At 33.0% G+C, this 144179-nt stretch overlaps 3 protein-coding genes and 1 non-coding gene across 6 annotated transcripts in view; 3 read left to right on the forward strand and 1 right to left on the reverse strand.

Annotated features, from left to right (window-relative positions):
• Positions 1-661, forward strand: part of fne (ELAV like RNA binding protein found in neurons) — a 2327-nt gene extending 1666 nt beyond the window's left edge. The window contains exon 1 of the mRNA XM_077439366.1: positions 1-661. This exon is cut by the window's left edge and continues 1666 nt beyond it. The gene's annotated coding sequence lies outside the window, so the exon portion shown is untranslated.
• A 3653-nt stretch (positions 662-4314) lies between these two features.
• Positions 4315-18891, reverse strand: LOC143918102 (uncharacterized). Its single transcript, XM_077439814.1, has 11 exons — positions 17633-18891; positions 12713-12849; positions 12404-12596; positions 12121-12296; positions 11035-11218; positions 10612-10782; positions 10334-10495; positions 6901-6990; positions 6683-6818; positions 6439-6598; positions 4315-6368 (listed from the first exon to the last, which is right to left on the reverse strand). The coding sequence occupies exons 1-11, from the start codon at positions 18675-18677 to the stop codon at positions 5139-5141; spliced, it is 3684 nt and encodes a 1227-aa protein (XP_077295940.1). The 5' UTR covers positions 18678-18891; the 3' UTR covers positions 4315-5138.
• Positions 18892-24490: 5599 nt separating this feature from the next.
• On the forward strand, positions 24491-24562 carry TRNAQ-UUG (transfer RNA glutamine (anticodon UUG)). The gene has a single exon. It is a non-coding gene; the product is annotated as a tRNA-Gln (tRNA).
• A 713-nt stretch (positions 24563-25275) lies between these two features.
• On the forward strand, positions 25276-119107 carry sdt (MAGUK p55 family member stardust). Of its 3 annotated transcripts, XM_077439831.1 has the most exons (20): positions 25276-25637; positions 27693-27802; positions 27884-27941; positions 47484-47617; positions 52875-53410; positions 83358-83503; positions 85651-86492; positions 89276-89503; positions 111503-111734; positions 113486-113715; positions 113791-113967; positions 114231-114372; positions 114630-114727; positions 114806-115013; positions 115105-115237; positions 115319-115482; positions 115561-115725; positions 115809-115940; positions 116013-116194; positions 116276-119107. In XM_077439831.1, exons 1-20 carry the CDS (start codon positions 25520-25522, stop codon positions 116456-116458), a joined length of 4218 nt encoding a protein of 1405 aa, XP_077295957.1. In that variant the 5' UTR covers positions 25276-25519; the 3' UTR covers positions 116459-119107. The 3 variants fall into 3 exon arrangements, with proteins under 3 accessions (XP_077295957.1, XP_077295958.1, XP_077295959.1); XM_077439832.1 differs by lacking the exons at positions 25276-25637; positions 27693-27802; positions 27884-27941 and adding an exon at positions 32730-33044; XM_077439833.1 differs by lacking the exons at positions 25276-25637; positions 27693-27802; positions 27884-27941 and adding an exon at positions 32730-33044 and having other exon boundaries at positions 85651-85742.
• Positions 119108-144179: the final 25072 nt, after the last annotated feature.

Here is a 144179-nt window from a genome sequence, read left to right on the forward strand (position 1 = left end):
TGGATTCGAGTGATGTTACTTTTTTGTATTGTCAACCTCTTTGAACTTTATATATGTATATTTATACACTTATCTAATATTTTCTCATAATTGTATCAGCGAAGTCACCTGCAACGTTAACCTTATATGATATATATATGACAAAATTCCCTACTAATATATTACTTATACTTTGTGATCGATCTCAATTCTGCATTTCATTAGGTTGCGGGTGACTTTGATAGTATTCGATGTAAAATGAATAAAATATTTTTATTAAATTTAAAATTATGAACGTCGTCGTCGAATGATAAATCCATAATGGATAATTTAATGCTTTTTCCCTTTTTACGTAATCTTATGTATTATACATATATATACTAACTTTTCTGTATACATATTTATCGACCTGTCCTATGAATATATACCTCGGCTAATGTTGAAACTTCAGAACTCAATACTCAATAGGAAATATCATCAGAGTATTAATAATTATTTCAAAACCAACGAATGAAATTATATAAATACGTGTGTTTATTTTTTCTAACTGAATTATAGGACAGTGTCATTGTTTATATATAGGGAATGTTTCATATTTCATAAATTAAAAAGTATTTTATTTTGAATGAATTTGTGCATTTTGGAAATGTTTGCTTTTTTATGAGTTTTTATAAAATATTCAATTTATTCCTTTTATTTTATTCATATACCCATACACCATTTCCTTATAACGTTTATTTATATATTAAGTTTCGTATTGGTTTTCATATATTTTTTATTAAATCATTGCATGACTTTCAATATATATATATATATATTACAGTTCAAGTGTTCATTTTGGTACGTTTATGAAAATACTTGATGGTTCACATATGGAACTACTGGTTTTAGTTTAGTTCCAACAGTCAAAAGCCATCTTCTAGACTTTTAGCTGTCAAAACGCCAAGTACTTTAAAAGAAAATCCTATGGAAACCACATTGCAACGTTTCTATATTTCCGATTTTCGCTAACATTAAAAACCTTGCAACCCCGACTACGCATCCATACAAAGTGGATTAAACAAACAAGATGTACACTTGGAATGTAACATACAAATTTATCTAACAAAAAATATATATATTTATGTACCACTGATTTCAAAAATAAGAATATAAAGTGTTAGAAATTCATAGATTCTAATGTATAACATTATTTTTAATATTGCATGAGGTGATAGTTTATTCTTTTTAAGATATTTTTCTGAAGATAGATCCTGTATTTAAGATATTTTGCAATAAAACATAATGTTTGATATACACCGTTTAATCAATTGAAAATACTGTTCAATCTCCACAATATAAACATCGTTGCTTTACTTTCATTTTAAGAACAAAGCTTTGATTAAAAAAAATAAGTAAACGACATTTGTAAGATGCCTACAACCAATATAAAAAGCAATATTTGGGGTAAGTATATCAATCTTCAGTATATTTATCGTTGATGAATTGTTGGAACCATGCAAATTCAATGTTCCCGACTAGCAAGGTCGTAATCACACTCAGATGTCCCTTAAAACGAGGAAAATTTATCTTTTATTCAGTTATTTTCAAACATACATTCTACCAAAATGAACACCATATTGATCACAGTTTGTCTGATGGCCGACATTAATCAAAAATGACAGGAATTTATCTGTCCTCAAATTTCCATTGTGGACAATTGGTTTATTATTTCAGATTCTTGCAAGGCAAAAAAAAAATGGTATTTTTACTATTGACAAATTGGTTACAAACTATTTGATCGAACCTAGTGGATTGGTAAGTCAACTATTTGCAAATTCACACATCAATAATATAATCAATTTTCCACATTGATAATTTTAACAAATGAAATAAGGCAAAGTTCATTCAATAAATTGAATTTTATCTGTATTTATTAAGATTGTTATTTCTGAGATACAAAAAAACAACTTCAACGGTGTTCTCGCAGACTAATGATCCAATATAAAATAATCTCAAATGCACATTTAAACAAGAGAAATTACATTGTTATAAATAAATTGAAAATATTATAAAACAAATAAAATATCTATGGCATTTATTAATATTTACAATAAATAAATGAAATACTGTATATAAAGAGAATTAATTAATAATAATCTCGAGGCACAATGGAATGTTATTTCAAATTCATTAAATCTATGGGTGAAATAAGTTATAACTCAAATGGAACATTTCATAAACATACTGTAATAAATAAGATCATTTCAAGATACAGTCGCAACGACGAGCTACATCATAGTCCATCATTTCATAGGTAATTCATTTAAAAGTATTGAGAATCGGGTCTCATTTAGTGACCTATGAGGTGTGATCAAAATGTTAAAAACCAATTAATTTCGACTTTGGTTATCTAAATATATAAATATTCATATAATATGACTCATTTGTAGTATGTACAATAGCACACCACTTAAATGGAGAAGTTGCTATCTATCAAATATGATTTGTTTCCTAAACTTAAAGCCTTTTCGGAAGGCCACATGTTAGTAATGATTGCATTTTTTTACATCAAAAGTAATTCATACTATGAAATACTGTCAAAATTTGAACATACTTTGTGGAATTCAATACATAAGTGGTAAAAAATTAAAAAAAGATCTAAAGAAAACTGGTTTAGCAACATTTTGATCACTCTTATATAATACATATGCATATAAAATAGTACATTATGAAAAATTCCAATATATTTTTAAATTAAATTTTAAGAGATTTCTGGCATGGAATATATTAATACTGTATTTTATATAGTAGATGCTGGTTATTATATCGGCTTTTTATTAACAAATAATAACTACCTAATACAGGTTATTAATTCTCACTAAATTTTATTCATATTTCAATCATGGGTGATTCCATTGTTTTGTTTTTTTTTTTTTTTTTTTACTTCAATTTGCAAAAGCATTTAAATGCAATAATAAAAACCAGACCTACTACATATGAGATTTCAAAGAAATTAATAAAAATGCATTAAAATAGTAAACCCTCCAATCAAACAATATGTGAATTCATTTTTAATAATATAAATATATATATATATATATATATATATATATATATATATATATATATAATAATTTCATTTGGAAGATAAAATCGTCAATTCATAAAAATTTGTTCATCATGCATATAAATTAAATAAATAGCGCTCTCCAAACATTATTGTACTTTTCTCTATTGTAAATTCTCTCTTTAAAATGAAATGGTACTCGTTGGTTTTGAGGGCGCAATGGAGCATCAAGTATATACATATACGTATACACTTGAAATAACACAAAGATGAATGGCCTCTAGGTGTCGCATACAGTTTTAGTAAAGTGACAGTACGCAATTAGTGATCGACGTTACATTGAACAATATATTGAATTCGGGGGGAGGGGTGAGAGGACTCTCTTCTATAAAAACAGTGATATATAAGTTGTTATTTAGGAAAACAACAGTTGGTTTTACAATTTTAAGCGTTGATTGCAATGCAAAAACTACATATAACGAAATGGTCAGTAGTCTTTTTGATAAATAGAAAAATTTTGAGTAAATATTTTTAATTATTTTAAATGTGTAGCTGTTGGGCAGAAAATAAAGCAATTTCACATATTGCAGAAAAATATTTAATTTGTTTGTGTTGGTTTAAGTGTGTATACTGAAAGCTCGGTTGCGCCCATATAACCTATAAGTACCAATACAATAATGTGGACATAAAAATTATGCCAAGAATTCAATCATTACAACCACTGCATGGTCCAAGTTTCTCCTACCAAGTTTGGAAAACGCTCATTGAATAAATAAATAAATAATTAAAATAAAAACAGCACCTCAAAATTGAAAAAATTCCTTTTAAAGGTCTATTCATACTATCCAGCACTGCAAGGAAACAGCCCGGCACAGAAAAGGTTACTTCTATTCATACTATACAGCAGCGTACATTCAGACAAGTTTTGGCATACATTATAGAGCGCGACGATACGGCGCAATATTCCTTGCGTTGTATCGTCGAGTCAATATAGTTACAATATACAATTTCCCGAAAATATCATCAGGTCTGTCACAGAAGCGCGCGAAAGGAACAGAGCGTCATTTTATTATTGAATGCAGTGTGACAGCATGCAATATATGAATATAACAAAGAATACTTTTAATACTGCTGTTAGAGTACAGTTGTCGGTCTGTGCTGTGTCAATATGAACAGACCTTAAAATGTACAGACTGTTCAAATCAGAGAGTCTACGGAATAGTGTATATCCAACGAGTAATTATCATACAAATCAATAAGTGATTATATTCCCTTTAAATAATTTTACAAATCACATTAATATAATAATTTAGAAGTACGCACGGAACCCCGCGAATATTTTTAAAAATTCGTGAGTACATTTTTTCTTATTAGCTCTTATAGACAATATGATGCAAATGGTTATTGAATACTATGTTAGTAATAATACAAATATCGATGATATAAATAACTTAATAATAATATACAAATGCATATATGCACATATAGACACGACGCGTACGCATTTTTTTCAAATATGAAAGCTGATGTAGCAAATAATATGACATGTAATAATTTGCAGTGTTCCCGAACACATAACAATCAAAATACAATGCAACCTTCATATTTGAAAAGAAGTGTACCATATGAAAAACTGCGTGTGCATACTGAAGGCAATTGCACTCATATTTTACGCATATTCAGCTGCCAAGCAGACAGATTTTTAATGGTAGCAAAAAATAAATTAATTGATGTCTATAATGTTTTTAAAATATATTATACACTATCAATATATGTATATATACAGTTTTTGTAGGTTTGTTATGCAACTATAATATGTATGCACGAATATGTGTTGTGCAACTATAATATTTATGTACGATCACCACAGCCTGACTTTTGAAAAAATGTTTGCCAGTCGTCCCTGTAAAGATTGTCTGTTTTGTGATGGAATTTTTTAAATAGCAAAATCCAATAAAACAAGCATACCCCAAAAGTTGAACGTCTACAATTGTTACGCGTAAAGGTATTTGGACGTCAAAAGTATGCACATACATGAAGTTTTTGTAGACCATTTGTAAAAATATGGTCGCAGTCAAACGAGATAGTGTTGGAAAAGGTTTAGTCATCGCTACGAATGCCGAGATGGTCGTCGTTCTTGTAATTGTTGTGGTGATCCACCATGTTCGGCTAACGTCTCAGGACTAAACCTCACTCTGGAGCCTGATCCACTCGAGTCTTTCGCTGATACATACGAACTATCTTCACTAGTTAAACTATCAGGAGGCGTGGGGTTTGTAGGCGTACCACCCCCTGAGCCGCTACCACTTTTCTTCTGAGAACTATATTTCTTAAGGCTCGAACGTAACTTAGTAGTTGTGCCCAATTCAAAACCTAAACTGCCTGGCCTTTCTTGAATGCCACTCTCTTGAGAATTCTGACGTGGAGTAAAGAACTCTCTTGGATGGGTGTATTCATTAGTTTTCCAAGAATAATCAGCATTAGGTTGTTTTATTTGAAACGCTTCAAACTCTTTATCTAGAGGTAAAGAAAATAGATTTTCTCCAGTCTTTTGTGTGGATACGTATTTTTCAGAACTATGACTTCGGCGATAGAAATGTTCCGAATATCCACCGGGACCAGTCTCATCGTTTTCCAGTCGATAGCCTTGATTTAAATTAGTATTAGAATTATTACTTGAACCAACAGATATGTTTGAATTGGTCCGTCTATGAGTATTATACGGCAATCGTACGGGCGTACGGTTATTATGTGAAATACTAGGATTATCGTAAGCATGAGGATGTTCCGGGTCTACAGGATATGGATGCTTCATTTGAATAGTTTGACCATTGAATACTATATAATTACTATCGGGGTTTCTGTGTTTAGAAACATATTCAGGATTCCTATCATAATTGTACGGCAATCGCTCATTTCTATATACATCGTCTCTACCAGTGAAATGCCCTGAATATTGGGATCCATTCGTTTCGGGAAATTCAGTTTGTGCTTGATTGTGATAATCTCCTGCTACGTAAATTGCAGAAACTCGAAAATTTTCCCTATAATTACAGTAAAGATCGCCTTCATTAGACGTGCTACTGGATTTTCTTCTTGGACTAGGCGTCGGCGGTTGTGTACCATGTGCAGAACTAACAGTTGTATCCATACCACTTCCTGTGCTAATATTAGAACTCAGCCCACTTGTATTGGTAAAATTTGACCCCAAGCCACTGGTGTTCGATAATGTTTGTCCAACGAAACCACTAGATGTTGATGCAATATTTGGAGGCAAAGTTGACAAGTTTGAGTAGTGCTGCGGCGAGTCGGTAAATCGTAAAGGTTTTTGTTCTTCTATCTGAAAATTAAAATCATATTACTGTAGAAGTCATGACCAATTTATAAACAAATATAATGCGAATATTTACTTGATTTGATGTAATTGCGTTGAGTAGAGGACGATAATGTTTAGCTGGACCGTGGTATGTATTATGTGCATATCCACTACTCGTATGAAATTCATATTCACCACCTATGTGTAAACCACCCTCAGAGCTTTCACCATATGGTGCGTATTGAGTGTCAGATCTATCAAATAAATACAAATTATTAGCATAAGTTTGAAGAAAAATATTGAATTTACAATACAAAATATTAAAACGGTGAATTTACCGGTATGGTTGAAGTCTGGGATGCAACGGACTAACATTTGACATGCGCAAATCATAGCCCGCAGCAACTCCTCCCAGTAAAGCTGCCATGTTATATAAAACTAATTCAATTATACTAGGTTTCTTATGTCGAACACCTGAAATTCACATTACAATAATGAGTATCAGCCAAGTTTCATTGTAATATAATAATTTGAAATCAAAAAGATCTTTTCTCACCATCAGTATTATACAATGTAGGCATTGGTATGCTCTGTCTCATTACAGCTCCAAACGGATAATCTGAGGGCCATTCTTCACCACTATAATCTAAAGAAATATATAAAAAATAAATAATCAGATAAAGTAATGCAATATAAATTGCAGTTATGTACATCAAAGGAATACAAAAAAAATACCACAATTAGTTGATCTAAAATTTAAATATCTCATTGTTTTTGTAATGCAGCACCACAACCAAAATAATTTTAAAAAAAAAAAGAAAAACCAAAGCAAACGTGTCAGCATAGATGTTCCAAAAACTGAACCATGGGACTACCAAGATATAAATAAAAAAATTCATATCGTACATTTAACGAAAATAGGGTATGCCGTTTTTGGAACACTTGTTATAGTAGGCACTAGTAAATATTTTAATACTACCATCTAAAATAATAAATTTAAATATCTTGTTGAAAAACCAAACTTTTTATATTTACATGTAACTGTATTTTTCTGCGTTTCAGCTAATTTACGGAGTAAAACCAACTTTTTTTTGATTAAAAATATTTAATCAAATGATGTGTTCATCATAATTATTTATCTACATTAATATAATTTTAAAGTTTAATTTATTCATTCAAATTTATCACACAAACCAGTGCATACTATACACGCATATATGTAAATTTAAAAAAAAACTACATGTGAGTCATTGCAGAATCTACAAATTATCTTTTAATATAGCATTATATGTGGCATCCATTAATAAATCATAATTAAATGTAAAAGCTTTGGGAATATTTGTTACTAAAGGAAAACAACCCATTGAATTTATAACATTAAAAGGTTACCAATAGTGCAAAAACATGCAGATAAAAATTAAAAACAATTTTGTCAGAAAAATTATAATTTATTAGAACTTAAATTTTAAACTATATGGCATAAATCAATTTGAAAAATAAAAAAAAAAACATTTGTAAAAGTTATCATAAATAAATTAAAATAATACAATTTATTACCAATAACAAAAATGCAATAAAACATCACACCTACATGAGAAGAGTGATTCAAATAAATATGATGAAAAATTTAAAAAGCAAAATTAAAATAAAAAGAATATGAAGCAAAAGTAAAACAGTTCAGACAATGTTAATGTGACAGAATACTCTTCTCGTAAAGGTGAAATATGTGTGTGTATTGGTATGTCTGTAACAGGATTTCTATTAATTATGACTATGCCCAACATTCTTAACAAAATGGAAATTCTATATATATATATAATGGCGAATATTATAGTAATTTAATTGATATACACTAAGCTGTATAATAATATAGCAAAATCTATTGCGACAGTGTGTCAAACCAGACAATTCTTTCAAAGATACGGGGAATGGTAAGTTAAAGTTTAGATTATATAATTTGTAATGTAAATAAAATTTCATAATTCCACCACCAATGTAAGTGTATAAATAATACATGTGTATAATGTTATAGGAGAGAAATAAAGTATTTTCAAAGTCAGTTCACCAAGACTCAATATCGCATACGTATGTGTATTACAAAACACAATTTCAGTAAAATTGTATTGTGGACAAATCATCTGAAAAATTTATTTGTATACTTGTCTAAGTGATAAATTCTATAAATGAAACTTTTGTTTTGGATATTTCATAAATTATTAATTTTAGACAAATTCATATAATAATATGTAACAAATGTGATAACTATTTAAATTTAAAAAAAATAATGACATATTTTTAATTTTTAATAATAGAGTCTTGTCAATTACATTTTGAAAATACTTGATACATATATACCCAAAAATATCTATATAGGAAGTTTAAGAATGACTAAAAAATAAAATAAATATGAAATTAAGTTCAAGTTTTGAAGCTCCACACCTCTATGAATATTTATACAATAAACAAATTTTAAAGTATTCAATGGATATGGTTGATCTAATTTAATATTTCTCGAAAGCTGACAATACTGAGAAAATTATTGAAACTTCCGTACCAATTCTCATCGTTGTATATCGCAATTATATTAACCATATACATTTATACAATTATAAATGCTGTACAAAATAAATCATTGTCATTACGAAAAGTATCAAATACCAAAAAATATAAAACATAAATTCCTATTTAAAATGCATTAAAAAAATACATTCTATAATGAAAGAATATGTCATCGATTATGGAACATTCAAAAAATAAAAAATAAAACAAAACTGCAATTTTCTAAAAACTAACTAAGCACTTAAATTCTCTTAAATTAATTATTATAGTACATTCATTCTACTGATGACAATACAAATAAGCGAATTGTTCATAGTTTCATAATGCTGAAGACTAGAGTCGAAACATTCTCGATGTTCTGACACTGAAAAATGTGGTGCAAATCCGTTGATTTAAATATTAGCAAGTTGTCATCCACTTCTCACATCTCCGATGCTCCATGTATACGTCCACATTCACGTTAAAACAAAACAGGTGAATTTTCACAACTGCAGTACAAAAACTGTAGGTACATACTCTCAAAAAATAAACATACAAGGTACGAACACACAAACCATGCAATAAAAATCTATAATGATGCGAACTAAGTAACATTTGAAAATAATTAAAAATAAGTGTAACATCATAAATTCTATACTAAAATCGTCAAGTCTACAAGTATCTAAATAAAGTAAAAAAAAAATTATATATACAAACTTAAATAGATCAAAAACAATATTTCTCATATAAAAAAAATTTTATATGAATATTTAAAAATTAGTGGAAAATATAAAATGTTGGATTTATTATCATATCACATCATATACTTACACATATATTGGAGATTTTCTTCAGACAATCCTAATATTTGTAAGCATATACAAAGAAATGAAAAAATTTAAGTTCAATTTAATATAATACATATTTACTATATTGAAATGCAATATCTGAAATCAGTAAAATTTAGATGATGACAATAACGAGATCGAATCAAAAACTCGAGTTTGTTTCAAAAATATAACGAGTGAAAAAGTTATTATATATATAAATATATATATATATACATTAATTTTCAATTGTTTTATAAAGTTGCATTGTTTTCGTTAAAATTTAATAAATATCTATCTAATTTGTTGGCCTTGTTATAATGAAATTTTCTGTTGAATAAACGGTTTCATAGTGACTACTATTTAAATTGGAAGTACTTGCACTGCGAACCGAGTCCTCAGGCAAATTACAAAGTCCTAAAATATTGTAAGTCAACGAATCTTGAGAATATAAACGTTTTTTTGAAGAATCAACTGAATTGTCAAAAAACTTGGGATTTGATAAATATGGATGGGGAGATTGTAAGCCAAAATCTCTTAGAGGAGAACCAAGATTTATTTGATTGGTTTCGGAATCTGGCAACTGGACTATTTGACGATGCGGCTGCATTGGTGCAGGATTACCTAGGTCACGGGGTTGAAGGGCAGGAGCAGGCGGCGGCAAATTTGGTGCACTTTTACTAAACGGTGGTTGACAAACCGGCCTTTGCAAAGGCAAATGACAACGCTCACGTTGGTGTGATGTGGATGGGCCCCATGTTTTTCCTTTCACTCCATCAGCAGGCACTAGATCAAAAAAATAATAGCATGTTTGACTTAAAAATTACGGTCTCGAGTAATTTGAAAGCACGAGAATGTGTTTCATAATAAATGTATGTATTATAAAAAATAAAAATACAAACATGTTATTGCTCGGATAATACAAGGTGATCCCGGAGGTGTGTTAAGTGCCACTGTTTGTAGAATTGGTCCTTGACGCTGCTGCACAGTTAAAGTGTGTCTAAAATCTGTCGGTTTCGATATGGCAGCCCCTGGTTCTTTTTTATGCCATAAAAAACCTTTCGTAAAAATACCTGTAAGTATTTTACGCATGTCACGAAAATTCACATAAATCGTCATGGTTCTTAAAAACTAGTAATACACACTCATAGTAATAATCCACACTATGTAATAATAAACCTTTTAAAAATTTAAATTCTGAATTACTTTAATATATTTAATATTGGACCCGAACCCGACCTGGACTCGTCGAGTCTTAAAAACCCGGGTTTTCAGAAACCCTCATCACATAGCAGAAAAAAATCTTGTGCATTATATGAAATTACCTTTTCTTTTATAAGGTTGGGGTGGTTGAAGTGGCTGAGGCGGTTGAAAATTTATAAGTAGTTCTCTTTTTAAAATTTCAAACTCTCTTTCTTCAAGTTGCTTTTCACGTATTTGTAAATTTTGTTCATGTAATCTTTGTTGAAGTTGGGCTTTGGTCAGTTCTTCTTCTCTGCATTTCAGTTCCTAGAGGAAAAAAATCATTTAGCATAAAAAAATACAAGTTACCTTGAATTAAAATGTTTAATTTAAGATTGTAGAACACCAATAAAATAATTAATATTTTTAAATAAAGGTTTAAGCATATATATTGCTAAAACTACTAAAAATTCAGCACATTTCAATGTTTGCAAAGGGTTATAGTAATCCTCTGCAAACATATTAATATATTTAAAAGCCATTGAAACTGTAATTTACATAAAAAAAAAATACCAAAAGAAAAAAACAAAATCAAAGAAAAAAAAGTTGAGATGAACAATTTGTATAATAAAAATTCACAGAATTGTTGGCCAAATAGTTATTTTAAAATATATTAAATGTCACACATATGCACTATATTGAAAATGATAAACATACCTCTTCAAATGATTTACAGGCCTGGTAGCATGAAAATTATTATTTCAGTTAAAAACAAATTCTTTATAGATGGATATAACAGAATAATATAATAAAAAACTAGGCTTTTTGAGTAATTGGCAAATAACGACAAAGCAAAATGTCGAAATTCTTCACAAATATCTTAATTGTAATCATTATATGTATACATATTATATATGGCACAACAATTAAAATTGTATATGAAGAATTATATTCTTTATAGAAAAATTTAAATGAAAAATGATGAAATTTTCACAAGTCCATACTCGATCTTTAAAAAAATCATTATTTTTTTTAAATTATGTTTTTTTACTTGTTAAGTTTATTATTTTCCATTTCTTTAATTAATTTATACAGCATGACAAAAAATAAAAATATTACAACAAACATAACTGTAATGTTTAATGATGTAACATTTAGTTAGAATTTCTACGAATATCAAATCAAATGAAAAAATCGTGTCTAAAACATAAAAAGTATAAATAAATTACATTTTCTTTCGCCGTCAGCTCTTTCAATACAGCTTGTATTTCAAGACGCCAATTATCTTGCATAGTATGGAACGATTCATGTGGACCTCTGGTAAACTCAGATTGCTTGATAATTTCTAGGGATTCGAGAATATTTTTAAATCCAGGTCGATCGTGAGGATTCGAATGCCAACATGCTGAAAAAATAAAATAAATAACGTAAACAACATATAATTCTATGGTTTCAAAATTGAAATTCAACTATGATTAAAACACATTTTAACTATGTACATATATTGGTTACCTTCCATGAGATTACGCCAATGAGTTGGACACGTCTTGGGTATCGGCAATGTCAATTTATTAACAGCAATTCCATAAGCTACAGCGAGAGCATCAATACCTCGGTAAGGAGTCTCCCCCGTTAATAATTCCCATAAAAGAACACCATACGACCAAACATCACTAGACCGAGAAAATGTGGAATTTTTTATAACCTGAAAAACAGTTTGATTGTACATATTAACAAAATAAATAGGTATATAACAGGACAGTAAAACATATTTAAAAAAAATTGAAAATATATGCATATATATTAGTATACAAAAATTACCTCTGGAGGCATCCATGCATAAGTACCAGCTGTTGACATCCTTGTAGTTTTATAAACTTCTCTTGCTAACCCGAAATCAGTTATTTTTAAAGTTTTGCCTTGTAAGTCACCATCCTCTATTTTTTCACTTAATAAAACTGAAATCAAAGAAATTAATTTTATGTTAAACCTGATGATATCGAAAACGTTGATTGATACAAACAATATTCACTTTTTCAAGAAGCCAATTTGGATATATAGAAACTGTAAATATTGAAAACAAACAATTGTTATTTTAATCATTCAGTTGTTTGTTTAAGCAAACATGGCTCTATGTAGATTTACATTAATTTTTAATTGGATTTAACATTCATAATCAGATGGAAAGTGAATTAGAAAATTTTTCAAATAAATGTAGAAAGAAGTGAGGTTTCGTGCATCGAATAATAATAGACAAAAATGGAATGATGTTAGAGACTTGAACTCATACCTTACTGGTTTTAAGACTTTAAAAATCCATGGTTTTGATACGAGTTAACAGTTGATTTAACCTTTTTCATGTCTCATACTCTTAATTTTGGCGTTTGTAAAATATTCATAAAATTTTTTACTTCACTAAATATAAAATAACAATAAACTCAAGGCAAATTTTAAGTATTATTATTAACAAAAGTTGGATTTTAATTCATATGTACATATAAATATTTATAATACTAAACAATGTGAGGATTACTAATTCGAGGAAAACAGGTAAAAAAAAAAGCTAGAATTTCATTTGCATTCGCTTTCAAGGAAAAATTTCAATGTGACCAAAATAATTACAGACTTTCTCAAATAATATAAACTCGTATAATTCCCAAAATAAATATGCAGATTCTTAAGAGGGCTGGACACCAGCGCTTTGTCCATACAAACGTATTACACTTCTCCCTTCCTCAATTATGGCACTAGAGAAATTATTTTTTAATATGGTATGGATATCGACCATTGGGATGCATCTATCGTTTTATTTTTTTGATTAGTTATTTTTTATATGAGCTAGGAGCCGCCAAACATCTATAAAATCGCCTCTTTTTTACACCCACAAAGAGTCCAGCATGCTTATTTAACGGTCGATTTAAAAAAAAATATGCGCATAGTTACACAGAAAATATCTTTCTCATACCGATGATGATTTTTTTTTAAATTGGTCCAGTTTTGGAGGAGAAAATAGGAGAATACGAAACATCGATTTTGTCGATTTAAAATACGTATTATCTGGTCGAAGCGAAACTCGCATTCACTCAATATATATATATTGATATATATTGTCGCATTCACTCAATATATATATATCGAAGAAAGGAACGGCAACAAAATTAAGGTTACGGGTGTACAGCCCTCTTAAGAATAGATTTTTATAGTTTTCACAATGCAGAGTATGTATAGGTATGATGCATAGTTTAATTGATACTTTTTATTGCAATAAAACAGATATTATTGTCCTTCAAACACATTATTAAACAGAATTTTTGTTTCATACTAATTATTTAACACGAATTGAGCTTTTCGGACATTCTGATTTAACTAACACCCCTCTTGCCCAACTAATTAGTTAAATGGAATTTCTCTGTATTTGTGACTAACTAGAGAGAGCGAGCGATGGTAAATTAAAATTTGTGCTTTTAGAAACGTGTTTCGATTGAAAATTTTAATTGTATTTTCAATAGCTTGTACTAATACAAACAAAAAATACATAAACAACACATGTATGTGAGTATAAAGCCATACAATGCAATAAACAGTATAAAGCCATACAATGCAATCAGGGTATTGTTTATTGATATATGATAAAGATTGTTTTTTTGCAACGATTATAATTCACTATATGTACGGCATTTTTGACAATTGGGAAAGGTTTCTGAAAGAATTATTTAATTAGTTACAAATACAAATAGTATAGCGTAACGGCTATGGAATGTTGAAATTAATTTTCATTTTCCTACCTCAATTTCTAATATTTGAGTTCAGAAAATATGCATTTGCAAAAAATATAAACCAACAAATCTCCGGAAAAGTCCTTCATTGACTATGTATAGATCATGTTGCGAAGAATTTCACTTGAGGAATTTGAGAATGTGGCGCGACGCATATACAGGGTCACGGCCCTCGAATATATTTGTCAATTTGGTTGGACTATTTTGGTAACCGTCTGCTAATAAATGTGCAAGTGGCATTTTACTTTTGAATGCAACGTATGTTGATTTTGCACAACATATTCAAAATCAAAATTTAAAATGAACAGTTTTCGCACAATGAAATACCTATCTTGGGCCTTAATATTTTTAGAATTGGATTCTACGATCATTGTATGGACAGCGATGCTTAGTTTTTGATGAAATTTGATGAAAGCAGTTGAAATTTAATACAAAAAACCAAATTAAGTTGTAAATGTGCGACATTGATTCGGAATATGCAAACAATTCGCCGATGCACAAGCTTTCCATTCAAAGCAAGAAGGAATGAAATGACTAAATTAATCAAATCTATGAACATAACGGACTTAATGGTTCTATGAGCAAGTTATTTCAATGCATAAACAATTGGAAAAATTTATGAAACGGTGACTATTTCCGATGGTAAATTACTGGAAATCTGATTCAACAGTAAAAAGTTATTGAGATGATGACTCAAATTTGCAACTTAAATGATACATTACTACATAATATGTACATATACTCGTATACACATGAATTTTTTCGAACTTTCACTACCTCGAGCAATGCCTAAAGTTTGATGAAAGTAAAAACACTATATTAAATTTTATGACGTATTGTAAAATTTACAATATTTTTTATTTATAAACAAATTTGAAATTATTATTAAAAGCTTAATAGAAATGAGTACTCATTTTGTGGTGCTTTTTAACCACTTTAACATAGAAAGTAAGTTAAAGTTTGTATTTAGAAAAGACGGTGGTTTATAATTTAGATAATGAAGTATATATGAGATCTGTGAAAAATGTATTCCAACATTTATGAATCCTATATTAGCCCTCACTGGTTACATATTTGCTTTTACTAACAATTATGTAGATTATAATCATTCTTAGAATTGGTAATCGATGGTATGTGATAAGCGAATTGTGTATTGTATGTTATATTATATCTATATATAAATACATAACAATAATACATTATTTGCAGATGCTTCTCTCAAAAACCTTTTTATATATTTCAATACGCTAACAAATGATGACTAAGAAGTGAATTATTGTTTTCAATTCGTATAAAATATATGAAAAATAAAAATTAATCTACGGAATTGAACTCGTCTATGAAATATTTTGAATTATAATGTTGACATAGATAAACCATAGATTATTATGGATTGTAAAATTTTAAATATCTGTATGATTCAATTCCGTAATTAGATATGATTTGATTAAACAAATGGCTATGTGATAAATCTTAGTTTTGCACAGAAAGTTCCAAGTTATACGATGAATATCTTCATAACTGTAGTTTAGTCCTATTTGTATAACATTCAAGCAAATTAAAGATTTTGAAGCTTGTTTGAGATTTATCCAAGATAATTTTTGAATGCTGTTTTTTGAAAAGTTGATTTATTACGTTACTTGTAATTTAGATTGATTGAATATGAATACAAAATTTTATAAGGTGTTGATTAAAGGGGTTTAATTTTGTTTGATTTAAGTTGATTAAATTCATAAAGATTCACAATTAACTATTTAATTTATTTTTGAATTATCTACGTATATTAGATTAAAAGGTGTCAAAATTTAAATGTATAATGATACATCTTTGAAATTGGCGAGACGGACAAATTGTCTGTTAATTGCATAGACATTTAAGAAAGAATGAAAATAATGGTGATATTTATTTTGACTGTCAATAATATTTTTAATTATGTCATTGGTTATTTTCAACAATAATATTTGTTGATATTTAAAAAGGGTCAAACAATTGAGATTACATTTGAATTTAATTTTGTTTTGTGAACCTAACTTATGTGAGTTTTTTTTGACGAGGGTAACATTGTTATTTTTTTTTTTGTAATAGTGAACAATATCCAATATATAATTTCGAAAGAGACTTTGTAAGGTTGTAAGGTTTGGTTGGGAGCTTTAAAAACAAATCAAAGTTTCTACGACGATGGTTGAATATTATTTTTTTTCGATTCAAAAAATTTAATAAAAAAACAAATGAATGTTTACTATTAGATTAACCATGTTTAAGCGGTTTATATTACAAATAAAACTACTGGTAATTCATATATGTAGGTTCGCTTTTATATTTTACTAGTGGTTTTATTTGGCTTTGTTCAGTATTTGAAATATAAACTGCTAAAACATGGTTAATTTAATAGCAGACATTTTATTTAAATATTCATTTGTTTTTTTATTAAATTTAACGTCACTGATTCTATAAAACAAAATATACAAACATCAAAGTTTCTTTCGAAATTATATATTAGACTAGTCTTTACTTCCGCTGAACTTTTGAGACTGACTCACCGAACCCCTGGGGTTCGATTGAACCCAGGTTAAGAACCATTGAACTAGTGGTTTCACCCGGCTTCGCTCGGTATAAGTAATAAAAATTGTTTAAACATGGCCAATGTAATAGTAAACATCTTATTAAATTTATTTTATTTAAATGTTCATTTGTTTTTTATTACATTGAACGTCAAAGAATATATGACACAAACAAACATAAATACAAATTCTATTTCGAATTTTATGTTAGAAGATATATATATAAATAAACGGAGTGAAAATTGAGGAATTGAAAGTCGTCGGATATCATCTATGTTTAACGGTTGAGGATTGAGCAAATGTGAAAATTTTGAATATATTAAAAAAAAATTCAAATCAAAACAAAAACAAATGAAGGGTGATTTTAGTTCGAGAGGGGCTAGTGAGTGACAGTTGGAGTTTACCGTTGGAGCTCTTGAGATCCCTGTGGATGAGGGCGATGGGGGCGGCGTGGTGCAGGTAGCACATCCCGTTGGCCACCTGCTGGGCCCACTCCACCAGCACGCTCGGGGGCACCTTGTGTTCGGAGAGCACCCGGTTCAGGGAGCCGCCCCTCGCGTACTCCATCACGAGGCACAGGTTGGGCTCGTGCGGGCAGACGCCCATCAGGCTGACGATGTTGTCGTGGCGCAGCAGCCAGAAGAGGCGCGCCTCCTGCAGCACGGAGTCGCGGGTGGCGGCCGCGTCCTCGCCCGCGTCCAGCCGCGCCGCCTTCACGGCCACCTCGCGGCCACACCAATACCCGTGGAACACCTTCCCGAACCCGCCCACGCCGATCACCTCCTTGATGTCCAGCTCCGTGAAGTCCAGCCGCGGCGGGTCGATGTCTCCCGCATACGCACACACCTCCGTCGACGACAGCGACAGCGGGTCGTCGGCCGACACGTAGTTGGCGGGGAAGATGCCGATGCGATCCCCCACGCGCCCCGTCCACCACCCGTCGTCCCCGGAGATGCGCGGATCCGTCGACAGCACCTCCACCACCGCCCCCCGCTGCAACTCCAGCTCGTCGTCGTCCTGCGGCTGGTAGTCGTACACCGCCGTCCGCAGGCACATCGGCTCCCGCTCCCTCTCCCTCTCCCGCTCCATGCCTGGATGAGCCAGCGGCGGCATGCGCACCCGCACCCGCGCTCGAGCCCGCGTCCGCGTCCGCGCCCTCTCCCTCTCCCTCTCACCGCCGCGACCGGCTGCCGCCGCCGCCGCCGCTGCCGCTTCTGCTTCCGCCGCTGACACCACTGGTGCGGGGGGGGGAGAGGGCCCCCGGGGACGAGAGGGCGGAGTCCGAGCGGGGGCAGAAGTAGCGGTCGCCGCTGCCACCGCCGCTACCGCAGTCGCAGTCGCAGTCGCAGCTGAGCGCTCCGGTTGCGAACATCGATCACGATCACGCACGCCGGCAACCGCGCCGACTGCACGACCGCGATCGCGACCACTCCGAGACCACTCACACATGCACGCGCGCGCACACTCGCACACTCGCACACTCCTCCCGCTCTCGCTCTCGCTCACATCCACGCACACATCTCTCTTTTTGGCCACACTTCACTCTACGGCCGGCCGATCCCCCCGATCCCCGAACCCCGAGCCCCGTTCCCCCGATCTCCGACGCCGTTCCCTCACCCCTCGCTCTGCACCCGTTCCGTACCACCCCATACACCGACGCACTGCTGCCACTCGCCGCAACGTTGAACATTTCCCCCCCACACTTTAAGGTCTGTTCATACCTAGTCACCGCACAGGGATGTGCGGTTGTTCTTGCGCCCGATATTCATGAACAACCGTCTCTCGTTCTCCGACGAAAGGGTCTATAGGACCAGGGGCAGTGGCGGCTCGTAATAATTTTTAGTGGCGGGGCTGCACTGAAAAGATGTCTAAAAAATGTCACCATAATTGTTCTATCATGTCACAACAGGACAAAATAAGCACAATTTTTGGCGTACGACCACTTACATGTGGAATTAACCCTTTGACTGCTACAACAACGATAAATCGTTGTTTTGAAATCGGCGAAGATTGCTACGACGATCGTTGTTGACGTCATTAATTGTCGTATTTCAATACTTTCTTTGAGCCACCAGCGCATCAGTGGCACGAAACATTTTTTTTATATACGTATTTATATTTATTTTTCAATCAAGCTTTATAAATGTTTATCAATTTTTTAAATAAAAGGTCTTCAATTTCGGGTTCATCATCAAAGTAAATTTCGGGTTCGTTGTCAATGTCATATAAGGAGTTATTAGTTGGGAATTGATTATTGTCGATAAATTCATTTTCAGAATCAGTAAAGCTGCTAATTTGTCGAGTTCCTCGGCGAGGAGCTATTATTTCGCTTTCATCACTTTCACTGTCCGATATCATTTTGCAGAGTTAAAATAAATGGCAAAAAACAATAGAAATCCGCTTTCAATTATATAGGTAACGAGACGTCACGAATTCATGCAATCAATCAAATGCAACTGAAATGCATACAAAATGTTTATGATACATGTTGAAAAATTATTTGATTATTAGAAACTTCGCATCCTTGTGTGTCTCGCTCACACGTACACAATTAAAACCAAGAAAGAAAGAGAGAAAGACCGCTACCTGTTTCGAATATATCGCATGTTGTAAGGATACATCGATATCTAAAAATAGATTATTGAAAAGAATAAAGCGTCGGAAAACAATCGTCAAAACTTATTTAGTGTATATATGTAGGTATCTCTTTCGCACGCACGCATGTAAAAGCAAGACAGAAAGAGAGAGCACGAGTCCACGACTGCTTCTTTAAAATGTATATAAAGTATTATAAAAATTACGACTGTTCGGCGAAGTAAGTATGTAAAAAAAAATATAATATTTATTTTTTTTCAAAATAATTACAAATGTTAGCATTTTTCGCTTGGACATTGAAAAACCTCGTAGCAACCAAAGGGTTAAGTATTATTGAAAAAAAAAACTAGCAGTTTTAAAAATAACTAAAAAACTAGATGAGGGCTCGTACACAACCAATTAAGAATAACGAAAACGAATAAAGCTGTGATCGTGCGATTCAACTAATCAAGCGCGCGAAATCTTACACAAACTGACAGATGAATGTTGTTCAACAGGCGAAGGCTGCCGACTATCCAGCCCAAAACGGCAGAGTGAGTGAAAGAGAAAGAGCTATCTGCGGTTGCAAATAGCTCTTTCTCTTTCTCGTTCCGAAACTCCGGGCTGCGTGGCGTTCAGAGCGGCGCTGTAAAACTTTACAGCCAGTACAGCAACATTATAATTCATCTGTCACCATACAAGTTAGTGGGGTCTTCGAAACGGTCAACATTACTTAAAATATCACCCTTTTGGATATGGGTGATATTGTAAGTAATATTAACTCTGTCGAAGGCCCCAATAGTTCGTCCATCCAACTAATAAAAAAATATCATTAATAAATAAAATATTAAATGTATTATTAAACATATATTTTAAAATTTTATAGGAGGGGCTGCAACCCGGAAGCCCATTAGGACGAGCCGCCACTAAACAGGGGTCACCAATTATAGAACAGGTGGTCGAGTGAAAGGTTTCGACCGTTTCCCCCCCGGCCTATGGAAATTCAGTTGGGTTTGAAAGAGGATCGTTTATTTGCGTTCAATTGATACAATGGTTATATTGTATGTACGAAGAGGTTTCTTCGGAAAAGTGATCTGTATGAACTCCAGAGGCTCACTCTGCCGGTGGAGGTTGCTGCGTTGCTTTATAAACGTTTTGGGTTGAAGTGTGTCGTGTGCACATCTTTTGTTCTCGGTACTCGCGCTGCCCTAGTTATGCTGCGAGCGTGGTTTTATGGGTTCATACGCCTGGACGTAGTTCGCGGTTTTTATGGGTTCAGTGTGTTCTTCCTTTGTTTCCCAGACACGTGTATAGAAACACGTGTCGACCTTTTGACGAGGCAAGCGTGTGCCATGCGTTAATGACTTTCCTGGATATGTGTCGCAGTGACCTGATGAGATCATTTCAGTTGTACTATATGCCTACAGGTCTCTTGGACTGTATTCGTTGGGGGGGTGGTGGCCTCATGTTGAGGACTTAGGACCTTTAAAGCGGGCTTAGAAACCTAGTCAGCACGTACCGACGACTTCAGCAGGTATCTGGCCGTACGAAAAGTATTCTTTGGTACATTTTGTATGGGCATATTCATACCGACCGTCACGTTTACGCCACGGCAGGCTTACAGCAGAACCCGACATTTCCTGTTCATACCTTGCGGCAACATCCGTCAACAACGTATCGTATCGTATCCGTTTTTTTGGCCACCGTGGAAATATACACGCGAATTACGTGCCATGAGTCTGCCGCTTTGCTGTTTTGGACCAATTATCGATAGTGACAGTTGACAGCTGTTCAATCTTTCGACATGATTTTGGCGCAAATATTAAAAAAAAATTTGTCCATCATCCACAAGCTCCTTATACAGTGTCCAAAACTCTCCTTCGGTTTTTCTATTTTTTAACATGGGATGCACATCAAAACGCCTCCGTGCGTTTTTATTGCCTTCTTGAGATTCTTCTTCCAACAACAACGCGATTATACATAATTTTTCGTTCGATAAACGCCGAAACATTTTTGCTGACTTGTATTCTGACGCGTAGCTACGAATGCACGTGTATGCATTTATATTGTAAGTACATACTCGACAATACGACGTAAGCAATATTGCGCCGTATGGTCATGGCCTGTAATGTATAAGTAAGCCGATTTTGCCTTGCACTCGGCCAAATTGCTGTAAACGTGACGTGACCACGACGTGTAGGTAGATAGATATGAATAGAAATGTAATAAAATGACATATTTGAAACGGAGTCGTGCAGTGCTGAAGCCGTGCAGTGCTGTTAAGTATAAACAGACCTTAACTCCCCACTCACTCCTGTGTCGGAATCGGGGCCGCCGGGAGAAATACCGGACCCTGATTTCGACCGTATGCTTCTTTAATCTTCACTACCACCGAGGAGTTTTTCAATTATAATAACACAAAATAAGACAAAAACAAAAATCAAAATAAAATTGTAGGAACCCTACGACATGGTCGAACCTGAGTAGAGTTGGTAAATCCCACTTTATTTCCTTCCCACCCGCCGTATATACAACACCGTATTTTAATCGGGTCTACCTCACGGGACCGAAAGTGAAACGCCCGAAAACGCAAAGTTCGAAAATCGATAGATCCTAAGTCGAAAGATAAAAAAGGGTCTCTCCCCCCGTCGTTACATACTTAATTTGCGCGAACAGGATACAACAGGAACAAGAGGAACAGGCTTTTCCTCCCGTATTCTGCGCGCGCACATTAAACAAAACTGTATGACAAAAAGAGAGATAATTTCACCGCATGCCACTCATATATATTATATATACATAGTACCGTTTACCATGCACCCTTTTTTTTTATCTTTCAACTTATGATCTTTGCCTTCTGATATTTGCGTTTGCGGGCGTTTCACTTTCGGTCCCGTAAAGGAGACCGGTTTTAATCCTATCTCCCCGCCCATTAAATAAAAATAATAAAACTAAAACTAAAGAAAATAAAATTACAAAAGTAAAACACAAGAATACAACCAAAAACCAATTTATTTTTAGTCTTTTTAAAGAGATTTAAACTACTAAAAATTTCTAATTCATTTGATAGTCAACCATTAAATTTAAAATTTTAGCCACTCAATATAAGGGGAGGAATTTTCTGATCTTATTATTTGAATTCCGAAAGTATAAACTTTTAGATCTTTGTTTTTGAAAGGTAATCATGGAACACTAATTGTAGCGGTTATTTATGATTTTATAGACTTCAATTAAATGAATACTGGAAATAAAAAAGGACCTAAGTGCAATTTCTTAGATTTTGAGATACATTGGTTTTTATCAATAAATTGTACAAGCAACACTAACTAGTAAAGTAAAAACCCACATACAGCTGATTTTATTCGTAATGGTGAATTTTCCTCTTAAAGTGAAGATAAAATGTTAATTTTGTAAAAAAATGTAAAGGTTGAAATGGGGTGATAAACTGGATACGATGCAATGCCGGCCTTACACCCGATGGCGCCCTCGGGCAATTTTTTCTAAACACCCTTAGAAAGAACTTTTGCCTTTGGTGCTCTAATCTAAAATTTTGAATGGCTTTTGGCGCTCCAATTTTAAATTTTAAAGCGCCTTTGGCGCAATCGTTCGGCGCCCTAACTTATTTAGCCCCCTCGGGAGCCTTCCGACCTAGCCCCCTCCTAAAATCGGAACTGATACGATGAAATATATGAATGTGTTTTTCTATTGGTAAATGCTGCTTTGTAAAATGTACTGCCGACGGTTGTCAGAAGTACTCGATGAAAATAATGAAGCTGCCAGTACTTAACAATTTGTCTTGAAAAGGCGATTTCTATCGGGCTCATCATATTTTTATTATATAATTAACTTGACTTATTTGTCAGGAAAATTACCAATGCGAGCGTGAAAAATATGCTTCCCCTTTTATTTATGAATAGGTATATACATGAAACTGATAAAATATAAATTTAGCGTAGCAAGTATTTTTGATTAAACCCAAGCATGAGAAAAATAACAATGTGGAATAAATGATTTTTGGAAAGGAAAAATAGAATAAACAGAACTTTTGGTTCGAGCAATAAGAAGAAAAGACACAAGATGCAACGAAAAGCAAGGACAACAAAAACAAAAATATACAACAATATATGTTTAATTTTTTATTTTTAAGTTTTTGTCCTTAGAATTTTTGTTGTAGTTATTTCGTTTGAATGACTCAGTTTTGTTTCACCAGGTGTGGGTGATTTTCCGTTCAAACAATAAGTAATGGGATTATGATAACACCTTTTTTCGAATTACGTATAAACGAATAAATATTTAAACATAAAATATAAAACGCGTATATAATTTTTTTTATGTGCTATTTGAAACACCCATACACAGACTAATTTCATCAGACAATTATTAATTTGGCAAAATCACAAAATATTATACGCTTAGTTAGCTAGAAATCTATTCAAGTGATAGCCATTTAATAATTACAGATTGTGCTATACCAAAATTCTACTAGAGGGCGACATCGACACGGCGTGCACTGCCATCTATGATCCGTTTAAATAAAACTCGCATGTTATTGAATTGTATTAATTTTAAAAATTTATACCAAGGGCTTTTCATAAATTTTGAAATATTTCAAACATTCTAATCGCACTCAATACGAAAAATGTACGAAAAAAGTTTATAAACCGTTATAATGACACGCCAGTCAAGCCGGTCCCATGGTGTAATGGTTAGCACTCTGGACTTTGAATCCAGCGATCCGAGTTCAAATCTCGGTGGGACCTTCGCTTCCGGCGTACTATTTTACTTTTTTTCCCGCCCTCGAATCGTTCAATTTGAACGATGCGGAATTTTTGAAAATTTTAACAAGCCATTTTACGATAGTATTCGGACAGCACACAGATAATGGGGGTGGTTGGGAGGGGGGGGGGGGAGACTTTTCGGCGAGGCGGGCTTTCTCGTACGAGCGGTACCTCGCTACGAGATGCTGCTGTAGCATTATTGATCGTAGCGGAGGGTTTGGTCGGATAGCCCCACACATACATACACACACACACACGCACACACAGATGTGTACGTACATACAGAGAGTGAGACACACACAGGCGCATAGACAGAAGCAGGCCGCGCGGGACGTAGAGGGCCAGAACCGTTCACGGTGCCATTCCGACACAAGTCCTGAAACCGATTTCGCCGCTCAGTGTCCGTTCGGAGAAAAATTTCCCCCCACAACCGCAAACCATCGTCCGAGTCGCGCCGCATTCGTAAAAAAACGTGTCCGGTTAATTTAGACGAGGGTAGGTCGTAAAAATTCAAGTGCATAGTACGTAGTATATCGCGATAGCGCGCGCCGTTGCAGCGGTTGCACCGCCCTCGTATCGAGACATTGGTTCTTTTTCATGCTCGAAAATGGTAGGTGTGGTCGTGGAGGCCTCGCCAGGAGCACCCGCTGAGGGATCCGTAGGGGCCGAGTTCTTCGCCGGCGAGAAGTTCTCGAGGGCCCGGAGAAAGATACTGGTGGCGAGGGGGGTGTGTTAGTCGGCGTGACGGCTGGCCAACATCCAGGGTCCTCTCCAGCATGACGCACTCCAGCGACGGCAAGTGGTGCTGGAGGCATCGCTGGACGTGGTCGTCGTCTCGCGACATTGGTGATCGGGACGTGATCGATCCTCGGCCGTTTGTGTGTCAGTGAGGTTAAAAAGCGGGGCCTATATGTATATCTGTCTCGCTGGGCCGTCGGGATGAACTCCACGCAGAAAATGAACACGGTCCAGTGCAAGACCACCGGGAAGGTGGTCGAGCTCAAGGGATACGTGATTATCCTCGTCGAGACCAAGGAGAAGAAAATCAAGCTCTATGGTGAGTTGGCGGGTCATGTGGGCGATGGATCTTAGATTATGTGTGAATGTATGTATGTGCATATGAGTAGTATCTAGTTTCTAGGGGCGGCTCCTCCATATCTAGCGGGTAGGTTTCGTCTGTTCTGGATCGCGTTTGTATCATTGATTCCAACTACTTTCAGTTTTTATGTACAGATAAGTATGTTTTCAAAACATTTTTTCAATTGAATAAATTTATAATTTGTGAATGTGGGGCAATACTAAATTATTATTAACGCATTTTTAATTCGATTGTGAATATTTACAAATTTGTTTTAACATTAATTCTAGAATTCGGATAACAAAAATATATTTATGAATAGGTTATCGCTAGGTATATTTTCTGAAACGGTTTCCTGCTCATATCTACAAATGTACAAATGTTTTCGTCGATAATTGTAGCATTTTTGATAGAATATATGCATGTAATATTTTTTAGTGATTTTAAATAATAATGTATTTGAATTACTTGAGTGTTAAAAAATTTATCTGTCAGATTTAAATTTCGTAAGTTAAATTTAAATTTTTAATTGTTAAATTTAAATTTTAAGTCACTTAATAAAAAATGTCTGTTTCGCTTGCATTATCTACCTACTAGGGAGTCCACTACTGGTTAACCGGTAAATGGCCCGAAAAATAGTTCGGTAAATTGTTAGTTTTACCGATAATTCAACAAAACGTATTCGGTGTGTTTTATCACATTCTTCTCTATTATTTTATCTTCTAGCAACACTGGTCCGATCCAATGCTTCATTCAGGAGAATAAAATATACGATAATCAAAAAAATATTAGAAGTTATAGAACGGATCTAAACATTATGTCATTTTATTAAAAGACGAATAAAAAATATTTTTTTTTAATCCTGTATAAAATATTAATTTATAAAGAATTCATTACCACTCATATCTTTTTCGGACAGTATGTCTTAGTTAAATATCCATATTTTGTACATAAAAGTAGTTTATTTTTGAGATTGAAAATATCTGATAATTTACCGGCATACCGGTAATTGGTAATAAAAATTATTGGATTATCGGTAAACGGAAATTACAGTAGATTAGACTCCCTAGTACCTACATACATACATATATGTAAATATTTACGTGTGTACGTCTGGAGTCACTGGAGTCTCATGCTATTACGTTACTTTTTAAATTATTCTACCGTGTTATGATTTCTATGAATTTTAACAGTAGAAACCGTATAAATATATGTCATGTACAATTTTACGCTAATTCTACGTTTTGATATGAAGCTGTCTACAAAACGTGAGTGTATTACGGTTGAGAAGCTTCAGATTGATGTCCACTATGATGTTATATTGTAATCGCAATTTCATTTCGTGTATAATAGCGTAGTAGCGTTAGTCAATTTGCAAACGACTGAATTAATGTGTTGCTCTACGCCGTAGAGCACCGGTAGTGGTCTACGTATGATGGACGTGCACGACAGCTGAAGTAAATGTTTTCCCTTCTAATCCCAGCATAAAGTAATTTGCATTTGAAATGCGTAAATCAGACAGAATATCAAACAACTTCCCAAACTTACTGCTACGTACACCTGAGTCGTGCGCATTTCTCGAATATTAAATATTTTTCGTTTAATCAAACGGCAACTGCATAAATATTATGTGATAAAACAGATCACCATATCTTTTTTTTATTTATTTTTTATATAAATTCATTTTAACTATGGTATCATTACGTGGTTGAACTATATATAAATTTATAATATTATATTATTAATTTTTTTTAATTAAATACAAATAATGGTGACAAATGAGGGAAGGAAGCCAATTTAGTAGGAACCGTTCAATGAAATCAGATAAATTGCCAAATTCTGATAGGAAACGATCGACCTGTAATCACATTTATCAAAAGTCTGGCCAGCAACACTGGATCAGGGTTCGAGCCCGTGTCCCCTCAGTTGTTAACATCATACGCTAACCACTATGTTGCTGGTTTATGATATTTTGATTTGTTTTTGATTTTTTAATTGGTAATTTTTTTATGAGAATGAATTTTCATTGATTAGGTTCGCCAGCTGAAAAAGATAACCTGGAAGTGGCCGATGAAATCTTGGACGTCAACGAAACCAAGTTGGAGGACATGTCCAGGGCCGATGTCATCAGACACATACACGAGGTGTGTATATTTCACACATTTTCCAATTTATACATCTAAATTTCGCATTTTATATACAATGATTGATTTTTATCTTCACAGTGTATTCAATCGTGTATGATTAAACTGAGAGTAAAAAGAAGAAGCGACATGAGATTAGGTAAGTTTTTTAATGTTGCTTGAATGATTATTATATGTATAAATTCGTTGCGAGGAAAATTTATTCCCTTTCGGAAAAGGCGTGTAGTAAATTTTGCATAAAATCAGGCGCATTTTATAATTTTATTTTGCATTGAAATTTTCAGTCCTTTAGAAGTTTTTTTTTTAATATGTGCATATTATATGATGTTAATGTTATTTTTAAAATTAATATTTTTTTTTTCTTCTGATGAAAAGTTCACAGTATTTGTTACACTTCCGGTTCGTAAGCAAGTATTATAAATTATTGTAAATGGCGTGTAAGTACTCTAACCGTAGTAGTGCTGAATAAAAAAAATAAAATAAAATCGGACGTGTTCATACAATGCGAAAATTTTCATTATTAAAACTTTTCATTGTTTTCATTCAACCTCCCAAAACGCCAGTTTTTCCCAGTTCCGTACTGGTGCACCGAGGAACTCTTTTCATTCAACTATAATATAATTATTATTCACCACAATGATAAACATTTTTTCATAAAATTTTGAATACTTTGTTTCAATTGCACAAATATATTTTACAAACTCAAATCTATATACATATATAAAAATGAATGTCTGTGTGTGTGTGTGTGTGTGTGTCTCGAATAGGCTGCTAAACCACTGAACCGATTACGATGAAACTTTCAGGATTTGTTGTGTGCATGTCCGGAAAGATTACTGTGAAAATAAAAACGGGAAAAAACGGGAACGGAAACGGGAAAAACGGGAATGAGTGTCATTGCAACGCAATAATTTCAAATGTGTTCGCTACCTGCGTTTTTCCGACAAACGGGAACGGGAACGAGAACGGGAACGGGAACGGGAATTGCATGCGTTATTATGGCATTGCAACGCATGCCGGGGTTCAGCTAGTTTATTATAAAAAAATTGTCTGATTTAAGATTTTCTATAATAAAACTTTTATTAGTTTTTAAATGCTCATAAAATATGCATGTCTATGTAAAGTATAACAACGAAACAATAAATACGCACGCATTGTCTATCACATTGCGCACGCACTGGTGCATAAATCGAGTAGTTTTACGAATCTATAATTTTTATTTTATTAGAAAATGATTTCGCTATCAGAAATTGGCACTTTCGAACTGACCAACGACAATTTAGATCGAAATCGAATCAAGTACAGCGCTTTATATCTCACGAGGGCGAATTTAAACACTATTGGGCAAGTTCCAAATGTACAGGAACTTATTATAATATATATATTGGGTACATTGAAAGCTTTTTTTATTGAGAATCGTGAGATAAAATACGCCGTCGTGAGACAACAACAGTGTATTTTGTTTGAGTACAATAAATAAATCACAATGGCGTGTTTGATTGAATGGTCGCATTGAGATGAATCAATGCTAGTGTATGATGTGTAAACTGGCTGTCAGTGCGGTTTAAGAGGAGGCGACGTGTCCGATGTTTGCCGTTCGTGGTTCGCCGTTCGCTGATCGCTGTCCGCCCCCCCCCGGTCGGCTATCTTCGGCAATAATCGGCCACGCTCGGACCCGCTACCTGTCGCCGTGGCCACCGACATCAGCACCCCACGCACGCTACAACTCGCACCTGATGTACTAATGACTCTCAAAACACCCGACTCAATATAATAATTTTTTTAGGACCATCCCCAGCCGCGATGCTTTCTTTATACGGGTGCAAGTGAATTTGACAATAAAGGGGATGAAAATGCTCGTAATTTATCAAAGATTACTTATAGCGTGTAAAATAAGCTGTTTTGTAAATGATCAGAAGAAAATTATGTGTTAAAATATCATGTCAGATTTGCTCATAAATGTTTATGAAAAAAATAACGTCAATTTTGAAATCAAAGTTACCCTTTTTTTAAATTAACCTTTGAAGGACGGAGCGTCGAGATCGTACGAGTGTCCCGAACCGGGGTCGAGTGAGACCCCAGTATTTTTTAATCAAAATACAGCTTTTCTCAATACAAATGGGTTCAATATATGTATATCTTATTAATCATTTTATACATCACCATAAAAAAAGTTTTAGTCCTATAGCATGTTTTTGACTATTTTTGTATTAAAAAATAACGACAAGCATCAACATGCAAACACACATAGGTAAGGCCAACAGGCGACTGCATGACTCAATAGCCACGCGCCAAAAGCGACGAAAACAATAGCTTGCGTAAAAATAGTTGTCTCTTTCTCTCGCATTGATTCATCGATCAACAAGAATATGCAAGCGAACAGTCAAAACATGATTTATCGCTACCGCCTTTAAATCATACTTTGGAACGTAGAAATGTATAAATATATTTTTTTACGATGTACCCCTTTTCTAAATCATACAAAATCTATTAAAATAAATTTCTTGTAATTCATTCTAGGAATACAATAAATATAGGGTGTATAGCTTTGAAAGCCTCATAGTTATTACGAAAAACGTAAAAATTGGGGTATTTGCATACCCCACTTCGGTGAGGGAGGGTTAAATATACGAGCTTACAAATTTAAATTTTAAATGTTCTTTCTCGCCTTTAAATTTGCGAATTCCACTATCACGTATTTTAAAGTCACTTCTTGATCTTCTTCATGTTCAATAGTTAATATCGCAAGTTCACAATTTGATTTATGAGAATTTTTTTATACATACTCAAAACTGTTTTCAGCTAGTGAGAATTGATTTCATTATTTTATTTTATTTTTATTTTATTTATTGAAAAATCAACAGACAACAAGATGTAGACATGCATAAAAACAAAGAGTAAATATATAATATATAACATCCGAGTTCAATTACAGATTTTTACAAAGATAATTAAATGAAAAATATAAATATAAGATAAACAAATGAAAAAGAAAAAGAATAAAAGCTATAACATGACAAAATAGTACATTGCATAACTAAACTAAAGTGTTAAAATAATTGGAAAAACGTTTATTATTTTTAAATATATGTTTTATTAATATCTGGAGATCCTCCTGGTACGGCTTCGGACTCAAGGGCCCTCATGCACCGCATACCCCAACCACACAGTTCATAGTAACTGTATCAATATTTGGCATACATATTTCATGCATTTTTGGAGTCATTTAAAATGCATATTTGGATGCATTATGAAATATATTATGCCTTCGTTAAATAAATATGTATATATTTAAGATTAAAATACAGTGCGTGGAACATTATTGGTTTATAGTTGTCAAAATTTATGACTTTTTGATTAAAAAATTGCCACATTTTTAAACAAAGACGAATTTGTATATATATAAATTATTTTTTCCGTGTTTAAATTGTTGATAAGTTCAATAAACCAACACAGGTAATACAATCCTTTTACGTCATCTAAGATTTGACCAGTTGGTGTACATATGTATGTGTTATCAAATAATATGTCATTATTTTGTCGGATCTTATGCATTAGCTCTTTGTTAAACATCATCGATATACTCAATCTATATTGAATATATAGAAGGCTTATTTGATCATACTGCTTGCAGTTTTTATTTTGTTTAGAACCGTCACTGAATTTTATTTTATTTGTTCTTTTGTTTTTGTAAATTTTCTTCAACACCGCCATATTGGACAGTTCGTTGGTCGCGTTCGCGTTTACGTCTCTTCTGAGATGAAATTAGAAGAGACAGCGGCAAAAATCTAGTTGTGAGTAATGATCTCATGGTTTTTAAAAATTAACTTTTTATCAAATGTCCACCAAGTCACTTGTGATATGTATGTCCTTTTTGAAAATAGAACATACATATTTTATTTTGATTAAGATTTATTTACAATTTATTTATTATTAAAACAAATATTTTTTTGTTTGCTTATTATTCATTTATTTGTATTTTAGTATATGATGGTGTTGAGCGTTGGTAGCCAATCGATTTCTTTTTTCAATTTGGTGTTTATGTTTACCCACTTTTCTTTGTTGTGTGTATTTGAATGCATTGTGCAACTTTTAACGATGCACTTCCCCATCTTGTGGTTAATATGAACAAACATTTTCTGTTTATCAGACATATGTACATACATCGAACAACAAACAGTAAACACGACTATGGCGGAAATTAATTAAGTATGTCGGTGGACATACTCCAACCTGACAACAATATGAGGCCTAAAGGCACTTCTATTATTATAACATTTCTCTGCCTCTAACATTGTCTAAATTTTCAATGTCTTATAATATGTAGTAGATATTCTGTTCTATAGCACTATCTGTAGAGTTTTCTCCGTATATTATATTTCATCAATCATTTGAATATAGTCCACATTTCGATCGATATAAGTATGTAGGTAATAGATAGATAGGTTTGGTACGTTTATTGGCCTACATTTTCTTTTCCATTCGAAAATTTATACGCGTTTATGATGGATCATCAGTGTTACAAGAAGGAGAATAAATATTTAACTTGTTGTCTACTAAGCGGCGACTATAAAAACGTTATCTGTGCGTTTATACGGGAGTAATTGCCATTTTTGGGATTCTGCCAAAAGAACGGAAACTTATTACGGAAAATCCGGACCACACACGCCGCAATCGCATACAAACAGTTTATTGATTTCGAATCGTGTTACATTCTCGTAAGCGCACATGTTTCCAGATTTTCATCGATCAACTTAAGGAAAATTCGAAGAGGAAAATTGCGTGAACGATTTAGGTGAAAAATGGTGGTTGTTTTAATAGGTGTGTTTTCACATTTTGAGAATTATTAAGAAATTAATTCTGAGAAGATTCTAATAGGAATTGTGACGCGTTTGTACCGCGATTTGTACGAAACGTGTATGGGTTTACATCGTGTTGGACCGTCAGTGTTTGGCCGTGGCGCGGGTGAGTGTGCTGTTCTCAGAGCCTCGCTCCGGCTCTGATGAACCCATCGTCGGACCCGTGAAACCTTCGAAATCCTGAATCCGACATAGGACCAATTTTCCGGGAAAATCCCATGACCGAAACAAGCGAAAGACCCCTCGGACGACGTGGTTCCCCGTCGCAAGTGACAGTGGTTTATTGTATAGTTTTTTTTTTGTTGTTATATGTATCTGTGCTCTCCACATTGTGAAGTGAAAACCTTCAAATCGTTTCGACAAGAAATCACCATCGGCCTACGGTAAATATCCACGTGGAACTTCTTATTAATCTATTTATTAATATTATTATTATTGTAAATAGGAAGCACGTGTGTTTTACGAACTGTGTACATATAAATACATATACACAAGTCGGGGCTACCGTTCACATTTTGAGTTTTACCGTTACTACTGTCCGTCCGTTCGGATAAAACCGGTGTGTGTGTGTGTGATCGCTTTTTTCTAAACGGTCAAAAAATCTGTAGCAAAAGTTCGCGAGAAGAAAATCCCTTGTTTGTTTTTGCCGTGCGTCAATTATTTAGCCGAGAGGGAAAATTTTCGCTTTTATGGATGTATGTATGTATGTAACTCGTGGTGAAAATCGTGAGCGAATTTTCACCAGTCGAAAGTGCACGCTGAGCCGTGGTGACATTACGCATTACTCGTTTATGATTTATGTATTTATTATAATTTGTATGATTGTATGTATGTATGTATTTACTCTCTCTCTCTCTCTTTCTTGTCGATGTGGAATTTCGCATTGTTGTTCGATGAAATGAACTTAACTGGTCGATATACATGTATATGTACATATACTATGTATGTGTTTTGTATGTACATGCATACTTTGTGTTCCGTATATAGATTATATTCTTCGGTATAATTAAGGTAATGGAGACGGAAACGTGACCACATTTTTTCGATTGTCGATTTTGTATGGACTTATGAATGGTGGTTTTTTGTTTTCTTATATATAATAAAAATTACCGTCTCACTTCTATGTGAAATAATCGATTTTTCTGTATGCATGATTCATATGCGTATTTTTATAATCTATTAATACACGGGCTTTAGATTTTATTCGTTTTTTGTAAACAAATGTTAAATGTACACATATCATGAATCTTTAATATTACTTCGGTTTGTTTTATGTTCAAAATATTTATTTCGTTTTCAGTCAGTAATAATATATTTTGACAGTTGAGCGCCGAAAGTTCTTTTTTTATATTGACAGTCAAAAAGTTAAGTTTTATTAACTTTTTATATCCACAATGTAAGTACATACATACATTAGGCCGGAACAAAAATGCGAATTTTAGATTACCATCGATGGACCTAGTGGAAAATTTGCTTCGCATCAAGGGACATTAAATAAAAAAAAAAATCAATATTTTTAAACAATGTCCTGTGCTGGAGGCACCAATCGATTTATCTCGACAAATATTCCGAAAAAGTTGGTTTTTCGCTTATACATATCTCTTTTCGTGAATTGGGTGTTTATTTTTTTTCTAAATACTTAAATAAATACTTCTAAATACCGAAATTAAAACTATTCTCGAAGAAGAGATTTTTGAAAATTTTGTCGAAATAATTCAATTGGTTAGACAGGACATTGTTTAAAATCAATGACATCTTTAAATTAACTTTCGACGCAACTTTTCCATTAGGTCCATTGATGAAAATTCAAAATTGGCGGTTTTCGCTTCGGCCTAATGTGCATATATAAATTTATTTATCTATATATGTATATGTGTTTCTAGTCTTTTAGACTTTTTGGTCGTATGGTATTAAACAATAGAACTAGAAACCCATTAAATAGAAGCTACTTAGTTTTAAAATCTATACATATGTCGACACTAAACAATTATGATTTATAAATAACTTAAAATAGTATATAATATGTATTATGGTCAAAGGTCAAAGAATTCAACCCTTAAAGCCCTCAAAATGAGGCCACCACCCTCCCAACGAATACAGTCTGAGAGACTCTTTCGTCGGAGAACGAGACGGCTATAAATTCCTCTAAAATATTTTGGTTTAGAATAAATAATACATGTGAGAAAATGTTTAACTTTAAATAAGTTGAATGTCCGGAAACCGTACTATAGTCATATCGAATACAAGTGGATATGTATGATATCATACATAAAATGTATTTATTTTAGTTGAAAGGCTTCGTTTTCACTTCGGCTCGTTTTCAATGCGTTTTGATATGAATTTTGGAATTGAACGTTCGCATTCGTTCCGCACTGGAAGCCGCACAGTTGTGCAAACGTGCGGTTTCGAAATTCAAATCCAATTATTGGTTGGTTTTGTTGGTGCCACTGGCCGAGCTGAGACGCAGAAATGGCGCAGACTGAGCTTCAGCCTTGAGCTGCCTCACCCTACAGGGCTGTCCTCAGACAAATGGAATATCACAATACATACGTATGTGCATAATTCAATGTCCCACGATATGTCATTTCCTATGAAAATACATATCGTTTTAATTTAATTATCTTTGACATATGGCATCGTCTATGTTTGTCGGCCACTGGAACAGTTAAACTCCGCCTTTTCACGTGCGCTGCGAAGTAAAATTGCATGCAGTGGTTATAAAATACCGCAACATTCTCTGCGTTCCATTATTTGGAAAGAATTTCAATGGCACACACGAAATTAATTAACTTATTTTGTGGATATACGAGCAGTGTGATGACCCTGACACAGAAGATCGACAACTTCTCATCTCACGTTTAAAATATTTCTTTTGCTCATAGCCTGAGGGTATATCCCGTCGTGGCAGGCAGCGCGCTTGGTCAACCGATTTTTATAACGTACACACAATTGAATAATATGTTTTTGACGATCTACTCATTGTATGGCAAGAGTTTTGCTTGCACTTTTTAATGAAAATTTCTCTTTAATGGCTGGTTAAATTACTTGTTTTTATATGCTGGTCGCGTTGCTTATTTGATCGATAATTTGTAACTTGAACTTGGCTTAGCGTGAGGAACACCCATTTGTCATTGTACACGAGTATATATTTATATATTTTTTCTTGTGAATTAGAGCTGCCATTTTGGCAGTTCGCTAGAATTCTTCACCTTTATTTAAACAATTGCATTACCGTACTTTATATGTACCCGCATATGTGATACGTTTTCCCAATATAATAATCTAACTTATGTTCTTCTTCTTTGTTAATATGTATATGTATAGTTAAACACACATTACAAAGTTTAGTATCAACTCGAGTCTCACAGTTTACTGTAAAATCGATGGCAATAAACCAGGCTCGGAGTATTACCATGTAAGTAGTTTTGATAGGGTAATATTAGACCAAATACATATCTGCAATTTTTATATATGTATGTATGTACATACATACTAAATATAATATGTTAATTTTTAAATAGATCTTAATACATTTGTTAATACAGATGTTGAGTATTGATCATTGAACTCCTCGCTACCGACTAGAGAAATAAATAACATCGGTGGTTAGTACCAGATCTTCCATCATACGTACACGGGTACTTCCAAACGATTCAGGTGAACGCCCAGGTCTCTCAGATGCCTTCCAATTCCTCTCAGTGTACGTGACGACTCTACTACGCCTACCTCTATCATCAGACATCGTTTGGTTGTTTTCTAGTTTTTTTTTTGTTTTATTTTTCGTAGTTCATCTCGAGGCCAAGTCTACTCACTATCTGCGTGTTGATCTTTTGTATTCGACGAAGTCTGAAAAACTAGAAAAATTCGCGACGATATGATCGATCAGTTTGAGCTATTCCTTTTATTTCGACTCGAAATGGTACGCGCAATGCGAGTAAGCTCGATGGTAAATCGGTTCTCGTTTTATGCGCAGCTTTCGGCACACCCTGTTTCGATTACGTTCGGTGTGCGGTCGTGACGGAATGTGGAGCAATATAAGGGATGCAATATAGGGAAAAGCCATATAAGTCGAGATCCCCCATCATTTCGAAAGGCTTAGTTATGTCTGCGAGGGAATTACTTTTTTCTTTAGCGAAGTATTAACTTTGATCAATCGTAATACGTTTCCGATATAAAATCAATTTATCGACTGTATGTATACACTTCGCAGATTTTTACGCAATCTGATATGCGACCGTTTCAATCATTTCTCATTTCCCGTATTTATTATTATTATTTATGATGAATTAGTACCCTTGCAATTTTATATATCTATGTATGCACATGCCTATATATGTATGTATTATATCTACATATACATACAATACATCGGCAAATATACAGCTTTCTTTCGTAAATCGTTCTCAATTATTTTCCGACTATTCTTATTGGCTTTTCATTAAATTGTTATCTAACAAAAAACCACGAATATGCTTTCATAGTGAGGATTCTATTTCCAAAATAAATTCAATTAGACTCAAGTATATTCAGCGTTCCAATTCTATTGTTGTATGTAGGTATATTATATATCAAATGCTAGTCGAACGCGTTTGGATTCAATTACGGCAATTTCGTAATGGACGCTAGTGTGAAATAATGGGATGGTAGTACCAGTTGCATTGACGGGTTCATACATACATTCGGCAAAAAGAGAAAAGCGCTAATCACCTTGCCCTACTAATGGTCTGTTTTTGGAACGCCTTTTCAAGGAGAAGAAAGCTCGAAAAACTCTCGAATAAAGCTTCCCACAAAAACCGTAACTTATGTATGTAGTGTTAGATAATCGCGCGTTTGGAGCAACTAATATACTATCTTCGACAATCTTATATATGTACATATAAATCAATCGAGAGAGTTTTATCGAAGGTTTTTCTCGTGATAGGAAAATCAAAAATAGATGCTTTTTCATACAAGTTGACGACATGGATATGTTAAATCCCCGAATGATTTTCAACATTCCCATAACGATGTTTGCGATCCACTCTTGCGATACAAAGTAAAGGAAGCTGAACAAACAACCCGTTTTCGGTTCGTTATTATTTCAAATGTCTCGAAATGTGACGATATTGATTTAACACACTAGAAACTATTGTTTTAACAATTTGTCAGATCTAAACGACGCGCTAGTCGAAATGTTGCCCAAAATGTTCATAATAATATATGTACGTATATTACACGTATGAACAAAAATTGATCTGAAACGGACTTCTTAAATGTAATCTTTAAAAGCAAAGTATGTAGATGTCTGATGTGTCAAAACCCTTGTCGCCAAACATTATATTTGTAATATGGCTTCCATTAGTCGACGCTTATTAGATAAAAGAATTTCATTTTCAATAATATACCTGTTATGTTTTCATTATCACACAAAACATATATACGTATCTATCGTTAGGAAGTTTTGTACTACATTACAGACCATTAGTAGGCAGATTCGATTCCATCTCGGGTTATCCATCTTCATCAAAAACCAAATTTTTGACATATCTTATCAAGCAACAACCAGACTATTGTGCGCCGTATATGTATATGTATACATGTATGTGTGCACATAAATAATATGTAATGGATGTTTTTACAAATATTTTTTTAGATTGATTTTAAGTCTCGTAGTGTATTTTTCTGTTCGTGAATAATGTCACGGTCTTAATATTATATGTATGCATATACACATGTATAAAAATGTACTTTTTTTATTTTACGTATGTGGTCCACTGACCGTAATATTGAAGATATTCTGACGATGGCCATTTTATCGACACGTCATCTACGACCGACGAAACTGGTTTATCGGCATTTTTTTCCTACTTTAAACTCGTATGCATATGTTGTAATGATTTAAACGTCATTCTTTTAAAACTACTATTCCTTGCTTGTGCGTAAATTATTTTAAAAAGCAGTTTTTTTTAATTTCGTAGAAGTTAATTGGACGAGTTGAAGTGTTCGTTCGAAAGGGAAAACATCGAGCGAAGAAAATTATCAACCAATTTGTGTGTGCGTATGTATATTTAATGGGTTTTCAAAAAGGCAATTTTCCGATGCGTTATCTCCGTATTAGGAAAATCAACAAACGCAACTGTCAAGTGCAAGGAAACACTTCCCATAAACATACGAATACGTGAACATTTTATACTGATGACGAATCATAACATATCAAAACACTTCCGATGTGTTTTAATTTTTGAGCGTATTATACATATTCATAATTGTTTTGCTTGCCTTATACGTTTTGTATTGTGCACACGATAACGAAGAAATATGTGCGATTAATTTAGGAAAAAAACTAGTGGATTCCGGCACTAATGCGTACGTGTAAAATTTACAATTTATCATTAACAAAGCATTAAGGCTGCACGTTACTGGTTTGAATATATGTATGTCTGTACATATAAGTGTCAGTTAGTAACAGATTCGTGCATGTCAAATATATTTTGGTTATAGGCGAAGATTAAAAATAAAAAAAATGTAGGAAAAAAGAGTGATGATGTTCGAAAACTTGAATTTCGATAATGACTGTTCGCCCTTGGCCGTTCGAATTTCATCAACGTTTATAATTTGCATGAGAATTCACGATAATTCTATTTTCATGATTAGTTCTGCTACAATAGTGGATTCGTTTTTCATTATACTTGAATGGATATCACTTCTATTGTGCATTTTTGATTTGAAAATTGAATACAGTACATTTATAGAGTTACACTCTGATCAAAAAGTTTATTTTGATTCCGCATGTACATATATAAATATGTGTAGATATAGTGCATACCCGTTTTGTTGTGTCATTATTTTGTACATATAGTGAAAAATAATAACCTAAATACCCGTGTAATATTTCTGAACCCTGTTTTACGAATTAAGAGGCCATGAATTTCTCGAAACAAAAATATACTATTGCCTATTTTTTGATAAATTTTATATTGCTTACATTATCAAAACGAACTTTGGCAAGTTGTAATGTAAACAATATACATATATTTCGCATAATGGTTAGATCCTTTTTATACCAGACTATTTACATACAATATCCATTTATTTATTATAACGATGACCACTTCTGCTATATAAAAAAAATTACCTGTTTTAAAAACTTCGTTTATCAACTTATTCAATTGTACAGAATGTTGTTTTGTTTACAATATAATATTTGTGATACAGTTTCTTAATATTTTGTTAAATATTATCATTCAGATCATCCATTGTACTTTCGAATCCTTTTAGTTGTGTGCTGTAAAACATGTTATTTGCCACAAACAATAACCCTATTATTAAAATTTGTATCACACTTTAAGCACCCAAAATAATCATTGGTTAAGCACATTGTCGGTCGTTTGCGTTAACTTTTATTTAATAACTCGAGACGTTTTCGTTCCCGGTGCGTGCTTTTCTTCTCGTTATCATTTTAGGAACACCGTGTGCCATTGTCGTCACTCGATACAGGTGTGTCGCAGGCGAAGCCGGGTCGTATTTGCGAATGAAAATCAGATCTGTTTATTCTGTTGAATTTCGTTCGTCTCGGTGGTTCCTTCTCCACTCTGGTCTTATATAGGCATGCGACAATGGGATTAAGAGCTTTCGCCAGATGGGGTAATTATTCCAATGGGAAACGCCAATTTTCTACGTAGATATTTTCCTTACGAGAATTTTTACGCACATTAATTTATGTATATTTATACAAATCACCATGGGGGCTCGTGTCTTCGAGAACGCGTTGTTACATTGCAATTTTTGTTTACACACTGTGAGGCTTTCATTCTTTTGTTTATTCCAGCTCTGGCAATAATTTCCAATTCTTTATTATACGTTTGAATGTTACAACAATGGAATGTTAAATAATTGAATTACAGACTCGCCTAACTGTACATGTACATATGTACATCTTCAACGCCCTTCGCAAATTTGATTTAAAAAAAATGGTTTAGATGTTGAGGCTGTATCGTCAACGATGTCTTTCCTGTATTATTTTATTTACATACGTGCATTACATTTTTAAGATTTTGATCGTAGTTGGTACAAAAGATGATGGATTGTACAATTGCATTTGTGCACATGATGCATTTAGATTACATCTTTCGCGATGTGATTCCCAATTAGACGCGGTCGCGTTTACTCCGTTTGACGCAAAAACCTCGACGATACCAGTTATGAAATTAGCTGTGCAGTATTATTTTCTATTATATATAGATATACGTGTATACTATTATCATCTATAAGGTCATACTGAATTGTTTTTCGCAATGATTTTTCATATCCAAAAGTAATCTTTGATTCGAATTGATTTCAGCGAAAGTTTTAATTGTTTTTCTCAGGTATATTTTTATGTAAAACTTTGTTCGTAATTATTCTCAATTGAAATTAAATTCTAATGAAATATTTATTAAATGGGTTTTACAAATAAAATACGATTATAAATTTGATATTGCAAATTGTATTCTGCTTCATCATAAGCATTTTTACAGTAACGAACACATTATGTAAAACATTATGAAAAAGATGCTCTATGTACAATACCTTCTGAATTCAAAGATAATATGGTATAATATAGTTTGGTTTGATCTCAGTTGGAAGGAATGAAACTGTTTTGGTAACATTCACAAAAGAGATTCGCTCACTTTACTTCACTTGGTTGTTTTGTGTAGTAGGAAATGTATCTCTACTTCTCAATCCCTACACATTTCCCGTAAATATTGTCGAAATAGATTCAAAAACTTTGAGAGCAATATGTCCAAAGTATCGCCGAAAAGATATCAAATAAAACAATGGGTTATTTGTTTTGATATTGCATAGCTCTTTGGAGCTTTTCTTCTCTGTTATTGCATGATTTTAAATTCACATTTGCACGCTGAACGATCGAAGTCAACTAAAATCGTTGGCTATGCTGAAGTCTTTTGTAATTTACTCAGTAGGTACATATACCTTTTGTATCCTGACTTGTGGTCTTATAACTGATAGCATTGATTATCGTCAATTGGTTTTAATACATATATTATTTTAGTCCAAGTGGCTAATGACTATCGCATGGATAAGGATCGTATTTTCAGCCTATTTGGGTCAAAAAGCCGGAGTAAACAATTCATTGAAAATCAAGTGATTGATGAAAATCGCTACTTTATAAATAATCCACTCAAATCATTACACAGGAAAGGATAGTGATTTTTTTCCAAAGTTGGCAGTGGTGTTGCAACGATGATTCACACATGCCGTATTTACCTTCCACACCCGTTTCGTCTTCATTGTCGTCTGCACCGACATGGTTTCAGCGTCGAGACAATGCATACATACATACATACATACATACGAGAAATATGTACATATGTGCTTTGGGGATCGATTAGCTCGCTAGTTGTCGGTTTTCGTGCGATCCCAGATTGGGGTGGCCATCCGTTTGGATATGTGTGACCCGCATTTTGTGGGGTCGCGGCGCGTGAGGTCAACGGTAATGACTGTTACCAAACTGGTTTCGCTATGAATGCCGACTCGGCTAACGCTTCGGATTCTCACAGCCGCCGGCTACAACATCCCAAAAATGCGCTTTCTCGTTATCTCGACGTGTACCGACGCCGACGCGGTCGAGACGTTTAGAATTCGATTCGTTTCAATCCATGTCGCCGTATAAATTTCGTTCTATTCGATCTGTTTCGGTGCGTATTTATGTATGTCCGATTCGGCGTCTAAATCTATTATTCGTCTAAATCGAGTACCTATGTAGTATGTATGTATGTATGTTACCTACCGGTCGCTATCCGATGCTTCGAAATGGAAATGATTGACAATTACTATGGTGATGGATTTATTAGCGCGGTGGAAAAAACGCGAGTCGTTCTGCCGAATTTGGCGCGTGTGTGTGTGTGTGTGTGTTTTGGTCGTTTGATTTGATTTTTGTAATCTGGTTTCAGTTTGGATCGTCGTTACTCGATTTTGCTACTATTACTCTTTTCTTAGATCGTTTCTAGAATGTATTTAAATATTTATTTACAAATTTAATTGAAAGCTAGTGGGTTTGTTTCATTAGGTTAAAATAAGTCAAATATCTGATTCATATGAAGCACTAAATAAATGTAAAACTGCCTTTGAAGTTGCTACAGACATGTGTCTACGATTCATTTCTGATATATTTACATACATATAGCCAGAAGTATAGCTCAGTAGTTGCGTTTATGTTTAGCACCGAGAGATTATTGGGTTCGATCCCGGGCTAATCTTTAATATACTGCTGGTTAAACTTGAATGTTCGTGAGTCCAAGTCGATCGTTTCTTATCACAGTTTGCCAATTTTATCTGTTGAAACATTGTTGAAACGGTTCCTTAAAATTGGCAAAAAATCATCCTACCTGCGTCACAAATCTTCTGTATGTGCAATTTGTAAAAAATTGTGTACAAGTCTGAAAATCCATAGATGTCTCAAACTCTCAATGGACTAATTCATTAATTAATTGTTAATTTCATGTTATTCAGCTTCTCGAAATACAGTGATTTATATAATAAAAAATGCTGCATTTTTTTTAATTAATTGTCCAGGAAGGCGCATTGGGGTCTTCCTGTCAAGCCTTTCTGGTATATATCTACATATATAAAAATAAACTGCCACTTCCGGTTGAGGGATGGTTACCAAATTTTATACATAACTTGTTATTACGCTTAAACTTCTAGATATAAAATTTCACTTCAATAAACCAAAAGGTTTCTGAGAAAAACATAAAAAACCTCGATTCTCTAGAGAAAAGTACTACTTCCGGTTCAGATAAAAATATTTAAAAAATATAAGGTTATAAAGATTATTATTTATATTAAAAAAATTTCAGTCCGATTTAGTCAGCGGCTTGGGAGATAATTGAATTCAAAAACTTAAAAAAGAGGACACCTATAAGGGGAGGTACCATTCGCGGTCAAAATTTGAAAAAATTGTACGTCGTGTCCATAAGAATTTCAGCAACCAATACTACATATGTTTCAGTTTGATAGGACAGTTGTTCTACTTTTCATCCCTTTACTTGGTGTATCTACCTACTGTAGAGGTAAAATTCATCAGAAACTTCGCAATGTGCCAAGTATACGAGGCTTATTAGTATATTTCTACACTTTTGTTAGTGTTGGGAGTATATTATCGTGATATTTACCTAGTTGAAAGGAACCTATTTGCCGCTTCTAAAGATTAGCTACATTTTCACACGCTTTAATTTCTACCAAACAACCGTTCGGTTCTAGCCGCTCGTAAAGCAGACTAGATGCATGTACATACATACACTACGATTTATTTTATTAACACCATTTACCAAAATGTGCAAATTCAGCACTCTTTGAGAAGTTTAACGGTTATTTATGTATGTTAATACGGTGATATGAATCTGGGGATAGTTCAAAACTATCGTAATATTCCGAAACATTCAGCGTAGGTATTTAACAAGTGTATTATAATATATTTCGGCGAAAATCGGACCACCGGAATTGATTGTTTCCTCTACAACTACGCCTTTTCAAATTTTAGTGAATATAGTACATATGTACATTATACATACATATTTTAAAAGCGGGGATTTCACTTTTAATTAATTATTGATTTCAGTAAGCACACATTTTAAACGAAAGTCTTGACGGATACAAATATGGAATAGGTATTTATGTATGTATCATATATGTAATATTAGCATAAGAGCGAAATTATGACGTAATTATAATACTTTGTTATAAGCGTTTCTTTAGTTATTTTCTGTTTATTAATACGTATATTTTATGTGCATATTAAATATACGTTCGCTAATCACGTCGTTTGGTGACGCAGGCGAATGTTGACGAATATGTACGTGAAAATACCCGTTTGCGAATTTCATGCAATGATTTAAATACGACGCTAAAGCTTTCAGGAGCACTCTATCCTAACTTAAACCCTACGTCTAATTTCCTTTTCTCTCCTGCCGCGTGTATTTATGAGTCGGCAGTTTCTACTGTTTCATTTCTATATTTACTCCGACGAATGTGTTAATTTTATGTGGATTATTTTCACTGGGGGGAGGGGGGGTTACTTTATGTTTTTTGTAGTGTCATTTTTCTTTTCCTGTTCGTACTTATTTTTATTTTTTCAGTTCGTCTTATATTGTACAATACGATCGTGAATCAATGTAATGGTATTTGCGATTGCAAATCTTATAAACCTGGTACTATTCCGAGTGGGTTGTACTAAGTATATGTACGTGTCACATCCCACACGGCATTGTTGTGAATTGCACAACATTTTCCAGCTAAAAAAGTGTGTATGAAAATAATCACGTGAATGGATTTCGTTTTCAGCGAATTTATATTTAGAATAGAGATACGTTATCGCATGAAAAAAATTTGATATACATACATATGTACATATTTGCATAAACGGATTTCCAACTTCATCGGTGTGGAAAATTTTGAATTTAATTGCAATTTGATTTTTATAGTTAATTGCATTTTTTAATTGAAGAATTTCAATGAGTTTCAATTTCAATGTTTTCAATGTGAAATGTGATTAAATCATTATTTTTTTCAATTCTACAATGCAAATGTATTGTTATGTGGTAGGATCTTACAACCTATGTATATACTTATGTATAATACCCTTTAACCTTAAGTTTGAACATCTGTTTCATTTTTAACTACTTATGATGTATCTCTTAAAGCTATCCCTCATTAATTATGAGACTTTCAATATCTCTATTGCTTCCACCCTGTACAATCAACTATTCTGTTCAACTCTATCTACTTAACTTCTTATCTATTATAATTTATGCGAGTTTCTAACACGATTGCTATATAAGACGACACAGTTAATGACCTGTTGAAATACAAAGTATTACTTTTAATAATCTTTATTGCTATAGCTGCATTTTGTCCCACGATACGTGTAAACCCTAAAATATTATTATCTCTATTTATCTCTATGATAAATTGTGTTTCTACTCAAAAATGTCTCGATACTCTCAAAGGATACATAAATCAAATATTAAAACTGTCTTACACACGGATGTTGCTCTGTATCTTAATCACTTTGTTATTTACCAAAATTCTGTGATTGGTTAAAGCTTATCATTCTTTTGTGTATAAATGCTCATGTTAGATCTATTGAACCTCACTTGTGATTAAACTGCCTTACTGGTAACTTGTGATTACTACATAGTTACTTGTGATTAAACTGCCTTACTAGTAACTTGTGATTACTACATAGTTACTTGTGATTAAACTGCCTTACTGGTAACTTGTGATTACTACATAGTTACTTGTGATTAAACTGCCTTACTAGTAACTTGTGATTACTACATAGTTACTTGAGATTAAACTGCCTTACTAGTAACTTGTAATACAAACTTGTATATTAGTCTTGTTTATATTTACTGCTAATTAAAGAATATAATCATTTGACAAAATCTGTGACTATAATATTCTACACCATCTCCTACTTGTCCCCGTAACAGTATGCTATACCTAATATCGTTCTACATGCATATTAATATGTAATAATTTGGTTAGTAAATGTACACGCATTTTTCTTTTGAGTGACAGTTAAATGAAAGAGGAAAAGAAAGTATCTTTCAAATGATCCGACATTTGAATCGTGTTCTGAATAAAGTGTTCCTATTGCAAATTGTGGAACGGATAGTTTCGCGAATCTTACATAACAATTGGTGGGGTTGAAGTAAATGAAAATCGTTTTTTGTCTTCCTCAATTATTAGTAGCTCATATTTGATAAACTTGTTTGGGAATAAACCTAAAAATATATTCTTTACTAGATTTCTAGCGTGCCTGCTTCACCATTTCAAATGTATTATATTTCCTATTTTAAAATGAATATTTATATTTTCCTTCTATATTCTAGAGTAAAGAATGGAAAGTGGAAATTAGCAACTTAATAACTATGATAAATGCGGAGAATTCTGATTTCGATTTTTATAATATATTTTTAATACCATCTAAATGATGTCAGTAGTAGAACTACGTGTATGATCTAAATTACGACCTCTCAATCAATAGTTGGATACAGTAACTACTGAACTATGTATGTACATACATAGCCAGCAGCATAGCTCGGACGTTAAGCTTCTGCTTACCGTCAAGAAGGTGCCGGGTTCTATCCCTGAATGAAAATGAATTTTTCAGAGTATGCTGTTGGTCAGACCTGGATTTGTGACTCCAGGTTGATCGTTTCCTATCAGAGTTTGCCAATTTTCTCTGATTTCATTATTGAAACGGTTCCCGGAAAAAAAATTGGCTAAAAATCCTTCCTACCTACTATGTCACCACTATTTGAAATTTGATGGATGTACAATAAGAATTTATGTACAATTCATAGATGTCTCGTTAATTTTCGAGTTTTTTCAGTGTCTCGCAATTCAACGAATTATAATAAAAAATGCTGCATTTGTATTTGTAATTGGCCAGGAAGGCGCATTGGGATTTTCCTGTAAGGCCTTCCTGGTATATATGTAAAATAAAAAAAAATAAAAAAAACATGTACATATGTTGGTACTCGGATGTATGTATGACTGTAATTTAGCAGACTTGTGCTATCTGCATGTCTGAATCTGAAATATCATTAGAGCTTCTTCAATTCGCGCAATTTATGTACTATTTCGTTTGCGGTTTCAATTAGGTATTATGCTTGAAATGCAACGTTAACTTGTGTATAGCCCAGCGTGTGCTCGCCGTTCTCACGTTCTGAGACGCAGCGTTTTCCCTGCAACGATTTTATCTTATGTGTATTGACTTAATTAGATTAGTGTATACAGTGCCATAATCTGATGGTGTTTTTTTCGTCTGTTACCAGCAGTGGACCTCGGGCAGAACATCGTCCAAGATGCATTCGTCATCGCAGTGGAACAGCAGGCCCGAGAGCGGCTTGAGCGGCTCTCGGCCCTCAAGAGGATCACCCCTGTCGACATGTCGCAACTCTCTGTTCAGGTATGCTATGCTATTTAACCAATACATACACCCAATTACCATTTCAATTAAAAGGCTATTATGTTTGACGATTCCATCGTAATGATTAACAATTTTGATGTAGAAATGCGTCTTGAGTTAGGGATTCCAAAAAACCACCCGAAAGAAATAGCCGGTTTTCGGTTTTTTTTTTAAATAAAAAGCCGGTTGACCGGCTTTCACCTGTTTCAGAAAATTAAGATATTTTTGAAGTTAAAAATTTTTATATCGAAATTTTTTTCTTTAAATATATATTATAGGTATATTATGCAAAAAAATAATTCCTTATAAATTAAATTGAGTTATAAACATTACGAACTTTCATAACATCATTATTACATATGTATATGTATATGTAATATCACAGCCGTTAAATGGCAGATCCTGAATATGCACAAATAATTAAATGATTCAAATTGTAAATCCTTATGTGCTTTAAAAAAAACTAAGTGATGAGTTGTCACTATTATGCATAATAAGTTGAAGAACGCGCAAAAAATATAAATTATGGAAAGCTCATTTTCCCGAAATTCTTGTTTCGCTGAAATTCTTACTTTCAATAATATTTTATTGGTTTATGACCTGGTCTTCGTCCATCACTATATCTCAAAGCCACCGCTAAGTGCCGTACTTTTTTTTGTTGTTCATAGGTTTATACGCCTATTACCTTTGGTTTGGATCCAACCCGAAGGTTTAGATCCAACCCGAATTTGGATATTTGGATCCAACCCGACGGTTTGGATCCAATACACATTTGTTTGATATTTTATATAAATTTGAAATTCATAATTGATGAAACCTTAAAAAGCCGGTTGATCAAGCCAAAAAAGCTGGTTTTCAGTTTTTTGAAAGATGGTCAAAAAGCCGGTTTTTCGGTTTCGGTTCAAGGCGGTTTGGAAGCCCTAGTCTGTGTATGAATCTGATGATCTCTTGCATAACAATAACACTTACAAATGTCGTTGAAAAAAGCTAGAATGATGCTTTGTAAAAATAATAATCAGTTGAGCTGATTAGTGTTGGTTCGAATTTTGTGTGAAGTCTCGTTTTAATCAACAAAAATATTAGTAACTTCAACGATGTTTACAAAGAAAATGTACCGAGGCAATGATTGCAATAAATTAATTTTGCAACTCTGGTTATCTACATATGTATATAAGCCAGGACTTAAGTAGTTCTAAGTTTATACATACATATACATTGAGTGAATCCGTTTCGACTTGGGTAATTTTTAGTGAGAATTCAATTTTAGATTCATAGTTCCAAATTACACCGATTCCGCTTTATTTTCAATCACGCAATGGACGCATCATCATATGTAAGCGAAACTACGTGTGCATTAATATGTAATACAGTACTGAAAACTTAGCGCTCATCATCATTATTCTCTCAAGCTATGTACGTATTATAAATGGCTCTGTACTATTTATTATATTCTTTCCTCAGTTTTCCTATTTTAGAAATGATCAATTTTTTTAATCATTTCGTCTCGACTTAAATATAATCGTATATTTAGGTATATATATGTATATATTTTATTCCGCTCGGTTTAAGAGTTTTATCCGTGGCTAAATTTTCGTGCAACACGAGTCTTCTTAAATTTATCATGCACGATCGGTCACAAAAGTTATTGATCCTTTTTGTGAGGACTTCTGGACGATTTGGCGAATCGAGTGTAGTTTTTTCGATTGTGTATCGTTGAATTTCCACTCAATATAATTCACGTACTTTGAAAACTCGAAACACTACATTTACATAATATAAATGTTACACAAATTTGATGTGGTTTTTATTGAACGAAATTTTTTTCAAATGAGATTTTTTTTGCAATTATCGTTAAATTTATTTAATATTATGTTTTAGTATATCTATATAAGTCGAGTTGATGGCAGGGAATCTCATTTGGGGCTGAGTTTGGAAAAATCTGTTTTCGTCGTGGAAACTGGATGAAAAATCGCTACGCTTTCGAGACGCAGCAGATGGCGAAAATGAATCTAATGCTGCGGTTTCGTTCTGATGCTCTTATTACACACCTCGTCTCGTCGGAAGATAAATAAATTCACATCTCAAATGGAAAATGGAAATTCGTCACAAATTGTTCGTTCACATGCTTCATTCATTTCGGTTAGGGTAGAATCAAGATTGGTTTGCTATTTGATATTGCAAAATATATTCTTTCAAAATCTTGTTTGATTTTTTTTTTATAATTTTTGCAGTTGTTGTCATGGTGAGAAAAAACAAAAGTTTTCCTCAACTATATTTGAAATAATTTCATTAAAAGATTAATATATGCCTAGTTTTCATTCATAAATATATGTTATACGTACATATGTAAACTCATTGAATTTTAATTACTATTTCATATAAACAAAAATCTTGTTATATTTTCTTGAAATAAAATTTATGTTCGTTTATATAGCTATATTATATCTCGATAGAAAGGAAACATATTCACTTTTCCGATTTCTTTCCGTGTTTCCACTTTTTTCCTTAAATCGAAATCATTTTTGCTCAACTCGTCCACTCCTATAATGGTTATAAATTATACGAATCACCACTTTTACGATCGGTGAGCAGAAATTGGCTCTTTCGGCGTTTATGATCCATCTGGTTCGTATATTTCCTTACTCGGGAAAGTTTTTTCTGATTTAAGATTTGTTGGAAATGTGTAGGTGATAATTTTCAAATATACTTATTTTTGATAACTTCAATATATATTTTTTCAGATTTATAAAGTTCAACGTTCTTCTACGAATGATTATTATTGTTACCTAACGTTTAATACTTTTTTATTACCGCACTTCGAAAACTTGAACATTGTACTACCGAATTGGACATATTAACTACCTTTATTTCCGAGAATAAATACAAGATTACTGTAATAATACGGCAATGGAGAATTACATAATATAAGATAGCAAAACTGCACCATCAAATCGTGAATGACGAGACCCGTCGTTACGACATCATAATCACCAACATTATCGACATTTCAGCTCAACTATAATTTTGTCTAGTCAACGATGTGTGTCATATTATTTTATTGAATACTTAGATATCTTAACGACGAAAATTATATTAATATTGACAGATTTATAAACGAATAATTCATATTTTATATTATGTACATATTTTAGCATACATATATACTACATACGAACATTAATTTAATTAATTATACCGATGAATTTTATCATGGTGAATATTGTTCAAAATGTTGTATGTATATCTGCAATTTATGGCATTTTCTGTGAACTATGTTACTATGTACACCTAAATGGTTGTTTGGGGCTTTATAAGGGCGTCGTATTGTGTTTTTGACAGGGTGGATAGTTTAAGTTATGGATTCTGCCCCATGTGCAGATGATAGGCGATGTCACATGCTCGACACAAGCCATATGGCTAATATCTATGTATATACATACATACTTATCTCTAAACATACACCTACCTACATACATATATCATTCACTCTGTTTTGTAATTTATACCATTTTTTTTAAGTATATAAAAGCAATATCTGAAATGGAAAACATGACATTGGCCATGATTTTAACTTGAATGCGTACTCCACTGTGAGAAAAATACAGATGATGTAAAGTCGATTGTCTAGAAACTATTTATGCATGTTAAATCTCGGTCATTGTGTCGGTTTTTTTCTACACGTTCTTAGATTATATAATACGTTATAATTAATAAATAATTAATATTCTCCAAATTGATGTGTTCAACGACATGCGATGTGAATTTACTTAGTCACGATAACATTGTAGATGTATGGTAAAAACAATGTGCGCGTTGGATTTGAGAGGTCCCACATTGACCATTATTCGGCTAGAGTGAAAAGGGTTGAAAGATGGCCTCTCGACCTTTGAAGGGTTCCAGCGTTGACGGTTTGACCCAACCAGCCATCGTGATTGTGTCATGTATGAGCACGATCATTAGTCATTCCGAGTCCCATCCGGACATTATGTGGTCTCGACGCTACTTGACCCTCCCAATTCGCGGGTGCGATGCATCAATTTTGGCGCTGAATATGATTTTGAATCGATCTTTGATTAACTCTCTCTCTCTCTCTTAGTGATCTTCGTAAAACGGTGATCGTATGTAATTTATTGCTATACATATTATCATCATACATATTTATTTATTACATAAATCATTTATTTATTTATCATAGGTATTTATTACAATTTTGCCATAGTGATATTACAGAGTAGTCTCAAGTCTGCACTATGGCTAAATAAAAAAAATAAAAAAGGATGCATTGAAAAGAAAATAAAATAAAACAAAATTAGCATAAATATAAAAGAAATAATTAAAAACAAATACAATAATAGAACATGTTACGATCTCAATTTAAACAATCCCTCAACAACATCAGCATATTTTAAATTAATCAAATCCAAGTTAATAGAAACCTGGTCGAGGAGCTTAATGCCCTTGACAACAGGCGACGAAACCATCAAATTGATACGTGCCCCAGGTGAAGAGAATAAATTGTGGTATCTAATGTATCCGAGTAATACATATAATACAGCACAGAATATGCAGAATCCGCAAGGAATCTCTTTCATTCTCATTCATCAATTTTGTCGTAGCTTTGAAATCATCGTTTTCAATTTCTAATTCATAAACATGAACGAATTCCAAAAAAAACTCCGGCCAAGATATTCGTTTTCTTATTAAATGAAATTTATACGTTATTTTTCTTGCGTATTTTGGGTAAAGTATTACGTACATATGTACTTATTACAATTCTATTCAGATATGTACATATGTACATATATCGGAAGTACCCTTTGTATTTGGTTTAAAACATACTTTTTTGCTTCATTTGATCTTTGAAACTTTCGACAGCATTCAATACCACTTATGTATGTAAATACTTCTTAAGTAATACAGATTATCCAACCTTTTTTATAAACGATATTGGGTTTTATCTTACATTTGAATTTGAAACCAAAATGAAAATGATAAAGAAAATTACGTTAAATATTGTCAAAATACATTACATAATCTTAGATTTTTTTTGTTCCTTTTATAAATTTCGTTATTAGCTGAAATTTTAGTTATTCATCACCTTATAGATCCCATTAAGATGTATATTTGATACTATTGTACTGAAATTTTCTTATGAGTATTCTAATGAGTACCCTTTCTTTTTCCTTCTCTTCTGGCTCCATGTGTATGCATATGTACATATATACATATTTTGACGAGTTTTCTTTGAATGTTGCAGCTGAACCAAGCGTCGGGCTCTTCCCAGACAACAAATGAAAAACAGCAAGAGCTTAACGGCTTCATCGCCAACTCCCCCATATATGTAACATCGTTGAATGGGAACGGAGAAGTGACGGCGCCGGCAACCTCCTCGACAATTCAGGTCACGCAGCCACCCCTTCCCAATGGCCATCCACAAGATAACACCAATAAACATTTAGTAAGTACTTCGGTAGTCATTGAAACTAAGGCGAACCACATAGGTGCCATTCCGAGTGTCACGCCCACACCAGTAGCGTTACAGACTCCAGTGAAACAGCAACAGCATCAGCCGCAGCAGCAACAGCTGGCGACGACCACCGCCAGTGTCATCAGTTCTAGTGCTTGTGTTGTTCACTTGACGAATTCGGTCAGTGATAGTGTTGTGAATAGTAGTGAAGTGGTCACCAGTCCAGTGCCGGTGCTCACCAACGGTAGAACAGAAAAACTAATAGGAGACCAACCGGACAATAGAAGAACATCGATAGCCGAGCTAGGAGTTGGAATCGACGCGAGGTAATAAATTTATATTCTTATTATTCTTATCACCGAAGGTTTCTTGTTGCAAATAAAGCGAAACGACGTCCTTTATATCTGGGGTGCCTCCACCAGGCACCCTAGAGATCTTTCCCCTTAAGTGGGATATGTGACGAATGATTTCACTAAGTATAGGTATGTATGTACATATATCTGAAAACTCATCTCTAAGATATTGTATTTCGTTATCAATAGACTAAACATTACCGATTTCTTTCTTATCTTGACTTGGCTGGCTTTTACACGATCTCATAGCCATGAAAACAATGCACATTTTATAGCAAACTTTATAATATATAAAATGGATTTTAGATTTAACTGTGCTCCTTCCAATCTGGGTTATGTTGCTCATTAAAATTTAATAATTTTACCTTCAAAATAAATATCATATTTCTATTAATTTTACGGATTTCATAATCTTTGCCATGCAAATGAGCATTTGTTATAATTGATATTCGCCACAAGTCAAAAGCAACACTTCTATCTAGAACATTATATCAAATTACAAATAAACGAACCATTATTCAATGCACTGTTTTATATAGTGCAAGCAGTATACGAATAAACTATGTAGGTATGTAATATAAACAAAATTAGAGAATACCGTGTGTATATTTTGAATCTACACATTATATATGTAAATATGTACAAATATACGGGTGCGCCGCACCTCACGGGATCGAATTAGAAATACACGAAAAACCAAATATCGGAAGGCAAAGATCGAAAATCGAAAGATCTTAAGTCGAAATGATAAAAAAGGGTGCATGGTAAACGGTACATACTCACGTACATCCTCACTTAATTTGCGCGAGCAGGATACACCAGGAACAAGAGGAACAGGCTTTTCCTGCCGTATTCTGCGCGCGCACATTAATACGGGAGGAAAAGCCTGTTCCTCTTGTTCCTGTTGTATCCTGCTCGCGCAAATTGAGTGAGGATGTACGTGAGTATGTACCGTTTACCATGCACCCTTTTTTTTGATCTTTCGACTTAAGATCTTTCGATTTTCGATCTTTGCCTTCCGATATTTGGTTTTTCGTGCATTTCTAATTCGATCCCGTGGGGTAGACCCCAAATATACATATACCGAACTTATTTATGTAGACGCCTGTTTTTTTTTTAATGATTTTGTAATTATCTGAATTGTACTAGATAATCTTGTTTTCATTCTGTATTCCGAATCATGATTATAAGAAAATTGGGAATATTTGGATTAAGGAAATTATACTTGAAATAATCTTCATTACAAGCCATTTACGACAACCCCGTGAAGCTCGTTAGAATAAATCGACTATTGTAACATATTTTGACTGAGAATTATAAAAAAAATGTCACAAGCTCACAGACGAAAAAATTATCCAAGAAACTATAATTTTTATTTACGACGGTATATTGAGTAATTATGAGTCGTGCGTACGTTCCCCAAGAGCCGCAAACGCCTCGCGAGCCGCGGTTTGATGACCTCACAATCTATGTAGAAGACATAGTATAATATATAGTATGTAATTAATAATATACATAGTATGTAATTCGATAGTAAATTTTTCTGTTGTACAGATTTATTTAGGTATATCACAATCACAACAAATTAATTCTTAAGACTGGATGAAGTCGGGCACTTTAAATTATTATTTTTTAATCACGTATATTATATTGCATAGTAATTTATGTGTAAAGCTGACGAAACATAAACTCGCCGCTTTATCGCCATATTTAATGCACACTCTGTTTATCAACAATCTTTACAGCCGAGTTGAACTACACTCGATAACAATAATTTTTCACATGAACCCGTTATTATTTCGCATTAGCGACAATGGCGTTTATTATGAAATCTCGGAGACGTCCAAGCCATAGAATCGAGTACATTTAACAATGCGAAAATATAATTACTGGTCGTTTTGAATAGATTGAACGTGAAAATTGTACCAGTGGTAGTTCGCTAACAATCGACTTGGGCACTTTGTACGTTGACCAAACGCAGAGATCGCCGCCGCGCACTCGTTATCGTGTAATTACCAAAATTTGCGTTAAATTCAAAAGTGGCAGGATGTTACGAAATTTCGGCAATTCGAAGTAAATGACAAAAAACAAAATGACGCGAAATCGTTTCTCCGGTGGTTTTTCGGAGGCCACTTTGATGTTATCTCCGCGGTGGGTATATACAAATGTGTAGTACAGCCTACTCCCTACTGCGGCTTGGCTCCCCTTGTGAATCATCTCCAGATCCATAGATCTCTGGAGAACAATTGCGGCAATAAGCGCCATTATTCATGCGGCAAGAGCAGGCTGCGGTGGGCGTATCCAGACTCGAAACCGAATATTCTCTCTCGTGCCAGGCGCTGCCATCGTTGTACAATCAAAACCATTTGCATACGCATAAACGATATCAGTGTTGGCTGGCCATCTCCGGTTTTTGTGGTGGGTTTCATATAAATGTAGCACCGAACTGAGGGTAGGTCTGGTTTTGGACCATACATTTCATTTTATCGATGAAGATTTTCATACTATGCATAGTTTCTTAGCTTAGTTCATAGCTTTCTTGGTATTTGTACATTTTCGCGGTCGGTTCGGAACGACTTAAACACAGCGATGGAGTGGTGACTTTTAAAAAATTCCCAGTGATATGCTATTGAAATTGTTCGAAGTTTTACAGTAGTGTTAAACTAGCATTTATCGAAATTTGTATTGTTTCATGTCTGGTATAAATTCCACTTGAACTATACGAAGAAGAAATGTTTTACCAATAATATGTATGTAATGCTTGTCTTGGAAACTCATGATCTCACTCTGCAAAATATGGTTTCAATTAATCAAAGTACATATATATACATATATAAAATTTTGGAGATCCTTTGTTCGTGTAATCTATGTAGGCATGCATGTATGTACCTCTAATATAAACATATCTATTTTTATTAAACTTTAATAGCAATTCAAGGCAAAAATTTACATATATTAGAAACGCTATTGTTTGAAAAAAGATACATTTTAAAATGTATACTATAAATTTATAAAGAGAAGATTTTCTCGGAAAGGTTTTGTTAGATTTATTTTACTTTTTGTTTTTACTATTTTAATGTCTCAGATATGTATGTACATATATACATATATGTATATGTGTCATATATGTATATGTGTCATATATGTACATATGTATGTATATGAGAGCTACTGTAATATTTTTGCACATACATAAATATAGGTTTGGGTGCACCCCGATCAAGGTTATGTGGGAATCTGCAAGATCTAGCGTGGCTTACACTTTTTGTTCGATTTTTTTAATTACAGCTCCTTTATATTGAAGAACTTTTCTAATTGAAAAAAGTTGAGAATCACCGAAAGATACATACTTATGTACATATGTATAAGATGACATAAAATTGAATGTCTGTTTGTTAATCACATACATGTCGTTTAACTTAATAATCCCCCTATGATCTTCCATGCATGTCTATGTCATTTGAGTGCCAATAAAAATTAATTTTGTTTACTGGAACCTAGATACGATATATGTATGTCTCTAGCAGTGGCGTGCCGTGGAAATATCACCGTTTTTAACGCACAGCCTCGCTTACGTCTGTATGAGCAGAATACAAGGCGATTAGTCATACCGAGTCTCCTTGAATCCTGCTCGCGTACACGTAAGTGAGGCTGTGCGATATGAACGGGGAGATTTCCACGGCACGCCACTGGTATCTAAGTACATTTTGTATTTCGTATATTTATAATTATTTTAAAATATTTATGCAGTAAAATTTCAGAGTTCTCCTTATTGTTTCTCAAATAACAGGTATGTAGATCTTGTTTGAAGTCGAATATTGAAAACCAGTTTACCATACATACAATACAATAGCAATGGATAACTTTTCCGGTTCGAATAGATGATACGTAAGACTCGTATGGAGGAGAATGATTGAATGAATGAGAGCAATTCAGTCTCACTCAAACCTTTCTAAAACGAACTATACACAGGCAAAATACGCTACATTATACATATGTATGTATATGTATGTATGTACAATGTATAGACACAAAAACCAATTCAACTTGATTTGACGTTCGCTTTTGTGTGCAATTATTCCTTGATTGCAATTCGTCCAAGTCTGCAACGTGTTTTGTTTTTCGGTTCCGTTGCAGTGTTATCGTATTGTGCGGTTGAAGAAGGAAAAAAAACTGCAACCGATTGCACGTTACGTGATAGATAGTCGGTCGTCGCGTTGCAAACACTTGCATTGGAATTCACGAAACGGCCCGTTCGAGCCTGCTTTTATAATTCAGGGTGTGCATTGGAAAGCATTCTGCATTCTTAGGCTAATTGGTCAGCTCGTCTCGCCAAGCCAGACAAAGCCCCGCTCTCTCGACACGGAAGAAATCTGTGCTAATGCTACGGCCGGACGAAATTATTGTCCACTCTATAAAGTCGTACAATACCGTTCCGTGTTTTTTGAAACTTGCAATTGATCCGGTAAAAGTTCTTATGGCACTTTTTCCAGTTGAAAATTTCATTGTGTTATTTCACTGATTCTATTTGGCGGCTTTTAAATGTGTACGTGTTCAGGAAACAAATCCGTGTTCAGTGAAACTGTATAAAAAACACTTTTAGAATATTTAAGGTACAAACAAACAGTGTCGGATCTCCGATACTATACATAGATTTTTGATAGGTTTGCGAGTGTGTAACAAATATTTTTTCCCTATCTTTTCGACTGTGATGATGAGAAGATGAGATGATAGAGATAAGACACTGTTGGATGCCGGTGAGACATTAATCCCATATTTGCATGTGCACTCTTATCGGTTTCTATGGAGCGAAGATCAGTAGAGTTCCCTCGAGTCCAGCTCGATCTGTTGGTGCTCTTAAGCAGGGGCGTCATTTGGGGGAGCTGAATTTGAACGGGACTATCCACGTTGTTTAATGTACTATTATGAATTTGAATTTAAATACTAAACCAACAAAAATAGAATATTTAAATTCTCTAGAACACGTCGATTTTTTCCAGAAAAAAAATGTTAACTAAATGTTAACATACTAAAATATATTTTATTTTGTTGATTGTCTTGCTTTGAAAGATTTTCGGGAGATTATTTTGAATAAAAATTTCCCCCCCCCCCCTAGGAAAAGCTAAAATGACGTCCCTGCTCTAAGTAATGTGTAGTATATCGGTTAGTCTCACATATGGATATGAATATTAGATACCTACTGACAGGTTACTATTAGAGGGATTTGAAGGAATTTGAATTTATTATAAACTATTTAACTGTGCAGCTAAAATTGCACTTGAATTAAAGTAGGACTCTGTGTTAATATCAATCATCTTTATGTAAGTTTTGTAAGTTTTGAATATAAAATCCATTTTTTTAGTTCTTTGTTCCTGCGAATTTCGTAGGGTAGGTACTCAATTATTGTCAGAAAACATTTTTGCGGATAGCTTCTCATACGAAAATTCATTCAGATGACTCTGCATCGAAATATTTATGGTGTGGGAAGCAATGGTGATACATCATACATGTATTCATTCGTTTTTTTTCTAATTATTTATCTAAGGTTTTGTTATTGTTGTTTGTTTCAAATATTATAAGCGATAGTCCTCTTCCACCATGGCGAAGCGTCCCAAAACTTTACAATAATCAATTTCTAAGTCATACCTACGTATGTGTATTCTGTGCACAGTTGGATATTTAATACAATAAATCAATCCAAGGAATCGAAAGTGAGTATGTGAGTCTTGAAAAATAAGTGAACAACGTGACCGGCGTGTCGTTTCGATCCATGTAGAGCATCCAAATTTGGGGCATTTGTATTCTCGGCGACACTACATAGTATAGATTTCGTTTACAAACGGCCCTGTGTTTGTTATCCAGTCGAGGAAACCAGCTTTCATGGATCGCCCCTCCCTTTTTACGGCCACTCTTCAGCTTTTCGTTTCGTAATAAGAATCATCAATATATTATGCACATCTACATAATTGTATGTGGATACATACCTATATACATGTATGCATGTGCTTTAGCATCAAAAATAGGATGGGATACTTGTTGAAAATGATGTACAACAAATTATGATGTAGCTCGTGTGAAGTATGTATGTATGTATGTATATCACTTTGGTAATTATTTATAACAATTTATGAAGCTCGTTTCCTTTTCAAAAGCACCGCGAGATTTGATCATCGTATCCCAAGTAGTCGAAAAGCTCTCAGAAGCCACCCTCACTTGCCCTTTTGGTTATGTGAATCTATGAATATTCTGAATATTTTAACATTTATGCTCATTTTCGTGTACGTCAATGTGTGTTATCGTCGTTGTATTATTCAGATAGTAGACCATTCACGTGTGTATAATGTACATATCGTCGACGTACAAACTCATCTCAGTTCGAAATCATCGCATTGATTATATATTGATTATATATATGTATGTATGTATGTGTTTTGACTACTTTGAATTTTCGCAGAGGAAAATTATCTATTTTTCTAGTTTACTTCCGTTTGTAAATAAATTCTTCTCCGTTGTCCTTCACTTTAAGTGCTACCCTTCACTTTTTGACTGCCTGCTCAGAGCTCGAAATGAAAAAAGTAACAAACGATACAAAATAAGACAAGCATTTTTCATACGCTTTAAATATGTAGTTAGTCATTTTATGATTTTAACGAGCCGGAACTTTTTTCTATGCCATATGAAATGTAAACAAGCCTGTTAATTTATAAAAATAGTAAAGAAATTGAAATAAGAAGAAGTTAGTAAAAATAGCAAAGTATGAAAACGATTGGTTAAGAGGCAACATTTCTCCTTAATAGTAATCGTAAGTGAAAGTAAGAAGAGGTTTGTAAAAATGTATTGGATTTGATGTATAAATAGCTTAGTCAGTAGATTGTACGCTCTTAAACGGAAAGGTTAGCTGTTGGCAAGATTATGATGTTACTAAATCCAGGTAGGAAATTGGAAAACTTTGTCTGGATATGACTCTGTCTAAGATGTCAACTCTAAATCTATCCATCAAGAGTAAAATACACTAGTTTATTAATATATACGCTGTCAATATAACCACTGGTCAAATTAACGGCTGATTTGAATTGCTGCAACGTTGCAAATTTGATCAACATACATATGTACATATGTATGTATGTATATATATATATGTACATAGATATGTAAATAGGAGGATGGATCAACCGAATGATCAAATTCACAGTCCAATGCTCTATCACTGCTTCGCCGTGTGATCGTCTGTCGTTTCAAATGCTTAAAATATTTTAACGACTGCCTATCTATCACACAGGTGTATCTATAACGACCTTCTAGTTATGTAAACAAAACGAAATCCAGTTTTTTATCCCCAGTTCGCCTCGTCTTGGGCAACGAATCATTTGAAACGCTATTGTGTGGTAATTCAAGCCAATGTCAGGATTAATTATGGGAAACCTGGGCTATATCTTTTTCTTTTGAATCATTTCAAGGCAACGGCAATGATTCCTTTTCGACGCTTACAAGACAATCAGTTATACATTTGTTATATGTATGTATGGAAATACATATAATTCATACGTATATAATTAATTCGAGTTAGGTAGTCAAAAGAACAACGCTCACTCACGAATGGATTGTTTCACGTTAGATCGTGACAATATGAGGTATCCTTTTATGAGATATCCTCAGACAGGATGTCACTCTGTATGCCGATCACACTCACACAATGACGCAAACTATTCGATGGGAATGTTAATATTTGTAATTAATATTACGTTTATACGAATGATATATACATATGTACATAAAAATATTGTACGTAAAAAAATCGGTTGGAAAGAGTTAAAAACACTTGTCGAGCACGCTAGATTTCCCCCTACGAGAGAGATTTCATTTTCACTCTTCTCAATTCACAAATGTATCACGCATCATCGCATATCGCGTGATGGAAAAGTCAATAGGCAGAAAGATTGATTGCTCTCGTCGGACGTTATTTGTTGTGTGAAAAATTGTCCGATTTCCTACTTACATACTAATTTGATGAGGTACTCTTTGTTTTTCGTCGTTTTCGTTGTGTTGATAAAATCGAAGACGTAACGTTATTCGTTTTCTTTGTACTTTTGTCATTTTTATTCATATTGTATTATTTATAATACATACATGCTATCACCAATATTTTATTAATATATGTAATACATACATACGTGCATGTATGCATGTATATAATCTTATGCAGTAAATTGTCAAGTATTTTATATACAATATTGTTGAGTAAGCATTACGGGTATATTATGCAACGTGTGAGATGAATGCTGTATTGTATGAATGTAAACGTATGTATTATTAGATTTATTTATGAACTTCTGTTGTAGATATCATACATATATCGTACGTATATTTTTTTAATTTGACGAAATCAATCGATTATTTTTTTTAATTTCTTTTAACGATAATATTAAAAATGTATGTTGTTTGGAATGGTCAACAATTAATTATTTTTTGCTGAATTAATCTATCTCGGCACCCAGCGCACGACAATGGTACGAACGACAATGCCGCGCCGACAATGTCGCGACAGACAAAACCTCTCCGACATAGCCGGGCAGAACAAACGTAAATTTCTAGATATTATATTTTATATCCAATAAAAATAAAACATACTCAAAATTAGACATCAGACATATTTTTGCAAGAGCCTAATGGGGGCTTCATACTGTTTTTTTCCTAAAGTATTAAAACATCGAAAGACTACGGAATATAAAGTAAATGCCGACAAAATTCAAAAAATAGTAGTACTATATGTATAGTACGTCCCATGCTTTGTTCAATATTTTGAGTCTTAAAATAGTTGCATTTTTAGGATACAGTTAAATCTATCGTATCAGTGCTTCTCAATATTTCTCTTATTTTCTAATCTCCTAAAAAGAAGTTCTGCTTTATAAACATTAATTAAATTTTTTGTTTTGTTCTGCGCGGCATTGTTTATACGTTGGTTTGTCAGCGCGGCCGAGTTGGCGCAGCAATATCGTGCGCGGCTTTGTCACCATCTGTCTCACATATGTAGGTACCTATGTTTCTTAAGACAATAGCGCAATCAATCATTTGGTTATATCGTTCGTTTGTTATCAATTTCTGAAATCGCAAAATTTGAAGAAATTCCAAGTATGAGTACATATGTATATTGTATCGGTCTCCGTGAAGAGCCAGAATGTTAAATTACAGAAAACGCAAATATCGGAAGGCAAAGATCAAAAATCGAAAGATCTTATTTCGAAATATCAAAAAAAAGGGTGCACGGTAAACGGTACATACTCACTTAATTTGCGCGAGCAGGATACAACAGGAACAAGAGGAACAGGCTTTTCCTCCCGTATTTATGTGCGCGCGCAGAATACGGGAGGAAAAACCTGTTCCTCTTGTTCCTGTTGTACCCTGCTCGCGCAAATTAAGTGAGTATGTACCGTTTACCATGCACCCTTTTTTTTTTGATCTTTCGACTTAAGATCTTTCGATTTTCGATCTTTGCCTTCCGATATTTGTGTTTTCTGTAATTTAACATTCTGGCTCGTCACGTAGACCCATATTGTATGTATGAGTACATATATTGTATGTATTATACATATGTAGGTTTGCGTTTTTGTACTGTCAGTTTTGGCAAGTGATTTATAAAATTCGATATACATAAGTAAGTGAGCGTTTCGGACACGCCTTGGTGCGGTAAATGGATCGGCAGAGTGAACGGATCGGATCGATAATATTTCAATCAAGTTTGCGAAACGGTGCACGAAACGCACAAGAACCGTTTGTTTGCCAGTGCAGTTTGGCCAGTGATGCAGGTCGCAGATGCATCCGCCGTTTGAACGCATCGAGAAAGCCACGCTCTGTTTAATGCCATCACAATTTAATTTCTGTATTAAATTTTGTTATTCTAGCGTGAAGTCAGTCTCGTTACTTTCGCATTTTTCAACCGAAATAATTTTTTTCCTACATTTATTCATTCATTCGTTCATTCATTCATTACGCAAAGCGGCGAGTAATAATTTTCCGGGGCGATTTTCGTTTCGACAAATTTGTTTTGTATGCATATTTCTGAACATGATGAATTATTGCGGTCGAGTTACTCGCTAAAATGGGTATGTTTGTGTGTGTGAAATTGAATTGATGTAACTGACCTCTTGTAACTCGTCGAAAGTGATCTTGTAATATTGGAGCACGTGCTAGAGAGAGATACAGGATCGCACCGTGTCAATCAGAGGGAGACAGGTGTACCGTCGCGGACAGGTATTTCGCCGGGGGTTGCGAACCTTTTATTTGCATATGTCACCAAGGTTGTGAAAAAAATGCACATCCATCGAAAGTTCATTGTCATATTGTTTTTGTGGTTTTCACCAAAGATGTAAATATACTATATTTATATTAGAATTTATACCTACTTATTAATAAATTTTGAATAATTCTTCGCAATAGAATTCTTCGTAAAATGTGGCGAAAATAAACAAAAATCGACAAATTATAGTTTTTTTCTGAATATTTGTCGCTCTTGGGACTCTAAGGCTAGGCTTTCTTTTCAGATATGCCGAGTTTATACCTTGGTTTTTACTAGCCTCTTCTTACTTCACTTTCGATTTTTTCGTCTGACGAAATTTGGGTTTTTAATCTTTAGATGGATTAAAGCTGAAAGCGTCTCTTTTCCATTATATTTTGTAGTTATCCAAATAAACAACAATGATATGTATTAAGGAACTGTTTTTAATTATTTTTAATAAAAAAACATCGAAATAATAAGAAAACTTATAATAATAAAACTTGTAATATTATTGTGAGATTTAGTTTTCTAGCCTAGAAGAGTACGGGAGTTACTGTTACTGAGACAGAGCGTCTTTTTATAATTATTGAATGCAGTGTGACAGCATGCTATACATCTATTCACCGACACTACACAAGCGCATTTGTTCGCGCCAACTCTTGGTAACAGACCTATACATGTATAAATGATTAGGTTGGCATGCATGAGTTGAAAAATGGGTGAGTTATCGTCTAGTATGGGTGACGCTTAGATCGTTGCGGCGCTGCGCCAAATAAACAATATTTTAAACCGCTCATTTCACTCTGCCGTCTATGTCTCCTGACAACCAAATCCTACATTATTGTAAAATATAAAAACTTAGAAAACATTTTTTATAAATATAAAAAGTCTTTTTTGTTTTCAAAAAAGATTTTTTGAAAACGTTCTGTTCCATTACACTTATGTAAATATATGTATGTAATATGTCGTACGTGGATATAAGATCACAATTTGCCTGTAATTGTGAATTCAATTAGTCGAACAGCGTGTTACATATTATGCACGAAGTACACTACATAAAAATGAAACGTTTTTACGATTATTCCACACAAGAATTTTGCCCACACGAGTATTGTTTACACATGTATTGCTCACACGAGAATCCCACACATAAAAACTTATAAATGTGAATAAAATATTCGTGTTGGCAATTCTCCTGTGGGGAATAACCCTTTGAGGCATGGCAGAGCTAAAAATGTCTCTCTTTTTTGATATTTAAATATTTGTGGTGAGATGTTTTTTTTACCTCCTCGAAAATTAAAATTACTAGAATTACAAAGATTTATATCACATTCCATAAAAATAAGCGTTTTTATGGAATAAAAAAACACGTTGCAACTAAATTTTATAAGAATAAAATTTAGTTTCCACGTGGATTTTTTTACCGTCTCAAATTCCGTGAAAGATAATCCGCTCAGCAAACGAAACAATAGACGAAAATAATCGATTTCATTTACTACTAGTTTGGAGTGTCTTATATGTACATATCTATGTATATATGTATATATGATTTATTCTTGAATCGTCTAGAATTTTGGCATTGTCCCTGCTTGACAATTAATGTATATACATACATATATATGTACAATATTTGAATACACAAGTTCCCATAAGTAAAATTCCTCAATATGTACATAATTTTCTATGAAACTCAAATAACTATGTATATAAGGCTTGATTCATATTTGTCACATAATATAGAAAATACATATGTACATATTTTCTTTTCATTTGAAACTATTTTCGAAAATAGCACTTATTCCATTTAAAATTGTAATTTTAATGTCATGCATATACATATATATGTATATTGTTTCAAATGTATGTACATATGTAAATATATTAGGCAATTTGTACGAGTTGTGCGCTTCTGGCTCACAATTTGTAAGGGGATGAATGTACGACGAACAAGTGGTTGGTGGAGAGCGTCGTTTTACGACAGGCAACAGCTGAGTTACTACTTCCGTCCCTTTCGCCGTTCACGGGAAGTCAATAAGAGCGACAAAGATGTTCATCTCGGCGATATTACATATATATACATATGTATGTATGTATATACGTGTCTTCGTACCTTCGCGTGTATCAAATCGTTTCAACGTGAAAAGCATTTTTTGAATATTGCACCGAATCGTCTGCGTCACTCGTGCGTTCGCATGATTCACTTTTGTATGTGGGTATTTCGATATATTATGTATGTGGTATTAACGTTCATTCATTTACAATGTATGTATATACCTTATTGTGTATCCAGAATGAGAAGAAAATTGCTGTCTTATTTTCGTATTGGAATTTTTACTTATTGGAAGATGGGTTTTTCCGGATATTACATATTACACTGGAACGATTTTTTATTTGTTTATTATGCGCAAGGCTGGTTTTGAAATGTGACAAATTTTAGATTCATGTTTTTGTCAAAAAAAATGTTTTGATTGCGATATTTATTTTTTTCAACAAATTATTTTTTTGAATTTTCCAATGATAATATGTACAGATTTTCCATTTATTTGAAATTCTTATTGGATTTCAAGGAATCTGATTTCATTTCAAATAATTTAGCCATTCACCATAAATTGTTGGATCCCTCTTTGTTTTGAGCAACTCTCATCCATCTCACCCCATACATTTTTATAATTTCTTTCATCCCTTGTGACCGTTCTTGTACCCTTTTACATTCTCTTGAATACACATCGTTTCAGTACTTATTATTCCCTAGTTTCATATATCTGAACGTAGACGTATTGTTTGTACTACATACATACAAAGAGTACTGTTTTAGTTTATTGAAACGGTATCTTTTATGGAAATAAAATACACAAAAATAACTTTTTCATTGTTTTGTGTAACTAAATGAATTACCCAGCATTGCTCGGGTGGTTGAAAGTTTGTAAACATGAGGCACCTTGTTGCAACCTGAGGCACCTTGATCTCAGGTTGCAACCCCTTTCAAAAACCGGCTATGGATAGTGTTCCAAATTTGGTGGTTTTACATTGAAAACTGTGAAGTCTGGATGTTTTTGTTTGCGAGCCCTTCGATATAGGGCTCCGAGGCTTTATGGAGAGGTTACCTTTGAAATAATATACCAAATTTAGTGATCCTAAGTCGAAAAGTGTGTCTAATCGCGAACATATTTTATTTATTTTTCTATGTCTTCTTTATATATGTATATACATATATGTGTGTGCATGTATATGTATGTATGTGAGTGTATGTATGTATATATAAGTGTGTGTGTGTATGTATGTGTATATTATTCTTATTTTTTTTTTATTATTTGACTAAATTTTAGTATAATGTTTTTTTTCTTTATGTAAAATGGTAATTTTTTTTGACCGTTTAAATAAATAAATACATTCATTACACATATAACTACCACAACGTGGCTCACTGGTAGAGCCAATGTATACAAGTAGGGAGGTCGTGGGTTCAAGTCCCGGCCGGAATCGAGTGATTAATCGCAGCATATATGTATGTATGTATGTACGTTGCTGGCGAGATCTGGGTGGTTGTTAAAACCCAGATCGACTGTCTCCTGTGAAAGTTTCTCGCGAATTCGAGTTTCTAGCATCTGGAAATGGCTGATTATTATAAACATACTACCTATGTATACTTTGTAAAAAGAGTGTTCCAATAATGCTGAAACGAACTGTCGTTGTGGTACGTTGCATCGGACTTTTTGCATCGCGGTGCATCTGTAGGTAACGTCACACTGCACGTAAGTGTGACACCTCTTGTCACGTCGTACTATGTCGCTTCACTCTGCACACAAATACTTTGATTGTGAACTTGGAACGTATTGAGTAAAACTTTCTTATTTAATTTCACATTTTCATTGTTTAATCTAAATTATAAGCTCTTTGACATTTAATATATAATAATATATTTGATGAAAAGCTGTGTTTCAAACTGTATATATGTATGTATGTATAGTATATATACATATACCATAGGTACATTCAAACTAAACTCTTCAAATGTGGTACACGTAAACAGCTTATGTTATAACTGCGTAACTTCGAGAGCGGAATTGCAATTTAACCGCCGAATGGAATTATTACTTATGTATGTAAATTTCGAACCGCACGGAACTTGTATACACGGGCTCGGGTCATTCAAAGAACACTTGATATATTGTTAAAGTTGGCTAACTAACGGCCATGCACACTTGCACACCCCACCTAAGACCGGAAGTATCGTAACGGCCCCTCGGAAGCTACGAAAAGAATTCCTACGGAAAATCGGACTCCTCCACAACCTGACGAAGTCCAGCGATAATCAACCGTCCATGGGGTTTGTATGGTCCGATCCAAGGTCAACCCATGGGCGGTCAGCGTCCGCGGCTATGCATGCCCCCGCCTCGGCACGCGCTGGCTCGGCTCCACATCCGCGCCAGTCCAGTCTTCGTTCGAAAGCCGCACCGTGTGTCGTCATCTTACTCATGTCTTTATCATATTTACTTACAATCAATCCGGGGGATACCCAAAAGTCTCTCTAAAAGTTCATCGTCTTCGCGGTTCTGATCCGACTAACCGAAACGGTAGCGGTCTGAACTTGACCTGTCAAAATTTCCTTGTGTATTGACTGGTATTACATAGTTGGTATTACATGTCTATACATACATACAATATATATATTCATAGTGTTCTGGTTCGTTTTTGGGTTATTTATTTAAAAAAATGTGTTTGTGCAGTGGTTTGACAACGTTACTTGAGTGTGTTCGCGTTGTGTGTGTGCGAACGCACAAGAATGTTATGTAGATTTATAACCGTCTTACCTGACGCCAGGTATTATGTTACGAAAGATTCTCGACTGCATCGAAGTTTTAATAAATTTCAACGTTATAATATATATTTTTTTTAATATGAATTCCGGTTTAAACGTAGCCAGTCGTTTAGTCGTGTGTTGTTGGGTTATATTACACTATGTACATATGTACATATATAGAATTATTATATAATGTGAAAAAAATAATCTTTTTATTTACAAGGCTCTTTTATTTACTTTATCGTTTTCACACTATATAAAATATATAAAATTTGCATTATAGGCTCTCATTATCACTCATATATATTTTTATTTCAGTAATAGGTTATATACAGTGGCGGACTGGGACTGAAATCAGTGCATGCCAGGAGTCAAAAGGGGCCCCACCCAGGGTCAAAAAAATTTGTCCCCCCCATATAACAAAATTTTCTTCTTTCCATCACGCTAAAAATCAAGGGCAAAAAATAAATTAAAAAAAAAAAATTTCAAAAATGGGAATAAACAAATTTAGGTACAAGAAAAATGGCAAAAGCAAAATAGATCCATAAATTACATTGTATATTTCGTTTTAATCCTTGTCCTAGGTAAATAGAATGCATCATAAAAGAATGCGGCATAAAATCAGCTTTTACTTTCGGTAGAAAACAATCAGGGACGTCATTTCCGCTTTTTCTTGGGGGGGGCAGGCAAAGATTGGTCAAATTGAATTTTTTTTCAAAAAATCTTTTTTATATCGGAATAAAAAAAAGGAAAATATACAATATGAAAAAATAAGCTTATTTTTGAAAAAATATAAATAAAAGTATCTTATGTAAAAAGCCAAAAAAGCGCCGCAGGCGAAAATTTTTTTCCAAAAATCTTCACATGGTCGCAAAATGGTTAACAAAAGTCGACCATCAAAATGTATCACTATATCAAAAAATATACAAACTTTCGGAAAAATAAACGATACACATCTGTTTTTGAGACAAAATAAAGTAAAGGCGACCTTTCTAACGATTCCCTCAATGGGATGAACAATTTCTAAGAATGTTACCCAAGGCATACCACTTAAAAACCAAAATATATTTGCTTCAAAATAATAAAATCTTTTTTTTTCAAAGCACATAGCAGCGATTATTTTATTAGTTACACAAAAGTAACATAATATAAGAAATAAACGCAGCATTCATAGATCCATAGTATCTCATTAATCATTAAATTCATAATATTTTCTAAATTCACCTATTCCTTAATTTAGGGGGGCGAGTGCCCCCCCCAAATTACATCCCTGAAAACAAAAAATGCATAATATTTTCAATTAATGTTAATCGAAAATCGAGATTTTAGGGCCCCTATCCTATGTTTCTATATACATGGATGTGTCTAGATTAGGAATAGATTTTATATTCGGAAACTGTTTGAAATTGTGTATTTAAATCTTACTATATCGTCGAAGTATAATCAAATGTTATTTTGAAAGTATGTATGAAGTAAATTTAAATCGCTGGTTGATGATGAATCGTCCTATCAAAATTGTTTTAAGCAATTCAGTTTATATTATTCACGGAAATTTGTTTATTCCCATTTTTATTTCATTAGGTAGTTGTTACATAGGTTGGAAATATTACATAACCTTGAGGTTGGAAATGGGCCCGGTAAAAGGGCCCACGCAAATGTTGAAACTTACATTTCGAGCCTATTAAAAAAAGTTAACCGATCCTTGGGCTGTTAAAGCAGGTATTAGTTGTTTGTGTATATCGTAAGAAATTTGTTTTGTTGAAATACCCAAACTCTAGGTCCCAAAGTGCAATATCCTATAAATTTTTACACACGTGAAATAGTTAAAAAGTTATTTAATTTTACTGAGGGCCCATATTTTCTAACGGATAGTGGGGCCCACATGCCATCGGGCATGTACGCTTGTATGGCCAGTCCGCCACTGGTTATATACGTAATGAAAGTTAAAATGTTTATTTTATAATTCAAAATTTAAGGCCCAACTTTTAACACTCATTCTGACAGCTCGGGCAGATCTGGTCTTTCTGGCTTGATTTTATATATTTATACTTTGATATTTTACAAACCTTTTATCATACTAGATTTTATAAGCCATTTTAAAGTCATCCCCATTTCGTTTTTGTAATCCCACACGTCGAAGATTATATCTGTCAAAAATTCGTGTTTGAAATAGTGAAAGACATATAAAAGCATTGTAAATAGAAAATGCATCCATACATTTTGTAATTAAACTTGCGAGGTATGTACAAAAAAATGTTATCCATACCAGGCCCGGTGATTTTTTTAGTTAGAATCATTATCTGCATATACTTAATATACATATGTATGTATTTGTTATTCGGAGCTCAGTATTCGATAATATATTGAAAATATTCAACACTTTGTTTACTATATTAAAAGCTCTGTCAAATTATATAATTCAATATTATTCAACTAAATAGCTAGTTGTATGTATTTTTGAAATCGTTAGTAAACTTTTTCGGTTTTTTCAAACGGACGATGGATGATGAATTAAAATGCATTCTCAATAGATTTTTCGATTTGTACTAGGATTCACTCCTGGAGCGTTCAGTCTACAAATCAAACTTTCTATTTTGAATTGATTATAATTAGAAAATAGACAATACTGTGTCATAATTCAACTAAATAAAAAATTAACCGGTCTGTCAGTTTCGAATTTGATCAGATAGCGCGCGAATCAGTCAAAGATAAGTAACTTGGCTTTCTCTGCGTATTAAAAAGTTGCACTTAAATTTACACGAGTCATCGAAAAGTTTTTCTTATTTGTTTATTTACACATTTTTTTTATCGTTCAATTGTCATTAAGAAGTTGAAAAATTTCTCTAATAGAGACTTCACAACGTTGAACGCAGTCTGACGGAGAGTTTTATGAAAGTAATTACACCGATTAGAGGTTAACATTATTTGTGTAGAACCGGTCCGGTCACTTTATTTATACACATTCCCATGTAAGCTTCCTTAGTTTCACCGGTCGTACGTCCATACGCGAGATTGAGTACTTTATGGAAGAAAATCATTAGTTTTATTAATCGAATGAACGTAGAGAATGCATTCTGCTGATACTCCAGTGGCGCATTGTGAAGTTTCAACAGAAACGTGTGCAATAGTGCGAGTGGAAACTTTCAAACGTTGACACACACAGGTGTTCCTTTCCGACTTTTACCTGTCGCGGACCCTTCGAATGCGAACCTCCGTGAATTCTTTCCTTCTTCTGCTTTTGCCGTTTCTTTCGTTTTAGTTCCATTTCTTACCTGTCGCCGGCCGGGCGTGTTCCTCGTCTGAAATATTCGTGTTCTTTCGGTCTGTTTGTGCTTAATGTGTATGTATGTATGTACATACAAGTGTGTTTGTGTTTGTGAATGCATTTCTACGTGTGCACGACTGCTTATCTATCTCACTTTTCGTCTTTCAAGAATGACGGTCCGCTTTCAATAATTTTTCGTCGGCCATCTTCACAGTTTCCATTGTTGTTTGTTGTCGAACGCGCGAGTGTGGGAAAATGTACCTTTTCTTCAAATCAAAATTCGTCGTGGGAAAAAATTATATACATACATATTGTCGTAGCCAATAGAGCATTTCATTGAAATATCCTAGAATTTTGTATGTAAATACTAATGCACTCTCATCTAATAAATGGGGCGTATCTGTTGTTTTTTTTATCAATAGTTTTAAGTCCACTTGAAATCGACGAATCTTTCAACATGTTTTTCGTTTAAATCTCACATTTTTTCGTGTCTCACTTGAATTATAGGACCCTTTTAACATACTTGGCGTGAAATTTTTGTCTATGCCTAAAGTGGCCTTTTAGCTAAAACGATTTTTTTTTTACATTTTGGCAGGGGATGCTATGTATTTATAAATCATAATATTTTGAACTTCTTTAGTTTTAAATTCATTACAGTTTTTTAATCAATGGCTTGTGGCATTCACGAAAAATTATTACACATAAATATTTTAAATTAGACGATAAATGATTTACATGAACTACATAGCTTACATGAGTGTAATTTTGTGCCGCTACTTCACAATTTTTTTGTACAATACAAAAGCAAACTCATAATGTAAGTAAAGTGAACTAGTAAGTATTATACATACATATATCGGTGCTGCTGTCGCTTTTTGTTACAAAAGTGTACTAGTTGCATTTGACGAAAATATGATTAATCACTTAGTGGCCAAAGCTATGCTTTATTGACCGTTCATTACGTTATATGAATAAAACTGACCAAAATCTATCAAAGTTGTTGACCCAATAAATACGGCGCATTTTAATTAATCTTCGAGTACCTGTTTTTTTTCTTATGCGTAGTTTTTTATGAAGTATTTCGTGACAGTGTATAATAAAATGAATAATTTAATTTATTTATCAATTAATAATCGCGGATGAGTGACGTCTTTGGTACAATTTAAAAAATTCTATAATACCCGTGTCACGCTATATCTGTGTACATTTTCATAATAGGACAGGTTTGACATTAGCGCGCCATTAGTATTCGAATTCAATATGTCTTCTTGTTTTTGTTGAATGGAGAGATGGAATTCGCCGATTTATTGCAGGTTCATTCAATGCGACGAATACCTGATACTCTTTCTTTCGCTTAGGACGTCTTCAATTTAACAAATTAGAAGATATCCTTTTTAGTATTCTATACAACGGTCGTTACCTGTTGTACCTTCTCGGAATCGTTTTTTTTTTTCATCGTTCTCCTCTACCTGGATCCGCTCTTCCGCAACAATGATTTTTTAAATATATTCCAGTTATTCAACGCGTTCTTCTTTCGTTATTATTTCGCATGTCGATCGACGATGAATTTTCGAACATTTTGAAATCTTTTCGGAAAGCATGTACAATGTTTGGATACTTTCGCTTTTCACTTGCGATTCTGCCGTCGTGGTACTAATTCGACCGTTAAAATTTAAATTCGAACAATTTATAATTTGTATTCAGTAAAGTAGTCGAGGTTTTGTCCTTGCTTGGCAATATTCGAGTATACACACATGTTTGTTTGTACGTACATATACATATATGTGGTCTAGTGCGTCTTTAACCCAATACACGTCGCATTATGATCGTATATGCTAAGGTCGCGTTGATGATTTTCGTTATTGTTGACGTCGTTGGATGTTGAGGATTAGGAGGCGGCCATTACTGTTTGGAATTCTTCTCGCCAGGTGAAATTAACTACGCTCAGGTGAAATTGACTGTAAAGCGATTGCATTATTTTGCCCCAATGGCATCTATGATGGTGACTGGGTGAACGGCTAAACTCCGTTATCGACCTGACTGAATGCATTATGCATACTTGGATACCACCCCATGCTCTTATTTCAAAATAATAAGAAAAAGTTTTAAATTTTTGACTAGGAAATGTGTTTTTTTTTCAATATGTGATAATTTATTAAAATTTCAATCAAAATCTTATTTCTTGAATGAATAAATATATGGTAATGTTTAAAATGACTATACATAAAACGACTTGTAATCTTCGAAGAAAATTTTATTTGATTTACACAGGTGTTTCGCTCGTGTAAATGTTTCTCATTTTGAGATTAAATCGAGAAACATATTTCGTATTTTTGAAAAGATTTCTTTGTTGGTCAGTGATTGGTATCCCTGCTATCTTTGTTGTCCGAAGAAACTAATCTAGGCCCATCCCGTAATCTGCATGAGATAGTTATATGTATTTTTACGTGGAATACGGACAAGTTTCATTATTCGAAGGATTATTATTTTTGGGAAACAGTTCTTATCTTAGCCTAATCAGCGGGTATACAGGTAACAATTTTTTTGAAAGGTAGTTAAGAGTTTAGGCACAGGATGTCATGAGCTGAATATAGGGGTTTTTAGGAGGAAGAAATTTATTTTTTCTAATAGTATTTATAAATAACGAATACACCGCATATTATATGATGACGACAAAACTATTAAAAATTAAAATATAATTAATAGTCTTTCGATACAATTAATTAAATATATAGCTTGTTTTTCGACAAGATAATATGAAAGATTTCTCTTTTTTTACACTCTTTTTTAAAAAAAACTTAGTTGTATTAATTATTTCGTATTCCAAAAGTATTATATAAAAAAATAATTCACATTTTGACGTTATTACATTCTTATGACGTCGCAAAGTATTTAAATATAAACGAACTGTTGATAAAAGCTACTTATAATATGTATGTATGTATTAGATAGGATTTGCGTAATCGTCTTATTTATATTAGATAACCTCAGATTGCAATAATAATAAAAAAAATGTCATATGAATCATCAATTCCAAAAAATCTGTAATTTACCATTTGCATTGAAATTGATGACACTTCGATATTTTTTTATCGTTATCGCTATTATCAATTATATATATAGATACCGTCAGGTGCTAAATACGTAAATATTTTATTGCAATTTAAAATAAATTAGAATAGAATTATAAAATAATCAAATTAACCGATTAAAAAATATTCCGGTTTTTATTACACCTGTAACCGGCCATTCTTATTTTTAGTGCTACACTTATGTATGTACATATATATAGGCGTCATCACGCTTGAAAATACATACATATGTATACGTTTTGAATTTATTATTATATTACGTCGAAAGGTTGACAGCACCTGAAGACGATTAGGGTGGGGGCACCTGTGCGTGCAACCAAGCGTACCAATCCTGGACATCAGCTCTCACGAACTCAGTATCGCATACCTCGTGGACCCATTGTGTACATTTTTCATCGTGTATCTACCTGTTCTGTTTCGTAGTACGTTTATAAATAAATGCACTGTGCATACAATGTGCAGGGGGTGCAATAAGTCTGTGACAAAATCTCATTTATTATACATGTGTGTTGAGTTTTGAATCAAGCCGAGTGTGATGTTTACTGTTTTGTGTACGCGGAAGTTTTTAATTATGGTTAACTTAATTGCAGTCGAGTGCAGTCAGTGCGGTTCTAGATTGAATCCGTTGGTGCAGTTGTAGACGTGTTATACTAACGTCTCGTCGATTCGAAGACTCTGGTATTCGAAATCGTGGAAAAACGTCCAGCGTAGTTCGCGTGAAGTGCAATTAAATAATATATAAGTGATGTGCAATTAGCGCCAGGTAGACAAAAGGTGTCTTCTTGTCGGAAACGACATCCGAGATCATGGTGAAAAAAAGCGGAGATAATTCCGTTCGAGATTGCTCTTGTGTCCGTCTTTTGTCTCTCGGCTGAATAGTGCAGCCTAGTGTACTTCGCCACAGATGAGGAACGAAGGTCTGAAAATGCGTTTGCTGAAGCAGTATTGGTGAGTTGGCTGTACATACATATGTGTACTGTATACGGAATTGTAGTTATTGTTTTTATTATGTTTGATTTATTTATGTACATGATTAAATTTGAATTGTGTGTTCCTGATACAGTTTCGAACAAGCAAAAATTATACAAACGTAATACACATAAAGATAATATAAAAATTAAATATATGTATGAACATAGAGACTTATTGGAACAAACTCGTAAAATTATACACTGCGAGTATCTACATATGTTAAAAATTTTTACTTGTTCATATAAATATTTGGGTATTATTGCAATGTGCTAGAAATTATAATTGTGTTATTTTAAATTTCTATGTTCTAATAATTGTTTTCTTTTAAATTTCTGATTTAAAATCTTTTTGAAATTTGCATTTCTTAAAGAATTTTTCTTATATTTTGGTGTATTTATTTATGAAGCACTGCTTTATAAAATATGTACATATATTTATACTATCTATTTTGCAATATCTTTATTTTCTCGCAAAGTATTGAATTTTTAGTTTTCACTATTTTTCAGTCCCTAATTCTATTGGATATGTAGGTACAGGGCCGTCGAGAGGGGGAGGGGGAGGGGGAACCCGGGTAAAGTTCCAGTTCCAGTTACCTTTCCTATTCAATTATTTTAATAAATGACAACCAACATATAGGTATTTTTCTAATAGTTTTGATAGATTTTTCGTATATTGAAAATATATCTATAAGATATTTTTTGAAATTTGTTATAATATGGCTCGGTATTATTTTTCCAGGGCTCGGGATTCCTCTCGACAGCCCTGTGTAGGTAGTAAAGACTTTGCTATTCCATTCGATTATTCTAATCGGATTGGAGTTATAACTGTTTCATTTTGTAGAACCGTTTGTATTATGATTAACATAAAGAACCTTCAGGTCTTTCTGGATCGTTTTATTAAAGTATTTCTCGATAATATTTTGGTAATAAACTTTTTTTCATTCATTCTTATAATATGCTCCAACCAGCTTGATTGATATATCTCAATGGAGAAGTTTTCAAAATGTTTTTTCAAAAAGTTTTCAAAAATGGAGAACGATTCGACATCACAGTGTTTTGCATCTCAAAAACATAAAATTGAAAGTAGAAGTGTTCTTTATTTTGTACATTTGATGAATTGACTTAATCGAAAGTTAATTAATGACCGGAAACTAATGAAATTCGTAGTATAATTGAATCGTATTTATGGGCTTTTTGTATATTTTTTAACGTATTATCATAAAAAATTTTGTTTGTTTTATTCATGTATGCACTATTATTTTCATGGAAAACGGATATTAATATTTTTATCATTTAAAATGATCATATATATTATATTATATATGCATGCATGTTTTTATTTATTTTGGCGTTTGCAAAATAATTTAAGACCGTTCTGCAGCATCCATTATTATCATTAATTGTATTAAAATTTTGCAAAAAATATAAACGGAGATGTCAATTTAAGATCTGTAATCTATACTTACAAACGATTTCCATAGTTATTATTGTTTTTGCGATTACATTCGACACATCCATGCTTCGAATTCAAGGTTCTTCGGGTATATATATGAAGTTATATTATTGACAGTGTCGCCAACTTGTAGAAGTACATACCTACATACATACATATATGTATGTACATACACAATATTGTAAAATTGTATATACTATTTTTTAAAATTGAACTATAATTTTTCTTCATAAATACTCGATTTCAGTATAATTTCGTTGACAATAAATACCTGTTAGCTCGTTTCCAAACAATGCAAAGGCAACAAACACGTGTTTATTGATGCATATGAAATGTGATACCTCTTTCATCATTGCGTTACCGAGAAGACTCGATCGTATAATTCAACAGCATTTCGAATCGAATTTTACAAGGCTGGAGACGATAGGGTTTTCAATTTCGCTCCGGATGTTTCATATTTAAATCGAATAATATTTTATGTTAGTGGGATATTTTCGGTCCATTCGTCTTCATCGCGCTCGTCATTTTATCGGCAGGCATGTATTTATGTCGTATATATATATATATGTATGTACATAGGTATAACATAATAAATATAAATTTCGGCGACGAAGTGTTAAGTTGCAGAACAATAATGCAGAAACTTTTAACGCTTCGAGCCACAAGAGTTTTCACTTTGCCAAAAGCATACTTTGACAATAATGAATTATCGCTGTTGAGTTTGAGTACCTCCTGCTGAGTTCATTAGAACTACAAATTAAATTGTTGCTTAAAACGTTCTATCTACTTTAATTCGTTTCATTTGATGACGTACATACAAATTGATGATATGCTTTGTTTTATAAATTTCAAGAAAATTATGATTTTATTTTTACAGCACGTTCGCTTAATCATTAATAAATACATAAGTCCATAAACGCCCACCTTTGGACGTTGCCCTCACAACCTTCTTCATTCCTTTATGTCTTGTGCAAATTGCATCGACATGACTCAGAGTATGGTTTTGGTATCCATCGATCCATCTCGAGTGTTGCCTCTTCTCCAGCCACTAGCGCTCTCTGAAGCACTCACTCGAGAGCATTTCAGATAGAGTCTAAAGATTATGTAAATTTTCTACTAATTTAATATAATAGTGGTATTTTCTCTTACAATCTACTGTTTAGATTTTAAGTATCTGCCTTTATTCAGCCGATACTATATATATACATATTTTCATGTATAGTTTTTAGAATTGAATGGCAATCTAAAATTCTTAGAAATGCTATGTATTTTTTTTACAAACCTCCTTTACGTTTCATTTTTCACATTCAATCTTACGGGTGTGTTTCAAGACGAAGCAATGCTTGCATTTTACTGAACATCAAATGATTGTAATTTTCATAATGGATCTAATCCACATCAGTAACATATATCATACTTTGAAAATTGCAACTAAAAATAAATTGGCATATGCATACGTCAACAACTATTAGTAAATAAACGACTAGTAATTTTAATAAATAGTCAGTATTTTATATTATAAAGGTCAGTTTATTTTGAAAAATCGTAATTTAACAACCTAACACGTGAGCGATTTTTTAATTTCAAGGAATTGACATTTTAATTAATAAAGTGAAAGTATTTGAACTGATAAATTAATTGACAATATTAGTAAATAGATACTTGCCTACTTATATTAATAACTGATCAAAGTTTTTGTTGCCTTAAATTATAATACTAGTTTTTTCTTACATGTGAATATTAAAGTGTAGGTATATAATGATAAGTTATCATCGTCTCCAATATTTTTCGATTCTTAAACATGTTTATTACGAAAGCAATTGAAATTTATATCGGTGACCAGACCGCGCAAAATGGCAAAATTTCAAAACCGATCGGAACAATGTAGGAATATTGCCTGACCGATTAGAAAAAGTAAAACTAAGAATAACCTTGTAAAAAGCAACATATATAGAATGTATATTTAATATTCAATATTCATCTATTGTGAAAGTGATCTATTAAACATCACGTGTACGATTGGTATCCAATGTCATCGCGAAATGTCACTTATGAAGTTTTCTCGTGTCCCCGTCGATAATTGTCGCCATTGTATGTTCGATAGCCGCAATTTCCATTCGAAACGAAAAATCATTATGGACGGTAGTGATTATGTATAATACATATGTATGTACAATGCACGTTGAGTATCATCACGCTTCGCGATTGATAATTGAGATGCTCTGATAACTTTATGAAAAGTGCAATAATAATAAATCCGACCTTGAAGATCGATTCGCGGGCACAGAAAGTAGAGTTGCTGTCGGCTAGAAAGTAACATTAATCAACTTAATTATTTTGAGTGTTTTGACATGACAATATCTATGGACAAACGGGATTAATTTGTTCGCCTAGTATGTTTGATTTTAATATGAGTTGATTGCATCTTAATTATTTCAACAGTTTAATTAGTTTTTTTGATGGTATGACGAAATATCGTTTCATATGATAACCACCATTTGTATATACATACATATTTCATGTGTAATTTTTGATTTTCGCGGTATAAAAAAATTATAATTATTCACATTACTGCTGAGTATTCATACAAAAATATTGGAATTATACATATCAATCATTAAAGTGATTGTTTGGCTCTGACTCCATATACTGTTTTGATTTCGAATTAACTGCTTTTTTTACAAGGTTTTTAATAGTTTCACTTCGTTAATTAGTCTAACAAACACACTTCCTACATTCTTCCGATCGCTTTGAAACTTTGCCATTTTGCGAGGTTTGGTCACCGATAGCGATTTCAATTGGGTCCGCTAAGTCGATGGTGAAATATAATCGTCATAATTAAATATACATACATATGTACGTACAATCCAGTCAACGTTAAAATTTACTGGATTTAATTGGTGCAATAAATGAATAGCCATATTCTTTTATTCTTTTTTTCTGAATACGTACATATATGAATTTGAACATACGTGAGCTACATATGTACATATATATTCAAATATAGCTTTTTTATATTTGAAAGTGGCGGAAGTTTCAATTAAAAATTTCAGTTCAAAAAACACTATTTCTGTTTAACTTCATTCACAAATCGTTATCACTTCTTTCAATTCGATATGTTCGCTAGCCTGTAATACATTTATTCTGAATCTCAGAAAAGCAGAATAAATGTATCACAGGTTAGCAGTATTTTTAAATATTGTTAAACGCAGAACATTCTATTAATGTTTTGCGAGGCTAATTCTCAAAATTAAGAAAAGTGGACTTGTGCCACTTTCAAATATAACGGCTCATATTTTAGTTCACTTTTCATTTTGCCTAACTTTTGAACAATTACTCAATATATGAAGTGTTTTTTCAAGTGAATATGTAAAAGGCTATTTTACGAAGCTTTTCCTATGCTTTCTGAAATATATATACATATATGGGAATGAAAGGTATTATAATTGTTTTCATTATTTCGTGATATCAATCACATACGTATAAAACTATCCTGACGATAGAAATTTAGATAAAATTTGAAAATTTTGACAGGAGACTGATCTAATATACACTTATTATAATATGGAAATCAAAAATATTGAAAACCATCTGAAAAATTCGTCAAAATTCATCATGGACTGGACCTCCTAAAATATTGGGAGTTCGTTTTTTGATTATTTTATTAATACGTATACATACATTTTTATAATAAGATAAATAAATAATTGACAAACCGAATTAACACTGATTCCGACACTGTTTGTAGAAAGATAATAAAATCTAATTTTTATTAACATATAAAAATGTTACGATAAATTCTATGAAGTTTTCATATAAATATAAATCGATTTTATTTATAGAACCAGTTTATCTGTGCGTTATCTCCTATTATATACCTTCTGTTTATTTTGAAAATGCGAATACATATAATTAAGTTTATCGGAGTCTATATACTCACTCAATTAATTTTATAAATAAATACTGTAATCTTTTCAGTACTTATGCACATACGTACATACAATATAGTACAGCAGACGAGCGATAAACTCACGATTGTATTTATAAAGAACAAGTTAAAATTCCTTTATATTACCTACCACGTTGAATGCAACAGGCGAGTTCTATCCGTTTTTTCACGGTGTGTGATACATCTCGACTGGAGCCTCCTTTAAAGCCTGATCGTGGATGAAATGAGGTTTAATCTATGATTTATAGTGCTTCGAGGTATTTACTCGATCGCATACCTCGACCCAACCCATTGTGGGTTTGTTCCTCGCATCCAGAACATCCAGTCTTATGCTTGGTCTTAGGGACATTATGATCGTAATAACTCGGTTTGTAAATTGCCTTACTTTACTAACCCGCACGTGTACGAAGTCTTGAATTTCAGCTGAAATATTACATTCTATGGATGTGGGTGTGCGTGTGCGTGTTTAATAATATATACCCTCGTGTTTATTCGCATTCAACCTTTTCCCTGTTGATAAAATCTTTCGAGTTTTGAGTTTGCGACGGAAGTGGGGCTAAACGACGTTAATGACTACGTTTTTTCTTTGTTGTAAATTTTCATTTATTTGATTTAGATACAAAAAATAAACCATATTATCTTTTCGAATGTTTGTCTTACTAAATATAATACGTCTGTGTAAACGTGGAATGTACAAAATCTGAAATATTCGTTTTCCTCCGATGCGTTATTAGGATCACCTTGGAATGCCTATGTATTTAGTTGGCGATAAGCCTAAAATTTACCTGAGAAAAACCTGTTGTATACTGCTGCCGAATCCTTTTATTATTTACGGCAGGTAAAAATGACTGGCACCTGCCCAAACTTTTCTAAATTATGTCATTTTTAGTTATGAAAGTTTATGGAAGCTGGCCGCCATTTATTATGAAAACTTCTTCTTGGTTTTTATCTGCGATAACTATTTCGTTGTGATTTTTTTAATGTAATTAAAAATATATAAAATGACAACTTAATTGTATTAAACTTGAAATGCGTGGGAGTTGTCATTGGTAATTGGAGTAATGTAACATGAACTATGACACTGAAAGATTCATCTTGTCTCAGATTCTTGATGACTTCAGTGCGTTAATAATGGCTTGTTATTCATCTTAAATGCACAACGTTATCCCTCTTATTACTATTATTTATTTACTAGATGGCATATGATATAATTTTTAACTATAAATATTTTATCTGTCATTGACTATACATATTTATATACAAATCATCGTTTCCCACTATTTAGCATATACAAATATTCCATTCAAATAAGAACACTTGTAAATTTCAATACCTAAATAATATATATACATATATGTAATTTTTCAACTGTTTATATTAAATTTGTTTATTACGCAAATTAACTTAAACCGTAGTCAATTTTCGGAAGGGGTCGGGATCTAGGGTCAAAGTGTATTAATATTATACAAAAAACTTTCACGTACTTACGTAACGCCGGGCAATTCGACTAGTATTTGATAAAAAAAACATGATTAAATTGACATGTTATGAAAAAATTGACATTTTGTGTCATGTTAACACGATAAAAAAACATGAGTATGGATTAAATTTTGATTTTTAAGAAAGAAAATACATACATTATATTATATTCATAGTATTTAACTCAAATACATTGTGTGTATGTAGAACGGAATGTAGTTTTGCAAATCGTATACGAGTTGTATTTTCTTTAAGTTTATTATTCATTCTACTTTGGGTTAAGCCACATAATCAATCATCTTCGATTGTAAAATTAAACTTCTTAAATTTAATAATATTAAGCAACTGTTAAACAATATAAAAAAGAAATTGAAAATAAAATAAAAAATACGAGTTTCTTATGGTATATAGGAAATTAATGTAAAATATAATTTGTATACAAATTCAAATATTTTAAAATACATAAATGTATAAAGAACACGTTTATAATGTAAGTAGGGATATAAATTTACATAGGGATATACAATATAAGTGTAGAAATTTTATGGATGTTATTTTAATATATTATTACGACTTCTACATGTTGATTAATGGAAGTGTTGATGTGATTTTGACAGACTTTTCATCTGTGTTACAGGCCTCGGAGGAGGTCAGGCTCCAGCATCGTAGTGGTCGGAGGAGATGAGCATCTGAAGGCGCGTTTGCCTGAAGAAGATTTTCCAACGTCCACACGCCCTGCAGACATCGACATGGTCGCGATGCTGTCGCTCACCGGTGATCCTGGTATTTATCCCATTTCCTCAAATCTTTGTAAATGTTTGCACGCGTCGAGTACAGAACGAGTTTTCAGCGTTGCCTACTTCTCGATATTTTTATCTGGTGTGTAGTATGTAGTTCTATTCGCTGTTAGTTGACCTCACTGTGACACTGAAAACTCACTCTATAAAAATAAACTTCCCGTAATAATGACGTCGCCATAGGAAGAAGAAACACGAAAATGAGAATTAACTTTGTTCTTGCTGTAATGTCAGGAGATACGCTCAATCACACTTGTATCCGTTTTTCGTTCACATTACGCGTGATTGTATGTTGCTCACAATGACTAGAACTAAATTGACTTTTTGTTTCTTTTTTTCCTTTTATTTGTTTGTAGTTTGATGAATTGAATGCATATAAAAATCATTATTGTTATTTTAACATGTAGGTACATATATGTGTGTATATGTACATACATACATGTTGAGTATATATTATACATCTGATTCTCATAATACCTGCAAATTATAATGATTTCATTTCCGAAATGAAGCATTTTTCTTAATCTAACTTTAGTCATTTTTTTATATTTACAAATCTACATAGTTTAATTGACAATTTTATTACCTTTGTATGTAGGTACATATATAGTTATATGGCACAGTTTATTTTTTTGTGCAATGTTTAAAACATGTAGCATATAATTCCGCCTTTTCTGTGAATTCGATTGTTATTTTATCTATATAGTACATACATACATATAGTGAAGGCTACTTATTTCGTAGTTCTAAAGATTAAATTTTATCCACACCTTATTCTTTATCGTTTTATGGTTGCGTAATCAGTATTTAAAAAGTTAATTTGGTGATTCCATACTAATATCGATAGTTATGGTCAAATATTTGTTTGAACGGTGGTACTGTATCAGTATTTATTTTTTTGCGATGATTGAAATGTTTAATCTTTAAAATGAAAAAAATATTTACAGCACAACTTCTAGTTCTGAAATGTAATAATTAGACTGTGGATTTGGTAGAAAACATCGTATTTATTTTAGTATATGTACATACTATGTATGTATTAAAATAATACTATGGCAAATTCGTTTGCACAAATACCAGAAAAATCGTGACGAAATCCAATCCAGTTGTCGGTTTTTGAAAGAAAACGCTAGAATTTACACTTTTTTATTTATTTTTAAATGCTTTTTATTATTTTATTTTATTTATTGAAAAATCAACAGACAGGATGTACATAGGTATAAAAAAACAAATAGTAAATAAATAATATTATATATGTAACATCAGAGTCCAATAACAGATTTTTACAAAAATGAAAAAGATAAATATAAGGAAATCAAATTAAAAAGTAAATAATAAAGGCATGACAAAATATGTAGACAATTATTATTACTAAATTATGTTCACAATGCATCTTATATCTATTTTAATAGCTGCTGATCATTTTTTTTATTTTACAATTGTATTTTATTTTTGTTAGTTATCATAGTATTATATTATTCAAATGTTAATGTACAGCATAATAGGAAAAAGAGCTCAAGAACCTATGTATTTACAATTCTCAATTTAAACAATTGGCCAGCAGCTTAACTTGGTGGTTGCGTTAAGTTTACCACCGAGAGATGGCCGGATTCTTTCCCGCGGGTTTACTTTTATTGAAAAGAATTTATTTGGCGTATTTGTGTAAAGCTGCTGGTCAGACTTGGATATTTGTGACTCCAAGTCGATCGTTTCCTATCAGAGTTTGCCAATTTATCAGATTTCACTGTTGAAACGGGTTGTTTCATTGTTGAAAATTCGTTCCCAGTATGTCACCAGGGGCAGTCCGAAAATGACATCATGGAAAAATATAAAAAAAAACATTGGGTACATTTGGGTACATACACCGCCTTTTCTAAGTATAATATTAAATTTAACAAACTTCACATACATATGTACATAGAGCATCATCCAAATATTTACTACTAAAAAATTAAATAATATTATACGTCGGATCAAATTTAGAATTGTGTTTATATTTTGTAAAATCGTACCGTATCATATTTACCAGTTTCTTATGGTGACTTTCGATAAAGCATGCTTTACAATAATGTTATTTTGTTATAATATACATATGTATGTATTTATTTATAATTGTTTGTTGTGGTATTGCAGGCCCCCACCGAGAGATGGCGGTAGACGTGCCGGATTCTTTCATAGCACGCAACAAGACTCCGCCCCGGTACCCGCCGCCCCGGCCCCCTCAGGTAGGTGCGCCGGCGCCCCACGAGGGCCCCCGCGGACCCCGCGCACAGATCCCTTTCCCCATCTCCAGGCAGACCGCTTTCGACCAGACCGATTCCTCGACGGACCACAACAAACTAGCCAACGGACGCAACAAACAAACCAAACAAAACAATCACCTGGACGTGATCATCGCCGACTCGGACATGATGAAAATGAAAAACGACGCCGATTCGGCGATCATGTCCGGCCCCACCAGCGGGTCGGGCTCCAGCTCCAGCTTCAGCAGCAAAAAGAGCTCGCGAGGTAGTGGCAGCCAAGGAAACTCCAACACCACGCGCAGCATCAACTCAGAGTCGAGCAGCGGCAAAGACAAGTCGCTCTCGATCGACGATATCGTCATACCGGGCGGGAATCTGCTCTCTTACGGAGATCAGTCCGACGACAATATGGTCAAACTGTACATAAACGACGACAAATCCTCCTTTCCGAAGATTCTGTTTACGGAATCGGTGGCTTTTTCCGCGCGCAACGAGTCCGTCATGATTCCCATTATACCCAAATTCCCCAAGGGGGAAGAGTCCCCGTTGCCCGTGTACGCGCCGGTGTCGGCCAGCAACGGTGGGGGGAAGCTGGAGGGCTTTCTCTTGGAGACGGGATCGCGCTACGGGCAAAGGGAAATGGCTGTAGACGTGCCCGAAGGCTTTGTGCAAATTGTGAAATCCACGCCCAAGTATCCCGGCGCGGATAAGAAACCCGCGGTGATAGCGCAGGTAACACTCACGCGCGCTTTTTTCTGCACGACATCACTAACACGTCGATTCTATTTCCAATCTCTGTATTTCTGGGTGTGTGGTTCTTCTATGCTGACCGTCCTTTACTAACCTAACAACCAACCTATGTAGACTAACACGTATCCTAACAGTATTCGATGATACGATCAAATCTACTTTTGGAGACCTCGAAACGAAAGCTCAATTGAAAATTGATTTTATGCGTATAAACTTCCAAAGGATCCAAAAGTTGATTGACGTCATTGTCGATTTCAGTAGAATTCGTAAAAAGCGTAGTACCAATACATATGTATGTAGAATAATTTTTACGTAAATTTTTTTTTACGATGTTAACAAACTTATAAAATACGCTAATAGTAGGTAACACTAGCAACAATATAATGTTGCTTACTCTTCTTATTTTTTATGGGTTTGCTTTTATATTATACAAAAAAAGATTCATAAAGCTGTGGGTGTTGAAAATTTTTTTATATATGTATGTAGTTTATTTTGAATACAATATGATACAAGTATACCCTCAAAAAAGGTTAAATTTATCATGACTAGAAATATGTAAAGTGGCTTTAATTTTGTTTGTATTTTAAAAATACCACACATATCTATAATACATATATACATAGGTATGTCCAAGATGATTTTTCATCAAAACATTACATTAAAAGACGACTAAATTCTCAATAAAAGTTAGTTATCTTATATTGATCTCAAAGTATCATAGTTTAGTTTCAGCTTGAAAACAATTCAAAATTTGTGTGTTATCAACTATTTTGACTCATACAATTGGTATGGTATTTATCAGCGCAATAAATCAAATACCTTTGTTTGTTCGAAACAATTTACAGAATGCAACGTTTTATTAGATAGCGATCTATTTGTTAACAATTTTAAATCCCTGATTATAATGCAATAAAATTTGTGCACTGTTTACGGGCATTAGTCGTTGAATAAATTAAAAATACTTTTCTGCTAATACTGCTTTGCTGAACGAAGATTTGATTAGTTTTTGTTTCTTAAAATAAATTGAAGATCACATTTAAACAATACATTTCTATTATTATGCTAAACTGAAGAAATATGACAAACTATTGGATAATATATTTGGGGAAGGGTTTCAAGAATAATTTAGAATACATTGTATAATATGGGTATGGAAACAATTCATATTTCATATTTTGATGTCAAGCTGTCAAAGTAAGGCAAAATGTGACATGAATGATAGCTTTTCGTACGGTGCAGCCGACGAAACTTTCCCGGAAAGGTTTTCCATTAAGAGTTCCCATTCGAACCGATCGTTATCGAACTAATCATCTCCGCCGAGAAGTCGTTTGCTATTTTTATACGTACGAACGTACATATGTATGTTAATTGTCGGGGCCCACCGAGACCTGCGATTGTTGGGTCGCTATTGAATTGGCTCTACTTCCCCTACGATAATAATAAATACATAGTACAACCATGCAGTATATGTATCTGGGTTTGATCTTCAACTCTTGAAGCGGGCTGCTGCGTTATGACACCTAACGGGTCATTCATCTTTGCGCGCTTTAGTATCTCACCCAACCTGAATTTCAACATTTGTGCGTTGACTTCGAGAGGTTGTAACACATATATAACAAATTTGATATACGCATTGTAAACGAGTTCCTTTCCTTTTGCTCTGAAACAATGTGTCATATGCATTCAACTTTTATATCTATCACACTTTCCTACTGCCTACTCGACAGTATCTATTTGAATTTTAGATATTCTTGTTGTAAGTGATTTAATGTCTCATTCTATGGTATATAGCAGGGTGATTCGATATATTTAGAAAAAGTATAAATTAAAATAGAATATTATGAAAACTGTTGCCTTCATATTTTAGACTGATTCATTATGAAGACCTAATAAATAGTATACCGCATATGACAATAATATCGACTTATTACATTTTATATAGACTCTAGTTACAATATAACTTAACAATTTGGTGTTGGCGTAGTTTGATAAATAATTTAAAAACTTTCTATTACAGCAGTGTTTCCCAATTTGCGGTAAGATTTGAAGGGGTGATTATAAGTGCTCAAGCGACAAAAAAAGCAAATATGCAAGATTTTTACTTGTTGTTGATTACTTTTTATATACTTATGAACTAATGAACTCAATAATGACGTGTTACAAACTATAAAATATAATTGTAAAATTTTTCAAAAATATTAATTTTATGAATCTAAAAATATTTTTAAATTTATATACAAAAATTAAACTCTTTCTTTAACTAGTCGATATTATAATATATTGTCAAATATAAAAGTAATTACAGATGGTTTTTTTAAAAAGAAAATTTGATTAAGATGAGTTGAATTTCTTTTAATCAAATATTCAGTTTCGTTAGATAGTATCTTCGGACTTTTCCCTCTTTGTTTATGTATAGAATCAGATGTTAATATAAAAAAAACATTGTTGACTACAACAAACTAGAAACTATTTTCTGAATATTTCTATACAAATTCGGGATAAATTTTATACCGCTAATAGTGAGTTGACACGATGCGAGTAGCTTGAATGTCAAAAACGTTGAAAAACGGTTGTATCAATTGATAACATATTATGAGTAACGTCCAAGCTACTCGCATCGTATCAACCCGTTATAAAGGGTTACGAGCAAGTTGTAACACTGGGCAAGTTTGGGAAACACTGTACGTATTATAGTATTGAACAATTGGAATTTGAATGTAAGTTGTATGCGATTCCATGTTAATGTTTCGGTGTATTATATGTAGAATTCGAGTTCGACGACAAGCAATGGGACAGCGACGGGGGCGCAGACCACGGCTGCGGTTGCGGCGGGGGCGCAGGCCCCCAAGCCGGTGCCTCCGCCGCGGGATCACCTGCGTATTGAACGCGATGGGCGGCTCGTGAACCGCGCCCCAGCGCCCCTGCCTCCAGCTCGTCCTCACCATCCCACACCACCCACCAGGGACCAACTCGATAGCATCAGGAAGTATCAGGTAAGACATACACCCATCCACTCGCCCCTTCCTTGCCTTCGATGCTATCATCAGTTTGTGATGTCTTTCAATTAGGTGTAAAGTTTGACGAACGTTTAGAGCTAAGATTTTAAGTACATAGTAAGTTATGTTTGTGTAAAAAGTAATTTTAAATTAAAATTAAGTTCATTCCGTAGGTCGTTCATTAAAATTTTCAAATTTATTGCGCGCGTAAAATGATAGATGGCGTGCGTATGGAAATATGGAAATTATGGTAAGCAAAGTTTTAAACCGGTTCGGAAAATTCATTTGTGTTTTTAATTTAGCTTCAAATGTTAGAAAATATTTTAATTATTTGTAGAATAATATATCTGCAGTATTATAGATCTTTTAAATAAACATTTTATTTATGATGTTTTACTTTACATACATACATACAACATATACTAGCTGTTAGTAACTAGCTCATACATTCTTGAATCTTTTTTGCTTTCTTCAAAAAAAAAAATCTATAAATATCTATGTAGCTTAAGCTTAGGGTTAAAACAATCATTTAATTTTTTATACTTATTATACGTCTATAAGGGATAAAATGAGATCTTAAATTGTCATTTGTACTACATATAGTATAAATCAAATTTCTCAAAAAACAAAGACCACACTATTACATGTACGTATTTATACATTCATTTTATATATGTTTGTATTATAATTTTTTTTTAATAAATAACACTTATAACAAATTTTATCAAAACTTAAAGATAGATAAAGTGCGTTATAGTAGCATATAAATTGCTTTTTTTTCATATGTTATAACTTTCACAATCTCATATACATCTTAGGTCTATTCTAACAGCTACTGATATATGTATGTAATGATCATTTTATATTTACAGTTTTTTATTATTATTATTTTTGTGCTATTTAACTTTAATGTACTGTTAATTGAAAAAAAAGCTAAAAAAAACATTTACATTCTTATTGTTTTTATAAATATGCTATTATTTATAAAAACAATTACGAATCATGAAGTATAGTCTATGTACATATACAAATACTATAAATTTTCTACAATATTTAAATTTTTTAACATTGTAGAAACAGCTACTGATATACATATGTATGTAATGATCATTTTATATTTTACAGTTTTTTATTATTAGTATTTTTGTGCTATTTAACTTTAATGCTTTAATGTACTGTTAATTGAAAAAAAAGCTAAAAAAAACATTTACATTCTTATTGTTTTTATAAATATGCTATTATTTATAAAAACAATTACGAATCATGAAGTATAGTCTATGTACATATACAAATACTATAAATTTTCTACAATATTAAAATTTTTTAATTACACAACTTGAGCTGTACAAGCATCGTATTTATACATACATACATACGTATATGTCAGCTTGTTAATTCTTCCAGACTACAGTGTAACCATTGACTCATTGTTGTTTGCATGACAAATATTCATTAGCGATATTTAAAGTGTCTTATGTGAAGGCAAATAAGTATCTACGTACATATTTTATATGGCAGGTATATTTCAATAAAATATTAAACGTATGTATAATATTTTATACATACGTTTAATATGTACGTACATACATACATACAATTTACGTAGAAGGTTTTCTTGCCACTGATATCGGCTGCATATTACGTAAAACATGTGTCGATTGAAATTGCGTAAAAAATCGCATTATATTCATAAACAACTAAACAAATAAAATAATACAGTCTTCATTCATATATTTCTCGGAAGAAACAATTCATCAGTGGTTCGTCACGACACCTGATATGTTCATAATTTTTTTTTTTTGATTATATTATTTTCAACTTTGGTTTTCGGTATTTACAACGTGCAATATAAATTTATTTAAGCGTTTCTTACATTGAAAATTTACATTCGGTGAGATTAGATACTGGAACGAGTTTTCTTTGGTATAGTCGTTTCAAATTTTGTTCGTCTAAGAACAGCACAATTCGTGTTGGCCGGTATGTTAATTTACTTCATAACGGTAATTACTCCTGGTTTTTTGGAATTTCGTTATAGCACACCACAAAAGACAACTTCAATAAATAATACACATCAAAAATGGCGCGAACGTATTTGATAGCGTGTGCGCTCGTAGGCGAAAGCTATTTAATTTTGTTTACAAAGTTTTTTTCTTCTGAAATATTAAACATTTAATTCACTTGAGATTCCAATCATGATTAAATCACAATTCACTGACGATTAACACCCGTTAGAAAGATATTTGAATTCGTTTTTTGCTTTTTTTTCTATGATAAAGTTGAAGGTGAAATCAAACGAATCGATCAATTTATTATCTTCGAGTTTATTCTTGGCGCAAAGTAAACAAATCAAATTTCATATAGCATTTGATTGATCTGATCATTATCGACGTCGTATTACTTTTACTTTTACAAACGAATCAAATAATATATCATTTAAAAACACTAATTCAATTGATGCAAATCTCTTTTACCTCAACACTACTACTATGTAAATACAAATGAGCCAATGTACTGTATCGAAGCGTTGAACATGTGAGTAATACGGCGATTATAATTATTTATACGTGTCACTGTGTATTTTTATGGCTTTGTCTGTCGGTGAATATATGTAATGTGTAAATCGAGAAGGTCGTCGAGTGATTTCATAAGATATAATCCCAATTTGACCTTTCGTTGTACTCAATTTAAGCTGCAGTATGTAACCTAAAAAACGACGTATGTATCGAACAAATTTCGCGCCACTTTATATTAAACGCTAATATACATATGTATGCACATACTCACTGTGGCGAACACATAAATTGGCCATAAAATAAATTCTTTTATTGGAGTTAGCGCGGTTATTGAAATCGTACACATTGAAACGACATCGTATTCAGACAATTTTCAGATCATTTACTCCCTTCGAACGGCGCTCGTGTCGTTTATGGGAAGTGTTTGCGGGTGGATGGATGGAGCTCACGGAGGGAGGGGGTGGGAAACTCATCGCTGTTTTTCCGGAACGGGAAAATGCGTAAATCGCGCACGTGTTTTTGTTTTCAGCTATCTGTCTGTCTGTTGTATGTCCGGTCTAATTGCGTCTGTCAAACGAAAACGGGGCGGTGGTCATACTAATGCCGTGGACCGGAAGCCCAGAAAAATAATGCCGGGAAAGTGTAAGGTTTAAATATGTAATGGGAAGTTGGAAAGGGCCGTTTTTCTTTTCCGCTTGTGCCGTCAAATTATTAACATTTTAGCGTTTAGACCGTCAGCCTCGTGAGACACGTTTGCTTGCGTGTTTTCATTAATTTTTAATGTGGAAAAGTGCTGTTTGTATCTCATTACTCTGCTGTGTTTACTAAACTGTGCTCTGGAAAATATGTTTCCCAAATATATATTTTTTATAAAAAGATAAAAGAAATTGATTATTTATTTAATAATGCTTCAAAACTTGTAGTTATTTCAAATAATCATTTCGATTCAACTATGTACATATAGAAATTCATATAAAAGTCTGTATTTCGTTTTTTAGTCGCAAATGGCTGATTAAATTTTGATGCGATTTCCTTCGTCGTATTTGCAATTTTCATGTGAAGGCTCGGAGCTACAAGCTAAAAGTAGAATTTATGCATCGATTATAAGCAGATAAATATTATATTAGGAAAACGATTAATTATTTTGAACCTCGAGATTTATAAAATATGTATCAGGTGGTATCATGTAATTTTATAGAACACTAATTCGTAAAATTGCTCTGTGAGATTGTTTAAGATTGCTGTGTTTTAATTTCGCTATCTGGCTATTCGCTGTTTAGATACTCAATAGTTGTAATAAAATATTGTGTTCGTGAATATTATTAAAACTGCAATTTTTTATACATCGTGTTGGATCCATATCTTATATATTTTAATCAAATTTATGTGCTTTCTACCGAAAACTATGCATCTATTAAAATTTTATGCAACGTAATATTATCTAGAATACATTTCGCAGAAAACATTAAATGAATAAGGAGCATAGATGTAGGCTCATAAAATTTCGTATGGACTAAGACGGCAGTTCTTGAAAAGTATATTTCCCTCTCGAGTGACGCCGGGAAATTCGCCTATATAAATTACTTTTAATAGGAAAATTGTTATACTTTTTCATTCCAAAATATTACCTATTTATTTATTGGTCTATTTCTATGCATTCGTCTCGTTAGTTTTTCTCGTTCATTTTGACACCTGACTTCATACAACCATATTTATATTTCTACCAGGGCTGTGGAGTTGGAGTTATGAAGTCTTGAATTTTGGCTGGAGGCGTTATAAATTCCAGCGACTTTAACTCCGATTAAATGGCATTTATATTTTACTTAATATCAATATTGAATTACTAACAAAGGTTGACTTACCAATGTGTATGCAGATTTGAGATATGTAGTGTTTCCAACTTTGTCTTTATCTCATGTTTCGGTCAGTAGAGGCCTGAAATTTGACAAATCCGTTATGTCAAATGTGAACTACATATAAATATACACAGAAAATATATCACTATCATTCGCCATCCACTGCGGCCTCTCCAACATGCTTCCATTTGTTTCTGTTTTGAGTAACTCTCATCCATCTCATTCCACACATTTTTATGATTACATCTCCCATCTCCCCGTTGCCTACCTCGCACCCTCCTACATTTTCTTGGGTACCATGCCAGTACTTCTTTCCTTCATCTATCGTTCGTTTTTACTACGTGACCCGCCCATTGCCATTTCATTTTTTACTCCCACCATTACATCAACCACCGTTTTCATACAGAAACCCACGTATTGCGTTTTCTACCTCTCCTCATTATGCCGAGCATACAGCGTACAATATTTATTTGAGTGCACTGCACCTTACATATGTATGTAGCATTCTGACGTTCAATGTCCAAGCTTTGCATCCAAACGTCATCACTGGAAAGACACGTTGATTGAAAATCTTTAGTTCCAAAAACACTATTTCTGATTGACTTAATTCACAGATTGTTATAACTTATTTTAATTCAATATGTCCAGAATCTCGGAAAAGCAGAATAAACGGATTACAGGCCACCAGTATTTTTAAATATTGTCAAACGAAAAACATTATATATATTTAATGTTTTTGCGATATATTTCTCGAAATTATGAAAAGTACACGTATTCCACGTTCAAATATAATGGCAGGGGCCGAAGAGAGAGGAGGGGGTGGGAGCCAAGGTAAAGTTCCAGGTCTCGGACTACTCGAGGGGCCCTGGTCGGAAATCGTCCCTGTTATTTTATTTTATTTTATTTTATTAATTGAAAAATCAACAGACAGGATGTACATAGATATGTATAAAAAAAACAAATAGTAAATAAATAATATATGTAACATCCGAGTCCAATAATAGATTTTTACAAAAATGAAAAAGATAAATATAAGGAAAACAAATTAAAAAGTAAATAATAAAGGCATGACAAAATATGTAGAACATTGCATAATTAAACTATAGTATTAAAATATTTGGAAAAGGTTATAAAATAGAATATAAGAAGAAATTGAAATTTACAAATATAAAACAAATGAAAAAGGTAAATACAAAATAAACAAATGAAAAGGAAAAGAATGAAAGCTATAATATGATTAAATAGCACATTACATAACTAAACTAAAGTATAAAAATATTGGAAATATTGGAAAAATAGAATAGGAGAAGAAATGAATCAATCAGTCAAGATTCTCTTGATGTTAGACCTGAATTGATGTAGCGAAATACCAAATAGATCAAATAGTTATATCATATCTTCTTATTCAATTATTTAAAACAATAACAATAGATATTTTTCTAATAGTTCTGATAGATTTTTCGCATATCAAAAATCTATAAGATATCATTCATCTATAAGATTTTTTTTAGTTTGTCGTAGGGCCTGGGATTATATTTTCTCAGTATCTGGGATTCCTCACGTAGGCCCTGATAACGGCTTATATTTATTTATGTGACACCCTGTATTAATACTCCAGAGATATTCAAAAGTTATCTCAATGGGGAGAAAAATAATTTAATATTTTTAAAATCGTTGTCGAAGTCAATTTGTGAGTCAGAGTCGTATTTTTTAACCACAAATTTTCCAATGAAATAATATGTGTACTATGATTTTCCCAAACATACATATGTACATGCATGCGAAATAAAACAGTAATACATACATAGTTGAATAAAACCAAACTGATAGTAGTAATATTCCGCACGTTCGATGACACTCGATGACGTCACCGATCATAATACACGACTCGTTTTAGCGACCGGCCAATTAATATATGCAAACATAGCATCATCGCACTTACCCATACCATTCCATCATCACCATCATCATCATCATCTTTGGAAACCGAATGAACTTTAACGAGATGCCTTTTCACGTGCGTGGACACGGAGTCACCTTTACGATCGCGCTCGAGCACGAGCACGACGAAATGTGTTTACACGTGCGAGCTCACAGAGCTACGTTTGTCCGAGCACGAGCACGAGCACGAGGACGAGCACGAGCACGACAAGGTGTGTTTACAAGTGCGTGCGCGTGCGCCGATTCCAGATTATGTACACACAAACATCGTTTCGCCTCAGTGTCAGTAGTGCCGCGAAAGAGTGCGCACGCGCCTCGCCGTACTGTACTATACCGGTCGTCAGTGCTCGTGGCCGTTGCACAATACGTAGTTAATTAATTAAATCGGCGGCCCAAGATTCGTCTGAATCCGTACAGTGATTGTTTTTGTTTTGTTTGGGCTTACGTGTGTGTACGTGCATTTGCGTAACGTACGTATGCATGTACATACTTATGTCGGGCGAAAGTGACGATGACTCATACGAAAGATAGGAAATTCAGTGAAATTTCAATTGGGGATCTGATCAATGTCGATTTGTAGACGTGAAGTATATAGTTCGTACGGAAAGGATTGGCTTTAAATGTTTTAATACCATTTTTTGAATGAACGTATTTGTATTTGTATATAGGGGACGTAGAGATCATTAATTGTATTTAAAATGCACCATGAGTTTTGTCTACTTTTTAACAAATGGCTTATATTAATCTAAGTGTCTATTTATATAATAATTGTTTTATTTTTCGACATGAAAAATGAATAAAGTTTTATGGTTCTTATACTAAAAACTACTGTATGTAGATTTTCAATTTACCGATATTAGTTTAATTCGTATATTATATTCACAATACATCTTAAGTCTATTTTAATAGTGATCATTGTATAATTACACATTTTAATATTAGTGTTAAAAGCTATATAGAAAAATAAAATGAAAACCTATTTACAATTAGATTAATTATTGATCTATTTGAACGAAAAAAATATTTAGAAAGTAAAAATGTCCGACATTTTAGCTTTATGATTATCGTAAAGTACAGTCGTGTGCAAATTCTTTAGTTCGAAGGTCAAATAGGAATATTTGAAGTGTTACAAGTACAGGTAATCCTCGACTTGCAATGATTCTACGATACGACGATTCGTACTTACGACCGAAAAAAACTTTTCAGTCAATTATTTTTATAAAAATTACTATTAAATAATGGGCCGTCGTTATCTATAGCCACTGCCTTTTAGGAGAAATTAAATGGCGCATATTTTCGATAATTTAGTAAATATGCACATTTTTAGTTGAAAAAAATGATTAGTTTTCGACGTTTAAACGTTTAAACATTTTGACGTTTTATATGAAATTCGACTTAAGTCGAGGAATACCTGTACCTAAATTTAAAATTTACTGGAATCTATGTTTGCCATTTGTGGGTTTTGTAAAGAAATCTTGGTATTTAAGCTTTGTTTGTGGGATAAAAAATAGTCGCGGCAACATTTTATCTCGTGGGCCATAGTTTAAAGTCCTCTAGTATTATCGTGTACTTACTTTTATTTCACTATTATTACTCCAATTGGTTTACTTTATATGTAATGTGTGGCATTCTTTGAAAGTTTTTATTAATATGTGTGATTTTGTCGTCAATTAGAAGTAGCGCCAAACAAAGCCGCTTGGCAAACCTACCATAGCGAATAGTGTTAAACTTACCGTAGCAGATTTATCCATGTTCGAGATGCGTTCAATGTAACATATTACAATGGAAGTGCTGATTGTTCAACAAGTCCGCTGTATAGAAACGTTATAGGATGATATTTGTGTCGATGTATCGAACGTGTGCGCGGTTACCCAAAGGCTAAATTCCGCGTTAATAATATGTACGGTAAATACGCTCGAAGTTGTTGCATATGAAAATAACTTGTTGTGTGAGTGTGACATATGTCGATTCGATTCCAATTCATTTTTTTTTTCACATTGCGTATTATAAATTCAATGTGCAAAGTTGGTTTCGATTATAATGATACCTTGAAATTAGCGCGAGACTCGGTTTTCGTACCGAGCGTTGTTGTGTGACCCTCGTTGACGAAAAAGTTGTTTGTAGGTTAACCGATGGACCGGCTTTAGACTTTCGAGAGATGGTTTCTGTCTCTCCTCTACCCGCCTTGTGTCTAAACTTTTGTATTAATGTATGTATGTATGTGTTTTGCGGTTAATCTTGGCATATGTCAAGGTTTTCGCGATAGGGTTTGATTACTCATGTGTTTGTATTGATTGATTATTTTACTGGTTACTAGTCGACTGTTGTTTTATTTTCTTTATAACTTGAGATTTCAGGTTACCTTTATACGTCACTATACGATGGCTAGAAAAGTGTGTCGGCTAGGATTTGAATGAAACCTTTTCAATGCTTATTGTGTAAAAAATTAGGTTGTTCTTAAAAATTGCCAAGGTTTTTATCAAAAACATTTTTTTTATTCTTCTTCTTGGAGTAATTTTAACATTCGATTTTAATTGAACTTACCTCTTGACGATAACTTTTTAACAATTCTTCACACAGAATAACAAAAAATATGCTAATAATGTTTACCAATGCTTCCGGGTATAGGAAAACTTACTGAAAAAGTTCAAATATTCTGAATTTAAGTAATACTTTACAGGTCATAAATTAATAAAATGAAAAAAATAATAATTATGATATTAATATTTATAAGAAAATCTTATATGTATTTAGAATTGAGCCTCTGATGTGTCAATCAATAGATTGACAGGATAGCACATAATATTGCGCTACATATTGATAAATGACTGAAACTTCGCTATGTAAAATAATGAATGATTCATGTTTTGATACAGCTCTATTAGCAATCTATATACATAAGTAATAGGTTTATGCAATGATAAGCTATAATAACTTTTATCTTTAGTACTAGGCACATATGCAATGTTTTCTAGGTGTGTCAGTATCGGAATATCGGATCAATTGGTTTTGAAATTATATGCATACCTCAAAAACATTGCATATAAATCATTGATTTTCGATAATGGTGATCATTTTGAGCTTGATGTACATATTTTTGGTGCTTACGATAATTATCCGGTATAAAATGACATCAAATGGAATGTCGAATAAAATTCGCAATTAGTATAATTTTATACGAAACGTGTGTCTTTTAAAAACGGCCGAATGAGTTCGTTTCAGAAAAATAAATAATAGGTACAATAAGCTTATCGGCCGCATAACTTATGCACATAAAACACTTGAAGTAATACGATAAGAATATGATATTCCTTTCTTTTTCGAAAAAAAAAGGTGTATAATAATATTGTCAACGTGACAACGTTCAAGTTAAAATATCGCACAGTTTTATTAGACGTTTATCAGACCATATGTACATGCACATAGATTACAACAATAGATAAGGACGATAATTGCATTGGATATGTCTTGTTTTCTTTATTTGATTTGTTTTATTCTACATTGTATGTTTGTATGTAATTTTTCAATTTTATCAGAACAAAAGATTTGGAAGAAATGCAATGAAACTATCTTCTAAGGTTATTTTATACCAGTACAGCTTACGCTGGCAACTGCACGTAAACATTAGTACGAAAAAATATTATTTATTGCGTTCCAAATGGATACATTCATATGTTCCGTAATATGTATGTGGCGTACCGTAACAGCAGCAACCGATAAGATCTATTCATACTACACAGCAGTACATGTCACTAAAATGTATCAAGCGGAACCGGTTTTCTTTGACAAATTTGAAATATTCAAGATTGTTGTGACATCATAGTGACGATTGTATGTACTAATACTAATGAAAGTGCTGTCATTTGCATACGAATATTTTTGGGTACGTCATATTGAAACGATATTGACTCGACGATACGACGCAAGCAATATTACACCTCATCATTGCGCCCTGTAATGTATGTATATGTAAGCCGATTTTACATTGCACTCGTCCAAAACAAGTATGAACGTGCCGAAAACGGGAGGTGCTGTATAGTATGAATAGAAGTAGTCTTTTCCGTGCAGTTTTGTGCCGAACTGTTAACGTAAAGTGCTGGATAGTATAGGGGCGCAGACATATGTATGCTAAAAAAACGCTAGCACTTTTGATGTATGTATGTATGTATTTCAGGCCAAAACTCACCCGCTTGAGTGTTTTCGGTGATATTTTTTCTTGGTATTGACAGTGTTTGTTTGAAGTGATCGATATTTGAAGAAATTTACATAAGAGAAACTTGTCGAAATAATAAGATCGCACGAATTAACAATGACATGAGTATACACCCATTCACAGCTGGAGCTGCCGTGCCGTACGATTAGGCGTGTCTGAGCCTTAAATAGACCTTTAAGGACGCGTATACCAATGAGCTAAGATGCTTTTTTAAAGCATCTTAGCATGTTATTAATATTGGGCTAAATTCTACAAATTATTTTCGGCTTTACACAGATTGAAAAAAATCAACAAAGGGCTTTGATGTCTTCCAAATTTCTTGATATTACATCGAAAGATAAAACAGACGTACGGCAAGCATTCATATGGAAGATTTATTTTATACATGTGATCATGAATTCACAAATCGCTTTTTTTGTTCGAATTGAAAACATTTAAAATTCTAAGCGTTTTCATCACCTCTTCTACCGAGCAATGTTCGGTCTTATATCTACATATGTACATATGTACAAATGAAAAACGATTTTCTGTCTAGTGTTTCCGCGGAATTTTCCACCTCTTTATGTGTATTTGACGTTGATGTTTACGAATGAAGCGATTTGCTCGTTTTCAACAAATCTGCTCGCGACGACCCGGAAATGCACGTCGAGAAAGATAAGTGACAAAAACAGGCTTCGCCAGCTCGGGCTGCTCCTGAAGGGTGTCTTGACGTGTCCTGATGATGCACGAGGACAAAAACATCCGATACCGTTGTTCTTTGAGACCGACATTGTATCAATGGCCGCGTTGAACGGCATTCCTGCATTTTATTTTGTCAACGTTGTGCATCGAATGCCTTCGCGGATTTGATTGCGCAACTTTACATTAATCTGATTTCATATGCTATGTATTCGTCGTTTGATTTACGAGCATTGTTATTACGTCGCCGTATAAAGCCTATCAAATTTAATGATAGTCCATTTCATGGTTCGTTTACTCCATATATTACGTTTTATAATATGTGGGTCATGTCGGCTGATCCAATTTTTCACCTTAAGTATCGCAATTTTTATTTGATTCGATATGCTAATCAGCTAATGGGATATGCAAATCTTGAATTTGATGTTTTTTATTTCATACAATTTTCTAAACGCTGAAGATTATCTTTTACAATTGCTGTAACATTTTAAACTTCGATTATACGAGAAGATCGTCTTAACGAAAAAACTACCTCACTACCTTCTGAAGTACCTACTAAATGGTGCTAGCTGTAGATGCAAGACATTCCCTACTTTGTATTTTATTATTTGATATGTTTACTTTATCTGCTGATTATAAGGCTTTAGCTTTTACAAGGTTTATTTTGTGATAAATATTTTTTTGTCTGTATATATTATATATGTATATTTATTTTTATTTTTCGACCATTGTGGACTTAAACTTAAACTTTAATAAATAAAATTCTAAATATAATATTTTTGATAGTTTAGTACATTGTGACATATTTTTTCTTCTTCGATAGAAACTTTTTGACAGATCTAAGTGGAACGCGTAATTTGATGATATTTTTAAAAAAATATTGAAATTTAACAAATTTTTCCAATATTTTACAAACAGAAAGAAATTACAACTACGTTTTTTATTCTGTTACATACATACATATTAAAATATGTACATCATATGTGCCATGATAGGAATTACCCCAAGGCGACACATACATATGTATGTGTATGTTCAAATTATTTTTGTACATACATAAGTACTAACAATTTTTCAAACATACGTAACAGGATATAAAATACAATAGAGACAGCTATGGACAATGAACAAAATTTTTGATACACGGCAAATTTGTGAGAAATGCATTATGTAGGTAGCATTTTACAGCTCGAATTTTTGAAACACTGAGGGTGAGGATATCGATTTATTGGATCCGTCACAAAAATTATGCCAAAAAAGTGGAAAAATGCTAATAGGAGATAATCGATCGGATTTTTTTAATAACCACAAGATCTCGCCAGCGGCCTATTTGGCAGGGATTTGAACCTACGACCTCTCTACTGGTGTGCAATACTCTAACAGTGCAGTTTTCTGTGGCTTATTGACAAAAATATAGAACACATAGGGGGTTGCTATTTATGAAAAAAATGGTTGTTATGGCAATGATTACGAGTCACTTGTGTATAATGTTTTTTTTTCATATAATCGTCGTTCAAAACTTAGTCAATTTTCCAGACTTTTTTTACATCCGGTATAATTTATTCGAATACGGCAGCTCATTAGAGTCATCGATGATAATTTGTTATAATGGATTTCTCCTCCAAGTGCCGAACGTCGGTATTGACACAATTGAGCGTTGCATACATTTTCGACCCAAAATCGATCTCTTGTTTACACATTGACGTCATTCGATTTTCGCGGAAAATTTGTTGACTTTTCCGCAATGTGCGCGTGCTCACCACATCAACAGGCTTTTTTATAATAATATTATAAATATTTATGGCGATGATATAAACACGTAGACGTTTCCGAAGCACCATTAGATCACCGCAGTCCTCTTGCTTTACGCAAAATTACAGAATCTGATACGCAATATTATCATAAATTGAAACGAGAGTGTACAAGAAATTTATCCGAGGGCGCTAATCACGCCACTTGGCGTTTTTAATTATAAATTATATTTATATTATAATTAAAATACATATATTATAAAGGAGTCGGAGCGCTTTAGTATGCCCATGCTCGTTATATCACAATGCATCGTGACGCTCATTTATATGCCAACTTGCGCACTGTTTTGTTCACCATAGCGACTGATGAATACCTAACGAATGGTTTTGTAATGGAGAGCCCCGTCTCTCGACCAGGTGTACCGCTTTAGGGTGACCAAAGTGTCTCTGGAAAAGGGTCGATTTTTGCATAAACGAACCGCCCCTATGTAACTAGGGGGTGTACAATCTGTAATACATTGAATGAATGACTCACTCCCTAGTTTTATTGATACACGAAAATATGAATGTGAATTTGACATATGTACATACTAATTCGCTTTTTTTTTATTAAATCTGTCATTTTTGGCATTTTCTAGTAAGATTCGCCTTTAACATTTACCAATTTTTTCTAGATTCATATAATATGATATGGATCTACGTATATTTAATTTCAGGAATATTTGCAATAGGAAAAAGTCATGAAATCTCGTTTCCTATTGCTTAGAAATCTTTTTTTATGACCCTCAAATTACGCAATCCATATTGGTCAGAACATTTTAGTTGCCCAATAAGCGCGTATTCTTCTTCCTTCTGCGAACAGCCGTGAAAAGAGCTACATATACATATGTTAATATATTATAATTCATGTAATATAATACGTATGTACTTACACATATGCGTATTAAATTTGATTAATAAATTTACATTATTTTTAAAGCAAATCAAACTATCAAAGTGTTAGTTTGATTTTTATTTGAGTCTGAATTACGTAAAGCTTAGAGAATTTTATTATATCAACACCGATTGAGATTTTATAGAATATATAGCATGCCTGGTAGAATTTATTTGATGATAAAATAGTAGATGTGAGTAGTCATGTTTAGTAGTATTTATGTTTAGGACAAATAATAGACATGTCAAGTAGTAAAGAAGAAGGAATAAAGAACGTATGAAATTAGGATGAAGTGCATTTAGACGAATGAATGCCATTTTTAAATAAAAAATGCCACTTTGCCTGAAGAAAAAGATCTTTGATCAATGTGTTGTGCCAGTGATGACGTATGGATGTGAAACTTGGATTTTGAACGCCAAGATACTACACAATGTTCAATACACTCAAAGAAGTATGGATCGCTGTATGCTTGGTATAAATAAGAAATACAGGAAATGGAATACCTGGGTGAGAAGTATGACAAGTGTAGTGGATATAGTAGATAGAGTGAATAAATTGAAATGGCAATGGGTGGGCCATGTGGCTAGAAGAATGGACAAAAGATGGCGAAAGTAAGTGCTGGAAAGGTAACTCGAAAAAAGTACTCGAAAGAATGCAAAAAGGTAAAAAGAAGAAGTTGGTAGACTAAATTAGGAAAATGTGTGGGGTGAGATGGATGATAGTTGCGCAAAACAAAGATGAGGGGAAGCTTGTTGCCTTCATCCAGCAGTGGATTGTGAATGGTTGTAAATGATAGTGATGATGATGATACCTACATATATCTAGGCAAAGAAAGTTGGACTTAAGAGAACATGTTTTACAAATTTCTAGAAAAATATATTCATTGATTTGATAATTTTAACAATACGTTTCGATAATTTATGATTAGAAACAGATTCTTCCTTATCTAATATATAATTTCGAAAGAGACTTTGTATGTATGTTTCTTTGTTTGGGTCGTAGAATCCGTGACGTTCAATTTAATAAAAAAACAAATGAATATTGAAAAAAATTTTAATAAAATAAAACTCTTCAAATAAATTTAATAAATATTTACTATTAGATTAGCCTTGTTTAAGCGGTTTATATTACAAATACCGAGCGAAGCTGGGTAAAACAACTAATTAGAAATAAAAATATTATAGTACAGTGGTAAAATGTAAAAATATCAATCTATTAAAATAATATAAGCGGAAATTAAAAGAAAACGATTATTATTTTTTATTTTGTATGTATTTATAGGTTCTATCTCAATTGACCCTTTTAAAATTCATCTTATAAATCGAAATACGATTATGCTATGGCTTGTTTTCAGCAATGCAAATCTGTCGTTTTCACGTGACAACGATCCCATTTCAGCTAGAGAAGTTTACTGTAACGAAACCCGATACTGATCCCGGCACGTGTCGTTTATATCCACATGAAATTTCACCGAGTCTGTACATAACATATTTTTTCGACTGTCATACAAATTCAAGACACGCGTCCTAACATCGGTTGCATTAGAAAAAGAGAGGAAAAAATAGAGGAACGGGGGGTGTACTGAGAGAGCCCTTTCAGACCCTATCAATCCCTAGTAGGGTGCCTTACAAAGAGCGCCTCCGAATAAAATCGAAACGACTCCCGCGAGAATATCATTCACCGGTATCCGATCCTATCACCTGTATTCGGAAGCAAAAAAAAAAAAATACATAAAGGGGAGTGAACAAAGAATAAAGAATGGAAGTCCATCATTTCCAATTTCCCTTATTTTCTCCTTTCTTTTGATGTAATTCAATATCAATCCACGAATCGATGGAAGCACCGGGCCCTTGGCTTTATTTAACAAATAGGCAATTAACTGCTTAATTAGCATAATTTTTAAAAAAACAAATATTATATCTAATAATATTTGTAATAATATTCAGCAATCAATTACTCTATCGATTAAGTAAGGATAAATGGATGTACATACATATTTACATATGTACGTAATTCTTCGTCATGGATCGAAACCACACCAATACAATCTTGAAAAATATAGTTTTTAGTGGTTTTGACATTGGATGATATATTCATTCTTTTTTTTTAATATATTTTTCCATGATATCATTACGGGTTACTACTGAGTGACACCTATGATATTAAATTCGTACATACATAAATTTAAATTTTAAATTATATTCAAATAGTGGGAACAAATAGTAGATAGGATGGTTTTATGACAATTTTTATTTTTTATAAGGAACCGTTTTGACAATGAAATTAATTGACAAATTAGTTGGCAAACATTGACCGACTTGGAGTAGCAAACATCCAAATTTGACCTACAGAAATACTCGAAATAAACTATCATTAACTCAACCTCTCGGTGGTTAGCATTAATGCAACCATCAAGCTATACTACTGGCTTTGATCTGATAGTTATCCAAATAGTTCCATGAAATTTGGTAAAATCAAATATCGTTGTATTAAATCATCTCGAAAAGGTTATGATAATCCATTGGAGATCTATTCCATCCATAACTCCTTGGAAGTAATTGCACTCGAAATATAATATGTATATCTACTCCTTTCTATATTTTCATTTGCGTTTTGCCAGTAGACTAGAATTTGAACTCTTTTCATTGAGAAATTTCCATGCTTACGGCAATGGAGGATGGGGGATTCAAGCCACTCCTGAATTTTCTTTTTTATTTTTCAATAACTTAAGACAGCATCAGTAAATCGTTTGGTGATAGCTTTCCCTAGTCACTTTGCCATATAGTACCATACTTATGGTTCATTGAAAGTCACCTTCATAATAATGCAAAAATCCTATAAATCAATAAAAACAATCGAACTCAAATACTAGAGAATCGTCCTGAATAGTATAAAATAAGTTGTTTTTATTTTTTACACTCCAATTTTGTTTTTATCTTGGCCAACCTTCGTTTACTAAGTTCCGCATGATTTATTTCGAATTTGAATGTCTTACGCTAATTTCCACGTTTGTCTATCGTGCAAGTCGGTGCGGTGCGCTAAACAGATTTACGCTCGATCGATTTTGATTTAATTGACATATTTTCTCTCGATTTAATGACGTTTTTAACCTCCGATCGCGGCTGAAAACGTTATGCATAGCATTATATAGGTATTGTTGGCATTCGAGCGGTTCATACGACTGCAGAATGTGGCGTGATGAATCGACCGTGATGCTTTAAAACCACTAATCGTGTGGTTTGTCGACCTTTATACCAACAGCAGAACAATACTTGTTTACATAAAAAAAGTTTGGCTTGTGTGGCGCAAAATTCATTTTCGCGAAACATCAGTCTGAGCGTCGTTTCAACATGACTTGAACGAATCGTAAAAATGGATCTAGTTTAAAATTGCGATTTGACTGTGTTGTGAAATTATTATGGTCTCATCGTCTCCGAGGAGTGACGGAAGAAAGAAAAATGTCGGCGATAGGTTGCGATACCACGAAGTGAGTTCAAATCAAAGTTTATTATTACATTTACATTGTAAGTCGAAGGCAACAAGTGTCAACATTTACGCTGAGATATGTGCAAATGAGCTTCATTTCTGTTTTAATAATAATCCCGCTTTATTTGTGTTGAATATATATTTGTATGTACTCTTTAATATTCGACCTTAATCGTTATAGAAATGTTTACGCTTGTTATTATTGTGTTTGGGAATTTATTTTCCCGAAATTTTTTAGAATACTGAGATTTCAGGCAAAATATTTTGCAATTACAGGAATTCTTGGAAATTGAGACTCTTTATTTTTATAAAGAGATTATTAAATCAATTATTTTTTTGTTAATATTGAATCATTCACTTTAAAAATTCAATTTCCTTATAAATAAATATGTATGTTGAAGTAGTAGAAAATTATTCAACTCATATGCACAAGTAATACTTTGTATATCTATATATATAAAATTGAATGTATGTTTGTCTGTCTGTCTCGTATAGGCTCCTAAACCATTCAACCGATAGAATGAAGCGCCATTGTGTAGTCAAGGAAATGTGTTTGTTTTTAACCACGTTAACAGGTTGGTTTATGACGACACGGCGTTGAAGAGACGTTATCTCCAACCATCACTTAAAACGGGAACGGGAATTATTCTGACATTGCAACGCATGCCGGGTTCAGCTAGTTTAAAATAAAATTCAATCGATTAAATGTATGTCAATCTAACAAAATAGAGAATTTATGATTATACATTGTACATACATACATATGTATCTATGCAAACATGTGTCAAAATTTATATTTAGTATTTTATATTTTTACATACATACACACAAACATCATATGTGGTATGACAGGGATTTATCCATGGCAACACATATGGTTAGATGATTTAGTTTATTAAGTAAAAACAATTTTTCAAAAAATAACAGTACATAGAATAGAATAGAGACATCTATGTATGTACAATCAACAAAATTTTCTATACACGCCAATTTTGCGAGAAATACATTATGTAGGTAGCATATTTTTAAGATTCAACAAATTCGATGTGTTAAATAATTATATATAATTTGCGAGAAAATGAGGGGGATGACACCAATTTATTGAACCCGTCACAGAAAAATTGGAAAATTCTAACAGGAGACGGTCGAATAGTGTTTTAATAACAGCAAGATCTCCCCAGCAGCGTATTTGACCGGGACTTGAACCCACGACCTCTACTGGTGTGCAATAGCTCTTCCAGTGACCTACACTGTGGCTAATACAATTACTCGCGTTCTACATATTTTTGAGTACCATATGAAAACTTTGCCTACCTCTAATCCACTGACAGTCATATTTACTCCTCACCAATATTGGCTAATACAAAAGTAAATCTATACTTTATTCACTTTCTTCTCTAAAATCTTAGTGCCTAAAAACTGACGATTCTCGAGAAGTTTGTGCCGAGATATCTCGATACAGAAACCGTAGAATGTGTAAATCTATGTAGATACATATTCGTTGTATTGAAAATCTATACAATATATTACACATTTGTTTGTATGAAAACCTAAAAAATAAAATAGAAATACATGTAATTAATTTTCATATATATTTATATGTATGTAGCCATGTAGGTATAAAAAATTATACAAAAACAGTTTATGCCAATTTAATTAGTTAAAATCATATGACATTGAATTAACATTCAAAATATCTAAAGTTCAAACTGATTTAATTTAAACTGAAATGCATTTTAGCCTTAAATTAACACTACTACATATCTATAGAGCTACGATATTATCATTCGCAATGTCAAAACTAGGGCATATTCAGCATATCGGATCGTTAAAACCAATTAAAGTAAAATTCTCAAAATAACGTTCGTTCAAAACGAACGAACAGTTTCTCATATTTTCTAAAAAACGTAAAAATTTGACACGTGTGAAACTTGGCCACATACGATTGCACACAACTCGAAAATTACACTTTAAAAAATAATATAATATGTATACGCAATCTCGGCCGTCACTATATTGGGGTATTGTTGCCACGTATAGTAAATTAATTTTTTACAGTAACATTAATCAAGAAAATCGCTATGGGAAAATGATACCTGTCGCCCAAGATTGTATATTTCCGCGCGATATTTTCAACACAACGCAACAATGCCTCTGTTTTACTTTCGACGTGCTGCCTACCGGCACGACTTCTCAATCTTTCGCATTCTTCCAGTTACATAAATCCGATTTTCCCACACTAAAACTATTAATCACTCTCTCCTTTTGTGCTGTGGTTTTTTCACGCTTATTTCATTATGAATTTTCTCACAGACGAGCATTGCGCGTGCGCTCTCTTCATTCAAACGTATCGTTTTTTTCTCTCCCAAAAACTCATCGTACGTCTTTTTGATTATCAATATCAGATTGGCAACATGCGATTGTCAAAGTGTGTCAAGCGTTAGTTAGTTTATGGCGGGCGGTGAGATAATATTGGAGACTGGTTGGTTGGTTGGTCCACGTGCGCGGCTTTTCCGAGTTGTTCGCTCCGGTTCGTTTATCGGTTTCCGCGTCGATTGATTCGCGATGGTTTTCCCCTTCGGTTTTCCTTTTACATCCATTTTCTCATTGCGATGTTGAAGGGAAATTGCGAGTGTTTTTTGAAGCGTAATCCCCTCTCCTGCGTGCTGGGTGGTTCTGCCTATGAGGAAAGTTTTGAATGAGAGACGTGATGCGAATGTGCGTTGATTTTGCGTAAAAACACAAAACTTAACACACACATTGTATTATGTCGGTTCGTTATGTAGTTTCAGCAAGTATTTTCTCTTTTACTTAATTGTATCGTCTTCTCAAACGTATCAATCTTCATTCTTTTCTGTCCGTAAATTAACCTTGAAACCCATTGTTTGTCACGACTAACTCCTGTTGTGCGAATGTGTGTAGTTGATTGTGGTTTTTGCCTTATTTGCTGTTTCTAAAGATTAACCAAAGTTTACCCAAGCTTTAAACCGTATCCAAACAGAGTCTGTTTCAAAAGCTTCTCCAGGTGAATTTGCCTTGCGGCGTCTTTGAAATCTAGCTCCACTGACGTTTGAAGCTTCAACCTTTTATTGTTACTTTTTTATTTATATTTTACCATGATGCCATTACGGGTTTTACCCCTGAGTGACACCTATGGTATTAAACTTATGTATATAAATTTGAAATCATGTTCAAATAGTAGGCAGAATGGTTTTTCAAACTATGATAGGAATCGGTCAAATTGGAATCACAAATATCCAAATCTGACCAACAACACTGCAGAAATACTTCAAATAAATTCTCTTCGGTTGAGGTCAACCAAGGTTTACGTTACCTCTCAGTGGTTAGAATTAACGCAACACCGAGTTATACTGTTGTTTTTACAACATAATTATACTAATAAGGCCAGGCTAGGTACTTACATATGACCAGAGGTTGGCGATCGACGGATGCTTTTCGCACAAAAAATGGTTCACTATTGTCAATTTCTTAGAACAACCATGCTTTTTTCTCTCTTTCTTTGAACATTAATGCAGAGGTATATTGTTATTTGAAAAGCATCCATCGACCGCCTAAGACTGCTTATGATGAGAAGGTCTCTATCCTTTAATGATACTGAGCAACAAAAAATCACGTTTTTATCCTTTAATGATACTGAACAACAAAAAAAGTCACCGGGTGGTGACTGATCAATCTTTACTATGTTTGATTCACTGAATTCGAATATGACGATATTTTTGTTGGCTTACTCTCGTTTAATAGATACAAGCGTACTAATAGATATAAACGTTTAATAGATACAAGCAATTTTTACAGATTTTTGGCTTTCGCAGTCTTTAATTTAAAATCTGGTTTTGCTGTACCAAAAGTAATTATTGGAATCAATATTCAGATATTTTTTCTATAGACTGTGATTTTTTATTTCCTTCAAATACGCATAATTAATTATATAATGAATTTTAAAAGTCATATTTACTGCTTGAATTAGTATGTTCAGATAAAATAAAAAAAATATTAACATAAAAAATAATAAAATTAGCTAATGACAATACGAAAAGCATATTTTTGACTTTAAAAATTCAAAATAATTTATTATAAGCAATAAAAAAATCACAATCAATAGAGAAAAACATCCAGACTATTAATTCCAATTCTCACTTTTGGCACAACAATACTAGATTTTAAATTAAAGCCAAAAATCTGTAAAACTTGCATATTTATTTAAACACTCATATTTCTTAAACGAGAGAAAACCAACAAAAATCATTGCCATATTAATTTAGTGGATCAAACCTAGTAAAGATTGATAATTTTCCGCTCTGGTAATTTTTTTAATGTTGCTCAGTGCTACCTACATATTGTAAATGTCTCGTCACAATAGTAATTGGTATCAATAGAAAATTTATATGTTAGAGATTAGATTTAGGCTTTATTTTAAATTATTGTACTTATTTACATTTGCATTTCTAATAATTACGATATCGCTCTTATTCCATTTGCATTACGAATCGCACTAGCAACAGGACAGCTAGTATTTCCACTGCATCTTCTTACATTCGCAATTATGCTCACAACAGAACAGTTCTCAGTTCTCTAATTAACGTATTATTTTTGCTGTTTCCAGGAGCAGATTCGCAAACGAAAGGAAGAAGAGGAGAGGATCGCTGCCCAGAATGAATTCTTGCGCAATTCTTTGCGAGGTTCTCGCAAGCTGCAAGCGCTCGAAGATTCGCGATCGACAGACAGTGGACAATCTAGTCCAGCAAGAACACGCTCGTTTAGAGGATTCGTCAACGATGCTTACTCGGACGACGAACCACCACTCAGCCCTTCGGAAGATTCCTACCAGCCAGTCGGTTAGTTACATCCAAATTTCTAGATAACACTGAGATCAAACCAGAAAGGACATAGTCCTGTCGAATCACACACGCGACACGTACATATGTAGCAATGCAGAGCCGAATAAAATCGTGTAAATGGCTTGCGAGGTGTATCCGATGTTGAACAAATATCTGAGGCTCAGCGAAGCATGGCAGTCGTGTATAATACATGTGTCCACTCACTGTTACATTCTATCACACACTCCAACCAAATAGAGCTTCCGATGCGAAATACCGCGCTACATTCATCATTGATCGACCGTTACTTCCGATGGACAACCTTGTCAATTTCTATACAGAATTGTCCACCGCTTGTGACACACTCTGTAGGGGCTGATGGGGAGATATGGCATTCGGAGGTAAAAAAAATGTTACTTTATTAACATGGGACCGGAAATGGACCGTTATTACGTTGAAAATTGAGTTTATTTAGTTAAAGTATATATATATTGAATACATATAGGTACTACGTTTAGGTATTCAGTCAATGAGCTCTAGTAAATCTTAAATTTAAGCCATAGAAGTACATAATTGTTGACATTTAAGGTTTCTAATTCTATTTTATAATATTTACTTTCACCTGAAACGCGTTAATTAGATGAAAATTTAGAAATAATTTTTTTTTGTTTTCTAAAAGATAATTTTTTCTAAGATTTTCACGGTACGAAAGTCTAGAGATTTCTCTACAAATTGAAATTTAACATACATATGTATATAGATAGATACCAAAATTATTGGCATAATATTTTTTCTGTAAATATATTGTTTTATTATAAATTTTCTCTTTGTCATTGATTTTGTTTAATTTTGATATTATATAAAGATGAATGTTTGTATTCATACTTATTGTTTGTTTGTCCACTGTGTAAATCTACAGTTTTCTCATGATATTTTAACTTACAAATCAGTCAAAATATTATGAACAGGAACAGTTGGTTCTTAATTTCTGTAATGATTATGTGCATCATAATTTCTTTATTGTATGACTCCTATTCCAGGAGCTATCCAACTTCTTAATGATATTGTTGCTGCCGTGCCCGAATGTGATATTTTCCATCTCAGTGAGCGTAGGTTATTTTAATCTATTTGTTTGGTAGCCTGCGCCCGTAATTATTTTCATAATTGGATGTGATGTGTGATTGAATTTTTATCTCCTCTTTTCTATTCGGGCCTCACAAGGATGTTTTGTTTCAGCGGCTGGTTCTTGTACATATATTGATGCCGACTGTTGATACAAAACATTCCCAATTTTTATTCTTATATTTACATTATTACTTACATTATTATATGTTTCGTAACTACTACTATGGTTTGAACTTTCGTTGCTATTTTTTTTGTGTATTATGTATAAATATGTATTTTTTCTCTGTTATTTTCAACCATTGTGGCGCATTAGGAATTCCTGTAATGCCGCAATGGTCCAAACTTTAAATAAATAAGTCTAGTATAGTAGTAAATATTCCGGACAAAATGCAAAATTTAAACTTTCATTCGTTTGCTCAACATCAGAAATTCGACTAGCAATATATGTATAATATAAAGCAAATTTAAATTCATATAGTTTGTAGTGTAATTTATGTAAATATATACTTTCCGAATCATTACACAATAACTTTTACAATATATGTTATGTATGTATGTATGTCTATTCAGATGATTGTATATTATTTTTATATTGTATTAAATTTATTTCATACCTTCTAATATTTGATTATTTATGATTTCAGATTATGGAGAACTCCAGGCTGCACTCCAGCGGGTGCAGACTGCATTGGTTGGAAGCGGAAGCAATGGGGCGGCGGCTCTGGGGGCGCGAGCAGCGGCTGCAGCTCGTCTCCTGTTGACGCCCCCCCTTGCAGCAGCACTCGCCCTCCATTCTGCCCTCCTCCGACCTCCCCGGAGGACCCGTAGGCTGCCTGCCCCATACACACGTCGGGCACATCACCTCGCCAAAGACGTGAGCTCTCGAATTCCCCTCTTAAAATCAATATCCATTAATAAGGACGTCGCATCTAACGTAAATCTGATTTAGGTAATGGAAGCTCTAGCCGGAAGTGGCTCCCCCATCGCCGGAGAGCTTTGCGCGCTCCTGGCAGGAGACTGGATGGAAGCTTTATTGCATGCCCACGATCAAACAGCAACCTTAGTTGACCCCACGTCGTTCTCTAGATTGTCCACACATCAAAACCAACTACCATCTACTCCTAAGGTTTTTATTATTGCATTTTATTTTATTTTATATAAAAAAATACATTAAATCAAAAGTAAATGTACTTGAAAAATAGTATTTCTAACTGCTTCTACATATATGTATTTTTATACCAGTTAAATTAGAATTATTTAAATTATTTTCAACTACATTTTCTTCAATCAAATTACTATAACTTATTACTAAGACTAAAAAACTTTATAACTTATAACTTTATAACTTATTATTATAAGACTAAAAAATTACTCTAATTATTTTTACAGAATCATGCAATTGCGAACAACGTTAATCACACAATAACATTAGAAACTGGTCCTCTTACAATGCCACCTGTCGAATTGCAAGATGTCGAAGCTGGAGAACATATTAATATTATCAAAATAGAAAAAACAAATGAGCCACTAGGTAAAAATTAATTTTCTTATTCATCAACTGTAATCAATTTTTCTATATCTTCTAATATATAATTTCGAAAGAGACTTTGTATGCAACTATTGTTGGTTCGTAGAAAAACAAATAAATTTAAATAAAATAAAACTATTCAAATAAATTTAATAAAATGTTTACGATTAGACTGGCCATGTTTAACCGGTTTATATTACAAATATCGAGCGAATCCAGGTAAAAGCACTAATTATTAATAATATATGATTTGTGTTTAGGTGCGACTGTAAGGAATGAAGGTGAAGCAGTTATTATTGGCAGGGTAGTGAGAGGTGGTGCTGCTGAAAAATCTGGATTATTGCATGAAGGGGATGAGGTATATATTCAATCCTAAATAAATACTTAATAGATTTTTTTTATATTTGTTATTTATATAATTTTATTTGTTTGACAGGTTTTAGAAGTAAATGGTATAGAAATGCGAGGAAAATCAGTGAATGAAGTTTGTGAAATGTTAGCTGGCATGTCTGGCACGTTAACATTTTTGGTCGTACCGGCGAGTGCTTCTAATCCACGTCATAGAGATACAAATGTCCTTCATGTTAAAGCTCACTTCGACTATGATCCAGAAGAAGATATTTATATTCCGTGTAGAGAGCTTGGTAAGAAATTTATTTTATAATTTAATTTTGCCCTCATCATGATGAAGTTTTAACGTGGGTATTTTATTGTATATAAATTATTGGTTTTCAGGAATCAGTTTTCAAAAAGGCGATGTATTGCATGTAATAAGCCGAGAAGATCCCAATTGGTGGCAAGCTTTCCGTGAAGGTGAAGAGGATCAAACTTTGGCTGGTTTGATTCCGAGTCAAGCATTCCAACATCAGTATGACACCACATATAATGATTTTAAACTCAATTGCTAATTTTTGGTGAATTTTTTATTAAATTAAGAACCTTTTTTTAGGAGAGAATCAATGAAACTCACATTAGCAGGAGAAGCACAAGCTAGAGATAAACCAAGAAAAGGTGGAACGTTGTTATGTGCAAAGAAACCTCCTAGAAAAAAGAAAACCAAAAAAGCTTCAAGTGAAGCTGGTTATCCATTGTATGCTACTACAGGTCCAGATGGTAAATTTAATATAAACAATAAGATGATTTTAAGCAAGAAAGGTGCAAATGTTTTATTGTATACGTTATTTTCTTCAGATTACGAAAGTGAAGAAATTTTAACTTACGAAGAAGTAGGTCTTTATTATCCAAGGGCTTCCCATAAAAGGCCAATAGTTTTAATTGGACCGCCAAACATAGGTAGACATGAACTCCGACAAAGACTTATGGAGGACAGCCAGAGATTTGCAGCTGCCATACCACGTAAAAATCAAATATTTTACAAGATTATAAATTAAGAGAATGTCATCATGTTGTATTTTAACATTTTTATTATTACATTACAGATACATCAAGACCCAGAAAAGAAAATGAGGTAGCTGGTCAAGATTATCATTTTATATCTAGAACACAATTTGAAGCTGACATATTAAATAGAAAGTTTGTTGAGCACGGCGAATATGAAAAGGCATATTATGGTATGTGTCTAAATCACTTTATATTTTTGAAATTTGTAATTTATTTTAATTTGTCATTGCGTTTCTTTTCAGGTACATCATTAGAAGCCATAAGAACTGTCGTAAACTCTGGAAAAATTTGTGTATTAAATCTTCATCCACAATCTTTAAAACTCTTGAGAAATTCTGATCTAAAGCCTTACACCGTCCTCGTTGCACCGCCGAGTTTAGAAAAATTACGTCAAAAGAAATTACGTAACGGCGAAGCATATAAAGTGAGTCATGTTGTTTATATTTATCATTATCACTTATATAGTTGATATTGTATTATAATAATTTTGATATTGTAATTTCAGGAGGAAGAATTAAAGGAAATAATAGCAACAGCTCGAGATATGGAATCAAGATGGGGTCACTTATTCGATATGATCATAATCAACAATGATACTCAACGAGCATACACCCAACTACTAGCAGAAATAAATAGTTTAGAACGTGAACCGCAGTGGGTACCAGCCCACTGGTTAAAACATACCTAGCGTATCATAAAAAGTTACGCTGATACGCTGCTGAGTGACTTTTGCTTGTTTTTTAAATTTATTATATAGAAAGTGAAAAAAAAAGTATATGGCTATGAATGTTTTATACAAGCAAGCTAATTTGTATATGTGGTTTTGTATATACCACTGTTGTGCAGTGAAAGATACGTCCAGTAGGAACTCATTATCGGGTCAAGATCAAACGTACTTATGAATAATGGTGTTTTCTAGTTTATTATAAAAAAAGTTGGTTTATTTTGTTCACGGGATAATAATCACATACATATATACAAACACACACACACACAGACACACACACATATAGACACATTCACACGATTGTTTCATTGCTTTGATTGTGTACGACTTATTTTTAAATATAGAGTGATGTGCCTGGAATGGTGAAGTATGAAATGGATTACCTAAATGGCAGTGATACATCAATTTGGACAATAATTTGAAAAAAAAAATCGGTCTGAGAACTCCAAATTAAATTATGTCTAGGTTGAAATACCAATGCATGTCATTAGTAGTCGCAGATTTCTGTTGTTTTTACGTTTCGATTATTTCGCAGTCATAAATTTGGTCTATGACTGCTGTTGCCTGTCTGTTGTTACCAGACGGTTTGAAAATGCAATGCAATACAATTTGGACCATTTGAAACTACAATATATATGAATATGTATCTAGTTTTCTTGTTAAATGTTATAATTTATTTATATTTCTATTATTGGTGTAAATGTATGAAATCATTCAACTAACATAATTCAATGGGTTTTTTATCTATCGTAATAAATTATATCACGAAAAATGTTACCATACTCTATCTACATTGGTTTATAAAAAGATTCTTCAATATAATTACATTTCATTACTCTATATACAATTATGCATGCAAATTCAATGTTATGACTATAACTATTTAAAGCCAAATATATATTAAATTAAATTAATTGAATATTACAATAAAAATACATCATTTTCAGATTAGAAATCGATCGTTCTAAAAGATTTTCAATGATAAGTTTTACAGTCAATGCTATACGATTAATATAATTAAAAAACAATGATTTTGATGAGAAGTATTTTATCCAAGTAAGTCTTAATTAATGTCATTTTTTTCTGTCGATATCGAATCATTGTTTTTTTTATATTATCTTTGGGTTTTGTTTGCCAATATGTTAATACACATGCATGAAGCAATATTCTAGTCAAACTGTGTAAAACGTTTTTGCTCATTAGAAACTGTTGAACAATAAATGTATTCATACATGCATATGTATGTATAATCCTCAGCAATAAATAGATTTTCAATTTTTTCAATACCAAATTAAAACATTCCCTTTAATATGAATGTTATATTAATCCTATTTCACTTATAAATATCACTAAAAATAAAAATAAAAAAAATTCATATATAATATTCAGAAATCTGTTTCAAAATGGTTTTTAAAAATATTCGATTGTTATTAAGTTTTTTTATATCATATGGAATTTATGAAATATTTTCACTTACTAATTGAAATAATTTAATTTGTTTCTGCCATCTTATACTATGTTTTTCATGTTCAATCAAACCCTTTATATTTATGTAATTTGGGGTCGATTACTATGATCAAATTTTAATTTTGTCACTAAAATCAAAACGAAAATGTTTGTCATGATCAGTAATAACACAACAAAGACGTAAATATTTTAATATAACAATACAATGCAATAGAGAGTTTTTCTTTTATTCACAATTTATGATAAAAAATAGTCACTAAAAGAATTTGGTTTATCCATTGAAATACCTATAGTGAGAAATCCCATTAGAGGGTTATATATAGAGACTAAATAAATTGGTGTTCACTAGAGAACAGAAAGTGTTAAGAATAGATATTTTATTAAATAAATTTTTTAGGTATGTTCATTTTAGATGAATTTTATCACCTTGTATTACACTAGATGTTGTGTTTTTCATATTTTAACTCTTAATCCCGAATTTATTGTTCTTCATTAGAAATGTATTACAAAAATATGTATTTTTCTCAAATTAACGGCCGGAGATTATGTATATTATAAATATGTTTTATCTCTTAATATTATCTTTAGACATAAACGTCTTGCAGCTATTTTTATTTCTGTGATTTCTTTATCTGAATGAATATATTATTAATTGATACTTCAAATACAAAAAAAATTGCTTTTGTATTTTAAATTTTTATACTTCTCATAATTTTTAAAGTTCTGTTTTGCTTACAAAATATACATACCCACTAACACCATAGTTTTTAATATTTATTTATTTTATGATTCACCGTTAATCATAAGAACATTAAAATTCATAATTCATATTTATTTTTAAACGATAAGTGATCTTGAATTCATTGTTTTTTTAAACAATATCTTAAAGAGAATAAATTATTTGTTTAATTGCATGTACATTAATTTTTTATATCATATTAAAGTGTGTGTTACATATTAATTTTATATTTTTATCTTAAGTACATTATCAGTGTTTATGAGTCATAACGTTGAAAAATATAAATATATATATGTATATAGCCTGTCAAAAAATGTATTAAAAATTATTATTTTATCGAATTAAATCCCATTTTTTAATTGAATGAACAAAATGTTTATTTACATGTAAATAAAAAAAATATTTTATTTAATCATTCGTATTCCTTTTTATATGATAAATTTATTCATTCCAACATATGTATATCTATTTTGATTAGTTTGGTGTATAATTTATTAGCATTATATTCTGATTCTAAAGCAATACATGCTGAAAAGTACTGATTAGTGTGAAATACAATAAATTTTTGTTATCCAACAATCCTTGTAGGTTTATTGGATCTTATTTTTTTCTCTTTAATTTTCATTATCAAGTCTTAGAATCAATATTAGTAACTAAAATACGCTTGAAAATATCAATAATAGTGAATCGCTGTGTTAAAAATAATGTTTTATGTAATAATTTTGAGAATTCTCACATATTCACGATTATTATTCAGTTAAATTGTATTAATGAGTTTTACTAATATATGAATAAATTATCCAACAGAGCATTTGTTATGTATATCCACCTTAGATTTTTTAATAACAAATTTATATACATACATGCATACATATAATATTTGACTGGTTTTTAGTTGTTACGTATGTAATATGGTTTACGGACGACAATTACCTCGAAGTCGATCCTTTCGTCCATTGCTTCCATTAACGTTTGAAAGGTTGTCGTTTGATAAACATTTTTCATCAAAGTGTAAATATCTATTGAAATTTTTGAATATTGTTATTATTATTATAAAAGTTATTATTAATATGAAACAGCTAATAAAAATTACATATGAATGATAAATGAAAATCTTATTACCTTTTAATACATACACATATATATATATATATATATATATATATATATATATATATATATATATATATATATATATATATATATATATATATATATATATATATATATATATATATATATATATATGTATATCATGTATAAAGTTTGTGTGTAAGAAAGAATCCAGTAAAGCTGATGTAATATTACCTATATATCGTTTTATTTCCTTCTCATCCCCAATTTTTATTTATATTAAAATAAATATAATATACACAAATAATTCCATACATATTTGGAAATAGTTCATGATTATTGAAGTACAAAAATTGTAGGTAGAATACACAAAATATATACGTTGATTTGCCTACTAATTTTGCACAGTACTTATTCATATATCCCTAGAGGAAACACCGTCCTGAAAAGACAGTTCTGCAGAAGACCTAGTAATTGCACATTTTATTTACACTCAATATAAAATACATTTAACTATTTATTTATTATTTCAAACAAATAACTAATCAGAAACCGTAAATATTGAACATTCATAGTTGTAAATATACATATACATACATATGTACTTACATCTAACCCATTTCAACTAATAACATCATACATATAATAATAAATAACATTGCATTTTTAATATCTTATATTTATATAAAAAAAATATATATATACATATATATACAAATGTGTGTGTGTACATATGTATACACTTAATACTTTTATATTTATCAATTATTTTGTAGTGATATGAAATTATTTAAGTTTAGAAAGTTTAGAATTTTACAGCGAAATAATGAACATAATAATCATCATTGTTTTTCATGACTATATTCTTTATTTATTTCTTCCTCATTAAAGCAGCAAAGCTTTTGGCTCTAAATTTGTTCACATATTTTTGTAGAAACATCTGTAAATGTTTTTGCAGAAACCTTGACTAAATACTACAGAGAACTTTATAGATTGCCAGTTGCCCCCCAAATTTATAAATCAAGGAAAATCAAAGCAACTTTCCTCATATATAACAGTTTTTAAAGCAATATTTAATTATATGTATGTAGTTGTTAAATGCCAAATTTAACAATTCTATTTATTTTAATAATATAATTTATCCAATATGCATATTTATTATTATATGCTTGTATTTCAAATATAAAACAACCCCATACAAGATTTTTTTTAAATTTAAAAACAAATTTGATAGTCTCAGAAATACAAAAGCTTTTAAAAATTTTGCTATATTTATTCAAATATTTAAAATATACAGATTTTGTTTTTTTAATCAATATTTGTAACGTGTAATGTTAACAATCCATACATACTCCAAAAGAAATTTCATCACCGGTGAGCTACCTATTTAATTAAATTCATTTTATATAACGTTCATGTATTTACGTAAGAGTCCGCATTTTCTATTTTTAAACATGTACGAAAATTCGCAGACTTTTCCAGCGCTCGAGTTCTACGAATTCTGGATATTTTTGGACACTTCATTTTTGTATACTTATACATTATATTCTGTACACGTGAGGCTTAACACGTAAATAGATCATTTTCCGGCTATATTAAATGAGTATACACGTTGCGTACGACATTTAATGCTTCACAAACTCATTATTACTCGTAACATGACGCCATTTTATTTTTAAACACGAAAAAAAAAGAACCCACTTTTCTTTTGTTTGCGAAAAATATCATAAGACGACATTTTCCGACTTATGTACGGTGAATTCGAATTTAATTTCTTATTGTTTTTTTTTTATAATTTCATTTTTTATATGAGACTTTCATGAAATGTAGTTGAAATATATTACATACATGTAGCAATGTAATATTTCATATTTAAAATTTTTATCGGCGTAGCTTATCTGATCAACTATGTATAGGCATTGACTATGCGGCATTCATTTTCTACCACAAAAATGGTTTTCTCGTTCGAGATAAGGCGAATTCTATAGCAGGCGATTGTCACATGAACGATGTGAACTTTTCCAGTGGATGTTCAAGAGTAGTCAGCTCTTGAATTGGTGTGGCAGAAGCCAGTCGGAAATGCGACACGTCGCGCTCTGAAAGCGATAAACGCCGAGAAAGCGTAATGAGGTTACGGTTTTGTTGAAATCGGGCAACGTTGCAATCCAACATACCGATTTATTATTTTATATCGTACGTAGCGTGCACACTGATTTTAAATCATACATACGTACATACGTGTCTTTTTTAACCCTCAAAATCCGATCGCCTACTTGCGATGCGAAAATATAACGCCCAAAAGGCTTCATCGAATGTTTAGGGGTAGAAATTCCATGCGAGTATATTCAAGGGGTGAATTTTTCAACGCATTCAGTATTCCAGACGACGAATATCTTTGTTTAAAAGTTGCTTAAAACCTTTTTGGTATTTCAATTCACCTAAACACACATTTAATGCGCATTTTGTTTTTATACCTATATTGTTATAAAACAATTCTACATACATATGTATATACATACGTGAAGATATGATAAAAATAAATGCATTTTCCATAGGAATATACCGAGAAAATATATATTCAATACCGGTCTCCGTCACGGGCCCGAATGTGAAACGCCCGAAAACGCAAATATCGGAAGGCAAAAATCGAAAATCGAAAGATCTTAAGTCGAAAGATCAAAAAAAAGGATGCATGGTAAACGGTACATACTCACTTAATTTGCGCGAGCAGGATACAACAGGAACAAGAGGAATAGGCTTTTCCTCCCGTATTAATGTGCGTGCGCAGAATACGGTAGGAAAAGCCTGTTCCTCTTGTTCCTGTTGTATCCTGCTCGCTTAAATTAAGTGAGTTTGTACGTGAGTATGTTCCGTTTACCATGCACCTTTTTTATCTTTCGATTTTCGATCTTTGCCTTCCGATATTTGCGTTTTCGGGCGTGTCACATTCGGGCCCGTGAGGTAGACCCATTCAATACATACTACATATGTACTTTTTCTCATTAAAGTTATCATATAATATATTTTTCTTGCGATATATTCCTCATGCGGTATATTATTATGGAAATATATACTACTTTAAAGATGATTGAATGGGGTGAGGATTAGAGAGGATGTCTCGATCATTTATCTTGATTTATTTTATTCATTATGTAATTTTAATGATCATACTTGTTGACACAGAAGACGACCGGTTTGAAATCAAATAAGTAAAGCTATAGCCTTCCTTTATTTAATAATTTCATGTTAATATAATGACTCAATTCCTGGAAGATTGTTGTACATACATACATACATAGAGTTGAAAAATCAAAACTTTGAGTATTAACCACTGTTATTCAATTTTCTTGATAGATCCAATTATATAGCTTTTGAAAGAATCTTGAACGAGATTCAATCTATTTATATACCTATGTCTATATTTAAGCCACCCCCACTCAAGTGTATCTGAATTCGTTATATCGAAGGTTTTATGCATAATTGGCTCCACTTAATATTCTTCTTGTATATTGAATTAGTATCCTTCCTCTTCCTGTTAACAAAATAATAGCATGAGCAGTAAATTTCGTTGCAAAACCGACTGCAAAAATGCTAGTCATGGTGAAGTAGTCGAGTTCGAAAACGAATAGCGTTATTAAAATATAAAAAAAATGTTTCTTTACGAATAAAAAAAGTTTGTAGCTTTGAAGTAAAGTTTTTCATCACATTTTCATGTAGATCTTTCTTTGAGAATTCTATTTCCCAGTTTTCCGATATGTCTGGAATACATATAAGAACGCGTTGTTTTATTTGAACTGCTGTCCGATCATAAGCAAACGTTTGCGCTGTTTTCAAACCTGTTCGCTTTCATAGCGGAATCAGGAGATTGAACTTTGAGATGGTTGCCACTCCTCTTATGTATCCTCGTAGCATCAACGATGACGACAATTTGAAGCTAAATTATTGTGTATTTTGTGCCCGCTGATGGTATATGTACATTGTAATTTCATAAATGAAATATTGGGAAATGATTTCAATTATATTTTCCATTTTGAAATTCATTCTTATATGTAGTATCCGAAAAAGACCTTTTGATTATTCGGCGTGACGTTAATTAATTTTGAAACATGTACTTAAGAAACTGGGTTCGGAAAATATTGAGCTCGCTGGTACTTCGCTTTACGTAATTTTAAAGATTTTTCAATGAAACGTGTGAACACACCGTTATTGTTAACGAAGCATTATTTTAAAATCAATTAACCTCGGGAAACGGTATTCCATTCTGCGGAGTACCGTTTTATTAAAAACGTCAAGCTTTCCGTCGATTCTTCTATTTGAAATGAAATTTACATAGCGAAACTTTCAAATATTAAAACGGAGTTTGTAGCCTCGAGCCGTGTCCAGAATTTTAATAAGACGGTTTGCGAATTTTCATAACATTGCGGACATTCCTTTACTAGTTTTATTTCTCTGTTTTTCAATTCGTTTTCACCATCATTGATGTGAAATAAATATTAGTAGTATTTTTCAAAAGTCGAAACGATAAATTTCGTTAAATGAAAAATGAAGGAAATTCTCATTTTCAGAACATTCTATGTCCGTATATTGTAAATACATAGGTTGTGAAAGTGTCAAAAAATGATTTAATTGAAAAATTGGCAAGAGGTAGAGTCGTTTAATTCGATTTTCGGAAGTCTCAATCGATGCTGCCCATTCTTATAAAATTTATATTCGTGTGTGTATCTTGGATTTTTGAAGGATTCTTATCATTTGAATTGTTTCATCAACAAAAAAAAGTGATCGACGAATTAAAAATATGATAAATCATCATTAAATTTATTTAATTGAGATAAGAAGAAAGAATATAAAGGCTATTTTTTAGGGATGCTTTCATTTTGACTTAAATTATTTTTATATATTAAAATTCAAGCAGCTTTTGTAATGAATAGAGATATTTTTTGATCAAATTCCATATGATGATAACAAGAATACTGTCTATGAAAATGTTGTAAATACAGACTTCAACATTTCATATTCATAAATGTACATAATGTACATACGTGTACATTATTGTCACTTCAAAAATATTCAGATATTTGTTAATTTTTGAGAGAGTATATCGGGTGCTATACAGTATATTCAATTTTCGAAAAGAGTATCAAAAAAATCACATGGAAGTCATCAAATGTATACATAAAATTAATGACAGAATGAATATATTGATTTACCAACATTTTTAAGGATATTTAAATTATAAACCGGTTCATCGGCAACCTTAACACATATACATAATTTAAAATATGTATATACATAGGTGTATATGTATTATATTTTTGTTGATTCTCATACGCCAATCATACGTACATTATTTTTAATCAGCACTTTTAGCAACCCTAAATCTATACTTTCATTTATATTTATTTTAAACTGCAATTATATATATTTAAACGAAAGCGTATTTCTTTCTTTAATAATACATATTTGCACCGTTGCAGCGCATTGCATATATAGTTCATATATCGATTTATTGCATTCGACGAGCACAAGAGCAGAGAAAAACTACCGTCATAAAACTCAATTAACCATCTACATATATACTACCTGCAAATTTTATTCGCCGATTTATCCATAATAAAATTCGCATCCACGCCACTCCCCAAGCCACGTCAATACCTACATACATACATACATACGTATATACACACATAACATTAACAGTTATGAATGCGAAAACGGAAAACGCGACTCAGCGTACGCCATCACTCCGCGAACAAAATATATGTAATACGTATATGCATGCAGCAGCATAAAGATTGATCGATCGATTTTCAAACATTTCCACAGCGACTCGTCTCGAACGGAGGGGTGGGTCATCATCGACGGCATTACAACAGCGGTGCTTGCTGGCCGCAAGAGCTTGATGAGGTCAACGACAACTCGCCAGTAACGTCCGTCTCTGTCGTGAGATGGCGCTGGGGGTCCCGTAAATCGGAGGTCCCCTCGACGGGGGCCCCATCGGGTGGGACGCCCGATGCCACACTCCCTAGGAGCCCCCGAGACGCCTCTTTAAGAGTCTGAGGGGTTGGTTGTGGTCATTTGTCGTTGTTGTATGGCAATCCCCCCTCCCCCTCCAATCCTCTCTATTGTAGAGGTTTTTGTCGTTATGAAAGCTGATGTTTGATGATGACTCTCGCGATCGGTGAATGCTATTCGGCAAGGTCGCCTGTGTGCATATGCAAATGTTTCTGTATGTATGTGTGTGTGTGTGTGTGTGTTTGTGCGGATCCACATCCGGTTTCTTTGGGTTTTCGACGGCTTTCAAAATTATGCGCGACAAAGAAAATGTCGATGCGCGACCGCAAACTGACAGTTGTTGTTGTTGTTGATAAACGGGGCCGTTCGTTCGCTGTCGCAATAGTGAGTTAAGTCCCGAGCGGTCGTGATATGCTTGCGTTGGAATTTTTGTAGGTTTTTCGTTTCATTTTTGGTCGACGTAGATGCTCGCTTGGGGGTTTGTATTGTTGCTTGAACGTACAAGACGGTGTAATGTCTTCAGTAAAGTGCTGAAAATATTATACGTATTATGTTATGATTGAAAATATCATATTATGAGTTTGATTTATTGGAACTCTCTGATAAAAATGCGATGCTGATGGTCTGAAAGTTGTCAAAATTTATTTTTATTTTATTTTATTCATCTACATATGTACATATATGCCAGAAAAGCCTAAATACGCTCTCCTGGCCAATTACAAACGATTATACAGTATCATAGAGACAGGGTGGGTGCCATTTTATATAATATCAGCAATTTCTCGAATTTGTGAGTGATAAATGTACATCTAATATATAATTTCGAAAGAGACTTTATATGTATGTATGTATGTTTGTTTGGTTCGTAAAATGCATGATGTTCAATTTAATAAAAAAAAAAATGAATATTCAAATAAATTTAAATAAAATAAAACTAATCAAATAAATTTAATAAAATGTTTACTATTAGATTGGCCGTGATTAAGCGGTTTATATGTATTACAAATACTGAGCGAAGCCGGGTAAAAACACTAGTACATTATATGTATGTACAATAATACATACATAAAATAAATAAGAAAAATTCATATATTCTTTTTCCCTGCGCTACAAACGATTGCAAACCATTGTCGCATGCTCATTTCATACTTTTGCCATTGTAAAATTGCTAGAAAGATCCAACACAATTTTAAGAATTGTCAATCATCAATGTACATCGAAATGTCATCTGCGCAACCCCATGAATATCTCGTCTTTCGTACATGCTGAAATTCAAACAGTTAAAATGCAATCGAAATGAGCTTGCAGCCGGGTGGTTTGCAATCATTTGCAGCAAACCCATTATTTTTATTTATTAAAAAAAAAACGTTATCATATATTTATGTATCTATTATATATTAATTACTTCATTTATTTATTAATAGTGGTTTTATCCGACTTCGCTCGGTATTTGTAATATAAACAGCTTAAACATGGCAAAGCAATCTAGTAGTAGAAATTTATTTGTTTTTCTATTAAATTTATTTGAATCGAAAAAAAAATAATATTGAACGATATCGATATCTTTGATTTGTTTTCGATGTTCCCACCAAAACCTTTAAACCTTACATACAAAGTCTCTTTCGAAATTATATATTATATATACTAATCACTTTTTTAACCATTTTATGTCTATATCTATTAATGGTCAAACTCAATAATGCTGCTGCTTCACTCAAATCAACCAGGAAGGTCGACTGTCCCGACAATATGTATGTACATATATATGTACATACATTGTTCATCGACAGGGGCGTCTAGTCTTGCAAATTTTCCATCGATGACATTCAAACTGCACTCTGCAGCTCTTCTTGCAAAAATGTCGAGATTGGCTGCTTATATGTGTATGTATATATATACATATATGGCTGATTTCTACATACATAAGGTTTAATCCTTATTAAAATTCAATTTAATATTGGTGATTTGTTCGACGAGTCAATTGACTGTGATCCATATCAATATTTTAATCGATGTAGGTTATGAAGTCGTTCAGATATTGCTTGAAATATAATATAATTTGATATTATTCAGTGGGGTAATGGATACGACGAGATAGATAGACAATCCTTCAAAATTGATATTTATTTCAAAAATAGAAACAAACAGCATTACAACGTACATAGCATAGCAATGATATCCAAAAAAGTTTCTAAAAATAAATTACAACAATGAAATAAAATAAAAACGTAGAAGAAAAGCGTTATTTATTATTATTTTTTGTATATATTATATAAGATGTGGATTCAATTAATATTATTATAAACTAAAATATTTGCATGGTTGCTATTTCTTTGTGTATTTTTCCCGTTAAGTGTTGTAATGATAAAAATCACTTTACTCAACCTGTATTTTTATAAATTTATAACAATGGGGTGGAGGGTGAATAAAGTATGCACGTCATGATTTATGTAAGTAATTTTAATTATTTTGTTCATTTAAATGTCAAAAAGAATTACGTTATACAAGTGAAGCCTACGAAATTTGTTTGTAAAAAAAATGTTTGTGCTTTTTATATAATTGCGTCGGCGAGGGTTGTTATAGCATCACTTCGAGCTTCGTACGCCCCGATATTGAGATTTGCTTGCTAAAATCATTTCTTTTATAGTGAATACATTTTTTATGGTATAACATAAATATTCATTTTCGTTAATTAATTTTTGATGTTTTCTGTTGAATCGTGAATTATATTTTAAAGTCACGACCAACTGCTTATTCCCTTGAATCCTAAATAAATTATTAAAATTTGTATGATTAACATTTATTTGAAAATGGAAATATGCAATCAGAGATTGAATTATTAATTATAAATATTGTCAATAAATGAGTTTAAAAATACGATAGCACTTAAATGTAAATTAAAAAAAGGTACCCTCTGCATATGATTCAATAAATTGTACGTATTTAAATATAAATGTATGTAAGCTCAGATCGTATTTTTATTAATTATGGTTTAAAGAACATCATTTTTATATTTATTGTAAAAATTATAAAAGTACACCACACCCATATTGAAACATTGATTTAATAGCAATCGTCGTAATGCTAAATTATTGCAATTAAAAGTAAATTTTTCACAAGATAAAACCCAAAATAAGTTTTATATGAATACTATTTTTTTACGATCGATCAAGTTTCCAGCTGTCGTGTTACGATTGCCTCTAGAATTAAATATTCTCCGAATTTATCACTTTTCTTTTCGAACATATTTAGGATTTAATGTTATAAAATGTGTTACAAAACATTTATTATTTTTATTATAGCTAAACAGTGAGTTTCTCATTTTAAAATACCTATTTCAGGTCAGGTATGCCATGTATGGGGTGAATTTTAATGTTATATTTAAGCCATTCTACTTTTTTTATTATCTGATTTATAGCTCGAAAAATACTGTTGTGCACGCAAGGAGGTCACTTTGAATTTTAAGACAATCATTAACTGTAATTTGATTGTATTCTTTGTGTAAATATTAAAATTCACACAATTTACTCGTCGTTTTTCTGAATGAATGAATGGTAGAAAATGTCGATAGTTTATTCCAAATCGAAGTTGCATTTCAATACATCTCTAATAGGGCTATAGTGCTTCCGGGAAAATTTCATTACGTTCGCAACCGGTCGGAAAATTCCGTTCGGAAAATCATAAAGTTATATTAAATCAAGAAACAGGAAACCGACTTTTTTAAAATGATTTATGAACTTTGTATTTTTCGTCATTTTAATTAGCATATATGTATGTATGTAAATTCATACGTATGATCGATGTATCACTTATTTTTTCGAAAATTTTGTTTTAAATGTGAGTAAAAATTTGCTATTTGAAAAAACGTCATCATTTATTTATCTCAAACTTCGTTTTAAATTGAATTAGTATCGTTTTTTCTTTTTATTTTTAGATAGTTACATTGTATTCATAGCATGTCAAAAATCTATGCAGGTATATCTACTTTCGTGGCATTTTCATGACACGACGACAAATAGGTACCTCGGTGGAAACGTGCCGTTAGAATCGTCTCAAAAATTTACTAGTGCTCTATTCCAAACAACTGTGTCCATGTGCGTGATCGTCCAGTCACGTACACTCAATAATTGATCAATTTAATACATTTAAGACAATTCAAACGCAATATTTGTGATCGGTTGGATGGCTTTCTTCGACGGTTTTCATCTGAGCTGACGAATTGCTTAACATTTTCCATGAATGTACAATCTACAAAACAATGATTTCATTGTGACGTACGATTAATTATCACACTAAATTTTATGTTTGCATATGATACTTGCATACATACGTATATGTAGTGTACGTATTATATGTATATGTATGTATGTATATCGGAATCAGTCTTGCGAACCTTATCGCACGTTTCGTACACGTATGTCAATATTTATCCGCATTAATAATAATTCACACTGTGTTGTGTACTTGTATACAATAATTTTCTGTATCGTATTCAGTGTATTCTGGGTTTAAATGCTTCAAAATATAATTAATACACCACACATACTAAGTATGTATGGTTCGTAAGTCGACTTTAGAAACTGGTCACTTTTTTCGTGACATTCTGTCGGCTTATTGTTAGACCAGCGACGATACGTAAATGTTGGCCTCACATTATAATGACGAGATAAAATTGTGTGATAAACATCGTTTTCAAGTCACGCTTACTATCATAATATTGTACACGCATTCATAGATATATGTATATGTAAATAAACCTGATTTAAGTATTTAAAGTTTATTGCTTTGTGTGATCGACATTCTTTTTACAGGATTGAAACTTGATTGCGTAATGGAAATGTTTTCAATTTGTCGTCAATCTTAGGCTGTTTGATTTTGTTGTCGGAAAGAATTGTTTTGTATATACTCACAGAAGGGTGCATCTAGGGGTGATCTTTAAAATTGACTCATTTTTTACTATAAAACAAGCCAAATTCATGAATATTGCCAATATATCTAATGATAAATTAATTTGCCATTGAAATTGGTATTTGACTTATTCATTGAAATTTTTACATTTATTATAACGCATTGAATAATTTGTTTACTGTTTCGGTATTTCCCATTTTGTTAGATATAATTATTATATTAATTGTATCTATCACAGCTTTTAAAATCACTTTTTATTGTAATACTTTTTCCATGAAACCATTACAGTTAGTTGTTCTAAGCGACACCTATGGTTTTAAACTTGTACATGTATACATTTATAGATTATAAATTTTTGAAATCATATTCAAATAGTGGTGACGTAGTGAGTTGATGGTTTTGTCAATTTGATGAGTAACCGTTTCAACGAAACGATCGACTTGGAGTCACAAATATCCAAGTTTGACCAACAGAACTACAGAAATACTTCCGAATAAATTATTTTCCATTGAGGTCAACTCCGGGCTTGAACATGGGAACCTCTCGGTGGTTAACATTAGAGCAACCACCGAGCTATACTGCAGGCATTTCTAAATTCATAAACGAATGGAAAAAAGAAAGCTATCAAATATATGCCACGCAGTCTTAGGGTGCAAACACATAGTATGGTGCAAATACATATGTATATGTATGTACAGTCTTGGGGTTCAAAAACACAAACGTCTGATCTATGCTATGGAAATCCAGGCTAAAAACCACCCCTTGATTGTGTTTTCAGTTTTTGACAGTGATCAATAACGATGATTTCCATATTTGAGAAAATGCAAGAATAACCGTCGAAATAATTAGATCGTACGAATTAAAAATGACCTGAAGAAACGTTCACCCCCAGCTGGAAGCCACAAGGACATGCATGGCGTACGATTCAGTGTGTTTTCGCCTTTATATACATTAATATATAATATTCTGAAAAAAACATCTATCCCACGCGTTTTGCGTTTCCGAAAACATATTTTCAGCACTCATAATTTTACTCACATCAGTGGGATTGTTTTTGCAAAATACGATACGTCAAAATATCCACATGGTACTCGAAAAGAAATTGTTAGTTTGTTCTCAATCTGCCTACACAACTAGCTGGGTCATATATATGTATGTATGTACATACATATGTCCATATGTACATATGTAGTTCTCAACGATATGGAAATATTTCAATACCGAACTTCAAATTCATATAACATATATATAATATGTAGGTATGTATGTTAATACAGTGCATTTCGATAGTTACATGTGCATGTGAAGTACATATGTATGTACATATATAAAATCGTGCAATTTTAGCCCGCTGGAATGTCGCTAAAGCACACACGGCCGTCGCCCGAAACGAGCCAATAAAACGTTTCGAGGTTTTTGCATTGTGCATGAGTGAAACTGCGTAAATAAGCATAAGCCGAATTGGTTGGTGTCTGTGGACAGAGCAAAGTGCTTGGAATGGTCTGCGCGATTATTTTTACATCTGGGTAACGTTGCCAAAGACGGGATGCCAGAGGATGTTGGGCTACAGAAACGTGGCTCGACGGGTGCTGCCATATTCGCCCATCGTCTAAAACTATCAATAATATACACACAAACATATAACATAATATTATTTAACAAATTGTTAAGTATAAATATGTATATATGTACATATACATACATAAGAAACACTGTAAAACGGTTCACGTTTTCAAATAACGTTTCATTTCTTTCATACGTGTCCGGCGTATTGAGCGTTTTCCGATATAAGTATTATATGTATATGAATGTGTGATATTATTTGGTCTGTGAGACGGACACGTTGCACGTCGCTCTCTTCATAATTAGACTTTGGACTTTGAGACCGCATATTTGATTTCCAAGCGTAACGTAGTTGATCTTATCGATATGGATATGTCGAATACGTCTACTAAACTCCGTGATTCTAATACGTGTATTGTGTATGAATAATATCGATTTGGCCAGATTCTTCTTCAAAAATGTGTATCGTGACGAAATTTTGTTGAATCGATTGGAAATTACGGGAATGCTTGTACATACGTATATGCCTTTGTTTGATGTTTCTTTAAGCGTCGATGCTAATTGGAGTATTTAATGACTTTCTTTGGATGACTATTGGTTATGTTACCCGGTTGTAATCTATTCCAAGTGACGCGTGGAATGCTCTTAAAATTTCAGATAAGGAAACGTTTGCGCATTCTTGTCAAAATAAGCTCCGACTCTATTTTATGCATTGTGCATATTTGATGAATTAGCTTGGGTTTGTGTTTTGTGCGAGCATGATGAAAATCAATTTGCAATGTTCAGCGTATATAGTTGGGTTTCGATGCTAAAAGAAGAATTATTTTTAGTGCGAAACATTATATGTAGCTCAGAAAATGATACAAAGCGCTGACATTATTATACTCGTATATTTAAATTATCAACATCAGATGCAACGTTGCCAAGTTCCAAGGTTTCGTGCGATAAAGGTTTCGAAATGCATTGCTATTTTCGGTTTTGCAAAAATTGAAGAAGCGATGATTTTCTCGACTAACGCCGTTTTGGCGCAAAGGAAATTCACCCATGTGGTTTTAATCCTGGCATTATGGGTTATTAAACTTACGCTATCTACATACATACATTCATATTTGTAATTTGTTTACTATGTATGTATGTATGTATAACATTTCAATTGAATTTACTCAGTGTGGAATATTGTATTTATTTACATAGATATATTGTACGATGTTGATGCTGATTGATTTGAGGTTTTTTTTTTGTGCGTTGTATATTTTATCAGTTCCGAGAATGTCGATAGATTCGGAAAATTTCCAAGCCCCGAGCATCTATCAATCTCTGTAAAAATTTCAATAACAAATATTATATTATTCGTATTCAGTTTCATCATGTATGAATTTAAAAATGTATTATTATTTCAAATGAAAATGTAATAAAGGGTTGTCTGTGTGTATACATATTGTACATTTTGTATGTACATAGACTTCTTTGTTGATAGTGAGTAATCTCATCAGTAGGGGAACGTTGTATCAGCAGCGCTCAAATTTTAAATATTCATATTGATCTGTATAATTTTATACTTATTTGTATTAAAATAAATATGTGAAGGTATTAATATGTGTGAATTTTTATGATACATACATTTTGGCACAGCGTGATTAATCAAACACTGAAATTTGCACCGGGACTGCACTCTCTATGATCCATCGGATATTTTTAAACTTAGTGTAATGAATTCGTACCTATTGTATCATTAGTTTAATTTAGGTTTAAATACATTTGTATTTTTGTTTAATAGTAAAGCTATTGGCGAAAATTTTGATATTGGACTGATCGTGTCCCGTCAAAATTTTATATATTTTTTCATATACATATGTATATACATACATACATGTACTTTATTTGATTTTTAAATGCTTTTTATTATTACTAAATTATGTTTACAATACATCTTATATCTATTTTAATAGCTACTGATCATTTTCTATTCTACAATTTTAATTTAATTTTGTTAGTAATCATAGTATTATATTATTCTTATATTAATATACGGACAGCATAATAGGAAAAAGAGCGCAAAAATCTATTTACAATTCTACGTGTACTTTATAGTTTATGAATTATGTCTATAAAATCAATTATGTCTTCCAAAAGTCGATTTATTTTTCGTTCGGCCTATATACATATAATTGTATTTTCCTGTAGCATATACAATTATATGTACATATAAAAAAACATCACTTCATGATATGGCAAACAGCAAAAACCATAAACATATTATTTTTGGAATCGTTATTTTTATGATTATTCACAAAAATATCCTTAAGCTGAATTGACGCTGTTAAAATTGGTGTCTAGACGAAACTAGAAATTTTAACTTGGTCGCTTTAAAACGTGACCCAATATAACTATAATAAAATTATGTATATGCCCACTCCAATTTATATTAAAACTAGCTGTATTACCCGGCTTCGCTCAGTGTTTATAATATAAACCGCTTAAACATGACTAAGCTAATTTAATTAAAAAAAAAAAAAAATTTAAAAATTTAAAAAAATCAAAAAAAAAATCAAATTTTTTTTTTGCCTTCTAGGGCTTCGCCCTCGGCACCCCCCTGAGCCTTTGCCTTCTAGGGCTTCGCCCCTCCACGCCCCATGAGCAATTGCCGTTTAGGGTTTCGCCCCCATGATCAGTTGCCTTTTAGGGCTTCGCCCCTCCGCGCCCCCATGATTCAAAGCCGTCTAGGGCTTCGCCCCCCTTAGTTAATGCCTTTTAGGGCTTCGCCCCCCGCGCCCCCAAGATTAATTGCCGTTTCGGGCTTCGCCCCCCTTAGTTAATGCCTTTTAGGGCTTCGCCCCTCCGCACCCCCATGATTAAATGCCGTCTAGGGCTTCGCCCCCCCTAGTTAATGCCTTTTAGGGCTTCGCCCCCCGCGTCCCCAAGATTAATTGCCGTTTAGGGCTTCGCCCCCCTTAGTTAATGCCTTTTAGGGCTTCGCCCCTCCGCGCCCCCATGATTAAATGCCGTCTAAGGCTTCGCCCCCATGATCAGTTGCCTTTTAGGGCTTCGCCCCTCCGCGCCCCCATGATTAATTGCCGTCTAGGGCTTCGCCCCCCTTAGTTAATGCCTATTAGGGCTTGCGCCCCATGAGGCTGGGCCCCCCGGGCCCCCTTCGGGGCCCCACGGGGCTGCGCCCCTTGTGGCGCCCCCTTTTGAGCCCCATGTGGCGCCCCCTTTTGAGCCCCATGGGGCTGCGCCCCATGAGGCTGGGCCCCCCTGGGGCCCCACGGGGCTGCGCCCCTTGTGGCGCCCCCTTTTGAGCCCCATGGGGCTGCGCCCCATGAGGCTGGGCCCCACGGGGCTGCGCCCCTTGTGGCGCCCCCTTTTGAGCCCCATGGGGCTGCGCCCCATGAGGCTGGGGCCCCACGGGGCTGCGCCCCTTGTGGCGCCCCTGGCGGGGCCCCATGAAGCTACTCGCCTTGCGCCCCCGCGGGGGTGAATCCATTGAAACGAAAAAAACAAATCGGCGCCCATGGATCGAAAAAAAAAAAATCGAATCACGTGTTCGATGACGTCACCGATCTACGGACGACGACGACGACGAAAACGACGACCAAGGATACATACAAAGTCTCTTTCCAAATTATAGATTAGATTTAAAGAAAGAAAGTATAGTTTCAATATTATATAGTAGTTGAAATTGAATTTTGTGATGGTATAAATGAAACTGCATAGAATGCGTTTCGCGGAAAGGGGTGAGCGCTCGACGGGGATAAAATTTGCGAGCAAAGGGGGAAAGTTGTCTGATGTATAATACTCCCTACAGGCATATGAAATCAATTTTTATGTAGATACATAGCCCAATATTGACAAATCACATTCTATATCAATAAGTGAATACTTTCAATCGGAATCTCGTATCAATTAGGGTGTGTATTCTTGTTCATTCTATAGGTGTGTAAAATGGTCGGAATTGTTCCAGTGGTTTTATGAAAATAATCAATTTAATTAAATACTCAATACATGTCTAAGTAGTTTATTACTTTGTATATCGAAGGGAAAATAATCGAACGCTAATTAAATATTTATTTGGGTTAACGAGAATGGAAGTGTTTTAAGATTATGGAACCAATCTATCTACGTAAATATTATATTCGTGTGTGCGTTGTAAGTTATATGAATGATCATGTAATTTATTATTCCAACTATGACAGTAAATTTTTCTTAAAGTACATACATATGTGTTTGTACAGAGAACCTTCAATCGATTTTGTGTAGGAGAAATACCGGCAATGACCTACATTAGGAAAACTTGGAAACAATTTGCCTCAAAATCCATTAACGGAAATGGAAAATTCCATATTCAATGCTTTCATTTGTATGGCATTTTATATAATGATATAATATAGTTAAACAATTACGTCACGTGGATACATAATTCTTTGGACTTCTACGCAAGATTAAACGACATTTATTCGCGAAAAGGATGTTTCATAAATATTTTCAATAAAATAACCAGAGACTATTATTCAATATTTTTAGACAGATATAATATATAATTTCGAAACAGACTCTGCATATATGTAACCTTGGTTGGTTGGTTCGTAGACAACACATTCGATTTATTTATTTTTTTCGATTCATAGGCGACGATTCGATTTTTTTCGATTCGAAGGATTTGAAGTACCCGGGTTCTGTTATACATACATATAATTTCGAAAGATACTTAGTTATGTTTTTTTTGTTTTTGATAGTCAATTTAATGAAAAAAAAAACAAAAAAACTAGTCAAATAAATTTAATAAAATGTTTACTATTACATAGATTGGCCATGTTTAAGCGGTTTATATTACAAATACCGAGCAAAGCCGGGTAAAAACACTAGTATTATATAAACATTCAAACAAAAGCAATTGAGTAATAACAAATATTTGGTATATGGATATGTACATATGTATGTAATTTTATACACCCATCTTTATCAATTATATCTAAGCTAAATTGAACTATTCGCTTTGATAAATGGCTTACAGTCCGTTTATAAACTTAAATTCATTTATTCATATGTAAATACTCTAAGAGTATACTTACATAAAAAATAATCAAAATCAAATCAAATTAATAACGTTTCAGTAAAGTTTTACGACAGCTTTTTATACATATTTGTTCACTGTATATCTCATAATATACCTTCAATAAATATTTACTATATTCCTACTCATATATGGCTTTTCCGACTCGAATAAACGAATTTTCCTGTCGGTGTGCGTCGTGTGGTGAGCTTAACCTGATTCTACGTTTCCTTTTAAGTGGGTCACTTTTCTCACCAATCAATGACATGTGTTTACTGAAGTTTTATTACGTGCCGATGATTAGCCATTACGTAAACGCCCAAATCAACTGCATCCATATATTGCTTTTGGTTATTTATTTCAAAAATTCATTAAGGCTAGATTACGTATATTTGTTCGATTTTTTATGAAATTTGAGTTGTTCGTCTGTACATGTGGGAAATTTCCCTGTTGGCATGTAAATTCAAAGTTTTTCCTTGGAGGGAAAACCAGTTGGATGGTGGACAAATTAGTGTCGTATCGTTCATTTCTATGAATAAAAACTTATGTAATTATGCATTTTAACTTAATAATGACTCGTCAAATGTAAAGCCATTAGTTTTTCGTTTATTTTGTTGTTTCCTAATGGATTCCAAAATCGATTATGGTGAATTTGATGAATTTGTTTTTTTAAGTACACATCTATGTAGTATGTATTATAGACAAATTTATTTTACAGCGTTTATAGATTAAATAATATTAATTTTTGAAATTTAGTAAATGAAATGAAATTCCTTGAAGTCCTTTGATAGCCCTATATTTAATTAAAAGTTTGTCTATACATATCATTGCGTTTTATAAATTGCAAACTCGCACTGTTTCTATGTTGAGTAACCACCTATGTAATCAAGCATTGATATATCCAATGTTTTCCCGTAATCAATCAATAATATGCATCGATACGTAAGCACACGTATGGGCAAATTATGTCCATATGTAATATGTATATCTAATAGTTATCAGAAAACTGTTACCTGAAAGCATTCAATAGTATGTACGATACTTAGCTGATATGTGTAATAATACGTACATACATATAGCAGCTAAGGGATGATTCGCATTGAAAAGCGTCTAGTCTAATTTGGTCACTTTGTGTGTACTAATTTAATAGATGTTTCATTTTTATTAAAATCACACTGTATGTATGTGTGTACCGAATGAATAGATATACTTTTTTTTTAGATTTTCTGAAAAAAGCCCAAAGTTGATCACAAATTTTCATAAACTTCTCGCAAAATTTACTGCTCGGGTCAGGATAAATCAGGTCAGTGGTAAATCGCAATCTGCTATTACAGTAAGTCGATTATAATGTATTAAGCTCAGTGTTCATGCATGATAAATATGTATGTATGTATTCAACAAGGAACACTGTAATTGTATGTAGCTATGTACGTAGTTTTCGCTTAGTACGCAGTTTAAAATATCATATGTATAAAGTCCATTTGTTTTTGCGCTTAATGAAAATTTCGCATATAAAGAAGAATCTAATATTTAAATTTTTAATATTTATTTCCAATATACGGAATTCTATATGTTTCTACTGAAGGGACCCAGGTGACACGATCATTTTAGAACTACCTGCTATTATGCATTACCACGACATCATTGCTCTATCATGCAAATTAAATGATGAGAATTTCCTCTACTTAAATTGCTTCAAATTGGTACAGCGAAATATAAGTGCACAAAGAAAATGCATCCCTGCATTATAATGGAACGAACGCCATTATATTTTATCATGTGCACTAAAAATAAAATATTTTAATTAAGCACATTGCATTATAGTGTGTTTATGTTTGTTTCCGGACGAGATTAGTCTGTTATAGTCAGCTATTAATCATCGAATTACATACAACGTTCACTACTCGACTGACGCACACGGGGGCCAAATACTCGCTGCCTTGTAATTTATTTATTTATTTATTTATTTATTTATTTAAAGTTTGGACCGTTGTAGCATTACAGGAATTCCTAATGCGCCACAATGGTCAAAAATATAACAGAAAAGACAAGAAACAAAATAATAAATTAGACATAACAAAAACAAAACATATATATACACAAACAACTAAAAATAATAATTATTATTATTATATATCGTTTATCGTCTTGAATTCATTCTATGTTTACAAGGTTTTTGTATTTCGTAATATTCTTTCTCGATTATGATTTTCAAGTTATGAATTCCATAAGTCCTCACCAGATAGAGTTTCAAAATTTGTCATCCGGACTGACCGAAACCAATCACGACAAGCAAATAATACACCACCACCACGTCGATCTACTCTATCGCGACGATGCAGCCTCCAGGAAGAATCAAAAAGTTCAGCATCAAAAAATGATGAAGTCAACCATGTTTCCGTTAGTGCTACCATATCATCACAAATATGTAGTAGAAACGGCTGAATTAAACGCAGCCAGCTTTGTCCTGAGACCTCGTGCATTTTGGTAATAAATTACCAATTTTCGGTCTCCCAGTTTGGCGCGTGACTTTCTTTGAGACAAGAAATGGCAGTTTTGATTGAGCCAACGGAGGTTGAGCCAATGGAGACGAAACGGAAGAGGAAGCAGAAGAAGAAGCCAACACAGTCACAACAGAATCACGACTATCAGGACCATTTGAGCAGGCAGATGTAGGAGAAGAGGCAAACATCGACGTCACTGCGACCGTTTCCATAGAAGATTCACTAATACTTGCAGACGTAGTTTTAATATCAGGCTTCAAACATCTAGCAGCTCCCGTACAAACATCAGCAAATGAAACACTTGGGCGCAGCTCTAATGATGAAACAACGTCAGTGGCAGACATAGAAGTAGTAATAAATAATTTTATTGAACTTTTAATAAGGAAATTACCGAAAAAGCTTATTTTTGCTTTTAATTATTCAACTGCTTCAATTTATTTAAATTTGCATTCAAATTTTTCAGTCGATTAATCAAGGTCAGATTTTTTCATATTTTCAAATAAAATGCATTTCGTTATAAAAACTTAATTGAAAATTATAGATTTGCTTTATTATTCTCACTACTAAAAGAGCCATAATATCAAAAACTGCAAAAATCCGCTGAATTTTCTTTTTATTTCGAAGAGATAAATCAATAAGCAAATGACTTTTCTTAAAATCACAGACATGATATTCCCTGTCATAATAGTAGAACTTTACAAATAAAAAACAACTATTTTATAACATGTCTACTTTAAATAATTCAAAAAAATTATTGAAAGGAATAAAATTGTTTAAATATTAAAAAATGATTAAATAGCCCATAGGTGATAAATTCATGTTAAAATAATTCTAATTACTACATACAAACTCTAAAAAGTAGTAGAAAAAAGATAAGTGATGTATTGTATGTATGTACATATATGTAAATCTCAGTCCGCGCAAGGAGTCACAAAAATGTACAAGTTGCGATTGTTGATGTGAATTAGAATGCACTTAATTTGTGACAATAAGTATCCTGAAGTATGGTAGGGGTATACAAGTATCGATTTCAGTAAATATTGGTGCCAAATACGATTTTTCGTGTTTAGTTTTCTGCCATGACATCGGTTATTAGACCCCTGTGTGCGACGTTTACTACCATAGTTGTATATGTAATGTGCATTTTTCCACCATTCGTATATAACGTCATCATAATCCCTTTATTGAAAAAAAATATCGGGACTGAAATACATTATCCCAATGTGTTTGAATGTAGAACTATGTATGCAGGTACGAAAACTTATACAATGATTACAGAACTTTATACTAAATTTCATATATTTTTCGAATAACTCTATACTGCAGAATAAATCAAATAATTTATATAAGCGCAATTCTAGCTCTATTCAACGATATATGTATGTATGTATGTATGTAAGTGCTTTTGCTATGCCAGTGATAATCTAAAATTTATAACGAATTCAAAAGCAGCATATTTACAAGTCGTAACTACTGCTAATATATGTATGTATATGTATGTTACAATCAAAGTGTATTACCAGCTGTAATACATTTTATCTGGCGTTTTAGATGATTCATATTCGAATATAAATTAACTAGTAGATATGTCTCTCCAGGTGAAAATGTCGTTTTCACCGGTGCTCGCCAGTAATTGAATATTACCTTTGACAGTTCAGATTTTTTTACAGAATGCTTCATAATTCAACAATGCGTTGATATTACTTACTATTACGAATCATGGAGAAGACTTTCATATTATGATAAATGTAAATTATCGATAAACGTATTCAAAATAACAAGGTGACTTTCCGACTCAAATTTCTAGTCAAGTGACGTTTTCACAAAAAGCAATAGGGTGAAAGAAGTAAAACACAAAAGAGCCTTGTAAAAAATACATCAAAATCAGAACTCGTCTGTGAATCACGTTCAAAAAGTGGATGAAAGGAATTAAATCCAAACTTAAACTTACATAAATAAATATATTGACTGTAAATTCACCGTGTCATATGAAATTACTACGTGGAATAGATGAAACATATTTTAACTAGTCAATATACTTTGACTGAAATACACATACATACATATATCCTTACGAATAATGTAGTTCTACGTCTAGAATAGTGTGAATAAAATACATCAAAATCATGTCTTGTCTGTGAATCATATTCAAAAAGTGGATGAAAGAAACGGAACATATATTGACTGATTCTGACCAATCAGATTGTAAATTCATTGTTTCTAATGAAACAACTATGTGGAATAGATGAAACATATTTTAATTCGTCAAAATATATTACAAATAGTTAACTGTAACAAAATACTTACGAATATTGTAGTTCTACGTCTAGAACAATGTGAAAAAAATACATCAAAATGAAGACTTGTCTGTTTCTGAAGTAGATTAAAAATTAAAAAGTGGACATACATATATGTATGTTGACTGATTCTGAGTCAGATTATAAATTCATTGTGTCATATAAGACAACTATGTGGAATAGTTGAAACATATTGTAATTAGTCAAAATATATTACAACTGGTAATACACTTTAACTAGAATACGCATATATACCTTTACGAAGCGTGCAGTTTTACATCTCGGATATTTGAAATGAAATACATCAAAATCAGGTCATGTCTCTGAATTACATTTGAAAAGTGGACGAAAGAAACGGAATATATGTATGTATATATTGACTGATTTTGACCAGTCAGATTGTAAATTAATTGTGTCATATGAAACAACTATGTGGGATAGGTGAAACGTATTTTAATTAGTCAAAATATATTACAACTGGTAATACACTTTGACTGGAATATACATACGTATATACTATACACCCTTAGAAATAGTGTAGTCCTACGTCTACATAGTTCTATGTTTTTTTTATATGTACATATATAGATAAGGTAATATTCAACGCATATTTGCTTTATTACACATATTTACTATACGTGCAGTGGTTTCAATTCCCAATCGCCATTACAATGTTCCATTACGAGCTATTTATAAATCCTGGCATTGTGTCGGCGAGTGCGAGCTGGCGATTTTCACGTGTACATACATATAACGCCTGTTGCATAGCGGCGCGCGTTCGACGTTTAGCGAGTTGGTCGACAAGATGGCGGCCACATCCGGTTGCCGGCGGACGAACATCGTCATCGAGACGCGGTCGTCCTGGAGACCAGACGGAGACCTGGGGGGCGGCGAGCCCTATCAAAGCCCCGTCGCCCCCTACCTCCCCCTCTCGCCATTCTGTCGATGGGTGATGAGATCAGTCTCGTTGCCCCGGACGACATCGAGAATCGCGGGGGCCATGTTGACGTTTTCGTGCGCCGTTTAGCTACGTTGCCTTTTTATTGCGCCGGAGCCGAACGAGCTGCGCACGCGCTAATTAAATTGATATATTCACCGGTGACCGCGTATATATGTGTGGATACACACTCACACAAGTATACATTTATGTATATTCTCATCGATGCATATGTATACTTGCATACGAATGCATCCCACGCTGCTGATGCATGTTTAATTTCAATGCAATGTCGGAATTTTGGATATGATTGTTTGATTGGTGATTTTTTACAGGTTATATTATGCATATGCCAGCTGAACCCGGCATGTATTGCAGTGCCACAATAACGCATACAATTCCCGTTCCCATTCCTGTTCCCGTTCCCGTTCCCATTTCTCGATGTGTTTCAGTTTCATATTAAGAGGGCTGTACACCCGAAACCTTAATTTTGTTGCCGTTCCTTTCTTCGATATATGTATTGAGTGAATGTATATATTGAGTGAATGCGACAATATATATCAATATATATATATATATTGAGTGAATGCGACAGTTGCGCTTCGACCAGATAATACGTATTTTAAACCGACAAAATCGAGGTTTTGTATTCTCCAATTTTCTCTTCCGAAACTGGAATACATCATCGGTATGAGAAAGATATTTTCTATGCACATGTACGCGTATTTTTTTAAAAATCGAGGGTGTAAAAAAAAAGGCGATTTTAAAGATGTTTGGCGGCTCCTAGCTCCTATAAAAAATAACTAATCAAAAAAAATAAAAGCACAGATGCATGCCAATGGTGGATATCCATAGGATATTAAAAAATGATTTCTCTAGACCCAATGCTTTTAAGTATTTTCATTAAAATGCGAATATAAACAGAGGATTGTTGTTGAATCATTTTCGAATTTCTCCGTTTCGTGTTCCATGTAAAAAGTTTGTATAGAAATTATATGTATGAAAATGTTTAAAAAATGAGTTAAAATAGTTTGAAATTTAGGTTTCAATGGCCGAGAGTAAATTATCCTTCATTGCTTAAAATTCATTTCGACAGGAAATAATCACTCGACACTTAAGTAAGTGTCAATA

Source organism: Arctopsyche grandis, chromosome 10, assembly GCF_051622035.1.
Source record: "Arctopsyche grandis isolate Sample6627 chromosome 10, ASM5162203v2, whole genome shotgun sequence".
Taxonomy (NCBI): Eukaryota; Metazoa; Arthropoda; class Insecta; order Trichoptera; family Hydropsychidae; genus Arctopsyche; species Arctopsyche grandis.

What these genes read in the sequence shown, in the direction of transcription:
- LOC143918102 (XM_077439814.1), bottom strand. Translation starts at nt 18,677, where the DNA reads ATGTGTGAGTGGTCTCGGAGTGGTCGCGATCGCGGTCGTGCAGTCGGC. An exon ending in GGATCTCAAGAGCTCCAACG is followed by an intron (nt 12,850 to 17,632) that starts GTAAACTCCAAC and finishes CTTTGATTTCAG; the next exon opens with TTTTATTAAGTGAAAAAATA. An exon ending in ACGCAATTACATCAAATCAA is followed by an intron (nt 6,369 to 6,438) that starts GTAAATATTCGC and finishes TTTAATTTTCAG; the next exon opens with ATAGAAGAACAAAAACCTTT.
- sdt (XM_077439831.1), top strand. Translation starts at nt 25,520, where the DNA reads ATGAACTCCACGCAGAAAATGAACACGGTCCAGTGCAAGACCACCGGG. An exon ending in ATAGCATCAGGAAGTATCAG is followed by an intron (nt 89,504 to 111,502) that starts GTAAGACATACA and finishes TGCTGTTTCCAG; the next exon opens with GAGCAGATTCGCAAACGAAA. An exon ending in AGATTCCTACCAGCCAGTCG is followed by an intron (nt 111,735 to 113,485) that starts GTTAGTTACATC and finishes TTATGATTTCAG; the next exon opens with ATTATGGAGAACTCCAGGCT.